We start from the raw sequence: 144,179 nt of genomic DNA, 5'->3' as shown, positions 1-144,179 counted from the left end.
CACTGATTTTGCCTCCTTAGGGAGCCTGCGTGACCAAAGATCCCAATTTTCAGTGCCCGATCTTGATGTGTGTGAAAACTTGCCAAACCAAACCCACTGCCGTGGGCTCGATCCCAACTCACAGAACCCATCGCCCAGAGTAGACCTGCCCCCTAAGGCCATCGTGTTGGCAGGAGCAGACAGCCTCGTCTTTCCCCCGTGGAGCTACCGGTGGGTTTGAACCACTGAGTTTGGGGAAGTTGGTCTCCACACCTTTCGGCTCCAAGTCTGGATGATCTGCTGACACTGTCCACCCTGGGTGGCCCTGCTGGGAAGTGACGCACCCGTGGCACAGCTTCCCTCATCGCGGCAGCACTCCGCCCCCACTGGACAGCACCCTGATGGGCAGGTGGTGGCGGGGCGTGAGACCATGCAGACCAGCCTCAAACTATTCCCAGGAGAAATTTGTCCTGGTTTTTTATATTCTCTCCTTTCTTTTCAATGGAGGTTTGACTTGGTGGTTGCTGCTAGTTTGTTGTTGTTCTTTTTTGTATGTTCTTCTGTATAGGAAACCCAGGAGAGGTGATTTGATACAGACAGTAACTGGATTAATGCTACCAGCAATTACTATGAAATGAAGGAATGCTCTGGAATCGATGATGGCGATGACTCACAACTCCTCATGACAGGCTCCAACTGCCGAATCGTGGGGCAGGTGGTGCACGTGCCAACAAAACTGCTTTAGAAAGTGTTCCTAGGAGAGTGTCCATGACATAATATTATGTCATTTTATTTCATATCAGGAAGGAAGAAAGAGCAGGCCACAGAGAGATCGAGTCACTTGTCTGAGGCTGCACAGCTACGGCTGGGGGACAGGGATTCAGAATGGCAGCGAATGCAGCCAGTCCCGGCCCCAGGCTCAGCACCGCCACCCCTGACCTCAGGAGCTGGACCCCCGGTCATGAGGTCCTGTGGTCACCTCCACACAGGGGCTCTTCCTCAGCTCCTGAGCCTGTTCTATCCATGAGACGTAATGTGGGGAGTCAGGATGCCAGGCCTTATCTTGCGTGGCTTCTTTGATTTGTAAAAATAACTTCTTTTTATTCCCTTTCCTTAGGAAAAAAGGACGCTGTTATAGAAAAATTAGATCGCAGAAATAAATGAAAACTGGCCATAACCCCGCTCCCAAGACAAGCATGCTCAGAAGACTGCAGCGGTCCAGCCTCCTGGACCAGCTCCTGGGTGAGCATGTCGGGGACAGACTGCCTTCAATCTGCTCTTTCCGCTCAGCTCCGACGCAAACACCTCTCCGTGGCAGTAAGTATTGATCTACAGGCCGACGTTATATCGGCCGAAGCGTTTTCCCCTCAGAGGGAGCTGGGTGAGGCCAATGCAAGGCAGCTGGGCGTTGGGAGGTGGGAGGTGGCTTGCGAGCTGTGCGCAGGAAGGCAGTGGGCACAGGAGCAGCAGCCTAGGAAAACGGTGGTCTTCGGCTGGGGTCTCTAGAGAAGCAGCTAGTGGAGCTTACACACGTGTGCGTAACAACCAGAAAACCACACTCACTGCCTGAGTCAATGCCAACTCACAGCGACCCTGCAGGACACGGTGGACCTGCCCTGAGAGTTTCTCAGACTGTCACTCTTTGTGGACGCACAGAGTCCCGCCTTTCTCCCTTGGAACAACTAGTGGCTTTGAACTGCTGACCTGGCGGATTGCAGCCCAACACATAACCACTACGCCACCAGGGCTCTTCATGTGCATGCACAGAGAGGTTTATCTCGTGGAAACAGCTCACGCACTTGTGGAAATGGGGAAGACGTCAGGCCGGAGGCTTCTCCTGACTCCCCTCACCCCAAGGGCTGATGAACCCAAGGTCAACAGGTCAGATGGATGAACCCAAGCCCAGCAGATAAGATGGCAGGGCGCTGCCTCCCAGGCTGCAGGGGCTAATGACTCCTGCATCACCGGGCAATATGACAGGCTACGGGCTCAAGTCCAAGAACTAGAGGACAGATGATGAGCAGCCAGACCCAGGATCCAGAGCTGACAGAAAAGCAAGAAAGCTGTTCCAGAACACGCACGCATACTGGAAGCAGGCCACGCCCCTGAAGAAACTCCCCTTTGGACAGCGTGGCTGCTCAAAGCAGGTCCCATTTGTGATGCTGATTATCAGACCTCCGTGTGGGGAATGACTGCCTCCTAACTGCTAATCCATTGAGGAGCCTGGCCCAGCCCAGCATTCACCGCTGCAGGGGCTCCCTGTGAACACCTAGGGCACACAGATGAGCAGGGGCAGGGCAACGCCTCCCCAACCCTCAGCTGACGTCAGGTGCTCGGTGCAGCTTTGTGGAGGCTGATGTGGGGACCAGGGTCCTGAGATCAGGCCTTTGGAGCGACTCCAGAGAGCATGGATGCGAGGTGCAGGAAAGCAGGACGCAGGCCCAGTTTAGGAAGTGAGGGCAGGCAGGAGAAGGAGCCCAGGAGACAAGCCCAGGAGGGTGGCCAGCCTCCCAACTGCCCGCAGGGATCAGCCGCCTAGGATGAAGTTCAATGAGACTGGTGACTGGTCAGCACTGTCACGTAATTCCTGCACAGCCCGCGTGCCTCACAGCAGGTGACTGGGCGGTGCAGACTGCTGGCTAAAAGGTCGGGGGTTCTAATCCACCCAGAGGGGCGCCCAAAGAAAGGCCTGGAGATCTACCTCCAAATTCCCAGCCGTTGAAAACCCTGTGGAACACAGCTCCTCCCTGAAACACGCGGGGTCACCATGAGCCAGGCCAACCGGAAAGCAACTGGCCTGCCTGCTGCCAACCCCCGTCCACCTCTGCCTCACCCTCTCCAGTCCCCTGCCCCAGCGAATGCCCAGGGGGAGAGAAAGACTCTCTTGAGAGGCATGGCAACGAAGGGCTGCAAAGGGCTGGGCAACCTATACAACAGGGCAGTCCAAACTTCCAAGAAAGAAGGACACCCGGCTTCCCACGGGACCGCCCAGGTCTGCAGCAGTCGGATGAACATGCCCCGAGAGGAGAGCCTGTGAAGTCTGCGGAAGAGAGAGATCTCCCGGGCTGGAGCTGCCTGCAGAATCTGTGTCTCAGAATAATCTGGGCACAGCGGGCGCCGGGAGAGGGCCCTGGCTGACAGATGGCCTTGAGCAGCTCAGAGGGGGTGGATTAGCGGGTCTGCAGTGGGGGATTAGAACCAGGACAGAGCCCAGGGAGCTGCAGACAGGAGCAAGCTGGGTCAAGCACAGAGCCAGAGGTCACCGGGCTCCTCCCTCGCAGTGGGAAAACGGAATGACAGTGGTGAACCGGAGTGTGTGCTGACGTCTCACAGGAGGGCAATCCCCAAGCATTGCCTCTGGGGTTTGCGCTCACACAGGCTCGGCTGTTCCAAACCAAATGCATTTGAACACGTCTCTGGGGCCAGGGGGGCGGGCAGCTGCAGACAAGGTCCCTCAGTGAGACACTTGGCTTCCTCTCTTGGGGGTGGGAGGGGGGGGCGAGGCATCAGAAAAAGCAGCAGTGGAGTCCAATCAAAGTGGAGCCATTTACATTCAAGACAGAGCTCAGCTCTGAAGAGCAAGGTCACAGGACACTCTCGGGAGCTGGCTAGGAAGACGTTCCCGGAACATTGAGAATGGCGCCTGCGAGGAAAAGCCCAGGGGAGGGATCATGAGGGATTTCTTTTTTCCTTGCCCGTCTTGGCAACGCGCCTACTCGTTCTCCCGGGGAGCGAGGGCTGTCCGTGGGTCCCTATGTCCCATCCAGCCCCCAGCCCTGCTCATGCCCCTTCCGGCTTCTTTGTGCCCCCAGACTTGAAGATCATGGACAAGAAGCACGAACAAAGTCCCCAGAAGATGCCCGACTGCTGTTTTGATGCGGGAAGAAGACAGGGCTTTCTAACCCCTTCAAGAGCTATGGTCTGGGAAACCCACAGGGGGTTCTACCCTGCCCTGTAGGTCGCTGTGAGTGGGCATCCACTAGATGGCAGTGAGTTTGGACCCACCACACCACACCCTGAAGGAAGCCGAAGCAAAGGAAGGAGGAAGAACGGAGCGGAGCACATCTGGGCCCACCGAGCTCAGAGGACGACAGCCTGGCTCGAAGGGCCCAATGTACAGAGAGGACCATATAGCCGGCCCCCTGCTCTGACCCATGGCCCTACACAGGACAGCACCTGAGACACAGTGGGAGATGTGCCACTGAACTGACCCCACCACACTGAGGCAAACACTGGGGGCGTGCAATGGAGCAGAGGGGGAAGCAGAGCAAGGAGGTCCCGAGGGAGTATAAAGGATGGACTTTGGGGCCAGGATGCGGCACCCCATCAGACTCATCTGATACACACTCTTAAAGGTCAACAAACAGATCTTGAACTACTAACGGGCTTTTGTTTTTCTTTTTTTTTTTCTTTTTTTCTCTTCTTTTAAATTTTGCATGTCAGTGGTTTTTTGTTTGTTAGCTTGTCAGTGTTGCTGCCGTCAATGCCATGTTCTTATTGCCACTTTGGTGCTGTCCAGGCCATCTGCATTTGTATGCACATATTACTATATCTGCAGGTCCACCGAGACAAGATAGGCTGGACAAACAATGAGAGAAGAACATAACGGGACCAACGGCCCTGGAGGGACAGGAGCGCGTGGGAGGGAGGGGAAGGGAGGAGGTGTCGCCCAACACAGGGACAAGGGAACAGCGAGTGGTTCAAAACCAGAGGAGGGAGGGGAAGGGAGGAGGTGTCGCCCAACACAGGGACAAGGGAACAGTGAGTGGTTCAAAACCAGAGGAGGGAGGGGATGGGAGGACTGGTAGGGAGTGACCCAGGGCAAGGTAACTGAGAGGAATTACTGAAACCAGAACGAAGGCTGCACATGGTAGTGGGACGGGAGGAACGCGTAAGGAAAGAGAGGAAAGGAGTAGGAGGCAAAGGGCATACAGAGAAGCCTATGTACAGACATGTACATATGTAAATATATTCATGACTATGGGGGAGATAGACCTATGTGCATATATTTATAGGTTCAGTAGCAGGGTAGCAGGTGGACATTGGGCCTCCTTGTGCACATTCTCTCAATACAAGAGCACCTCGCTCAGCTAAACGGTCATTCCATGATACCCACCTTCCTGACATGATCACTGAAGACAGACGTGTGCATAAGCAAACGTGGTGAAGAAAGCTGTTGTTGCCCGGCTACCAAAAGATAGAGCGTCTGAGGTCTTAAAGGCTTGAAGACAAACAAGTGGCCATCTGGTTCGGAAGCAACAAAGCCCACAGAGAAGCACACAAGCCTAAGTGAACAAGAAGTGTTGAAGGGATCAGTTATCAGGCAACAAAGAACAAAAAAATCATATCATTGTGAATGAGGGGGAATGTGGAGTGGAGACCCAGAGTCCATCTGTGGGCAATTGGACATCCCCTTACAGAGGGTTACAAGAAGAAACGAGCCAGTCAGGGTGCAGTACAGCACCAGTGAAACATGCAACTTTCCTCTAGTTCTTTAATGTTTCCCCCCCGCCCCCACTATGATGACCCCAATTCTACCTCACAAATCTGGCTAGAACAGAGCATGTACACAGGTACAGATAAGAGCTGGAAACCCAGGGAACTCAGGACAAATAAATCCCTCACCACCAATATTGAGAGTAGTCATACCAGGAGAGTACAGGGAAGGTGGGGGGAGATAGGGGAAACTGATCACAATGATCTACCTATAACCCATTCCCAGGGGGATGGACAACAGAAAAGTGGGTGAGGGAAGACATCAGTCAGTGTAAGACATGAAAAAATAATAATAATTTGTAAATTATCAAGGGTTTATGAGGGAAGGAGGGGGAGGAGAAATATGAGAAGGGCTAGAAAGAAAATATTGTGAAAATGATGAGGGCAACAAATGTACAAATGTGCTTGACACCATGGATGGATGTGTGGATTGTGTACAAGCCCCCAATGAAATGATTTATAAAACAAAACAACCGTGATAGGCAGATGGCACCGCCTTGCTCTCTGAAAGCAGAGCGCTGGAAGCACTCTCTGATGAAGATCAAAGGCTATAGCCTTTGGTACCGAGGACACTTCAACCTAAAGAAAGCAACCCCCCGCCCCCAGCGGTGTCAGTAAGCAACATCGTGATCGATGGAGGACAGATGGACGTGCTCAAGGATTTCATTGTACTTGAAATGAAATCAATCACAATCAGGACGCAAGGCAGCGGCAGTCAAGAAATCGAATGGCTCATGGCATTGGGCAAATCTGCTGAAAAATGTTTTTTCTTTTAAACGATGCCATCAAACTGCCAGTAAAATGAACACGTGTGTGTTGGAAGAGAGGAGCCCTAGTTGGAGTCGAGGTGATGCGTTGCGCTGCTAACCACAAGGCCGGCTGTTCGAAACCACTAGCTGTTCCACAAGGGAAAGATAAGGCTTTCTACTCCCACAAAGAGTTTCCGTCTCTGAAATCCCCTGGGGCTGTTCTACCCTGTCTTACAGGGTCTCGGTGGGTCCGAATGGACCCAGTGACAACGTTTGGTTTGGGTGGTGAGCTCCTGAGAAGCAAGGGTGGTGAGACTCTGTGTCACGTACTTTGAGCGCATGATCAGGGCAGACCAGTCTGGAGAAGGATGTCACGCTTAGTAACAGAGCTGGTCAGGACAAGAGGAAGATCCTTGAGGAAATGGGCTGACACGACAGCTTCAACCATGGACCCAAACACAGCATCAATTGTGAGGCTGTTACGGGACTAGACAGAGTTTCGTAGGGTCCCTGTGAGTTCGAACAAGTTCAAGGGCACCTAACCTGAGTGGTACAAACTATTAAGAGCTCAGCTACTAGCCCAAAGGTTGGGAATTCAAAGTCACCCGAGAAGTGCCTTGGAGTAAAGCCCTGGCGATGTTCATCTGGAAACTCATTGGACACCCAATGGGATACAGCTCTCAGGACACACATGGCGCCACCATGAGTAGGAGACAGCTCAATGACTACTCTTGCCAGTTTTAATATACTTCTGTAGAGGTTACCTGCTGCACTGTGATCCACATGGTCGGCAGTTCGAAACTACCATCAGCTCTGAGGGGAAAAGACTGGGCTTTCTACTCCCGTCATCAGTTGCCTTCTCAGGAACCCACAGGGGGATCTTTGTAAGTCAGCATTGACCCCGTGGCAGCCAGCGAGTGACTCTCAAAAGCCTGGGTCTTTTCCGTAAGCGTGAAATTACATCCTGCCTAATACAGAGCAGCTCATCAATCAGTCAATCCCAACATAGAGGGGTCTATGCTTGTGGATAAACAGGGTCTACGTCAACCTTTCTGGGCCTCGGTGTTTCTGTCAATAAACAGGGAGCTCCCGTGTTTGCCCAAAGCTCTCAGCAACCCAAGGAGGAGCTAATCCCCCTCTTGAGCGAACTCGGGCCAGGAGCAGTGTGCGGGGACCCATTGGGAGCGAGGGGTCTCTCGCTTCAAGAGCAGGGGTCACACCAGGGGCAATAATCAAGCCATCTGGCTTTCCTGGAAGCCCCCATTCGCACGTTCACTTGGTGCTGGTGGGGAGGCGCTGCTGAATCGGTTCGAGGCACAGCAACCCGTGGGTAACAAAAGTCGCCAAATCCTGCCCCACCTTCCCAGTTGTGACGTCGGAGCCCCACGCTGAAGATGCTGTGACGGCAATCCAGCTCCTGGGGGTTCTTCCTGTGCTGACGACCCTGGACTCTACCGAGCAGGATGTCCTTCTCCAGGGACTCTCCTGATACGGGGGCCACAGTATACGAGGCGGTCGCCGTCTTCCAAGACAGAGCAGGCTTGTCAGACGGTCCCCGGGGCTTTCAACGTCCCTCACCAGCGCCGTCATCCAAAGGCATCCGTCGGTCTCCCTTGTTCGTTGTACACTCCTAGGGAAGGTCCACTGGCTGATTGAAGGGAAGGGGCCCCGGTGACCTTGTGGGATAGGCTAAGCGCAAGCTCAGCCCCTCTGAGGGAGGCAGAGGTGCCCTCTCAGAAGCCTCGAGGGGCAGTTCTCCTCGGTCTGATGGAGCGGTTCTAGTCACAGTCCACGGAATGGCAGTGTGATGTGTCTGTCGGTGGCGCTGGGTCCCAGGGATAAGCCTGTGTGCACTCCTCGCCCTGCCCCCCCTCATCCCATGCCCCATCGCTGCTCTGTTGCAAGTTGAACCGAAAGAGACAGCTCTGATGTTTGGGGACTCAGAGAGCCCTACTGGGGTGCTAACCATAACGCTGGTCGTTCAAACCCAACAGCCTCCCTGAGGGAGAAAGAGGAGGCTGTCTGCTCCCATCAAGATGGACAGCCTTGGAAATCCCCCACAGGGCAGCTGTGAGGCAGGGCTGGCTCCTCCCCAGCCGGTGGGGGCTGTTTGGTTTGGTTTGGTTTGCTTTGGTTGAGCTGAAATTCAAGATTTAACCAGACCTTTTCATTCCTACTGCATCTTGCTCACAGCTTCCCTACCCTTGGGGATCAGGCTGACTCAAGGGAGCCCCTGGGCCCTAGGCCGGGCTGTTCTCTGCCACCATCTCAACCGAGACAGCCTTGATTCGGGCCTGTGCTTTCTGCAGCCGGGGCTCGTGGGTGCAATGGAAGGCAGCCCTTAACGAGAATCTCCTTCCTGATGTCTCCCTGCGGTTCTTCACGTTTCCAGCAAAGGGCTGCTCTATGCCAGACTGCAGGCCGCTCCTGTGCGGGTCTCAGGGAGCCGAGAGGATGAGGTTCAGGGGGTGGGGGAGCTGAGAGCCAGGATTTCCTTTATCCTCCGAGGTTCCAAACCTTCCATCCAAACGTGGACCCTGAAGGAGAGCGCTGGCCTCCTGCAGCCCCACCTCCCGTTCCTCCTCCTCCTCCTCTTCCACCCCAGCCCCTCCCTCCCTGCCTGGTCCAGGGGAGAAGGGGCAGGCTGGGAAAAGGACGCTGGGAGTGCCGTGGGTGCAGGAGGGGCTAAGAATCCAGGTGAGGGTGGTTGTTATTTGAGAGGCAGAGGTCTCAGAGAGAGGAAGGCAGAGGAGAGAACACTGCTTATCTCTCCCCTCCCCCTAATTCCATTCTGCCTTCAGAAAAACAGCTACTGTTCCTTTAACGTAACTCCTACCTGCCTGGTCAGGAAGCTGAAAAACACTGCACACAGCAAAGCCGCTCTGGGGAATTTGCCCTTCAGAGCTGGGAACACCAGAGAGAACTCCCCGGAGGAGACACTCTTTGGGGCATTTTTTGTAAGTCGTGGGCTGCCCACCTCAAGGTCAGCAGTTCAAACTCACCAGCCGCTCGGCGGGAGGATGATGAGGCTGTCTGTCTCATCAAGATGGACAGCCTCGGAAACCCACAAGGGCAGTTGTACTCTGTCCTTAGAGTCACTGGGAGTTGCAGTGGGCTCGGGGGGTAGGAGGTTTTGAGGGGGGTGGGGAATCCTGGAGGGGAGAACTGTGGAGATGCAAATCAGAGCCAACAGCTGAAGGCACTGTGGGTACCAGAGAAATGAACCCCACACCACCCTCACGCCCCTTCTAGTGCTGGAGCCCGTCGCTGCAGCCCCACTGCCAGTCCTTCTCCAGTGACTGGTCTCTCCTGACAGCACGCCCCAAGGACATGGCTAATCATAGACCCTGGAAAACAAAGGGGATTGTCACCAACGCCTGAGTGGTGGCAGATCAATTTGTCACTGTTGCAGCAGCAGAAGGGAAGGGGGAAAGGGAGCAGGGATAGGATCCAAACACTGCAGATCAGAAACGCTTACGGGCTGCTCCTGGGGCCTTCCCTGGGGGTCGGGGTCTGAATCATGACCAGGGGTCATGGGTCCGAGCCACAGGCCCCAGTTTTAGATGGCTCACCCAAGCAAGCTCCCTGAAGGGAAGACACCCCTCCGTGGGCTGAGGTGGAGAGTAGGTGCCATCTGCTTTCCAGCATAGTCTACCTGAGTACAAAGCTGCCACACACACACACACACACACACACACACACACGGCCATCAAGTCCACTCTGACTCATAGCAACTCAATGGAACACAACGTACAACTCTGTTGAGAAGGGGGAACGATGCGAGTATAGGCCGGCTTTGAACTGCAACATAGGAATGGTTGACTCGCCCAGACTGAATCTTAAGTGACTGGACACTGTTTACACCAACAACAGGCTTGGTGACAGGGCACATCTTCCTGTAATATTCCTTCACAACAGCGGGGCCACGCCTACAAGTTTACCACACACGTGAATGAAGCAAGGAGGGCATCACAAGACAGTAGTAAGTACACGGACGCTCCGGGGCACCATGCATTGGCACGGCCAATGGGGAGAAGCCTCTTCTCCTACGGAGCAGCAGTGGTTTAGAACTGCTCACCTTGTGGTTAGCAGCCCAGTGTGTAACCACGACTCCTGCAGGGCTCCTTCTCTAACCCATTCCTCCCATTCTCACTGCCGTCGAGTCAGTGCCGACTCACAGCCAGACTACAGGACAGCGTGGGACTGCCGCTGCAGTGGGTCTCCCAGACTGTCACTCTGATGAGAGTCGAAAGCCTCATCTTTCTCTATCAGGGCAGCTTATGGTTTTGAACAGCCGACCTTGCAGTTAGCAGTCCACTGTGCCAGCAGGGCTCCTAAAAGCTACCACCGTGCTGGTAAAAGGTCAGAATGGACTCGCACGGAAGCTGAGCTGACGTCAAGTCTCAAGATAGAGTCAGGGCTCTCGCTCATCCAGTTGGAGCTGTTTGCAGGGGACTCCTGGATGGAGAAGGCATCTGCACATCGAGAGCCGGCCGTGGCTGCGTGTGTGCAGACCCCAGCAAGGGCAGGAACAGGGGACAGCTGACCAAGAGATGGTCCTAAATCCCTGGTCAGGCAGAACCTCCTAGGGGCCCCCTCTCTGCCTCTGCCCTTGTGAGCGTGTGGTTAGCACTGGTGATTTAGCGAGGACAGCAACCACATAGACATCTGTCTTTATTGTCTCATGAGCACTCTGTGCAGGGCCTGACTGGGAAGTCGGCTGGTTAGGTAATAAAAAAGCATGCCTTCTTCACAGATGAGGAGTCAGAGCTGGAGGAGAGTTGACACGATTCTCCCCCTCCCCCAGACAGTTAGGATCCAAAGGATGCTGATTATGTAACTGCATCCTGCCTTCCTCCCTGCCAGTAAAGTAAGATCTCTCCCTGGAATCGCCCAAGGTCTGCCTAGGAAAAAAATCTCATCTCAGAAAAGAAGGCTGGCCTTTAAGAAATCTTTCATCATAATGCTGAATTGCCTGTTTGGTTTGCCAAGGGCAGGATTTTCAACGAAGGTCACGGGTCTCCTGCTTAGACTGTTGCTGCTGCTTCTTTTTAATTCGGCATGTTCAAGGTTCCGTAGGAAACAGCAGAAGAATTGGAAAGCCGATATCATATTCTCTAAAACCTCCAAATTGAACTAACTGAATGCATTATCCTCGTGGGGATGCTGACTTTAAAATTCCGTCCTTTTTATAGCTTTCAGGAAAAAATGATGGCTCCCTTCCCTTGAACCAATCAAACACACCAGGAATCCTTTTTGTCGACTAACAAGCACCTCAGCAGCCTGACCACTCCCACAGAATCTTTCCACTAATCGGTCTTCACAGAGGTACTGTGAGTGAGGCATCCTCGGGGGGGGGGGGGGGGGGGGGGGAAGTGTGAGGTAGGATCCCTCTGCTCAGGGTGCTGTGACCTGGTGGGATTGGTGGTGTGCCTCAGACCGGGTTCTCCAGAGAAACAAAACCATAGTGCAGGGGCTGGGGGACCCAGAGTCAGCATGCTGCTGCCTCCCCGACTGCAGAGGCTACCGACTCCCAGCATCAGACAGCTAATACAGTAGGCTGCTGGCTCAAGTCTAAAGAACATGGAGGCCAGATGGTGCAGGATACAGATCTAGAAAAAAGTCAGAGAGCTTTGACGGACCATCCACATATACTGGAAGCCAGTCACACACACACACACACACACACACACACACACACACCCCACCCCCAAGGAAACATGCGCTCTCCCAACTGTTTGGCGGCTCACAGCAGGTCTCATCAGGTTAGTGACTACATTATATTGCATCCCGTCATGGTCACAGTGGATGACTGACAATCCTGGCCCAGCCAGGTTGACACCAACCTTAACGATTGTACCGTGTAATCCCCAGAATCAGGCTCAGCAGAACAGTGTCCAGAATGGGACAGAATGTGGGTTGAACAGGAAGCTACTGATCAATATTTGAAGGCTGGGAGTCGGTGAACGGCCCGTGTGGGCGTATACAATGCACAGGCACACAGGCAAGGAGGAGCCAGGAGAGCTGGGGAACAAAGCCTTATGGCGACACCCAGGACTTCTGGGGAAAGTATTAGCTGTGCTTGGGAAGGTGCTGGCACCCAGCGTGGATCTTCATTCATGTCCAGTGCTGAGAGCAGTGGGACACATTGGTGCTTGAAAGGTGGGTTAACTCACGATTTACTGAATCTGGCTGCGCAGAGACCTGGTAGGAGGCTGTGGGGCCAGAAGTCGGGAAAGGAGAGCCTGGAGGGGGAACTAGCAATAGGGACATGGGGGACAGGGAACCCTAAAACTGTTTAAATCACACAGTGACTTGCTGCCGTGTTGAGAGTCTCTCTCTGCAAGGATGTAGTTTGGGACTCTTTGGGTGCTCAGGGTTGGGGTCCCCTGAGACAGGTGAGGAGATGAGAAACAAAAGAAATAGCCAGACCAGAAGGTAGCGCTTTGAGGGCTGTGGGATCCGCCATTTTAACACTCCTCATCTGTTTCCTGTGTCTCTGTATTTAGCTTCAGGATTAAAAACCATCCATCCACCCACCCACCCACCCATCCATCCAACTATAAACATACAGGTGTCCATCCCCCCATTCATCCCTCCCACCATCCATCTACATACATTCATCCATCCATCCATCCATCTCCCATCCATTCATCCAGCACACATCCTCCCTCCCTCCATCTACATGCATATGTCCATCCATCCATCCATCCATCCATCTCTTCTTCCCGCCATCCATCCATCCACTCATTCACCCTTCCCTCCATCCATCCACTCATTCACCCTTCCCTCCATCCATCCACTCATTCACCCTTCCCTCCATCCATCCGCTCATTCACCCTTCCCTCCATCCATCCACTCATTCACCCTTCCCTCCATCCATCCACTCATTCACCCTTCCCTCCATCCATCCGCTCATTCACCCTTCCCTCCATCTATCCACTCATTCACCCTTCCCTCCATCCATCCACTCATTCACCCTTCCCTCCATCCATCCACTCATTCACCCTTCCCTCCATCCATCCGCTCATTCACCCTTCCCTCCATCCATCCGCTCATTCACCCTTCCCTCCATCTATCCACTCATTTACCCTTCCCTCCATCCATCCACTCATTCACCCTTCCCTCCATCCATCCACTCATTCACCCTTCCCTCCATCCATCCGCTCATTCACCCTTCCCTCCATCCATCCGCTCATTCACCCTTCCCTCCATCCATCCACTCATTCACCCTTCCCTCCATCCATCCGCTCATTCACCCTTCCCTCCATCCATCCGCTCATTCACCCTTCCCTCCATCCATCGGCTCATTCACCCTTCCCTCCATCCATCCACTCATTCACCCTTCCCTCCATCCATCCGCTCATTCACCCTTCCCTCCATCCATCCGCTCATTCACCCTTCCCTCCATCCATCGGCTCATTCACCCTTCCCTCCATCCATCCGCTCATTCACCCTTCCCTCCATCCATCCGCTCATTCACCCTTCCCTCCATCCATCCGCTCATTCACCCTTCCCTCCATCTATCCACTCATTCACTCTTCCCTCCATCCATCCACTCATTCACCCTTCCCTTCATCCATCCACTCATTCACCCTTCCCTTCATCCATCCACTCATTCACCCTTCCCTTCATCCATCCACTCATTCACCCTTCCCTTCATCCATCCGCTCATTCACCCTTCCCTCCATCTATCCACTCATTCACTCTTCCCTCCATCCATCCACTCATTCACCCTTCCCTTCATCCATCCACTCATTCACCCTTCCCTCCATCCATCCGCTCATTCACCCTTCCCTCCATCCATCCGCTCATTCACCCTTCCCTCCATCCATCCGCTCATTCACCCTTCCCTCCATCCATCCGCTCATTCATCCTTCCCTCCATCCATCCGCTCATTCACCCTTCCCTTCATCGATCCAACCATCCCTCGAATCACCCACTCTTCCATTCCTCCATCTACCCCTTCCTCCATCCCTTGATCCACGCCCCACGAAACCACTTGCCAGGACTAGGGATCCAGAATGAGCAGGAACCATCCTGACCTGTTGCGGCCACCTCGCAGTCTTGTGCTTCCTTGGCAGCTCTCTTCCCACCAGGCACGGCTGCCCTCGGAGGAAGCTTATGCTTGGCACTTATGCTGGCCTCTTCGGTGTGCTTGTTCAGACCGTTTCCACCATTCCTGGGATTTTCGACGCTAAGTCTCAGGACCACACCATCCTAGGAGAGACTGGGGCACACTGAAGCGTGCTCCTAGCCTGGCCTCCTGTTTCCCTTCTGTCCAACCTGGCGGAGGGAATCACCCTTCTCGGGCAGCGGTCACAGGTGAGTCACCTTTGTAGATTCCCAGCTAGTTCACAATTGGCTTTCATGGTAATTTGTTGTTTGTTACTGCCGATCCTGAACTTCGATACTTCTCCCTTGGTGTTCTCTTCCTGTGTCTTTTCTGCGTTAGTGGACAGCCAGCCTCCACTTAATGACACTGGGTGGTGTTTCACTCCAGGTGGTGCTGTAATGGGTTACACGTTGTGCTTCTAACCACAAGGTCAGCGTTTCCAACCCACCAGCCACTCCATTAGATAAAGCAGAGGCTTTCTGCTTCTCACAAAGACTTGTAGCCTCAGAAACCCACAGGGACAGTTCTGCTCTGTCCTGTAGGGTCACTGTGAGCTAGAATCGACTTGATGGCTGTTAGCTTTGGTTTTCTGGATTGTTTGAGGTGTCAGTACAGCTACCGGCAGAGCGAGAATTTTAATCCAACCTTCAAAGCGTGTCCCCATCTCCGTGGCTTTGGTTTGTTTTGTTTTTCGGTTGCCGATGTCCAGCTCGAACAAGCGAATCGTCTTTCGTATAACACGGCTCACGTTTCAGTTGTTCTTCCAACCCCCTCTCGGGCGCCCAACATCAGCTGACTGGAAACCACCCAGCACCTGAGCTGCAGAGGACTGGAAGAAGCCTAAAGACCATGTCTGTGTTAAAAACTGATTGCTTCGGAGTTGACGGACGTGTGTCCGCAGAGACCGGGCTGTCCTGGGCTGGTGTTTAGAAATACAACTCCGGGCCTCTCATGGGATGCTCCTCTGGGGGATCATGAAGTTCCAACTTAGAGGTTAACAGTTGAGGGTGCCCACTGTTTTGCCCCCCGGAGATGCCCCCCCTCTTCTTGACAGAGCAGGGATCTCACTCAAGTTGGATGACAGACTGGTGTCAGAACCCCCACTTCATTGCAGGTCAATGTCCTCTGAGCACACACATGAGCACTGTCAAGTCTACATGACACCCCCCCCCCTGCAAGCCCCTTGCTATGGAATCAAATTCTACTCTTAGCGACCCTGTAGGGCAGAGCAGAACTGCCTCACAGACTCTCCCTGGCTGTCACTCTTTCCAGGAGCCAATTGCCTCATCTCTCGACCCTGGAGCAACTGGTGGGTTTGAACCCCCGACCTTCCAGTTACTCTCCAAGCACTTTACCCGCTGTGCCAACAAAGCTCCTTGGCTCTCTGACTGGCGCCACTCCTGTGTGGTCTCCACCACGTGCTGGCTGGTGAGACCACAGCAGCTAAAGATGAGCACCCACCACCACCCCATGACCAACTGGCTGACCTTTCTGCAGCCGGGCTTTGTCAGAGCCCAGGGTAATGTCTGAAGAGCAATTAGCAATGAGCTTGACGGGGTTGTTTGTAAAAGGTTAAAACCTTGATTTGCATTGCCAGATCACTACCTCTCTGTGTTTTCTTCTACACGTGCCTGGATTTCTCCTTGGCTTTGAATTAATACACCCCTCTCACACCCCCACGCAAGGGGCCAAGGAAGCAGGTGATGGGCTGAGTCTCAGAACTAGCAGAAGTAATCCCACGCGGCTACCAGCAGAGATGAGTATAGACCAGGCCCGGAACGGGGCCTGCCCCCACCCCACCCCCGCCATCCTCTCTGTAATTTCAGGTTGTAGGTTAAATAGTAAACAGCTCACAGCTGCAGAGAGGAAATGAGAGGAGACTATAATTTCACATCCAACACAACTCCAGGAAGGTCTGTCATTTGGGGTAACAGTTAGAGCCGTCCCCGGCAGCCCCGATCTCCAATGAGCGCCTCCCTTGGACACATCAGCAGGAGGAACGGCAGCAGCAGGGAGGGGCTGGACAAATGCCCACGGCACTCTGTGCTGTTGCTTCAGCCAAGTGTTGAACCCCACGGAGTCCTGGTGGCATAGCGGTCAACGGGTCAGCTGGGAACCTAAAGGTCGGTGGTTCAAACCCACGCACCGCTCTGCAGGAGAAAGATGAGGCTGCCTGCTTCCATAAAGATTGCCACCTTGGAAACCCTATGGCAGCGGTTCTCAACCTGTGGGTCACGACCCCTTTGGGATCCAACGACCCTTCACAGGGTCGTCTGATTCATAACAGTAGCAACATCACAGTGATTAAGTAGTATTTTATGGTTGGGGGGGTCACTACCACATGAGGAGCTGTATGAGGGTCATGGCATGAGGAAGGTTGAGATCCGCTGCCCTGTGGGGTCGTTCTCTGTCCTGACTCGATGGCGAGGGGTTTCTTTTGTTTAGTTTCTTGAGATATTTAAGGAGCCCAGTGGAGCAGTGGATTAAGCACTGGGCTGCTAACCAAAAGATCAGTGGTTCTAATCTACCAGCTTCCCCTTGGGAGAAAGATGAGGCTGTGTGCCTCCATAGAGATTGACAGTCTTGGCTCACTTCCTCTGCGTCTTAGAGGACTCGATGGCCATGCTCTAGTCCTGCACAGCCGTAAGTCAAGTGAAAGGGGATGTTTCTGACGGTTCTTTTGAGATCAGAAACTTCTTGCACATACTCATTCCTGTTTCATCTGAGTAAAACTCAATTGCACGTGCAGTGGGAGAGGCCTGGAATTTATCCAGGCCCAGCGAATTCAACTCTTTTTTTTAAATATCCAAATCAACAACACCATAATCAACAGAGAAAAGACGGAGGTTGCCCGGGACTTCATTTTACGGGATTCCCGATCGGCATGCAGCGCAGCAGCAGCCGGGTAACAGAACACCATGGAAAGTCACTCGGTCCATCAAACAACGGACTGCCTGGGCGAGTCCACTGCAGAAGACGTCTTTACAGTGAGGAAGAGCAAGGACGTGAACGGGCCAGTGTGGTGAGAAGCGCGGCCAGATGTCCCTGGAGCCAGGCTGGGGGAGACTGGGCTCATGGGGTTTGGGCGTGCTATGAGGGTGGGCTTTGTGCTTGGAAGTGGGCGAGAGGAAGGCCTTCAACCAGACGGCCTGATACGGCAGCTACACCCGGAGGCTGGACCAGTACAACTGTGTGGCTGGAGGCGCAGGCCCGCGTCATGTTTCATTCTGCCGGGCACAGGTTGATGCCGCGACTCAGAGCCAGCCCTCAACACCTCGCCAGCCACAGCAGCCGCAACATGGCCGGGTGCTTCTGATAGAAGAGAGCTCGCCCAACACCACTGCCCTTCACAATCTGGGGCTGTGCTCTGCTCAAGTCACTGGAGCTGACAGGAATTAGACGCATGTCCTTAGAAGCCAAGGCAATCCGAAGTTAATGAGGCGGAGCCGAGTCAGAGGAGGAGCTAATGATCCTGATGGCCCAGCAAGGTGGCCGGGGCTGTTGGTGTGGGAGTGGGCTAGAAGGCTCCGGACCAGTGCTTCTCAACCTCCCTAATGCTGGGACCCTTTCGTACAGTTCCTCATGTGGTGGTGACCCCCAACCATAACATTATTTTCGTTGCTACTTCACAACTGTCATTTTGCTACTGTTATGAATCGGGCGACCCCTGTGAAAGGGTTGTTCGACCCACAAAGGGGTCACGACCCACAGGTGGAGAACCACTGCTCCAGACCCTTCTGAGCCAAGGGTGCACCGGGGGCTTCCCACCGGTTTCTTGGTGCACTTGGCGGGGTGTTGGAGATGAACTCTCTTCCAAACGCCCTGGGGTTTCTGGTCTCTCCTGAGAAGGAGGATCCTGAAAGTCCGGAGGCATGTCCTGAGGGGGCGCAGGCAGGCCACCAACTGGTGCCAACCTTCTCCCCAGAGTCCCATGTGGGAGAGGATGCTATGGATCGGGCAGAAGCTAACCAGGTCGACCCGAGGGTCCCGGGAAGACTCCCTTAGAACCCGGTGCTGAGCTCACTGCATTTCAAAATGAGACCATGTTCCTTGAGACACTCTTGTTTAAGGAGAATTATCAAATAGCTCTGAGACAGGCCAGAGCCAATTAAGGTGTCCTCGGCCCCCTTCACAGCTCTGGAGGAGGCGGATCCCGGTGTTGGACGTGCTGTCATTTGCCTTGTTCCCTACAAGCTGGGAATCCCAGCCTCAGTCAAAATGAGACGGAATTCTGCAGACAGGGGGCTCGCTCAGGGTTTATAAGGAAGACTTCCAACAGAAGAACCAGCCAGCAACTGGGGGTTAGTCTGCTGTGTGTGTGTGTGTGTGTGTGTGTGTGTGTGTGTGTGTGTGTGTGTGTGTGTCAGAGAGACAGACTGACATCTGCTTCTGGTCAGAGCTGGAGGTATGCAGAGGGGACACCTACCTCCCTGAGCTGCTCTCAACGGGCCTGGGGCTGCCCACACCCAGTGTCTCCCACAAGGTTGGAACTTAACCTGCAAAAACACCCACCGCTGCTGAGCCTGTTCCCAGGGCATCAAGCCCACAGCCCGGGGTCGGTCTGCCACAGGGGGTTCTGAGGCTCACACGCAGGTACACTTTCTCGTTCTCTCTCTCTCTCTCTCTCTCTCTCTCTCTCTCTCTCTCTCTCTCTCTCTCTCTCGCTCTCTCTCTCGCTCTCTCTCTCGCTCTCTCTCTGTCTCACACACACACACACACACACACACACGTGCGCGCGCTCTCTCACATGAGATGGTTCCGTCAGCCCTGGGGTGGCAGCGGGGTCTCGACAAGCAGGGGCCACCCACGGCTGACACCAGCCCAGCTACCTCCCCTCGGGCTGGTGTTGCAATGGTGCCGCCTCATGTCACAGTCAACATTTCAAACCCACTGACCACCTCAAAGAGGAGGCCGTCTGTCCCCTACAGACTGACAGCCTCTGAAGCCTCGGGGTTAACACTCTTCAGAAGCGACTGCACAGAGGGGGAGGGCATTGATGGGGAAAAAGCAAACATGCCAACATCTGCCTTTCTCTTCTGGAAAAGCGATATTCCTGGTGGACGCAGGGCCGGACCTTCTGCAAGTCACATACACACACCCCTCCCCCCCCCTAGGGTTACTCCCCCCCTCTCTCTGCACACCCAGGGAATCCTGCCCGCCTGTGAGGGTGCCCACAATTGGCAGGACCGCCCAGGGAGCCTCTCCCTGCAGGCATCTTGTCTCAGCTGCCAAGCCCTGGTTCCATCGATGACTGGAATCCAATATCAGTAATGACTTCTTGGAGACAAACGGCACTGCCTAGAGAAGACAGGATCGATGGCCTGGCAACTCCGTGCTGGGGAGCACGATGCAGGCGCGCAGGGTGGCAGAGCGGGCTGCGCACAGCGGCGAACGGCGGGGTCCATGTTAGAGTCCTCCAGCCACCCTCAGGAGAACGAGGAGGCTGTCTGCTCCCGGAGGACGGACATCCCAGAAGCCCACAGGGCAGCTCTGCTCGGTCCCAGAGGGCCACACTCTGAGTCGGGGTCCACTCGAAGGCCGTGAGTTTGGGTTTAGGGGTTCTGGGTGCTCCAGCCAAAAGTCCAAGCATGTCCTCGTGGAAGGGGCAGCTGTAGGCCCCCCATCCCGCCAATTCTTCGCAGGAGGACAGAACCGGATTCACTGCCATTGAGTCAGTTCTGCCTCGTGGAGACCTGTTTGGAGAGGGTAGAACTGCCCCTGTGGGATTCTTAGGCTGCGGCTCTTTTAGGGGAGTAGAAAGCCTCATCTCTCCCCTGAGGAGCAGCTGGTGGTTTTGAACTGGTCACCTCAAAGTTAGCAGCCACCAGGGCTCCCTGCTGGGAAGGGGCAGAGCATCTCCAGGTCCATTCACATCCACTCAGGAGCTGACTGGCTCATCCTGGCTGGGTGGAGAGAGGATGAGCGTCGCTGTGTGTGAGACTTTGAAAGGATTAGCAGACTGAGCGCTGGAGCCCGTGGCCCTCCCTAGCTTTGCAGTGACAGAAATACCACAAGAGGGTGCCTTTGTCGAACAGAAACTTGTTTTCTTACAGTTCAGGAGGTGAGGAGCCCCCTAGGGGGCAGTGCTGGAACTCAGGGGTGGGGGCCCGCAGAAGCAGAGGCCTACACTGGATCCTGGGGGGTGGACTATCGTGCGATGTTGTCATTGCCTGGAGGACTTCAGGTCTTTTTTTTTTCTTGAATATGTTGGGAATCTATGGTCTAGTTCAAGGCTCGGCAATCCTGCCCCGCACAACAAGTTCAAGATCATTCGAGAGTCGCAGGTATATTTTTATAAACAAAGGAAATCACCATTTTCTGAATCAGAGTTCCATTTTCATTTTCAATTTCATATCAGAGCCACGGGTGTGTACCCAAAGAGCCACATATGGTCCAAGAGCCGCAGTTTGCTGACTGTGAGCTAGGGGAGCTTTCTCTCTCCATTTCCCCTCCTTTCTCTGCCCATCCCACCCACACCCCGACACCCCCACACGCCCTCCAGGTTCTTGTCAATCATGGGCATCTCTCCCTGTTTGTTAGCTGAACCTGCACCTCAAGCGAGATTGATGAAGACTGCATTAATACCATCTCATTAAGATGGCAAAGAAACCCACTCCCCAAATGGGTTATAACCAGATTACAACAGTGAGTGTGGAGGTAGGATGTATAGGAGCTCCTAGGTGTGCAAGGGAGCCCTACCGGCGCTGAAGGTTAAGTTCTGGTCTGCTAACGGCAAGGTCGGTGATCCAAGCCCACTGGCCTCTGGGCGGGAGAAAGAGGAGGCTGTCTGCTTCCATAAAGATGCCCGGTCTCAGACACCGTGCAGAGGAGGACTGAGTTGGCATGGGTCCCACGGCTGAGGGCTGGGTTTGACCTGGCTGGTGCAAACTGTTACCAGGCTAGCCGGCTAGCAGAAAGGTGATGGGCTCCAGGCCATACAGAGGTGCTCGGAAGAAATGCCCGGCAATCTAATTCTGAAAAGCCACCCACTGACAGCACCCAAGAGCAGGAGTCAGCCCAGCCACACAGCCAGGGTCAGTGCAGAGGCAGCGGGTAGGACCAGCCCAGGAAGGTCATCACCAGGATGGGTCTATCTAGAATCCCCGGAAGCCCTGGTGGGACGGGGGTCGAGCAGCTCACTGCCCCCCAGCAGCGCCCCACTGTCTGCAGAGCAGTGACAATCAGCGGGGGCAGTTTGACAAGCAGCACCATTGGAAGCATTTGTGATTGACGTGAGTGGGCAGGTGGGTGCGGCTGGCAACTGCAAGACGGAGCCCGGACAGCAGAGAAGGGGGGGGAAGGGAGACTCCGGATAGGGCAAGATATGACAAAATAATGATCTATAAATTACCAAGGGCACATGAGGGAGGGGGGAGAGGGGAGGGAGGGGAAAAAAAAGAGGACCTGATGCAAAGGGCTTAAGTGGAGAGCAAATGCTTTGAGAATGATTGGGGCAGGGAATGTATGGATGTGCTTTATACAATTGATGTATATATATGTATGGATTGTGATAAGAGTTGTATGAGTCCCTAATAAAAAGTAAAAAAAAGAAAAGAGGAGAAAAAAATGATTAGGGCAAAGAATGTACAGATGTACTTTATACAATTGATGTATGTATATGTATGAACTGTGATAAGAGTTGTATGAGCCCCTAATAAATTGTTTTAAAAATAATAAAATAAAATAAAGAGTTAAAACTCAAGGCTCTGAAGCAGAGTAACCTATAAGAACATTCAATCGATTACTGTAAAGCCAAAATAAATTAAGTAATTTAAAAAAAAAAAGACGGAGCCCAGGAGGCTGCCAAGCGGACGTCCCGCAATGCACAGCCCTACGCGCCTCTACTTTAGGCATGCCATCAGGAGGGCGCAGTCCGCGGAGACAGGGACGGACACCATGCCGGGTAAAACAAAGGGTCGGCGACAAAGAGGACGCCCCGCAGTGACTTGGATTGAACCCGTGGCACAGCCACGGGCGTCAACGTCACAAAGATGGTAGGGCGATGTTTCCTTCTGCGGTACGGGGGTCGCCCTGACACCCCAGCTCCTTGGTGGCTGTGCCACGAGCAGAAGCTACTTGCCCTTGAGGCCACCAAGGAGGGAGTTAGCTAGGTTCCATCTGGTGTTTCCCGTTTGAAACTTCCCAGCACATGTTCTGACCCATCTGCAGGTCTTGGGCCCCTGCCTGCTCTGCACAAATTCTTGTGGACCCCACTGGCCGCCTGCGACGGCAAGAGACCGGAGCTGCTGCCCTCTCTCCAGCCGCCGACGCGGGCAGGGGCTCCCACTGCATGCCAATGCTCGGCCATCGCCAGCGACACGCGTCCTTCCTGTGCGCCCCTCACCTGCCAGGAGAACAGATTTCGAGGGGGGGGGGACGAAGGACTGGCGTGCACCTTGCTGGGACCACAGAGGGTAGAAGGCCCGGTGGTTCCAACCCTGTGAGGCCGATGACATGACAGAACGAGATTGCACCCTCTCTTTGTAACCAACACAGAGGTTGGTTACCATGGTGACGCAGGGGCTAAAGCGCTCCCCTGCTGAGAGGTTGGCAGTTCCAAGCCACCAGCCTCTCCTCAGGGAGAGGCCCGAGGCTCTTCGTCCCTACAGGTAACTGTCTTGAGGAGCTCCCAGGGCAGTCTGCCCTTGCCTACCGGGTCCCTGTGAGTCAGAAGCCACTGGACGCTAGTGGTCAAGATCTTGGTCGCCGATGCTGTTTGTATTTAATGAGGCCTGAGCTCTGCGTCCAAAGAGTAGCCCTTGGCGCCCCCTGGATTGCAAAAGTCTGATCCTGGATTGCACGAGGCCGCGCTGAGCCAGGTCCAAGTCAACAGCAGCTAGCAATAAGTCAGGACCTTGAAATAGGTCAGAGGTTACAGTGCGGCACAGTTCATGCAGGTGCCTTGGTAGCACAGGGGTTAAAGCACTCTGCTGCTGACCTACAGGTTGGTGGTCTGGACCCACCAGTGGGTCCACAGGAAAATGGTGTGGCAGTCTGCTTCAGTAAATAGTATTCTTAGAATCCCCATGGGGCAGTTCTACTCTGCCCGGCAGTTCGCCTCCTGTTGGAATGAACTTGAGGGCACAGCAGATTGTGTGGTGCACCAAGTGTACAACAGTGCCCGTGTAAACAAGTGTCCATGTGTACAACAGTGCCCCAAGTGTACAACAGGGCCCATGTGAACAAGTGTCCCATGTGAACAAGTGTGAACAACAGTGCCCATGTGTATAACAGTGCCCATGTGAACAAGTGTCCATGTGTACAACAGTGTCCATGTGTACAACAGTGCACCAAGTGTACAACAGTGCCCGTGTGAACAAGTGTCCATGTGTACAACAGTGCCCGTGTGTACAACAGTGCACCAAGGGTACAACAGTGCCCGTGTGAACAAGTGTCCATGTGTACAACAGTGCCCGTGTGTACAACAGTGCACCAAGGGTACAACAGTGCCCGTGTGAACAAGTGTCCATGTGTACAACAGTGCCCGTGTGAACAAGTATCCATGTGTACAACAGTGCACCAAGTGTACAATGCCCATGTGACAACAGTGTCCGTGTGTACAACAGTGTCCGTGTGTACAACAGTGCCCGTGTGTACAACAGGGTCCGTGTGTACAACAGTGCCCGTGTACAATGCCCATGTGACAACAGTGTCCGTGTGTACAACAGTGTCCGTGTGTACAACAATGCCCATGTGACAACAGGGTTCATTTGTACAACAGTGCCCATGTGTACAACAGGGTCCGTGTGTACAACAGGGTCCATGAGTACAAGGGTCCATGTGAACAGTGTCCATGTGAACAGCAGTGTCCATGTGAACAGCAGTGTCCATGTGTACAACAATGTCCTTGTGTACAAGTGTCCACGTGTACAACAGTGTCCATATGAACAAGTGTTGGTGTTGGCGTGCACCAGTGTCTGTGTGAGCAGTGTCTTGTGTACTAGTGTCCGGGTGAACAGCAGTGTCCATGTGTACAACAGTGTCCATGTGTACAACAGTGTCCATGTGTACAACAGTGTCCATATGAACAACAGTGTCCATGTGTACAACAGTGTCCATGTGTACAACAGTGTCCATGTATACAACAGTGTCCTTGTGTACAAGCGTCCATGTGAACAGTGTCCGTGTGTACAACAGTGTCCTTGTGAACAGTGTCCATATGAACAAGTGTTGGTGTTGGTGTTGGTGTGCACCAGTGTCTGTGTGAGCAGTGTCTTGTGTACTAGTGTCCGTGTTTACAGGTGTCCCTGGGCACCACAGAGTCTGTGTGTACACCAGTGATTGAGCTTTCACCAACACAGCCAGCTTGTCAGAAAGACCCTTGAAGAACTGCCTGAAGATACCTGGGAGGAAAATAGCTAGGTCAGGAGCCAAGTCCCTTCCTACTAGACCTGGAGCCTAATCAAGTGTATTCAAGAGGGTTCTCTAGAGAAACAAAACCAGAATGCTAATGATTTTATAAATGTTTATACAGATAGATAACATAACAAATACAGTTAATTAAATTATAAAGCAGTACAAATGGCTTCATGCAACTCACTCCCATGACAGTTGTGAGACACTGGCAGTCCTGCAGGTCTTGAGGCCACCCCAGGTAGTCCTCTGTAGGGCAATTCAGGCTATCCAGGCACAGGCAGCAAACGACAAGGCAGGTCACCAACAGTCAGCCAGATGACAGGGTCTGACAGTCCCCAACTCAAGAGATGTAAATTCCAATAGTGTAGGGAAGCAGGTCTTGAAGGAACCTCAAATGACGGTGACACAGTCCATGGGTTAGGTGTCCCACAGGGAGTGTAGCTCACAAATTGAGGCACAGAACAAGCAAGGCAGTCGAACACTAGTCCGATGATCAAACAGCAAGAGACAAGAGGCTCACTGAGCCATTTATCTCTCTGCCCTTCAATTAATCCCACATGTGTTTATCGGCCAGGCTGACACAATAAATTAATGATCTCAATTCACCCCTTGCCAACTTGGCACCTGCACACAATTCTTTAGCCATATATAATTTCCAGACATTAATGAAATGTGGCCAGGACTCGGATTGTACATGACTGCGTTTTTCTTTTTTAAAATAGTCATTCCAAAAGCCATGCGATGCCATGTGAGGGGAGAGTCTTACTTACCCTTCTCCAAAGCCGGCCCCTTTCCACGTTTCCCAAGAAAGGGGTCCGGCCCTCGACCCCTCCCCTCCAGGCCCACATGGGGGTGCAAGGGACAAGAGCATTGCTTTGGTGTAAATTATGTAACCCAAGGTGTTCTTTTTTTAAAAAGAATTCTTTCGCCTTAATATCTTTTTTTCTTCTGTTTTTAAAGTTTCCTTTTGAATGGTCAACCATGGGTGACACCTCCTTTTTTGTCCCCCCCAAATTTAGTAGGACATGAAGGCTTGTGGGTCCCCCTGGATTGGTTAGATGTGGAGGAGCCAGGATTTTACCTCTACATTGACTTTACCAGTTCAATAAAAGTGCACACCTTAAAGGAAAAAAAACAACACTGAGTTCAATTGTATCTGATATGTCATACATGAACACAGGAAAGATATTTAATAAGCACATATAAAGAAAATAGACTGACAATTACAAACCTCACTTTTACACTTGATCACATGGTCGTAAGTGATAGGTAAAACTTCCTTCTTCTACTACCCATTCTGTAATACCTTTGCCCTCAGCAAGCACCTCAGCTGGCTGTGGTTTTTTGCCTGGTGGAATGACCCAGACCTTCACTCATGAGAGGTCTGGTCGTTATGCGTCCTTTCAGGATTGGGTTGCTGTAATTTACCATTTACTTTAATCAAGGGCAAGGTAGCACCAAGAGTCAGCCTATGGTATCTCCTGGATTCCAGGCACACTCTTCTTTACCTCCATTATGTAGTACCAGTCCAATTTCTCCTTGGTAATCAAGATCAATCATACCACTCAGTACAGCGACACCCTTCCTGACCTGTTGATCCAAAGGCATGAGAAGCTCAAAGTGGCCAGGGGGCATTCTCAGTTGCCAGTACAGTTGAATCTGTGCTGTTTCCAGGTGGGAGAGTTCTTTCCTTCGGGATCAGGACCTCCAGGCCTGAGGAACACAGGGTTTCTGGGACAGGAAGCAAAAATGCTGCAAGTGGATCACTAGGAGTACTAGTGAGTGGTGCCACTCCAGCTTCCACCCCTTGGTTCCTGCCAAAACCACTATTCGTGGACTTACAGAATGCCTCATCCACCGGCATGGCATCCCACATAGCATTGCTTCAGATCAAGGAGCTCACTACACAGCAAATGCAGTGCGGCAATGGGCCCATTCCCATGGAATCCACTGGTCGTATCATGTTCCTCATCATCCTGAAGCTGCCGGCTTGATAGAACGATGGAATGGGCTCCTAAAGACACAACTACGGTGCCAACAACTTGCGGGGCTGGGGCAATGTTCTCCAGGAAGCTGTATATGCTCTAAACCAGCGGCCAATATATAGTGCTGTGTCTCCAATAGCCAGAATTCATGGGTCCAGGAACCAAGGGGTGGAAGCTGGAGTGGCACCACTTACTATTACTCCTAGTGATCCACTTGCAGCATTGAGGGGCCAAATGCAATAACATATTCTTCACTTTAGTAGGAATATCTCGACATGCCCCACACCACTGGACCCCTAGACATTTTACTGAGGTGGAAAGTGCCTGAATCTTTGTTGGGTTAATTTCCCAACCTCTTGTACACAGTTGTTGTACCAAAGAATCTAGAGTCTTTGATACATCCTCCTTAGTGGGTCCAATCAGCATAGTGTCATCAATATAATGGACCAGTCTGACATTTTTTGGAATAGACAGGCGAGCAAGACCACTTCAAACTAAATTATGCCACAGGGCAGAAGAGTTGATGTATCCCTGGGGGAGAGTTGTGAACGTTTATTGTTTCCCCTGCCAGCTGAAGCCAAACTGCTTCTGGTGGTCCTTCGAGACTGGTATGGAGAAGAAGGCATTAGCCAGATCAATAGCTGCATACCATGTACCAGGAGAAGTATTAATTTGCTCAAGCAATGAAATCACATCTGGAATGGCAGCTGCAATTGGAGTCACCACCTGGTTAAGTTTACGATTATCCACTGTCATTCTCCAGGATCCATCTGTCTTTCTTACAGGCCAAATAGGTGAGTTAAACGGGGATGTAGTAGGAATCACCACCCCTGCATCTTTCACGTCTTTGATGGTGGCACTGATCTCTGCAATCCCTCCAGGAATGCGGTATTGCTTTTGATTTACTATTTTCCTAGGCAGTGGCAGTTCTAATGGTGTCCATTTGGCCTTTCCTACAATTATATCCCTTATTCCACATTTCAGGGATCCAATATGGGGGTTCTGCCAGTAACTAAGTATGTCTATTCCAATGATGCATCCTGGAACTGGGGAAATAACCACAGGATGGGTCCGGGGTCCACTGTACCCAAAGTGAGGCATACTTGAGCTAAAACTCCATTGATAACTTGACCTCCATAAGCCCCCACTCTGACTGGTGGGCCTTCAAATCACTTTGGGTCTCCTGGAACCAGTGTCAGTTCTGAGCCAGCATCCAGTAATCCCCGAAAAGTTTGATTATTTACTTTTCCCCAGTGAATAGTCAGTCTTGTGAAAGGCCGCAGGTCCCTTTGGGGAAGGCTAGAAGAAAGACTAACAGTATAAACCTTCAGGGATGTAGCAGGATCCTCCTTACAAGGGACCCGGCCTCCCTCTCATTCAAGGGGTTGTGGGTCTGTAAACTGGCTCAGATCTGGGAATTGATTGAGCGATCGTGACTGTCTATTCTGCTGTTCACCTGATCTACCATTCTTCTGCCTGTATAGATCGTGTAAATATTTAGTAGGCTTCCCATCTATTTCTTTCCTAGGAACACCATGGCTAAGTAGCCAATGCCATAATTCCACACGAGACAGGTTTCTTTGATTATTATTGAAAACTTGTTGTCTATTATAACCACGCCCACCCTGTCTCTGTTGATTCAGTGCTGTCACCTGCCCTCTACCATCACAGGGCCCAATCAGCCCCATTGTGGGCAAATGTCAGAGTTCGCTTTGGGCAGTGCCCACTGTTAATCCTGGTGCACATAAAATAGCAATTACAGGAGTCTTAAGAGATGCTGGGGCCCACTTCACAAACTTGTTCCTTATGGTTGTGGTAAAGGGTATGTCCTCAGGACACCCCCTTTTTGGATCTATGGGAATATCCTGATAGATTCATTCCAACATACCAGTTTCTCTAAGCTTTTGGATGCCTTCTTCTAGTGTACCAAGGTAGGTCAGGTACTTCAAGTTGGTCTAATCTAGGCCATCTGGCAGTCCATGCTTCATTGAACCAACAAAATAAAGAATTAGATCCTCTCTTAGCCTCTCTCACAGAGACACTGAAATAAGAATCTGTGCTTAGGGGTCCCATATCCAGAAACTCAGACAAGTCTAATATTACATTTCATGCACCAGTATCCCACACCCTTAGTAACCATTCCCAGGGATATTCCCCAGGCTTTTGCTTGTATTTGAAAACTCGAGCAGAAGGGGGAGGAAGAGAGAGTGGAGCACACCCTGGCCCACCAAGCCTTGAGGATAAGATTCCCACTCAGAGCAGCCAATCCATAGAGAAGACCATATGGCTGGCCCCACTATGAGACATGACATCCCCCACTAACCCATAGCCCAACAGGGGACAACACTGGAAACACAGTGTGGGAATTCCACCCGATCAGACCCCACCACACCGAGGCAAAACGCTAAGGACGTGCAACAGAACAGTAAGGGGAACAAAGCAACGAAGTCCCCAGGGAATACCAAAATTAGACTTTGGGGCTAGGGCTTGGCACCCCATCAGACTTGACCGGAAAACATTCCTAAAGGCCAACAAACAGTCCTTGGACTAACTACAAGCTTTTTTTCTTGTTGTGATTTGTTATCTTTTTTGACATTGGCTTATTGGTGTTATTGTTGTTGTTTTGTTTTATTTTGCTGGTTGGTTTTGCTCTGTCTTGTTTTTGTGCATGTTATTGTCTCCGCAGGTCTGTCTAAATAAGATAGGCTGGATGAACAATCTTGAGGAGAAAACAACGGGACAACAGTTCCTGGGGAACATAGGAGAGGGGGAGGTGGGGGGAAAGGAAGTGGTGTTAGCAAACCCAGGGACAAGGGAACGACAAGTGATCCAAATCGGTGGTAAGAAGGGTGTAGGAGGCCTGGGAGGGTGTGACAAAGGGTTATGTAACCAAGAAGAATTACTGAAAGCCAAATTAATGTTGAACATGATAGTGGGACAAGAGGAAAGGAAAAGGAAAAAGAGGAAAGAGCTAGGAGGCAAAGGGCATTTATAGAGGTCTAAATAAAGGCATGTACATATGTAAATATATTTATATATGAGGATGGGTACATAGATCTATGTGCATAAATGTATAGGTTTAGTATTAAGATAGCAGATGGACATTGGGCCACCACTCAAGTACTCCCTCGATACAAGAATATTTTGTTATATTAACCTGGCATTCCATGATGCTCACCTTCCCGATATAATCGCTGAAGACAAAGTGGGTGCATAAGCAAATATGGTGAAGAAAGCTGATGGTATCTGGCTATCAAAAGATACAGTGTCTGGGGTCTTAAAGGCTTGAAGGTAAACAAGCAGCCATCTAGCTCGGAAGTAACAAAGCCCAAGTGGAAGAAGCACACCAGCCTGTGTGACCACGAGGTGTCGAAGGGATCAGGTATCAAGCAGGCATCATCAAAACAAAAAATCATATCACTGTGAATGAGGGGGAGTGCGGAGTAGAGACCCAAAGCCCATTGGTAGGTAATTGGATATCTCCTTAAGGAAGGGAGGGTCGCAGGAAGGAGACAAGCCAGTCAGGGTGCAGTGTAGCAATGATGAAACATACAACTTTCCTCTAGTTCCTAAATGCTTCCTCCCGCCCCCCTCCCCAACTATCATGACCCCAATTCCACCTTACAAATCTGGCTACACCAGAGGATGTACACTGGTACAGAAAGGAACTGGAAACACAGGGAATCCAGGGCTGATGATCCCTTCAGGACCAGTGGTGAGAAAGGTGATACATGGAGGGTGGAAGGAGGGTGGCGGGGGTGGGGGACCGATTACAAGGATCTACATATAACCTCCTCCCTGGGGCGCGGACAACAGAAAAGTGAGTGAAGGGAGATGTCAGACAGTGTAAGATATGACAAAATAATTTGTAAATTATCAAGGGTTCATGAGGGAGTAGGGAGCAGGAAGGGATGAGGGAAATGAGGAGCTGATGCCAGGGGCTTAAGTGGAGAGCAAATGTTTTGGGAATGATGAGGGCAAAGAATGTACAAGTGTGCTTTATACAATTGATGTATGTATGGATTGTGATGAGTTGTAGGAGCCCCTAATAAAATGATTTTTAAAAAGAAAGAAAACTCAAGCAGATTATTATGAGTATAGCTCACTTCTTGGGTAATCATCTCAACCTCACCTTTAGGAGGTTTCTGAGCTTTAATTTTAGTGACAGGTCTAGCGGAAATAATGGGTGGCGAGGGTGTTTCCTGGGTGCTCTCAGCAATATCTTGTAGGGCATCTCCCTCGGGTAATACTACTGATGCAGCCCCACCTGGCATGTAAGCTTAAACAGTTTGGCTAATCCGCTCAGGTGTGGATTGTTTTGATAGTGAATTAATACCTTCAGCTGGGAGGGGTGGATCTATTGACTGGGGTGGGTCAATTGTTTCTAGGGGCTCAGTATCCTCCTCTTCTGGATCATCAGCCCATATGTTCCCGTCCCATGTTTTAGGGTCCCAACTTTTCCTGATCAATGCCCTTACTTGGTATCAGACACTGCTCTAGATCTGCAACTCAGCCACTCGCATAATGAGACTCTGGACCTGGTTCTCAGCAATGTCAGCTCTTTGACTAGAGGAGAGAAAGCTCTCCTTTGTAGCACAGACGGAAACTTTCAAATCTGTCAGTCTGCACCTGAGGTGTGTTTCTCAGGCTCTGAGGTCATCCCTCTCCTTTTTTTTTTTTTCTTTTTAAATCACACTTTCCATTGTAAGAAGGACCAGCCAACCAGCTTCCCTATACTTGTCATCCTGACAAAACTCCTGGAAAATATCAAACATACGATCACTCAGAGCCCCTCCTTTACCAGCACCTCATCTATGGGGGGTGCTACTGTAGGTGTTAGCTTTGCTATTTCACACCGTGGGTTAGGAAGAGTCGCAGACTTCTCCATACTTTGGGGCATAGAAGTAGCATTAGTGCTGTTAAGACTAATCAGGCTGGAGAGCCAGTTTAAGATGCCCATTTTTATGATTTTATTTCTCTAGAAGCACTGCTGCTACCAAATTGTGTTAGACAAGGTTCTCTAGAGAAACAAAATCAGAATGCTAATAATTATATACTTGTTTATACAGATAGATAGATATATAACATAAGAAATAGTTAATTAAATTATAAAGCAGTACAAATGGCTCAGTGCAACTCACTCCCGTGAGACACTTGTGAGACAAGTGTCTTGAGGGCCAGGCAGCAAACAGCAAGACAGGTCACCAACAGTCAGCCAGATGACAGGGTCCGGCAGTCCCCAGCTCAAGAGATATAAACTCCAATGGTGTGGCAAAGCAAGTCTTGAAGGAACCTCAAATGACGGTGACACAGTCCACGGGTTAGGTGTCCCACAGGTAGCATAGCTCGCAAATTGGGGCAAACAACAAGCAAGGCAGCCCACACTGGTCCAGTGATCAAAAAGCAAGAGACAAAAAAGGCAAGGCTCGCCGAGCCATTTATCTCTCCGCCCTTCAATTAATCCCACATGTGTTTATTGGCTAGGGTGGCACAATAAACTAACTACTCAAGTCACCCTCTTCTGCCCGCCATTGGGGCAATGAGCCAGGCCAGTGAGGAATCTGTTCTTAGTTACCTCTCTGGCCTTTCCAGTTGCACCTGGCACCCTGGTCCAGTGAGCACAAGCACCGAACACAGACTGGACCTGACACGGCCCTCACAAGCTCTCAGCTCCTTGGGGAGGAGAGGCATGGCGTGAGGCTGTATTTCCTGCAGCAACAGGTAGGTCCTCAGGAGAATAGCTGGTGTCATCGAATGTCCCTCAGGGATGGGGGACGTCCCTCAGGTGGGGTAGAACATGGGCATCCAAAACACCACCTCTCCAGATAGATGGCAGAGCCAGCGACCTCTCCACAATCACAGCAGACGGTCCCTCTGTGGCTGTGCCCCAGAGAAACAATTGGCTTGACCTGTGTTTTGAGGTCACATTGTTGCAAAAACATGCATGGGGGCTTTAAACACTAGTGGGTGAGAGACCCACACCAGAGAGGACCAGAACTGGGTTCAACTGACAGCAGACATGAGCGTTAAGTGTATGGAACTGAGCAGCAATGGTACCAAGCTGCTCAGAGCATATGGTTATGGATCAGAAAGGGGTGGAGGGCTGAGTGGTGCCATCGAGATCTGTTTATGTCATTTTTGACCCACAAATGCACCAGAGTGGGATATGAGGCTCAGGTGTGCACAGACCATGCAGATGCCTCCACGCAAGGGAGATGCTCTCTCAAGAAGAAAACCAAACTCCAGCTTCGTGGGAACACTCTCACTCCCTGCCTGCGGACCCATGTGTCAGACTGGAGCTGTGCTCCGCCGGGCTCCCTAAGGCATGTCTCTTTAAAGTACTGAAGAGCGAGGGGGTCACTTTGAAGACTAAGGTGAGCCTGACCCAAGCCAGGATATTTTCCATCACCTCACATGCATGTGAAAGTTGGCCACTGAATAAGGAAGACCAAAGAAGAATCGGCGCATTTGAACCGCGGTGCTGGAGAAGAAGATTGAAGGTCCCGTGGACTGCTAACAAGACAAACAAGTCTGTCTTGGAAGAGGACATTCAGAGTGCTCCTTAGAGGCAAGGATGGCGAGACTTCATCCTTCAGTCAAGAGAGATCATTCACTGGAGACGGATACCTTCCTGTGTGCTTACTGGCCACTCGTGTATCGTCCTTAAAGAAATAGGTACTCAAGTCCTTTCAGAACCAAACTCACTGCCACCAAGTTGGTGCTGACTCCCAGCAACCCTATAGGACAGGCTGGAACTGCCCTTGGGTGTGGGTCTAGGAGACAGCAACTCTTTACAGGATTAGAAAACCTCGTCTTTCCCCCGATGAGCTGCCGCCGCCTTGTGTTTTGCAGCCTAACTCATAACCATGACTGCAAGTCCTCCGCCTGTCCTTTCATTAGGCTGTCTGTTTTCGGCTGTTGTTGAGTTACAAGAGTTCTTCAGATGTTCTGTGTATTGATTTCTGATCAGGTAGACGATTTGAAAGTTGTTTCCTCCCAATCTATGGTTGTCCTCCCTCTTGATAGTGTCCTTTAATGTTCAAAGGTTATTACTTTTCGTAAAGCCTAGTTTATCTATTTTTCTACTATTGTGTGTGCTTTCAGCATCCTGCCTAAGAATCCATTGCCCCATCCAAGGCATGAAGCTCTTCCCTGGAATTTTCTTCTACGACTTCTTAGAGCCATGTCTTTGACCTGTTGTGAGTTGGTTCTTACATAGGATGTAAGTTTAAGGTCCAACTTCACTTTTTTTTTTTTTTTTTGCATGTGTGGTAGTTACACAATCGGGTGTCAATTTGGGACTTGAAAGGATTAAGAGTGAAGGAATGAAGTCTAGTCTGTCAATTGGGTCATAGCCAAAGAGGCCTCTGTGTGGGCATGGCCTCCTGAGGATTCTGGGAACTCCTGTATTTCCTCCTTGGAGGCGGGAGACACTCTCTCACTGCTCACTCCCTGAGAGACATTTCTGAGGAGAAGCCTCATGGACCTACTCTGAGGTAGACCTGGGAGCTGAAGGAATCACGTGGAGACCCCTGCCAATGCTGAGACATTTACAATGCCACTGGATCCACAAGACTTCCCACCCACTGACCTGTTATCATCCTGAATTTGGCATCATTGCATGTGTTACGTGAGTCTGAAGAGGACTTTATAGACTGGTATCAGACTTGTGGGCTAACATCGGATTTACGGACTTGATCTGGACTGAGCTGGAATGTTTTCTCAATATCCAACTGCTCTTGTATATAAAGCTCTTTCTTATACACATGAGTAGCAATGGAGTTGTTTCTCTGGTCTACCAGGACTCACACAATGTGGAAAACCCATTTTCCAAACACAGTTGTTGAAAAGACCACCCTTTCTCTACTGGATAATCTTGACACCCTGCTGAGAAGTGTTGTTGCTTTTTCTCCTCTCTCTCTCTCTCTCTCTCTCTCTCTCTCTCTCTCTGTTTCCCTCTCTCTCTCTGTTCCATCCATTTCAGATGAACTTGTATGCTGCTAAAGATTCAAGTCCACTTCTGTTTTACTTTTCCTCATTTAATAGCCACCCAGACCAACATTCAGATCTGCTGCCCTTGTCGTTAGATGTCCTCCAGTCGCTTCTGACCCCTGGTGACCTTGTGCAGAACAGAAGGAGCCCTCTGGTCCCTGTGCCTCAGATGCGGTCAGTTGTGAAGTAAGGAATCTAGAGCACCATCGTCCCTGTCCTGAAAGGCAGTGGTTTCTATGGCTGTGAGCCTCTCTGTCTCTCTCTCTCTTTTTAAATTTAAACTTTACTTACTTGTTTGTTTAGTTGCCCACTTATCCATTCGGGTTTTTTAAAAGAGAAAGCTATTCGGTGTAGTCCTATAGCCTATCTCATCAAATCAAATTGGTAGCAGTGTCCCGGAAAACCTTCCCATAAATGTGATTCTCTATTCCACCCTCCCACTTACCTCCCTCCTTCCAGAATGCCCAGCCCTGCCCCTCTCCCTGCCCGGCTCTAAGCCCTGACCTCTTCAGAGCCTGCATAGTCGGACCCTTTGGTGTGCACTTTTCTTTTTTTGTTTTGTTTTGTTTTCCCTTTCACTCATGGTGTCAGCCGTTCGAACCTGCCAGTCGCCCCTTGGGAGAACGATAAGGCTGCCTATTCCTTTAAAGAATGGGAAGGTTACCTGCTGAGATTTGAAAGAACAGTTCAGAAAACCCACTGCCATCGAGTCGATGCTGATCCAAAGGGACCCTATAGAGACCTGCTGAGCCTGTGCATGTTTGTGGGAGCAGACAGCCTCATCTGTCTCCCACAGAGCACTGGGTGGGTTTGAACCTCTGACTTTGCAATTAGCAGCCCAACACCTAATCCACGAAACCACAAGGGCTAATATATCAGCCAAATAAACAAAACCCCAAACTCATTACCCTTGAGTCGGTTCTGACTCACAGCTTCTTGGCTGTCAATCTTTATGGAGTCTCCTCTTTCTCCCAAAGGGAGGATAGTGAGTTTGAACCATCAACCTTGAGGCTAAGAAGTCCAAAGCTTACCAGCAGCGCCACCAGGGATACTTTGGGCTAATAAAAACAAAACAAACCCACTGCCGTTGAGCTGATGCCGACTCACAGCGACTCTATGGAGCAGGGTGGAACAGCCCCTGTAGTTTTCAGAGATGGTGGCTCTTTACGGAAGTAGAAAGCCTCATCTTTTCCCCTTGGAGTGGCTGGTGGTTTTGAACTACTGACCTTGTGGTTGGCAGCTCCACACGTAACCCACGCTTGGACTCATACACAGCCGTATCTGTTCCCAGAGCATACCTATCTCCCTGTTTACTACATGTACTATTTTAAAAGAAACCGGGTCACAAAGGGTTAAAAATCTCGCTGCAGAAAGTCCGGGTGGTGGTGGGGGTGGTGAGGTGGAGTGGGGGGAACCAGACACCCAAGGATTTTAAAATAAGCACTTAGGGAGTTTGCCCTCTGGCGGCCGAAGTGGGAGATGCCGCGACCTGAGGGGAGTGAGGCCTTCTTGGGCTTTGGGCTGCGGTTTGGACTTCTCCAGGGAACGCAGCACAGACGAGCCAAAATAAGGGGATAAAGATAGCATTCGCCCCTTCTCGTCCGCGTCCTCCCTTCCTTCCTTTGGCTACAGCGGCGCGGCTGGGTTAAATTGTAGGGTATGTGAATTATACCCTACAAATAAACCTGTATTTAAAATAACCCACGAGGCCATCCTGTACATATTTGTTATACCCTCTCCCACCCACCCCCACTGGCAAGATAGCTGAGCTTTCGCCCCATCAGACGTCGCTCTAGTCAGGAGACCTGGTGGCGCAGCAGTCAAGCGCTTGGCTGCAAGCAGAGAGGTCCACGAGGGAAAGGCTTGGTGATTAATTGGCTCCTGTGGCAAGTTCGGCCGAGAAACCATGGGGCACTTTGACGCGGCCTCGCGGGGCTGCTGTGGGGGACCTTCACTTACCCCGCAGGAGGACACACCACCAGCATCCCGGTCACCCCGCCGCGCTGTGGTCTCCCGCGGATCACCGGCTCGGCATCTGGTTTAGTCTGGAAGCTCGGCGGGCAGGCAGAGGGCGCGTCCAGGAGGTGTGCTGCCTAGGGATCCAGCGAGAATTCCACCACTAGCCCGTCAATGACTTCACATCACATAATGCGTTCCGCACACAAAGCCCCACTTCACAGGGGCCCATCCAGAGACCCCAACGCCTGAGGGCAGGGACTGGCGGGGGGACGGGGGCATGTTGTACACAGTCTGATGCCACGTCAAAGAGCCCTCGTGAGGGTCCCACACAGATCGATACAGGGTCTCTGAATCTGTAAATCATACATAAATCGGGTTTTTATTAAATACTTTTATTGGGGGCTCATACACCTCTTAGCACAATCCATACATTCATCCACTGTGTCAAGCACATTTGCACATAAAGTAGGCAGCCAGTCTTTCTCTGTGGAGCAGCTGGTAGATTTGAACTGCCGACCTTGCCGTGATTGGTTCAAGCTGTAACCCACTGCTCCTGGACGCCCTGAATCAATGTCAACTTCGACAGCTGTGAGTGTCACTGAGTCTGGGGGCAGCGCTCAGGGGCCTATTCAGATGATGGCTGCAGATCTGAGCCAATCTATTTCTTGTCAGGATGCTGAGTGACTTGGGGGGGTGAGGGGGGCTGGTCAGAAGGTATATCACTGACTCCTGCCGGACAGGTGGGGCTGGCAGAGGTGCTTTCTGGACAAATAAATAAAGCTGCCTTGTGGACTTGGTCTGCTAACTCCTGGGGGAGAAAGATGAGGCTTTCTGAGCTCTTAAAGCAGTGGTTCTCAATCTGTGGGTCGTGACCCCTTTGGGGTCAAACAACCCTTTCACAGGGGTCGGCTAAGACCATCAGAAAACACAGATTTCCGATGGTCTTAGGAACCCAGACACTGCTCCTCTATCGCTATCGGTCTCCAGGTGGGTCCACCCACATGCAGATGCGCCCACCTACGACTGTTATCCTTGCTATACCATGCTTCAAGACCAAATTTCATTAATTTGTCATTATCAATACATATTTCACAATATATAATTACATATTGTTTTTGTGATTCATCTCTATGCATTCATGATGTTCAATTTGTAACAATGAAAGTACATCCTGCATATCAGATATTTACATGACGATTCATCACAGTAGCAAAATGACAGTGATGAAGTAGCAAGGAAAATCATGTTATGGTTGGGGGGTCACCACACATGAGGAGCTGTATCAAAGGGTCACAGCATTAGGAAGGTTGAGAACCACTGTCTTGGAGAGTCAAGGTCTCAGAAACCCACAGGGGCAGTTCTACCCTGTCCTATGGGGTTGCTATGAGTCAGCATCAATCCCATGACAGTGAGTTTGGTTTGGGGGGAACCTAAAGCCTCTTTGTTCTCAAGCTCATCTCACCCCGACTCTGACAGAAAATGCCTCGGCTTTGCAGCAAACCCCAAACCCACGGCCAATGGCTCCCTTCCCACTCAGTCGTCCTGCAGGCTGGGGTCCGGCTGCACTGCAGGGTGCCTGACACCCTCAACCTCGACAGACCCGGGCAACCTCTTCCTTCTCCCCAGGAGCAAATGATGGGCTTGAACACCCAGCTTAGGACTGGCAGCCCCGTGCTGAATCCACTGCACCACCAGGGTGCCTTTGGCTCGGGTAACAAGGTCCTGGGGAAGCCCCATGAGAATGGAGTGGTGGCAAAGGGAGGGGACACCCACAGGAGTGCCCTGACCACGGGCCCTCTCGGGGGCCTAATCCATTCTGGGGTCCAAGCTTTTCTTCTGAGCTCAAGCCACAGTTCCACCCAGGCACCGTTGAAAGCAGAGGAAACTAAACCTAATATGACCCCACAGTCCGGCTGTGGCAATGCAATGCCCACGCCAGGCCTGGCCACTCCGTCCTGCTGGGAAAAATCCCCCGTGCCCCTCTTCAGCATGCGCACACTGTCTAAGAGCACCCAGAATTCCACACACCCGTCTTCCAACAATGCGCCGTCCTGCTTGTGCTCAGAAATGTGTCCCCCGGGCCAGTGTCCAGGTGTTTATGGGGCAGCAAAGCCGCTCTTCCCGGAGTCCTGCTGAGCTAGTGGGCTACGAGTCGGGCAGCTAAGCTCAGGGTCGCCACCAGCTGCTCCGAGGAGCCAGACAGGGCTTTCCGCCACCATGAAGAGTTCCCGTCTTGGAAACCCACAGGTCTTGGAAACCTGTAGCGTCTCTGAGTCAGAATCGACTCTGGCAGTGAGTGTTGTTTTTCTTTTGTTTGTTTTTTGGAATGGCACAACAAGGAGCCCTGGTGGCACAGTGGTTATGCGTTGGGCTGCTAACTGTAGGGTCAGCAATTCGAAGCCACTAGCTGCTCGGCGAGAGAACGAGGGAGCTTGCTACTTCCCTAAATTGTTACATAGTCTGGGAAACCCACGAGGGCAGTTCTACCCGTGCCAGAGGGCACAACGAAGCAGATTGACTGGATGGTAGGGGTGGGTGGGTAAGTGAGTGAGTGAGTGAGTGAGTGAGTGGGTGAGTGGGTGGGTGAGTGGGTGCGTGGGTGGGTGCGTGGGTGAGTGAGTGGGTGAGTGGGTGGGTGAGTGAGAAGTGCATTGGGGTAGTTACATAATTTCGTGTCAACTTGAAGATATAAAAGTGTAGGGGTGGAGTCTAGGTTATCAATCAGGTCACAGCCTGATGGTGCCTCCTTGAGGCCTGACTTCCTCATCAAGAGGGACCTGGGACCTCCTCCTCTCTCTCTGACTTCACTTTCCTGCCAGTGAGCCATGCTGAGACCTGTGAGACCCTGTGGTGCTTTCCCCCGCCACTGGATCCACAAGACTTCTCACCCACTGGCCTGTGATTCTCCTGCATTCTGCGTCGTTGCATGTGGCTGCGTGAGGCTGAAGAGGGACTTGTGGACTTGGGTTGGCCTGGGTAGGGATACTCTCCTGATCTGCAGTCTCTCCTTGGCATCGAGCTCTCTCTGACACACAACAGGGTGTCGTCACCAGATCTCTTTCTCGAGTCAGCCTGGCCTCACACATTCGTGATCTACCTGTGTCCACAATGGGACCACTCTCCTGTTTTCTCTATAGAAACGCAGCGTGTGCATTTTCATGCCTGCCACCCCGGGTGGTCCAAGCATGCTACACTGCTAACCGGGAGGCTGAAGGCTGGAGCCCTGGGAAGAGAGTCTGGGAAGCCCTGGAGAGCCACTTCCAAGAACAACAGCTACTGAAGACGCCGTGGGTGGGGCACAGTTGCCATCTGACACACCTGGGGGCATGAGAACCACCGCCAACCAACCAGCCTTGCCCAAGCCCCACCACCACCTCCCACCTCTCCCTGGCACCCGCCAGGGGGTCACAGCTTCTACCCTTCTCCCTGTCCAGCTGGCCCCCACCAGAAGAGAAGGGGCTGCAAAGGAGATGGTGCCCACATGGCTCCTCTGCGAAGCCTCATGCACCTTCCCCCACCCCCCTCAGAGAGGAAACCAGGTGCTCTCCACGTCCAGGCTCAGCTGACTGTGAGCACTTGAAATGGGGGCCGTCCAGACCGAAGGGCCCGACGTGTAAACCCCACCCAGGCGGTTTCCCAGACTCCGGGCGTTAAAACATTAAAAGTATGCAACACACAAATAGAGTGTGTACTTCAGCTATATGGGGCCACATAGAACCCAGCAGCATTATTCCCCTGCTCCTGCCTGCTTTTGAAGGCATAGCGACTAGACGGTGCCAGGCATCTGGCGAAAGCGTCAGTGAAAGCACTCGGCGCTCATCAGAAGGCCAGGGGTGGAGAGGCATCCGCCACTCCATGGGACAAAGCTGTGGCCGGCCGGCCGCTTCTGCCGAGATTCCCCATCCTGCAGAGACCCCCAGGCCTCTGCTCTACCCCATCAGCTCTCTGGGCGGGGCGTTGGCATTGACTCCAAAGCAATGGGTTGGCTAACAAATTTAAAATCACACCTGTATGAAAATAATCAGTTGCCATAGAAACAATGCTCGGTAAAGCAGAGGGACAGTAAAACAGGAAGGCCTTGGCCGAGATGGGTGGGCACCCGGGCTGCATAGACTGGCTCAGGCACAGGGACCATGGTGAGGATGGCACAGGAGCGGGGATGTGGTGTTCTGCTATACACAGGGTCACTGCGGGTCAGAACTGACTGGATGGCAGCCCCCAGCAACCACATGGAGCCAGTTGTGTGGTCCAGGGTAGAAATGGGCTCTGGAGGGCTTCCCGCATCCTGCCAGGCCTTTCCTCGGAATCCCTGCAGGCTGCCGTGTCCGTCCTCGGGAGATGCTGAGTCCGAACCAGCTTGATGACCATAACTTGGGTTTGGCTGGGATAACGGGTATGACTTTGCTTGCTAACGGAAAGGCTGACCATTGGGATCCACCAGACCCTCCGCTGGAGAAGAGCCAGGCCGCTGGATTCTGTGAAGATGACAGCCAAGAAAAATATGTGTGGCAACCCTCCCCGCACTTACCCCCCGCCTTCTGTAGGGTCACTCACTGTGAGTCGGATGGGCTCAAAGGAGGAGGGGTTAATGGGCCCCACAGTCCTCCTGGTCAGCACTGGTTTCGGGAATACATACAGGACTCACCCCACCTCCTTAGAGCACCCAGGCCAGAGCAGTCTCCCAGTGACTTCTCACGGGCACCACTTGGGAAGTCGGCTGGGTGGAGACCTGTGTGAGAGCTCACCACACAGACGGCTCTTGCAAATCAACAACAACAACAGAGAGACAAGAGACTAGGGGAGTAAGGAAAAGACACTTCATAGGAGAAAAAAATCCACCCTCGGCAACAACAAGACAGCCCCACTTGCAAATGGGCGGAGGGCTTGTGCAGACGCTCCATCAGCGAGGGCCAGTGAAGGGCCAGCAAACACTAGCAGAAATGCTTGTGGTCAATGGGCTTTCTTGTTCCTGGTGGCAGGCAGCTCCCGGCCGGTTCTGACTCCAAGGGACCCGTGAGCAACAGAAGGCAGCGCTGCCTGGTGCCGCTCCGCCCCCCCCATGGCGGTCCTGGCTGCGGCCGGTGTGGAGGCCACTGCGTCAGTCCATCTTGTGCAGCCCTTCCTCCTTTTTCAATGCTCCGTTTCTGCTTGCCCAAGCGTGAGGGCCTCTCTAGGGCCTTGTTCCTCCTGACATCACGCCTAAAATACAGCGTCTCCTCCTTCCCTGAATTTGAGGAGCAACCTGGCTGTCCTCCCAATGCAGACTTGTTGGTGCTTCTGGCCGCCTGTGGTGCTTGCCTTATTCGCTGCTCGCGATGTCATGGAAAGGCATCGATGCTGGTTCCGCCGTCCTCATTCATTGTCCAACTTTCACATGCTTACCGGGCGGCTGAAAAGACCATGACTTGCGTCAGGCTGTGGCAGTGTTTGAAGTGACATGCTTGCTCTTTGATAGTTGAAAGAGATCTCATGCAGCACATTTGTCCAAGGAAACTCGCCCTTGGATCTCTGGACTTCCCCGTCCGGGGGTGTTGATGGTAGATGCAAGCAAAACGAAACCTCAGCTAACTTCGGTCTTTTTCATCTATTTTTCATCGTGTCGTCTAGCAGTCCAGGGGGGAGGATTTTGGTTTCTTTATACTGAACAGAAAACTCAGTCTCCATGAGTTTGTGGGGGCCACTCTCCCTGGGGCCATTCAAGAACCCTGCTCGACGCTCTCCCCCATGAAGCGGTTGCAGAAGATGTGGGTGCTACAGCAGTGTGGTGAAGAAGCCAGGAGGTACCTGGCTCTCCGAAAGCTGGCGCCTGGGCTCTTAAAAGCTTGCCTTTAAACAAGTAACCGTCTAAATGAGGTGTCAATTAAGTCCACGTGGAAGAAGTACACGAGCCTATTGATCCGAGGATGGTAAATAATAAAATCCAGATCCGAAGGAGGGGCTGGTGTCGGGGCGTATATTGTGAGCACCTGGTTTGCAGAAGGCCGCGGACGACAGTAGAAGCCCCACATCCATGTGCAGGCCCCCTGCAAGGATTAAGCTTCCGGTGGATGCGCTCTGATCGTAGTTGAGGGATGTATGTGAGCAGCCTGGCTATCCGAGACGGTCATAAACGCCATCACGGCAGAGGCAGTGAGGTTAAAGCACGATACCTCATCATCTGCTCCCCCTTTTGACCCAGGTTAAATCCGTTCTGGTTTTGTAACACTCCCTGCTTCTTGCCCCATTGGGTTTTTTCCCCTGTGGTTTATTTTGTTATTGTTGTTGGTCTTTTGTTTGTTTTTTTCCTCTTTTCTATTTGGTAAGTTTCCAAGTATATAAAGTCTGCGATGGGTGAGGCTTTAGAGGCAATAACTGGATTAGGGGCTGATTTGGGCCGTGTGGGGTAGGGAAGTGGGGGAAATGAGGAGCTAATAAAAAATACAAGAGGGAAGAAAATGTTCTGAAACTGATTGTAGTGGGGATTGTATAACTCTTTTTCATACAACTGAACTATCAAAGTGTGGACCATATATCAATAAAAGTCTCTCTATATATATGTTTTAAGAGTCCCTGGGAGGGGGTTACTTAGAGGCGCCCTGACCTGGGCCACCCCTGCACAGTGTGGGGCAGTAGGCCACATGCTCAGCCCGTGTCCCAGACCTGGACACAGAGCCCATCTTGAGTAGTGATTAGGAAGGCGGCGTGCATGAAGAAGATGGAGGGGACAAGGAATGGGCGCTACGAGATGTCCATCAAAATCTACAGGGGCCCTAATGAGCATCTCTCAGAGTCCAGACAAGATGCCCACTGCAGCCTGGCGGCCCAGAGGAGTTTATGAGAGCCTGTAGGGCCTGGGAGAGGCCAGCATCCCCAAGGCCATTGAGCGATTCTGATACATAGTGACACTCTATAGGACTCTCAAGGCTGCCCATCTTTATAGGAACGGGTCATCTCAGCTTTCTGCCTGCTGAGGAACCGCTGGTGGGTTTGAACCATCGACCTTGGGGTTAGCATCCGGTGCTTGCCTAAAGGGGTCTTCCAAAGTGGGAGGGGGCAGAGAAGGAGTTGGAAACCAGAAACTACAGCCCAGTAACCCTCACCTTGAGCACCAACACAAACCAAACCTAGATAAGAGCCTTTTATTAAACTGTTTTCTGTGCACTGGCCCAGGGGGAGGGGTGTTGATCAGAAAGGCAGAGGTTCGAATCCACCCAGAGGCACCTCAAGAGCAAGGCCCCTGCTGAAAAGCCATCCTGCGGAGCGAGTTTACTCTGACACCCACAGAGCCACCAGGCGTCAACATGGACGGGACAGCGATTGGCTGTAGTATTAAACATTGATGTAATAGACATTAAGGGGAAGAACTAGGGGTCCCTGGGAGCTCGAGGATAGAGAATGAACCTTCCACCTCCTCCAGTTCCTTGGCACGTTGACACACAGGGGCCCGAGACTGTCCTCGGCTTGGGCAACAAGGCCCGAGAGAGTCCTTGAGAGTCACGTTGTGGAGCTGGTGACCCGCTGAATCGTCCATGGCATCAAGGCTGCACATGTCCAGAGCTGGGCATCACGCTAGATGCTGCGATGGTAAGAATGAATGAATCACGGCCCTCTGCGGGCAGAGACGCAGCCTGGCGGGGAATGAATGAGACGACGCTCTCAACAGTGCTGTGGTGGAGGCATTTGCAAAGCACCCTGTGTGAGGGGTCCAAGCAGGGGGCTTTGGAGCTGGCTGATTAGCCCACGCTGACACGGCAGAGGGATGGGGTATTTGAGTTACGGTGACGCCAATTCTATGTTGCCCGGGCTCCACAGACGCTTAGAAGAAGGTATCAGGTCACCCATGACATCAGCTGGTGTGGTCGTTACAGCATCTGCTGTCAATTTGAGAGGATTAAGAGTGAAGGGGTGGAGCTTAGCCTGTCAATCAAGTTGTAGCTTGGTGACCTCATTTGGAGGAGCTAAGGAGATAAAGAGCTTGCAGGGATGCAGGTTCACTCCCTAGGAGGCATTTATGCTGACAAGACACATGGAGCTACGCTAGTCCCCTGAGCTGGAGAAGTCATGTGGAGACCCACACCAGTGCTGAGATGCTTACAATGCCACTGGATCCACAAGACTTCCCATCCACTGGCCTGTGATCTTCTTGCATTCGGTGTCATTGCAGGTGTCTCGTGAGTCTGAAGAGGACTTTGTAGATTGGTATTGGACATATGGGCTAATATCAGACTTATGGACTTGATCTGGCCTGGGCTGTTTTCTCAATATTCAATTGCTCTTGTCTATAAAGCTCTTTCTGATGCACATGCATCTCCCTGGATTTGTCTCTCTCATCTACCCGGACTCACGCAGCTGGTGACTGGCAGAGGAGCATGTGCGGGGGGCTACGCTTTGGGCTGCAGTTTGAACTCACCAGACAATTCTGCAACAAAAAACAATGATGAAGGCTTCTGCTTTCAAGATTTCCAGTCTGGGACCCCCCACGGAACAGTCTAACCCCATGGGCTTGGTGTTTGGGGACGGTGGCTGTCAGCCCATACAATGGCCGTGCTCTAGGACTCAGAAAGTTCTCCAGAACCTGGGGAAACACACACACACACACACACACACACACACACACACCAAAGCTGAGAGATCCAACCAGCCTGACAGTGAGAAGTCCTGTGGAAAACTCTAGAGCAGTGGTTCTCAACCTGTGGGTCTCAACCCCTTTGAATGTCAAATGACCCGTTCACAGGGGTCGCCTAAGACCATCGGAAAACAGATTTCCAAAGGTCTTAGGAACCGAGACACCGCTCCTCTATCCGTCTCCAGGTGGTTCCGCCCACTTGCAGATACACCCACTATGAGTACCCGGCGTAAAGACTGTTACCCATGCTCCACCATGCTTCAAGATAAAATTTCATCATTGAATTGTCATTAGAAATCAATATTTCACAATCTATAATGACATATTGTTTTAGTGACTCATCACTATACTTTCATGATGTTCCATTTGTAACAATGAAAATACATCCTGCATATCAAATGTGTACATGATGATTCATCACAATAGCAAAATGACAGTGCTGACGTAGCAATGAAAATCATGTTATGGCTGGGGGTCACCACAGCATGAGGAGCTGTGTGAAAGGGCCGCGGCCTGAGGACGTCTGAGAACCACTGCTCTAGAGTCTCTCAATGTCTGCAAGCTCAACATTAAGCTGATCTTAAAGATTTGCTGGACGTCTAAGGCACTGCCCACCTGTCCGTGTGCCACGCCGTGCTGCCGTGTGGCTGTCAGAGACACTCGGAGGGGTGTTGGTGGAGCTTCCAGGTTAAGACAGAGCAGCAGGAAAGACCTGCCCATCTACCCTCGAGAAGCAGCCCGTGGAGAGGCCCTGGGTCACCAGGGACCCCTACAATGGAGAGTCAACGGAACCGAGTGTGCGGTGAGTCCAGGTGGTGCGTCCTTCTGCCCCGTGGTCGCTAAGCAACAGAGTCAACTCCATGGCAACCCCACATCAACAGGCAGCGAGGAGCCATCCATGGGGGACCGGATAGTGGAATGTGCGTGTGCTGTGTGGAAGAGACGGAGGTGGTGGCTCCACTCTTCCATCCGGACTGCAGGGCTTGCTGACTTGTGTGCTTCATGAGCTAAAGGCGCTCAGCCGGACCGGTGAAGAGCCGGGGGTCCTGTGACTTGAGAAGCCATTGGAGAGTGGAGGGACCGTGAACCAGAGACAACCCTAGATGCTCCAAAGGAGACCCCTCCTCTACACTTGCCCTCCTGGCAGCCCAGGCAGACCCCCACTCTCACCCCACGGGTCCAATGGACTGAGCATGCTTTCCAAGGCTCTGTGTTCAGGCTCCCGGCCCCTTCTCTCGGCTACGCTAGGCCAGCAGCTGTCTTCTCCCACAAGTGGCTGGCTGCCTTTGGTCTAAGCCGCGTGGTTGTCTCCAGACATTCCTTGACTGGTTTCCACAATGTTGGTTGGCGACTGGTGTGGGCTTCCTGGCCCTCCCTGCCCAGCCCTCTCGCCCCACTGTCTGAAGACCAGGCCCAGCTGCCCTCCACTGTCACACTGCTGATGGAGTCTCCTGGGTAGTCTGGTCTTATATTGGCACTGGTGTCTCCTTCCCAGGCCATCCAGCGTCCACGTCGTTGGTTCTTGGTGTCGAGTGTACCTTCAAGGGTCAAGTGCTCTGAATGTTGGCTTCTTCGTGCCTCATATCTCCTCAACCTGTTCTTCCAGCACATATGTGATACACACACACACACACACACACACACCTACTCACACCCTGCTAACTCCCAGCCCACCCTCCACCGGCTAGTGTGTCTCTGGAAGCCGTGCCACTGGCCTTGTGGAAACCAGCAGGGTCATCAGGATGGACAGGTTACAGTGGGGCTGCCAGACTGAGAACAGCTGAAAGAAACACCCCACTTCTGCAGGACTCACCGTGAAAACCTTACTGAGAGCAGCGGGACTGATACGGTCCCGGGAGAAATGGTAGGGGGGACGCCGGCCCAAGCAGTGCTGCCCGTGGGTTTGCAGTGAGTCTGAACCAACTCAAGGACACCTCAAACAATGACCACTGCCCCACCGTGGGCTCTTCCCAGAGGCCCCCAACACAAAGGGCTTTGTGTCTCTTTTCCGACGATGAGTAATTGTGTCTCCACAGCATGTTTCAACTCAGCGTGAGAAGCTATGTGGGAAGGCTCGCCAGCTCCAAAATGTCCTTCCCGGGATGTCCAGGTTCATGGGGAGTTCGCCCAGGTCCCCGTCCTCCCATCTGTCTGTCCCTGGGCTTTCGAAAACGCAGCTCCCAGGGCCTGCCCCAGCCCTTTGACAGTAGAGGGTGGGGGCGGCAGAAGGAGACCCTTCACAACAAGACCCCCAGATCATCTGGTCCTGAGCCCACCCTGCAGAGAAGCCCACACGCACCGGTGGCCTTAATGATAAGTCGGAGCGGACCGGGAACAGACCCCAGATGGAGGTTCCCAGGAAGAAGGGCCATCCCAGAGCCCCTGGCTCTTCAGCACAGCCGGCCGAGTCTCCATGACGCTGCCCCCACTCTCCAGGGAGCTGTGGCTGGCCAGCTGGCTCCTGTCTCACAGCAGCTGTGAGGCCGGGTGCCCAGAGACATGGCCTGTCCTTCTGGAGAAGGGACAGGCCTGGCCTGGGGAGCTTGCCCTTGGCTGAGTCTGCCTCTCTCACGGCCTGGGATGCGCTGTGGACAGCTGCCGTCCTCTGAGGTCAGGATCCCAGTTGTTGAATCCATGGTGCATGAGCCAGGAATCAGCACGTGACTAAAGGATTGTTCCGGGCCGCTGGGCAAGAAGCCAGGCCTGCTCTCTTTGGAGAGGTCTGGCCCAGCCTCCCCTGGCTCAGTCTGCCCTGCTTGCCTTCTCTCCCAGGGAAGGGGTGCTTTGAGCTCCCCCCTGGCCTTTAGAACTTGGGGTTGGCATCATCCTCTGAATTTATCTGGACCTAGACCAGGAGCTCTGGTGGCGTCGTGGTTACAAGGTTGGCTGCTAACTGCAAGGCCAGCAGTTCAAAACCACCAGCTGCTCAATGGGAGAAAGATGAGGCTTTCTACTCCCGTAGAGAGTTACAGCCCAGCCCACGGGGCACTCTACCCTGTCCTAGAGGGTCGCCATGAGTCGGCATCAACTGGATGGCCGAGGGTGAGTAGCCAGGTGAGTTCCTCTTCTCCAGGGGGATGGGTGGTGGGCTTCAAACATGTGGAGGGAAACTGAATAAAAGATCATGGGCTTTTCTTCCACAGACTTCTCGAAGCCCCTTGTGTCACGGTTGCTGCTGCCGCGAGCCGCAGCGGAGCACCAGGATCAGCGAGGTCATCACCCTTACGGGCCTTGCAGGTTTTCCCAGGCTGTTTTTCCAGAAGCAGATCACCAGGCCTCTTCTCCCAGGCTGGCTCCATGTGGGGGTGCTGCAGCCCCCTCTGTTAGGGGGATCTGTGTGACAGCGGCCGAGATCAAACCCGGGCTCCCTCATCCAAGGAGAGAATTCCACCACCGACCCATCGCCACCTCTGTCTCCATCCCTGCTACACGGCGGGCTCAGGCTCGGCTGCTAACCCCCCAGAAGCTCCACGGGGCCCGGCAGAGGCAGCCTGTAAAGAAGCCTCACCATGAGCTATCCAGTCGTCATGAATCGGCACCACAGCCAGCAGAGGGCCGACCTATAGCGGGAGTCACCGTCTCTGAAACCCACAAGGGGCACTTTGCTCTGTCCACAGGGTCGCTATGAGGCGGAATCCACTCGATGGCAGTGAGAGTGAGCCATGCCAATCTCCCTGAGCCCTGCTGAGCCCTGCTGGCGTTGGACTGCTAACCGCAAGGTCGGCGGTTCAAACCCACCAGCTGTGCTGAGGGAGAAAGAGGAGGCCGTCTGCTTTTGTAAAGATTTTCAACCTCGGAAACCCGTGGCGGGGTGAGGGGGGCGTTTTACTTGTTCCTCAGAGGGCTCTGAAGCTGAATCAGCTCAGCGGCAGTGGGCTTTTTGAGACCTGTATCTGGGAGCGTATTCACCGTCCCTGGTGTTTCTCTCTCCCCCTCCCCTACCCTTCTCTCCAGCCGCAGAAAGCCTGCTGGTTTCCACCTCTGGTCTCCACCCCATGACCTGCTCCCCACATCCAACCTGAGTTGGATCCTAACAGTCATTCCCACAGTCACGGCAGCCCATCCGGTGTCCTCTGTCACACTGGTTTCTAATGCCAAGATGAATAGAAACAGATGTGCAGATCCACCGGCCCCAGCTCGTCAGACTGACGGAGAAGAGAGCAGTCATTGTCCAGCGGGCCCGGCACAGCTATGGGGGGGCTGCCACGGCTTAGATGCTGGGACCGGAAGAGGACAGGCCGAGAGAGACTTGGAGCCGGGAGCTCAGAGGTCCCGGGCATGCATGGTGCTCAGAAGACCAAATCCTAGGACAGCTGTTCTGGGCTGTGAGGCCCCTAGGAATCCCGCCTCTGGACCTCCAGGGTCTTGTGGGGATTTGTGCAGGAATTTGGAGGCGAAACAAGGATTTTCTCATTTCAAAGCCATCTGCTTCTCTGGTGTGTTCAATTTTTTTTTCATTTTTTTCCAACTTTGCGTTAGGAACCAGGTGATGTCGGTTGTCCATCCGACAGCCGGGGCACACCTTGTTTTGAGTCATTGAGTGCAGACCCCACCAGGGAACGTGCCCTGTCCCACTTCCTCCCTGGGGCTCCTGGGGCTCCTGTTTCCGCCACACACACCCCTCCTGACCCTGCTGGACCCTGGTCTTGGACAGATGTGTCCCTGTGGAGCTCGAATGCCTGACCTGACGAGCCTCAGGTGTGAGCAGTTCCCTCATGTGACTGGCCCCCCTGTGGACCTGTCTGAAACCTGAGCCCTGGAGGTGAGTTCGGAATTTTTCCTGAGGGTGAAGTGTGGTCTCAGAGCCTCCACCAGTCTCCATCCAATCAATAAAATGAAACCGAGCTCACTCCCATGAAGCTGATGCTGACTCACAGCTGCCCTGTAGGACAGGGAGGACCTGGCCCTGTGGGGTTCCCAGACCGGGACTCTTCCCGGGGGCTGACAGCTGTCTTTCTCCTAAGGAGTGGCTGGTTTTTCATACTTTGGGGTTTGCAGGTCGAACCCCCCCCCCACATAACCAGGGTGCCACCAGGGGCCCCCTAAGCCTGGGTGTCTTTGGCCCACACTCTTCTCCCACTCTGTGCAGATCCTTCTGGAGTGAGCCGTCCACCTCCCTGGCGATGTTCTGCTCTAGAGTGCTTTGGCCTGTTGGGACATAACAGGCACAGGGAAATGTACGTCAATGCAGTTCATTCTCAGAAAGTAAGTACCCAGGTCACCACCACCCGGTTCAAGAAACAGAAACCCATAAAGCACCCCTCCACCCAGCCCCTGTGGATGAGACCCCACCTCTTTATTTTCTTCTATTCCCTCCCCTCCCCGCCCAGGCTCCGTAACCTTCAAACTCTGCTTCCTGGGATGAGTCAACCAGGGCGTGGCTGGTATCACATCATGAAACAATACTCCTCTGGTTCCTTGAGGCTTCCTCACCCCCCACTATCATGACCCCAGTCCTGCCTTCCACTGCGGGATAGACCAGAGCAGGTACACTGGTACAGATAAGACCTCACGGCACACGGAATCCAGAAAGAGGAATGGGAGTAGCCATACCAGGAGGGTAGGGGAAGGTGGGGAGAGGTGGGGAGGAAATGGGAACTGATTGCAATAATCAATACATAAGTACACACACACACACACACACACACACACACACCTGCCAGGTGACGAGCACCAGAAACCGCGAGTGAAGGGAGACAGCGGTCGGTGTAAGACATGAAAGTAATGATTTATAATTTATCCGGGGGACACAGGGTAGGGTGGAATAAAGAGGAGCTGATACCAAGGGCTCAATAGAAAGTAAATGTTTAGAAAATAATGACGGCAACATATGTACAAATATGCTTGATACAATTGATGTATGGATTGTTCTAAAGCTGTAGGAGCCCCCAATGAAATGATGATCTTTGAATTAAAAAAAGAAAGTCTACTTCCTTCGGTGTGGGAACGCTTTCATTGGCTTTTCCTTTTAAAATAGCGGTCGCAGGCAGCACCTGTCTTTAAGAGACTGACCATCTTTGTTGAGCGTGGCGTCTTCCGTTTAAACCCCTCGTGCCCAGAGCTGTTCACTGCACCAGCCCCGTGTCGCGGGATGCAGATGCCCCGCTGCGTGCGTGGGCCAGAGCCGGCCCGCCTGTGCCTTGGTGGGCGCCATCTGACCGCTCCGGTGCCCTGCGCTCGGAACCATGAAGATGCGCACAGCTGTCTCGCTGTAGGTGATGGAAGCATGCCCCCCCATCCCACCGGGCCCTGCAGGTCTCCACGGGCATGGGGGCACAGGGGATGTGCCAGGACAGTGTGTTCCGTGAACTTCCTCTCTTCCCCTTTCCTCTGATGTGGCAGTTGGAGGCACGGGTGTTGTTCAGCGTCTCGTTGGAAGTCTTTGGGGCTCTCTGGAAGACCTGTCAGCCTCTTCAGGCCGGGGGTGGGGGTGGGGTCTGCAACCCTTACTCCAGTGGGCACCAGGGAGCGACGGCAGGACCAACTGGCCCGGGGGAGCTCGGGCTCTGAGGACAGCCTGACGGGACCCAATGGCAATGGGGATCCGTGACGAGCCCCTGAGCAGGGGAGGGCTTCGATGGTGACAATCGGTTGGAAAGGTCACTGCCCAGGATGGCTGATGGCACTGGAGTAGGGGAACCCCCGGGGGTGGCTTGTGACCCACACAGTCGAGACCCACACATGGGAGGGGAGGTCACTGGAGAGTGTCTGAGGGACAATTCAGAGTGTCAGAAGGCAAGGGATGTCCAAAGCACTGGGCAGAAAAGCTGATGGGGTCTCCTGGAAGGGGTGGCGAGCAATGAGACTCCGACTCCAGGCGAGGCCAGCCTTTCCTTCCACACTCTGCTTCCAGGTGACCTGACTCGGGGGGCACGTTAACCTCAGTACCCAGTGCTTACCGCCGGATGGAGTCACTCGCCCTGGGGCAGATGACACGCAGTGAGTAATCCTAGTAGAACCAGTATGCACGTCACAGGCCAGGGATTTGAGAGCCTCTTTTGGCTGCGTCCATCCTTTCCTCCCTGGATTCCAAATGATTGAGAGCTGGTCACAGATGGGGGAGCGGGATCCTCCACTAGAGATCTCCATGGCACCCACCGGTTTTCGGTCTGGTTAAGACTGGTGAGAGAGGACCAGTACTCTAGAGGTCCAGTAGGGCAGCTAAGAACAAGGAGCCACCCCCTTCCCCCCTGCTGTGCCCAGGAGAGCTGGCAGGAGCTTGCCGGAGCAGTACAGCTTGGCTTGGTTCTGAGGTGTGAGCACGCGTGGGAGGCATCCAGGCAGTCGTGGGGAGAGTCCTTCCAAGAAGAGAGACCATCTGTGCATGAAGACGCCCAGCCAGGCTGGGAGCACTCGTGGTGGGAGACTGCTGGGTGCACTCGCGGTGGGAGACTGCTGGGGGCACTCACGGTGGGAGACTGCTGGGGGCACTCGCGGTGGGAGACTGCTGGCGTGGTTCTGGACAGTGGTGTGAGAAGGGGGGCAGGATGCAGGGCCTGAGCACAGACAGCCCTGCAGTTCCCGCTGGGAGGGACCTTACACCGCAGGTCCATCCTTCCAGCTCAGGACATAATGGATGAGCTCAGCACTTTATTTCAATTCAAGTAAATTGATAGCAATGGATGGACCTTTGGGAGTAATCTCTGCCCTTGAGAAAGTCTTCAGGTCAAATCTGTCCCCTCCAAATAATGACTGATAGATAGATGGATAGATGGTGGAAGGATGGAAGGAAGGAACGACAGGTAGGTAGGTAGGTAGGTAGATTAATGGGTGGATAATAGACGAAGGATAGATAGATGGTGGCTGAATGAAAGAAAGATGGAAAGATGAGTGAGTGTGTAAGAGAGAGAGAGAGAGGCTTACTCACTGTCCTTGAGTCAATTCTGACTCCGAGCAACCCCATAGGACAGCATAGAACTGGCCTGGGCAGGTTCCAAGACCCTAGCTCCTTAGGGCAGGAGAAAGCATCGTCCTGCTCCCACGGAGCGACTGGGAGGCAAATTGCAGCCGTCAGCTGCGACTCCTGCAAGTGTACGTACCACAGAGCCAAACCTCCAATGCCCTGTCATCTCATTAATTCTGGGAATTTCCTGACGTATCGTTATGGCTTTGGGGGCCAATTCATCTCCACCAGCCTCTCCCTCCCTCTTGACGGTCCTCCACTTCATCAAGCGGGGTGTTGGGGTGTCCTCCTGCACCGTGTTCTGCTGTGATCCCGAAGGCTGCCCTACCGGTATCGACGGGCCAAGCAGCAGCTCACTCTTGGAAGCTCCACAGAAGCTCGTCCACCAGGTGACCCTGCTGGGGTTTAAAATAGGTGCTCCCGGCATCGCAGGGACAGGTGGCCCACCGTGTCAGACGGGTGGTGGAAGCCAGCCCGAGCCACTGCGAATTCCAGCAAGCGCTAAATGTCCCGGGAATTTGCTCTCCAGCTTCCTCGCAGATGTGCTTCCAGGCATGCCCTCTGCTGAGTCTCGAGTTCCTCCTGTGGGGCCTTATCGTGCTCCCCGCATCTGAGACCTCTGAGACCTCCACGTCTAGTTCTCTGGGATCTTCAGACCATCCATCCTTGCCTGTGCCTCTCGCCCCTGCCCTCCTGTCACCGGCCGAGATGTGGGCTTCCAGGGGCCTCCCTGTCTTCAGCCCATTCTGTGCTTCCTTCTTGCTGATTTCCTGGCAGCGTCTCCTCTGACCCCCATCGTCCCTATCATCATCCAGAATAGCCGGGGCGCCCTCCCCACCCTCTTCCAGCTCCGCGCCCAGGGACGGGGAATGTCCGGCCCACGGGCCGTGTAAGTCCTGAGAAATGATCAATCCTGTTAACATCACACACTTCACCGAAGAGCTGCAGTTCCAACCATCACACTAGGGACGAGTTCATGGAATGTTTGACCAGTAGGGCCCTCGAATGATGTGATCAATCTCCAAACGGCCCTGGGCACAAAGAAGGTTCCTCAGTCCTGCTAGCCTGACGAGACCTAGGGACACGGCGCCTGCAATGCATTATTCTTATTCCTTTTGTTGTAGCGAATAGATGCATAAGAGGACATGTGCCGCCCTTACGTTGGTCACCGGGGCAATTCAGTGTCAATCATGTCAATCAATGGTCACCATCGTGCCTTCCCACTTCTCCCCACTGTCCTGAAAGCAATCCTTTCCCTCCCCATCTTGCCTCCAGCCCTGATGATCACTTATAACCTTTGGTCTCTGTCCATTTGCCTAGATCAGACATTTCATAAGTGGAGTCATACAATGCATACTGGGGAGTCTGTCTTATTTCACTCGGCATAATGTTTTCCAGGTCCATCTACCCGATAGCATGTATTAGAATTTTATTTCTTTTTATGACTGAACAGTACTCCACCGTATGTATGTACCACAGTTTGCTTGTCCACTCATCTGTTGGTGGGCAGTTAGATTATTTTCACCTCTGGCTATTGAGAATAGTGTACAATGAAAATAGGTGTGCTGGGTGCGGTATAAAGGGGCTCTGGTGGAGCAGTTGGTTAAGCGTTGAACTGCTAACTACAAGGGCAGCAGTTCAAAGCCACCGGCCGCTCCATAGGAGAAAGATGAGGCTGGATGCTTCCATAAAGATTTACAGCCTCTGAAGCCCTGCTCTGTCCTACAGGGTCACTCTAAGTCAGAAACGACAGGTAGACGTCTGCCAAATTTCTTGGCACAGGTGAGTGAGCGCTTCCAGTGCTTCATCGGCTTGTTGAAACGTTTCCATTGTCATTCTGTCAGTTCCCGGGCGAATGCCTTTACGCAGCTTGGACTTCTCCCTTCGGTAGCATTGGTTCTTGATCATACGCTAGCATATCAAATGATAGCATGTCAGCTAACTCATTTGGGCACAGTGACTGTGTGCTCCTTCCATCCTCTTTTGATCCATCATCATTCGTAGATCTATGCCAAGAAATTTGGAACACAGCTACCTGGGACCAACTGAAAAAGAGGACCAGTTGTGCCCATTCCAAAGAAAGTGACCCAACCGAATGCAGGTATTATGGAATAATGTCACAGAGAAGTAGCATTATGCTTAAAACAATGTTTAAGTAGTTGCAGCAGTACGTGAGCGGGAGCTGCCAGAAGGTGGAATCAAATCCAGAAGAGGACGTGGCATGAGGGCTCTCATCCAGGCAGATGGGTCTTCACTGAAGACAGAGAAGGCCAGAAAGAGGTTTGCTTCTGTTTGATTGACGGGGTCGAGGCGTCCAACTCTCTGAGTCACCACAGACTCTGGATCGCCCCGAGAAGGATGGGAATTCCCAACACTTCAGTGTGCTCAAGTGGAAGCTCTACCAGATCAAGAGGCAGTTGTGCGAACAGAACAAGGGAACGCAGCAGGTTGAAAATCAGGAGAGGCGTGTCCTTATTGCCATCTCGATCCAATCTGGGTACTGAGCAAACGATCCGAGCAGCGGGACTAGATGAAGGCGAACGGGACACAAGAATAGGAGGGAAGGTCATTAACAGCCTGTGAAACGTAGATGTCGCAACGTTGCTTGCAGCCAGCCAAGAGCTCTTGAGGCACTTACTCGTGCAGATCAAAGCCGACGGACCTCATTGTTAATCACCACTCAGTGTCAAGAAAGCAGACCTCCCCATAACCAGCCGCAGAGACATTTGATAAATGGAGAGAAGACGGCTGCTCTCCCAGGTTTCGTTTTCTCAGCGGCCCAGTCAAGGCTCACGGAAGTAGCAGTCAAGGCCCCAAATATGCCATCGCATCGGGGACACCTGTTGCAAGGGTCAAGCAGCGACGATGTCACTTCGAGGACTCAGGTGAGCCCGAGCCCAGCCAGGGTATTTCCCATGGCCTTGCAGGCATTTGGAAGCTGTCAACTGGATGAGGAAGACAGAGAAGAATCCACACACGAGGATTATGTACGGTGTTGGGGGAAGAACATCACGCAGAACGTGGACTGCCAGCAGAAGGCACACATCTGTCTTGGAGGCGGTCCAGCCAGAGGCCCACTTAGATACGAGGATGCAGACTTACCAGGAACGACCAGTCCCTGGAGCAGGATCACAGGTGGCTTGTCCTATTGGCAAATACCTGTTGTTTCCATCCCGGTTCGTTTGCAGGGACCCTGACTCTACCACAGACCCCAAGGCCAGCCTAGGCAAGCTCAGCTGGGGGTCTCAGAGATGGTCTCACACCCTGGGCCATTCACATTCCGGCTGCTGCTGCTGCTGCTGCTGCTGCTGCTAGGGGCCTTGGAGTCTGTCCGGCCGCACATACACAGAACGAAGCTATGTCATCTTGCTGGGATCTACAGGCAATGCTGGTGGAAACAGCGGTCCCGAGAGCAGACGGTGCACTGCAGGGGGTGGCTCTGCTGCACATGGACCTCTTTAAATGTTGAGGGGCATGGAGGTGCTTTGAGGACTGCAGTGCATGCGCCTGACTCAAGCCACAGCACCTCCTGTGCCTGAGACAGTTGGACGCTGCGCACGGAAGACTGAAGGACGTGTGCATTTGAATAATGGCGGCGGCGAAGGGCATTGAAAGTGCCACGGACTGCCGGGAGAACGCCCTCTCCAAGGTGGCAGCACCCAGTGTGGCCTGGACGGACTTACACCAACACCCAGTCTCCAGGGAGTCTCAGTAACTCTGTATTGCTCAGAGATCCAACGTTGCTCCTGTCTGCAGAAACAGCTTTTGGTTTGTTCCTGGGCCTGGGTGGAGACCAGACACCTCGCCCTGGGCCACCAAATCATCATGTGGCCCTAGCTATCCATCCTGAACTTGGTGTGGTCTGACCCACAGTCACACACATGCAGTGGGACCCAGCATAGAGTGGAAGGGACAGACACAGATGGCCTGAGGAGCTTTATTTAAAGTGCCACCATGCCCTGGGGAACATAAGAAGGGGAGGTGGAGGTGGGGGAGGCAGGCACTGATGTTTATTTATTGGGAATGCCAATGCCTGTCTTGTATGTTGTGAGACCGGTGATAGTAAGATACTAGAGAGATGTGGTGCGTGCTGGTCAGGTGCTATCAGTTTGACGCAGGCTCTCAGTGACCGCATGACGGCATAGGATGGTCTTCTTGCTCATAGTCTGTGTGTGACTAGTATTTCTCAAATGTGTTCTAGGTGGTCAGAATGTGCAACTGGGACAGAAGCACGGCATGGCCCTACAATTTGAGGAAATTGGTGGATTTGGGGGGTAATGGCCTGCTCACTGTCTTGTCCAGAGCACATGAAGCTGTGCCTGCAGTCAGCATGCTTCCACCTTCACACACATGCTCACACACACACACGCGCACACACACGTGCATTAACAGAGACACATGTACACATACATATATGTACATGCACACAAAAAACAGGTACATGCACACAGGTAAACACACATATAGAGAGATATAACATCTATACCTGCACACATGCACACACATGAACACAAACAACACAACACAAGCACACATACCTGTACACACTTGCACATGCACACACCTACATATTTGCACATTTATGCATGCACCTGTACACACACATGAACACACACAGATACATGACATGCAGACAGACATGAAAAACCATTGTGAGACACCTGTCATACACATGCACATATGCACACATGGATGTACACATACACCCATACAGAGCATATTATACAAGCATGGATGCACGCACATGTAAACATATACACATGATCATGGGTGCACACATGCATTCATGGGTACACATGTATACACAAGTGCATGCATACACACATGCAAACCCCATGTACACACATGTGCATACATACACAGTCCATGCCAGTGTACACATGTACACACATGCACATGTGCGCCAACACACATACAGGTACATGGTCACATACGCATGAGCACATACATGCATGCACACATATGCACAGACACACAGATATGCACATACTAATGCACATACCAATACATTCTGTTGCACATGCGCACGATTTGAGGACCACAGGTACCCAGCAAAGGTTCTGAGGACAACATCGCAGCTTCACCCCTGAACTGCCTTCCTTCTTACAATGGTCAACGCTCCCCCCCTGTAACAGGGGACCCTCATGGCCCATGGCCCTCTTCAGCTCCCTCTCCCCTCCTTCCTCTCTCCCACCCTTGTGGGGTCAGAGAAACCCATTGCCTCTGCCCGTGACCGGTTCTGACTGGGGAGGGAGCAGAGTCAGGGACCACTGAGAATCTGTGCTGAAAGGACACGTGGATGATTTGGTTGTCAACTGAGAAAGGGGAGAGGAGAGAGGAGGAAGGGGAAGAGGGGAGAACAGACTGGGGACCCAGAGAGGGAGGTAGGAGGGGGTTAAGACCCAGGGTCTGTTCTTCAGTATGCTGTGCAGGTTCTGAAGCTCAGCTGGGTCTTTCCCAGAAACAAGCACATTCCAATGGACAGGTCAAGGCTCACCCAGCTGGAGAGGGTGCAGGGTAAGACGGAAGGTCAGTGGGTAGGCGAGTAGCAGCCTAATGCTCCCCGGGGCCAGGGACACTCAGGGCTGCTGTGGAGGAGCTGGGAGAAGCAGACTTCAACCCCAGGGGTTGCTTGGTGATCCCGGCCTGGGAGTGGTGGGAGTGGAGAGGGAGCTGTGCTGAATGGCGGCAGAGGAATGACCTGCCCCACTGTTCTTGGGGGGGACAGGGCACATGAATGTCTCTGAGACATTCCTGCCCACCGGATAGATCGCTTCCCTTCTGCCCTGATGGCCTGCACTCTGTTTTGAAATCTGGGCCCCCACTAGCAATACCGCTACAGACAGTGGCCCTGTGGTGCTGTGGATTAAGTGTTTGACTGCTAACAGAGAGGTTGATGGCTCACACCTACCACCTGCTCCATGGGAGAAAGATGAAGCCATCTGCCTCCATAAAGACTTACCGCCTCGGAAACCCCACGGAGCAGCTCAACTCTTCCCGGCAGGGTTGCTCAGAGTCAGGATCAACTTGACGGCTGTTTGGTTTCTGGTCTTAAGACAACCACTTGTTCCACCGGATAAAACCATGTGGTGGTTGAGGGGGTGTGTGTGGCCCCATCGGACCGAGTACAACTGTCCCTGTGGGTGGCTTTCTGAGGCTGTTTACCTCTCTGGGCGCACACGGCCTCCTCTTGCTCCCACGGATCAGCTGGTGAGCTCAAACCCACCAACTTGTGGTGAGTGTCCTGGCACCTAACCCACAGTGCCACCAGGGCACTCTGGAAACAAAAACAAGAAGCTGAGGAGTCATCTCTAAAACCTGTCTTTTGCAAAAGGAGCCTGGTGACACGGTGGGTTAAGCATCAGGCCGCTGGCTTCAGGCCACCAGTCCCTCTGCAGAATAAACGCATGGCAACCTGCTCCTCCCCAAGGCTCTGCGGCCCTGGGCACCCCAGGGAGCCGGCTATGCTACACAGGCTGGTGCAGAGCCCTGGGGAAGCATGATCCTTCCCAAGCCTGCACATCCTGGAGGAAAGACATGTTTAAGAAGAAATCCAGGCCTGAAGTACTGTCCTCCTCCTCTTCCCCCTTCTCTACATCCAGTTCGCCCTCCTGCCCCTCCTCCCCACCCCGCACCCACCCCTTGGATGAGGAGGGAAAGACCATTTTTCCATAGTTGTTTCCAGTCGACTGCCTCTCTCTCACACAGCACGTTAGGGATCTAGCTTAGGGACAGTGGGTTGTCCCTCCCAGGCCTGCAAAGGCCCCATAGAGGAGGTTGGGAAGACATCAGGAACCATCAGGCACCTATGAAGACCCCAAACTGAGCATGCTCATACTCAAGCCTAGAGCCAGGTGGAAGTACACCTGGGCACCCAAACTAGGCCCAGGCTCATGACATCACCCAGGTGGGCCTAACTCAGCCAGTGGGGTCAACCAATCCCGGCAACCACGCCTCCCCAGCCAGAGGCTTGGAAGATCCTGGCTGTGGGAAGGCTACTCTCTTACCCCGCTCCTGGTCAGTGGCAGGGCGGAGGGTTGGGGTGCACACACGCCATCTGGATGTGCCCCCCTCAGGGCCCACTCCGGGCATGCTTGGGGCCCACAGCCCCTCTTGCCCCCTCGCCCACTCAGTCCCTGGGAATTCCCCCCAGTTCCACACACGGGTGCTCTTTTCCACGTGGTTGCTCAGGCCCAGTTGTGAGACTGTCCCTATGAGACTGTCGCACCTGAAACGTGTCCTGTCCTTCATCAAAGCCCACCTGGATTACAAGACGGGCTTCGGTGTGAATTCTTTCATCGTGCAAAGCCAAGAACCGAGGTCTCTCTCACCCACTCCAGACACCTAAGAAACCCACGTCCTCTCCTGTCAACGTGGGAAATAGAGCCATCGCCAAAGCCTGGGGTGTGCGGCTGGTGTCGCTCCCTCGTTCAGAGGCTGGAAGAGAAGGGACTATTTCGGTGCTCAGAGCAGGGGTGCCCTTCCCTTCAGGGAGAGGAGCTTCCTGCCCAGCAGGGGGTGATGGGCTGCGGGGACCCAGAGGTCAGCCTCAGAGGGCAGCACCCACTGCCACCGGGGTTGTCTGCCTTCGTCAAGCACAGTAAACACCCCCACCAAGGACATCGAGGAAGGGCCTGTGTGTCCTGCTGTGGAGTGGACATTTCAACACATCTGGGCCAGAGCCCTAACTTACCAGCTGCTTCGTCTGAAAGGCTGGCCGCTTCCCGGGGTGTTTTATTGAGTTATTTCCAAGTTTCATCACTTTGTTTGCAATTGAATGTCCCCTGGGACAAAGCAAAGATGCTTTTGCAAATCACAGGAAATGATTCAAGCTGGGGACAATTTCATACGAATGGAGGGTGCTTGAGCACTCCAGAGGAAACGGGGAGGGGGGATCGCTTTTTTCATTGATTCTAAGATGAGTTTCCAGGGGGCACGCAGCCTGCCTTTCCTCCCCTGAATTTAATAAATGACAGAGTGTGTGAAGCTCATCAGGGCCTGGCAGCCCACCAGGATTGGCAGTCTGGAAGAGGTGGGGTAGGGATGTGGGGGGGGGGGGCGGTTTAAATACAATGACAGCCTTTCCCAATGAGGCAGGAGGGTGTGATGACATCATCAATGTTTCTAAGCCAAAGAATAAAAGAAGAAGACAGGCTTAGTTTTAGGAAGCCACCGGGTCTTTGCTTTTTTTGTCTTGTGAAAGCCAGCCTTCTAGGAGAACAAGGAGATGGAAAAGCAGCTCCTTCTTGGCAGAGCCCAGGCATGGATTCAAACTCCGGGAGATGCTCTCTGACTGCCGGCCAGGACATGGGTCGCCTGGCACACAGAGGACTCATGCCCAGGTGCTTGCCCAAACTGGACGCCTTACCATTTGTTTTCCCACCTGATCCGTTTCAAATTTGTCCAAGTTTTTCAGCTTTCGTTGGATTGAGGGTTTTCCGTGTTGTTGTTGTTTGGGGGTGTGCACAGGTGTGTGCGTGGAGGCAGTAACTAGATTAACAGTTTCTTCGGGGTGTGGCAGGGGAGATTGGGGGAAATGGAGAGCTAATAATGGGTACAAGGAAGAAGAAAATGTTTGAAGATTGATTATGGTGATGACTGCACAATTGTTTTCAGTATATTTAAACCACTGAGTTATGTGGTTTGTGAATTGTATGACAATACAACGATTAAAGCTTGAAAACAAACACCTGCCATCGAGTCAATTATGACGCACAGGAGCCTACGGGACAGGCGGGGCGGCCCCCGTAGGTCACTCTTTAAGGGATCAGACAGCCTGGTCTTTCGCCTGAGAGGTTGATGAGTTTGAACTTCTGACCTGGCAGGGAACAGTCCAGCGCACAGTTCACCAAGCCACCAGGACTCTTATTTCTTTTTTTGTTTGTTTTTAAATCATTTTATTAGGGGCTCATACAATTCTTATCACCATCCATACATACGTCAATTGTGTAAAGCACATCTGTACATTCATTGCCCTCATCATTCTCAAAACATTTGCTCTCCACCTAAGCCCCTGGCATCAGCTCATTTTTCCCCTCCCTCCCTGCTCCCCTCTCCCTCATGAACCACTGATAATTTATAAATTATTGTTTTGCCATATCTTGCCCTGTCCAACGTCTCCCTTCACCCACTTTTCTGTTGTCCATCCCCCAGGGAGGAGGTCACATGCAGATCCTAGTAATCGGTTCTCCCTTTCCAACCCACTCTCCCTCTACCCTCCCAGTATCGCCACTCACACCACTGGTCCTGAAGGGATCACCCGCCCTGGATTCCCTGTGTTTCCAGTTCCTATCTGTACCAGTGTACATCCTCTGGTCTAGCCAGACTTGCAAGGTAGAATTTGGATCATGATAGGGGGGGTAGGGGTGGAAGCATCCAGGAAATAGAGGAAAGTTGTATGCTTCATTGTTGCTACATCACACCCTGACTGGCTCGTCTCCTCCCCATGACCCTTCTGTAAGGGGTTGTCCAGTGGCCTACAAATGAGCTTTGGGTCTCCACTCCTCACTCCCCTGCTCATTCACTATGGTAAGAATTTTTGTTCTGATGATGCCTGACACCTGATCCCATCGATACCTTGTGATCGCACAGGCTGGTGTGCTTCTTCCATGTGGGCTTTGTTGCTTCTTAGCTAGATGGCCGCTTGTTTACCTTCAAGCCTTTAAGACTCCAGACTTTATATCTTTTGATAGCCGGGGACCATCAGCTTTCTTCGCCACATTTGCTTACGCACCCGTCTTCAGCGGTCATATCAGGGAGGTGAGCACACAATTATATGGTTTTTTGTTCTTTGATGCCAGATAACTGATCCCTTAGGCATCTTGTGATCACACAGGCTGCTGTGCTTCTTCCATGTGGGCTTTGTTGCTTCTGAGCCAGATGGCCGCTTGTTTGCCTTCAAGCCTTTAAGACCCCAGACTTTTTTATCTTTTGATAGCCAGGCACCATCAGCTTTCTTCACCACATTTGTTTGTTCACCCGCTTTGTCTTCAGCAGTTGTATCAGGAAGGTGAGCATCATAGAATGCCAATTTAATAGAAGAAAGTATCTTGCATTGAGGGAGTACTTGAGTGGAGGCCCAATGTCCTTCTGCTACCTTAATACTAAACCTATAAATATATGCACATAGATCTATTTCCCCATCCTTGTATATAAATATATTTGCATATGTACATGTCTTTATCTAGACCTCTATAAATACCCTTTGCCTCCCAGTGGTTTCCTCTATTTCCCTTGACTTTCCTCCTGTCCCATTATCATGCTCAGTCTCCACCAGGGTTTCAGCAATTCCTCTTGATTACATTACCCTTGATGATGCCCAACCAGGCCTCCCACACCCTCCTCACCACCGATTTGGATCACTTGTTGTTCCCTTGTCCCTGGGTTTGTTAACACCACCACCTTTCTCCCTACCGCGCCCCCTCTCCCATGTCCCAGCAGCACTGTCGGTTCCCTTGTTTTCTCCTCCCATAGTTCATCCAGCAGTGGCTGACTCACAGAGACACTGTGGGGCCCCTGTGGGTTTCCAAGATGGTCACTTTGTGGGACTAAATAGCCCGTCCTTTTCTTACGAGCAACTGGTGGTTCCCACCCGCTGTCCTTGCAGTGAGCAGCCCCACGGGCAACCACTTCCCACAGGACTCCTCTAACACTGGGCGTAGTGTGTTCATTTTCAAATGAATAAAATGTAATCCTGTCAAATGATTCCGTGTCATCTTAATCGTTGTGGCACTCTGACAGCAGAGTCCAGGATCCCTGGTGGCACAGTGGGTTACACCCTGGCTGTCCAGTCCATCCCAGCTCGTGGTGACCCTGCAGGACAGGGCCGAGCTGCCCAGCAATGCATGAGAGGCTTCCATCCTTGGGAAGGCTGACAGTGGCACTGGTGGGTTCCAGCCGCCGACTATGTAGTCAGCAGACACGTTGGAATCGACTCAGTGGCCATGTGTTTTGACGTTGGTTCCTTTATGAAGCAGACCAGCACTGCCTCCTGGGGGGACGCAGACTGGGTTGAACCACCAATCTCTGGTCCGAGTCCGAGCACTAACTCATAGCACCACCAGGATTTCCTTATGTGCCTGTGCTGGGGTGTCAGAGAAGGCCCAGAGCAGAGCCCAGAGGGAGGCATGGCATGGCTGTAGGGTTGACCTTGCTGAGAGCTGGCTGGTGCCTGTTATGGGACCGGTCCCTGGGTGGCTGGTGGCACGGAAGGAGAGGAGATGCCTGGTGCAGTCCACACCTTGCACCATTCATCCATGTCCTCCTGGAGCCCGTCACCAAGACCCATAAGGGGGTGCTATCCACAAGGCCTTCAGAGGCTGAATGCAGACAGATTCACTGCACAAACCACAGCCCCGAGGCTACCGTCCTGAGATGACCGCTCATCCAACTCCTCCGTCCTGTCTAGTGTTGGGTGAACCTGTGCCACACCCACCTAGGATCCTTAGTGCGTGCAGTGCCCACCCTAACGTAGGGGCCCTCTCCAGCACAGACTTTACGCACCAAACACTCATGATCGGTAGGCCGGGTGAGCTGTGGGGTGGCATGAGGGACACCATGCAAGAAGAATGCAAAAGGCATTAGAAAGACAGGAAAGACAGACAAGACCCAAAGGGAGACCAGAAAGACTCGGAAACTTGCCCTTGAACGTAGCCTGGCCGAATGAAGACATGAGAGAGCTGAGCAGGTGTCGGCAGGTGCACTGAAAGACAAAGATCAGTGTTGGATTGAGTGGGGCCACCATCTAACGGGGTGACCTTACGCAGACATTTGTGGTTAGCCTGTAGGTTCACCTTCGATTCCCAACCTCATTGGAGGGGTCGCTATGATGCTGACCAAGTTCCAACAGCTCGCGGGCTAAGCTGAACTAGGAGCAGAAGACTAGGGAGCTCCTTCCAGAAATCAGCCAGTGAAAACCCTGCATCGTTGGTGATGGTCTGACCTGCAACCGATCGCGGGGGATAATTCAGGGCAGGTGCGTTAGGCAGGATTCTCTAGAGCAGCAGTTCTCAACCTGTGGGTCACGACCCCTTGGGAGGATTGTCGAACGACATTTTCACAGGGATCACCCAATTCATCACAGTAGCAAAATGACAGTGATGCAGTAGCAACGAAAATAATTTTATGGTTGGGGGAGGGGTCACCACAACATGAGGAACTGTGAAAGGGTCGTGGCATGAGGAAGGTTGAGAACCGCTGCCCTAGAGAAACGAAACCAAGACACTTACGGTAAAACTATTGCTAGAAAATCAGACCCCCTTTACCAAACTCAGAAATACGATGTGAAGGCACTGCTTCATGACATACCCGCCCCCTGGGTCTACAAGCTTCTGAACATGGCTTTCCATCCCTCTAACCTCCCCCCAACAAACTCTGAGCTCTTTGATGTTGGCACCGCCCAGGGACTAACACTGCGCTTCTCTGAGCGGTCGGATCTTCAGGTGTGGGGAGGAAATGGTTAAACACGCGTGGGTGCCCTTGGTGATCTCGGGGCTGCTTCGCTCGCTGCTGGCTGACAGGCAGTCGCTTGAAGCGTGGGAGGAAGCCGAGGTGGTCTGCCCCCGTGATCTCTGCCTGAGAAACCCACGGCTCTGAGCTGGACTCGGGATACTGAGTCGGGTGTCTTGGGGGGGTCTGTAGCACTAGGTGTGAGGCCAAGGCCCCACCTTCCGCCTCGCTGAGAACAAAAGGACGGTGTCCTTGACGGGTTCAGATCTTGCCTTGTGCTGTCGTGGGAGGGGTGGGTGGTGGGAGAATGGAGGGCGGGGGGGGGGGTGGGGCGCCCGTCTGAGCTCTGCCTCCCAGGACTCTTCCTTGGACGGCATGGAGTTGGCCTTGTTCTCCTTCCCCTCGTAGTCAGGGCAGGGCAGATGTGCCCCCCACCCCCCAAACACACACCCCGGCCATTTGCACAGCGGCCGACACTACCCCGATGCCCCCTCCCCTCCAGGGTGAGCCCTGGGGAAACACAGAACACCCCCTGCGAGGCCAGCAAGGCAGGGGGCGGGGGGGGGGGCGGCACAGCTGGAGCGCAGGGTGGCAGGGCAGCCCCTGCAGGTTCCTGCGGGCGAGCCACATGCCTCATCACTGTGCCGCATGTCCATGAAATGAAGGTCCCGTCCCTGGACTTCCCGGGGATGGGCAGCGTCTTTGCTCCAGCATTACCGTACAGTTCAATAGGCCTTTAAACAATTCGGAGGCGGGGTGGTTCCGTGCTCTCTTTGTGCCATCTTCCGAAGCCCCCAGCGCTCCGTCCGGAGTCTCCACCTGGCTGCCGGCGATGCCATGCGCCAGATAGGAGAGCGCCCACACGGGGGGGGGGGGGGAGGGGGGCTTTAGCCAGCGGCAACTTGTGATGGCACGTTTTGAATATTTAAAGGAAGAAGCGTCTACATAAAAACACACGTGCTGACTCCATAGTTTGATTTATGAAAAATAAATTTATTACATAACACCTTGTTTTTAACAATGTTCAATTTTTTTAAATTCAGAATACTTGTGTCATTCATGTAAAATAGTCTGATACAGTACATTGTATGTTATAGGTTCTTTTCCCCCCTCAAAAACGCTAAGGCTCGCCCACTCCTTTCCCCTTGCGACAGTCAGGGTGCCCTAAGTGACGTGAGCAAGGCTGAGAAAGGAAGGGACCGACAGAGACTGGAGCACGGCGCCAGCCCGCTCCAACGTCAGGACCAAGGGCCTCGCGTGCCGCTGTGCCCTCTCAAAGAAGTGAACGCTCATGCTTTTTTTTTCTTCATTATTTTTTTCCGCTTTTTTGTTTGTTTGTCTTAAAGCATGCTCACAAATCAGCAACACCAACAGGAAAAAACAAACAAACAAAACACTGTCTGGGACAATCTTCTGCTGAACCAAACGGCTTACCTCAGTGACCACCTACTTATTACTATCAAATAGCAGCTTTAATTCCAGTCAAGTCAAAGACGGGAAACCAACCCACGACAACAAACCAAACAACAAGAACAAAAGGAAACACAACCAGTGAGGGGCACTAATCTTTGGGAGTTCGAAACCTTCCTGGCAAAACTATGTGGAGTTTGGACGTTGGGGAAGGGAAAAACAAGAATCCAAGCATTTTTTTCCTTGGTTCAAAATAAAAGAAATCCACAAGCCAACAGTGACCGATGTCGGAAGCGCTCGCCAGGCCACGGTGAGGCACACTACAAAGGAAGGGTGGACCAAAGGAGCTCAGCTCACGCCTCGGACTGTGGGGGTTACACCGGACCGTGTTTCAAGTACCAGCGAGCAGTTTTCCGCTCACTACTGTTCAGAGAATGTCCTCACACTGACGGGATTCACCACACACGACAACAAATGCTGGCCCCTAGCACATTCCACAGCTTCGACTGCTACAGGCCGTCACTGGGAGGGAGAGAAAGAAGAGCGTTGGTCAGTCTGAACCTTGTCAAGTAAACTCTGCGGGCAGCGCGTCCACACACACCCTGTGCCAGCACTTGCTCAAGTCTAACGCCAAACTGGTACAACGTGGAAGCCACTCCCCGGAGCTGTGAAAAGCGGTGGGCTGGCGGCAGGACATTCTGAAGACACGGTGGCCGCGCAGGACATTCTCGTGGTGGCCCGGGCCAGGCTCTGCAGGGGGTGGGGTGGGTGTCCGCCCGTCCGCCCCACTGCGAGCCAGCGACAGTGCAGTGGCGTGGTTCCAGCACAGCTCAGTACCGGTGAGTCTGATGCGAGTACTGTGGAGGCTGCTGGGAGGTAGTTGAATATCCCATGCTGCTCTGGGGTTGTGATGTGCTTGGTCCAGGGTTGGGGTAGGCAGCATGTGGGTTGGAACGCTGGGGAGAAGAACGGGAAAGAGGTGACCCCGCCAGGCCCAAGCGCCCCTGCATCTCCAGGAAGCACGGATGTAAGTGTTCTCTACAATTAAAAGGACCCAACAGCTATCGTTTACACCAGCGTTTACTTATCAGGGTCAAAGCTACACGACGGCACCGCGTCGATGTGTGCCCCAGTGAGCCCGGGAGGCAGGCACGGCTGTCTACGCGCGTCGAGAGTCGGCGTCCCGGGAACCGGCAGAGGCAGTTCTGTTGGGAGCCGATAGCCATTAAGACCCTGGCCTCAGACACGTAGCAGAAACTTGGCCGCTTTCTAACAGCAAGGCTTTGTTTCCTGCCCAACTTCGCCCCCACATTCCAAGCTACTGTAGCATGGGCAGTTCCGATAACTGACCTTGTTGCCATTAGTCAAAGTACTCAGCACCCATTGAACTGCAGATACACCATGTTAGGAACATAGTGATAAGTTCACCCGTACGTCACCACGATGTCTTTGAGTACTGTTGCGCACCCTTTGTACCTTATTGGGAACATGTGGCTGATTGGTTGTTGTACAGTGTGCGGTTGTTACACAGTGTGCTTCATTGGAATATGTGCCCCCCACTTCCTTCTCTGTTGTGAATATATACCCAGAGTTTTGGCATGATAAACGGGCTTGATCAGCACTTATCTTGCCCCATGTCTCTGTGTCTTTCTTCCATCCAGGTTCGTTGCCCCTCCGGGTCACCGTGTGAGGGTCTCGCTGGACGAGACCCTAACACAGTTCCACACTGCTGTCTTGGTTCACACGGACTCAACTGTCATGCGAAGTGAGGGGCACTGGATGGTCAGCTTTCTCTGTGCTCGCTGGGGGGGGGGGGGGGTCCACCGCAGCCCAGCGCTCACTGATGCACCACCAGGGCTCCCTCACGCCAGAAAGTCTGTGAGGAGTCTCTCACTCTTTCTCTAAAATCTTTTTTTCCACACTTGTTATTCTGTTTTCATTCTCATTGCCAAACCAGAGGAGCAAGGCCAGTGGGTCAAGCCCACCAGCAGCTCCCACGGAGAGAGACGAGACTGTCTGCTCTCTGGAAGGGAAGCCTGTAAAGGGGCGCTGTGCGGTGCAGGCAGTGGGGTTGGAAGTTTTGAAAACGGTGAACTTTTCTGAGCGCCTTCAACATGAGATCCATCCTGTTTGCACAAGAAACGCTCATACACATGTGCACTCCTCATGCCCCAGTGACTGGGAGTTCCAGGGGGGGTGGAAAGGCAGCGCCCGCCGACAGCACTCTCTTGAACAAGTCTCACGGGGGGAAATACAACCACTGAAATGTCACCAGAGCAGGGCTCTCAGTTCAACAAGTGGCACAAAAGGCCAGGTGGCAGTAGTCAGCAGTGAAACCACCCGCCCACCACGTCCTGGTGGTCACTGCCAAGTCTGAGTGAGGCTGCGGCCGCGGGCACCGAGTACCTGGGGCAAAACTGCCAACCGAAAGGCTCTTCCCGCTCTGCCCCAGACCGTGTGCGGCAGAGGCAGCGGCCCCCGGGGGTCTCCTTCCACTGATTCCCTCCTGGAAGCGCGGGGCCAGGCTTTTCCTCCCAGGCAGTCTTGGCCTGTCTGCCGCCGGGGACCTCATCAGGATCTGAGATACTGGTGGCACAGGTCCCCGCATGGCAGCAACAGGCAGGGCACCCTGGAGCACCTGGACAGGACCCAGTAGCCCCTAGTCCTTCTGTGCTACTAAAGCTCGTCCTGTTCCTCCAGGCAGACACTCAGACTCACAGCCCTGCAGCTCGCGACAGCTGCAGAAAGCCAGTCGTTCCAAGGGGGGAAACAGAGGCAGCCTGCCCTTAAAGATCCAGTCTGGGAAGCCCTACAAAGTCCTGTGAGTTGAAATGGACTCAGTGGCAGTGGGCTTGGTTGTGGTTGTGTGGGGTGGGGTGGGGTGTGTGTGGGTGTGTGTGGGGGTGTGTGTGTGGGGGGGTGTGTGTGGGGGGTGTGTGTGTGTGGGGGGGGGTTACTTTCCAGAAGTACATTTTCCAGAGGGTCCCCATCCCCGCGCCCCTCCTCAGAGATGGGGCGTGGCGTACCTGATAGTCTGAGGTCATGATCAGGCCACCGGAGGTAGTGGTCGGAGGGACAACTCTCACTTTCTTCAGCGGGGGTCCCTGGGCGTGGCTGCTGTCCTGGTTCCCTGGGTGGCCCGTCCCGTTCGTGTGGTTATTGCCGGGCTGCTGCTGCTGGTTCTTCTCAATTGGTTCAACAGAACACAAAGCTCAGCTCAGACGGAGCCCCGGACATGTCCACCCAGGGAGGCCCGGGTAAGACGGGGCAGGCTCAGGGCTGGCACCGAGCTCCCGGGAGGGGGGCACGTGCGGAGGGGCTTTGATACTTACTTTGTCGCCTTTGTCATCTGGCTCTTCTTCTGTTAAAAACTCTCGTTTGGGGTAAGGAATCTGGCAGCCGGCAAAGACACTGCTCAGGAGAGAGGGGAAACGATGTCCGGTGGACTAGGCCCCGCTTGCTCGCAGACTGATGGAGCCGTTTTCATGGCACCTAAGCCCCCTTGCATTGCTCTGGACCCCTGACCCTGACCCTTCTCCTCTGTGGGCCCCGCCCTGCAGGGCTCTCGCTGCTTGGACAACCTGACCACCGTGGGCACCGCCCGTGGACATCTCCCAGAAGCACAGGCAGGTCCCCGACCCTACGGCCACCCAGGTGATAATTAGGATAGGACAGGCCTGTCTTGAAGGGCTGTGGGGCAGTAAGCTGTTCCTGCCACTTACTCTAATGTCGGAAGTGGGTCTTCTAAGAAGTAGGGGTCCTGCATCGCCTGCTCTGAGGTAATCCGCTTGACTGGGTCCATGGTAAGCAACTTCTGAAGCTGAAACCACAAACCACACAACAGCTCAACGTGACTTCCCGTAGCCGCTCGCCCTGCGTGCACAGGGGGCGTGGGGGTGGGTTGAGGAACAGCAGTCTCTTTTCCCCAAACAAGGACCCAGGTCCATGGCCGTCTCACTGGGAATCAGTGCTCCTTCCTGAGGCCCGTCCACAGCGCCTCACCGAGCCGGGACGCGGGAAGCCTCGCGTGTGTCCCCTGTGCACACCCGACCGCGGCCTGGTGACAGCCTGGGCTGGCTCCCGAGTGCTGGGGCTGTTCTGGCTAAACCTCGTGGCCACGTGGCTGTATTGTGGGGTCACAACACGTGTGTGGGAAGGAAGCAAGCCCATGAGAACACGCAGTGGCTTTTGATTAAGACAGGGTTCACCGGAGCACTTTCTTCTAATGTGTGCTCTGTGCCCGGGTTAGGAAGAGAAGCCGCTCCTGCATCTCTCAGCACTGGGCGACAGTAGGGACAGGGGTGGAGGCAGGCGAAGGGACGGTTACGTGTGCTGGGTAGTTTCACTGAGGGCAGGTCCACAGAGGCAGACCGCGGGTTCTGAGTGGAGACAGCACGGGCCACCTCTGAGGGTGCGTGGCCCTCCTTGGTGCCGGCAACAATCCAGACCCACCTCCCTGGCCAAGGCCCCCCTCCTTTAACTTTCCCTGCTCCAAGGACCAAGACCGATGACCCAAAGGGTTAACAATTGGGGCAGCTCTTTTTCCTTCATTGGCCATGGATCAGACCCAGTTCAAATCAGTCCCGGCCCCTGCTGGAAGGGCGAAAGATGGGCCTTCTACTGGCATGAAAGTTAGTGTGGGAACCACAGGGCGGGCAGTTGTTGCCGGTCCTGCAGGGTCGCCGTGAGTGTCAGCACTGACTGACGGCAGTGCGTCCGAGTGTGCGACGGGAACCGGGTCATTTACGAAATGCTCTCCACACGTGGAGGAGGACAGCAGCTGGAGCTGCTGCTGTCCCGGGTAAGTAGCCCCACCCGGGTCGCCCTGCTGCGCAGGACGTGGCTCTCAGGGTGCAGAACAGCTGCTAAGCTGGCCCCCAGAGTCCCGGTGGCTGGTGAACTGGGTGCAGGTACTTCGCAGGAGTGTGGTGGTCGAATGCTCACCAAGTGGAATGCTTTGCTGTCTGGCTTCACTTTGTGTTTCTCCATGTACTTGATAAGGCTGCAGTTGGTGTACCTGAAAGAGAAACCCCACGAGACGTCGCCACTAGGTTCAGGTTAACGTCACACTGGCTGAAGCCCTTCCAAGCAGAATTGTTTTGGTCATAATTGATATAAAATATGCATTGAGAATGGTCAGTAAGCCCTCATCTTGAAGGCGGTAACTGATTCGACATGGGAGACTCTCAGGAAAAGCATGTTCTGCACAGTAAGGCTGTTTTTCCACAGGAAATCAATCAGCTTGGAGTCAGTTTACAGTAACGGCCTTGCCTCATAGAGAAGGGCCAGCAGTCCTAGGGGTCTAGGGCCATGTGCCCCTCTGCCCGTCCCAGTGCCCGTGTGCCCTTCGTCAGGAAGCTTGACCTCTGTTCTGCACAGCTAACTTGCTAACGATTACTGCACCACGGAGGTGACCACAGTGAGCACCTCTGCCTCGCTCTCACTGCTTACAGGGCCTTCAAGGAGGCGGTGCGAGGGCTTGGAGCCGGCCACGGGGTGGCTGCTGGAGCAGGCAGGCCAGCTGACTGACTGGAGAAGGCTGGTCTGCAGCATTCTGCTGGGACCTCAGAAAAGCAAAATGGAAATGATAATGATCTCTACTTTCTCCCAAACTTACGTATTTCTTCTGAAATCTTTCATTAATGTTGAATGTTCGGGCATCTTTTTTATATCTTCCCAATCTTTATCTGTGAAATACAGCGATAAGTTTGATGTTGTCTGGGTTCCTGTTCTCAGACTGCTCACCGCGGTCACCTCCCTTTCCAGCGCATATTCTAGTCTTAAAAAGCCCCGAGGGCCCCAGCCCCTAGTAAGTGCTCAGCTACCCTACACCGCCGACCCTGCACCCCACACCCACCCGAGACCCTGGCTGGCGTTGCAGCGCTGCTCTTGGTCTCTCCACAGTCAGCGGTCTCCTGCGGACCCCTTCTCTCCAAGATGCCTCGCTTTCTGCAGCTCGAGGGAAAGGTTCCAAACAAACATTCGGCGTATTCCCCAAGCCAGCCTTTCCCATAGAATGTCCCGGGTGCTCAGCAAGCCATCTGCTCTCCCTTTCTGCCCCCGTCCCTTCTTCGTACAGCTGGTAACAGGTCTGAAGCAGAGCAGTGGGGCCATGCCCAGGACAGTCCCATGTCAGGGGCCGCCTTGGTTTCGTTTAAGAACACGGTCAAGACCGCCTTCGCTCGCATGGAGGGGAGTTCGGAGGCTGCAAGGAAGCTGAGTGGTCTGAGGGCCACTATCAGCAAGGCCTCTTCTCTGTCCTGGTTGGCGCTGCCCTGAGGGGAGTTTAACTGGCCTGAGGACGGCTCATCAGCACCCCCTAGAGCAGTGGTGCCCAACCTGGGGGTCGCCACCCCTTTGGGGGTCGGTCAACCCTTTCACAGGGGTCCCTGATTCATAACAATAGCAAAATGACAGTTGTGAAGTAGCAACGAAAGTAATGTGACGGTTGGGGGGTCACCACCACAGGGGGAGCTGTCTGAAAGGGCCGCGGCATGAGGAAGGTGGAGAACCGCTGTCCTAGAGGTTGGGCTTTCTCACGGGAGCCACACAGCCTGTGGTGATCTGGGAGGTAGCCCCTCGGAGCTGGTAAGCAGCTGCAGAGGTATGCTTTCCAGGGAACCCCCTGGTCAACACACTCACCACCTACTGCCCAGAGGGCGCAGTGCTGCCAGGGTGCTCGCACCCAAGCCTCCCCCAGGCTTTCCAGGCTCCCTCTCCAGCTCCATGGCGTGAGCTGATCCTGTCCTCATCCAGGACAGGCTTCCTCAGGAAACGCTGACCTCTGCCATGGCAACCACTGCATGCCTGGTGACTGCTGGACCCGCAGGTGCTTTCCCTGCCTGCAGTCCCTGGCCCAGGCATTCGCATCAGCTCTGAAGCCTGTGCTTGGTGGTCAAAATTCCTCACACACAGGGCCGCCAAACCACTGACCACCCAACCCGCTCTTGATTTCAGGCATGAGAGGCACAGGCGCACTCAGCAGGGGCACAGACTCCCGACAGGGCAGGGTCAACTCGGTCGGTCCTATCCATCTAGCCTGGGGCTTGAAGCATCTTCAGGGGCTGTGTGACTGATCCCCATCCCGAGAGAGCACAAGCCTGTGTTGGCCCACCCTCATCACCTGACAGGGGTGTGGAATGAGACTGTGGGGATTTCTCCTGAAAGAAACCACCCTGCTGAGGCTATTCCCAGCAGCAGGCACCTGATTGGCCAGCACGGCTGGGATGGGCGAGGCCCTCGTAATACTGGCCCCTGGCATCCGTTAGACTGTGTGAGGGTGGCTAGGTCTGGGATATCGGGCAGAGCCCTGATGGTGGGGCAGCCACTGCAGCTCCATTGGCCTGCTGGACTGAACAGCTACTGTCCTCAGGGACAGGGCTGGTCAGGATGTGATGCCCTCTGGCCCTGAGCAGAAAGCTGGTGCTGCGGCCCGCAGAGGCGCCTGCTGCCAACAGCCCCGCCACGGCTCCGCTCCTGAGCCTGAGCTACAGAGTCTTTCTGCAGGCAGAGCCCCACAAATCATATTTAAGGAGAAAAATAGAGAAACAAGAAGAGGAAAAGCAACTTCTAAACATATACACGGCAAATATTTTATCATTTCAGACTGTAAGCAACCAAAGGAAAAAAGAAAATAACACAAAATAAAGCAAAAAAGTCGGGAACCCACGGTGTCTTGCTAACACATGAACCCCACAGATTGGGAGCTTTTCGTGACCCTCTACCCAGCCGTCAATAGGAAGAGCTGGCTGCCAAATTCCAACCTCAGAGACTTAAAGAAACAAAAGAGAAACCGAGCAAAGGGAGCAAGTACCTGCAGGGAATCCCATTACATTGAATATCCTGTCCAGCTGGTCATGGTGATAGGGGTTACTAGTTTTGATGTCCTCTTGTCGACAGTGAAAGATTGGCTCTGACGTTAGCAGTTCTGCAAATATACACCCTATAGCCCAGATATCTTCAAAATAAAGAAAGAAAAAAGAAAAAAAAAAGAAATAAAAAAGAAAAAAAGGGGGGAGGGAAAAAGAAAAAAGAAAGGAGGAAAATAAAGTGGTTCTTTCCAAAAGAAAGTGCATTTTTCAAATAATTTTGGCGGGGAGTGTTTTTCCCTTACTTTCTTCCTCTTTCGTTTTCCTAACAGGGCACACCATCGCCATACAGTCATCATCCCCAGTTATCAGGGACGCTGTCACTCGGAAATACATGCCACCTCCCACCCCCAGGGCCCTCCCTTCATTCCTTCTTCTGCCCCAATGCCCCGCCCACCCCCCAGGGGCTTGCTCACTTCTTCGTCCACATCAGATGAGCTGGGGTCTCCACACGGCTCTGAGCCCTGGGACCCCGAACAGGAACAGGAGCAAATAAACAAGTACAAATTCAAGCCACCTTGGCCACGCGCCCTGCCTGCCATAACCAATCAGTGCACACGTGGGGGTGCTGTGCTGAATCGAGGTCCACCCATGTTGGCACTGCTTAGGACGGGGCCGGCCTGAGCACTCGTGTCCCGGGAGCGACACTGGCCCTCCCTATCAGGTGTGCGTGAGTCAGTGTACGTGAGGACTGCCTTTCCACGGGTGCAGCTGGCTACCAATTGACAGGGACTCTTTACGGTCCATTCACTGGGGAGACAGGCGTCCTCTCAGCCCTGTGAAAAGTTCTGCCCCATCAGCACTGTTAGCAGAGGAAAGACCTGCCACGTCTGCCCCTGACTTGACAAAGGGCAGGAGGGTGGGCTTAATTAATAGGGGCTCCTGGCAGATTTAACCAAGACTCATGGAAAGGAGGCGTGGCTAAAGGAGGACACATCACAAAGACAGTGGGGGAAGACTGAATCACTGAATCGCTGAGAATCCCTAAACTCCAAGAGCAGAGCGCGTGGGTCTCATACGAGGGCGGTGCTACAGTCGCGCTTTAAGGCAACGTGGCGTCGTCAGTGTGGTTACACTAGCCCTCCGATCATGGCGTCAGGCTTGTTCTTAAGCACAATGTACGTCTCCACTGGCCCAAGCTTCACCAGCACCCAGACGGAAGAGTCTGCTCAAAAAGCAAGCGTGTCTTCACCATGCTTTCCGTGCAGCTACCGGAGGGGAAAACCGAACCTCTGATCATCACAACTAAAATAAGCTGACAGGCCGTTGGGCAGGCTGAAAACTCTGTCAGAACTGGCTCTGGCTAACTCTGTAAGCTCCTTGTACCCCCCCCCCCCTCCACAGCAAGAAAAGAAAACGTAACACCTGGGGAAAGGGATGGAAAGATCATGAAAGTGGCCCACAACCTTTTTTACCCTCGTACATAAAGGATTTAAAGAGACCCTTGAGTAATTCTTAAAGGTGTATTGCTTTCCAAATTAAATTTTAGTCAAGAAAGTGGGGAAAGAATGGTGTGAGACTGAGGTTGCTTGTGCCAGCACAGCACCTGTAAGATGTGGCGGAGTTTAGCCTGTCAATCAGGTCACAGCTTGATGCCCTCATTTAGACAAATGGCTCCCAGGAGGTGGGTCTGTCTGTCTGTCTGTCTCTCTGCCTTCACCTGCCTGCTGGTGAGCCTCACTGAGACCCACAAGAGCCCTGTGATGCTTCCACCACCACTGGATCCACAAGACTTTGCACCCACCAGCCTGTGATCTTCCTGCATCAGTGCACGTGGCTGCATGATTTTGAAGAGGGACTTGTGGACTACAATCGGATGTATAGAGTTGATCTGGACTGGTCTGGGGTGTTTTTCTGATATAGAATTACTCCCTGATACAAAGCTCTCTCTTATACATGAGTGTCTCTGGATGTGTTTCTCTAGTTAATCCAGCTGAACACAAATGGGTTCATATTATCAAGCCTTGCCACCTCTCACCCCAGTACCCTCTTTATTTCTCCTCCTGAGACTCACTTCCATCCGTCCTTCCTTTATTCACAATCTTGATCCCCGCATTTCTCGTGAACATTGAGTTGAACAGGCAAAAGTTCCCATTCTGTTTAAGTCTCTCCGTCACTCTCTTCTCACCAGAATCAATGTTTTCTGGAAGTGGCTCTCTCCCTCCCTGCTCACCTACTTGCCTAACTTGTGCTGGACAGACTGATTCTATAACTACTGCAGAAATCTCATCCACCGTCCACGTCTGCATGCCACGCAACACTCAGCCACTGGAGAAGGAGAGGACAATCTAGGGTAGCAGTGGGTCGAGCACTGAGCTACTAGCCGTGGCCCAGTGGTGCAGAAGCCTTGGGCTGTTCTGCTCGGTCAGAACGACCCGGCTGGCAGTGGGCTTGGTCCTGGGGGTGGGAGGGGAGGGAGATGTGTGAACAGAGAGGGCCCCAGTGGTGACTTCCTAGATTGGGTACCAGCTGTTAAGCATGTGGGGCACACACCCTCAGTGGGCACTCAGATCCTGGAGGGCAACACCTGGCCAGACAGGCCACCAGCCCCACTAAAGGCAAGCCAGACAACAAATCTGTGGCCCCTGAGCCCATGGGGGCAATGGGCCAAGCGGCAGGCTAGAACCTGCCCCACGGGTTTTCGGTGGCTGACTTTCTCTCCTGCCCTGTGGGCCGCTCTGAGTTGGGAGGAGTTGATTGGTGGCAGTGGGCTGGAAAAAATCCTGGTGAACAACAGGTCCTACACATCACAGTGGTCACTGTGAAACACAGGCGCCCTGGGAAAAGAGGAGCTGGGAAAGTCGGTGCGCATGCCCCTGCGTCACAGGCTGCTGGGATCCCTCTCAGTCACCTTTCAGGCTTAGGTGCCCAGGCAGCAGCACCTAGAGGAGGTGCTCACTCACCTGGGGAGCCTGGGCTGTCTCACGGCAGAAAATGCCGCTTCCAGATACCCACTTCCCTGTCATCCAGTTGACGCCGACTCAGGGTAGAACTGCCCCTGTGGGGTCTGAGGCTGTAACTCGTTACAGGAACAGACAGCCTCACCTTTCTCCCTTGGAACAGCTGGGGGTTTCAAACTGCTGGCCTTGTGGTTATCAGCTGCCAAGGTGCAGCTTTAGGCTGAGTTCTGGGAGAGGAGGTATTTAGACTCGGGCTGTGGGTGGAGGGCAGAGTGTAGGTGCCCTAGATTTCCTGAAGACAGAATTCAGGCCAAGGTGCCTGACAGGGCCCGGCCCACAGCGGGAGGCAGATGTGTCTTGTAGCACGCTGGGATGAAACATCTGCCGCTCCTCCCCACCATCCCTTTCCCAGCACGGCCAGGTGTATCCAAGGGCAATCCGGGGAGGGCCCTTCTTCAGAGACTTCCTCCCCTGAGAACTGCACAGTTGCACCCAGCTGGGTATTCTGGCACTTAGGGTCCAGGCGTGGTCTGTGTGCACCGAGCCCTAAGTAGGCTGCCCTGGTAATCTCCCTCCCAAACGTCAAGAGCCAACCAAGAGCCCAACAGTTCCCGTACCCTCAGCCCAGGGAAAAGTGAGAGTCGGTGGGCAAACAAGAAGGCCGACTATAAGGAAGACCAGCTAACTAGTTAGGTGGCACTGCCAGCAGGCCAGCCCCAACTCCTGGAGAGCCTGAGGGACACAGCCAAGCTGCCCATGGTTGTCGTGGGAGCACTGTGTTCTTGAGACTAAACCAGACCACAACAGAAAGAGTGGTCCAGAAGGATCTGTCCCGGGAGGCCAGCACCGGGTATTTCCACAGATGCAATGTCAGCCTCACACCAAATATGCCATGCGCAGAGAGAATGGCGTGGCCAGCCTGACAGCCTGACTCCAAGCAATGAAACATCTTGTTGGTCTCAAGAGAGAGACCAACAGCAGTGAGTGAGCCTCCCAGGAAACGAGAGTAAGAATGGTGAGAAAGGAAGAAAATGGGCCCACGGGTCAGAGAGACCAGGCGAAGCCCTTGGTCACCTTCAGGCCTGGAACTGAACTCACCCATGGGTCCAACCCAGACAGTTCTGAGGAGAACAACAGACTAGGGAGTCTGCACGCCTTGGAACTGTCGACCGTGGAGACCACGCAGGCACACCTGCCCAAGGGCCAGGTTGAGAGAGAACAGGACGAGGAGGTGGGGTGCGGGTCACTACATCAAGGGGACTGCAGGGAGGGCGATGAGACAGATTCGTGACTAGAGAACTGGCCCGCTCTGTAAATCTTCCCCCAATATTCTCTCCTCGCTCTCTCTCTCTCTCTCTCTCTCTCTCTCTCTCTCTCTCTCTCTCTCTCCGTCTGTCTCTTCAGCCACGCCAATGCTGGAAGACAATGGAATATCACGGAACTGCTGACGGAAAACCGTTTTGTTCCTAGAAGTTCCAAACCAGGCAACTGAATTTCAGTTCAAACAAATTTCAGAAACGTGGAGACGGGAAAGTGGGCCTCAAAAGTAGCTTTCCTTTCCTTATGTGCCAGTATGTTCTGGCAAAGTAAGCGATGGGCTCACGAGGCCCGACAGCAGCGGATGCGACACAGAGGAATGGAGGAAGGAGTGGAGAGGAGAGAGGCGAGGGCGGCTTAAGGCCTGGCCAAGCAGAGAGAGACTGGAAGTCTCCATGTGGAGTGGGTGACCCAGGAGACACGAGAACTCCGCACACACCAGACAGAGTGAAAGGAAGGAGATGGAAGGGTGGCAAGAGCCCTTCCCAAAAGACGATGCACAGCATGACAATGTCAGCCTGCAGAAGCCGTGCCCTGGATGCTGTCCAGCACATGCGTGGTGCCAGTGCACCACATGTGCCTGCAGACGGAAATCCAGGCCGGGAGGCCCAGCTAACGACAACGCTGACCTAGTGCCCGAGAGGCTGTGCGCAGGGGCTTCACACAGCTCGAGGAAAAAGGAGCCGAAAGATCCTGGAAGCTTCCCACGGTCGTTTTAAAGACCCTCTAATGACAGCCCACTTTCTTAATTCTTCACAATAAGGAGACATCAAAATTTTCAAAGTCAATGAAAAGTTCCTAAACTCATGGTTTTTGGTGTTTTTCCTTATCTTTAGGAGTAGAAACATATTGTTGGAAGTTGAATAATTTCAAATGTAACCAATTTTATTTCTTTTTGCTGAAAAGTTAAATTTAAAACTTCATTTTAAGAGAAAAATACTCATGAAAAATGGTTTTGTTTAAGTCGTCTATTTTTCTCTGCAGAAAGAGGGCAATGGGAAGGCACTCCCATCCAGCAGCCACCGGCAACAGTTCTAGCCCAGTCCCTCCTCTGGACGGAGATGAGGGTCAGCAGTCAGCTCCTGGAAAGAACCAGAAGTCTTGGAGACCCCCAAGGGCCACTCCACTCTCTTCCACAGGGTCACTGTGGGTCAGCACTCACTAATTACAAGGTGCCTTGGTGGCACCGTGGAGGAAGTGTTGGGTGGGTGTGAACATACCAGCTCATCTGTGGGAAAAGACGAGGCAGTCTGCTTCCATAATGATTTAGAGTCTCAGAAACCCAATGGGGCCTGTCCTGTCACTAGGCGTCAGAATCGACACAACAGTAGTTTAGTTTGTTGTGTGTTTGAGCTATCAGAATGGTAGTATTCTCGAGCTGTGACATGGGATTAGTTTTTTTCACGAACTTTCTAATTTCCTGTACGACTCCATCTGAAGACCTGTCAACACACACAGCATTGCGGCACATCCTTCCAGCAACCACTGGGGGCGCTGTAGCTGTACTCACCAATAGCTTTGGTGTAATGTCTTGCTCCCAGCAGGAGCTCGGGAGCTCTGTACCAGAACGTGACGACCACGGGGTCCAGATCTGCTAAAGGCTTCAGAGGTGAATTAAATAGGCGGGCAAAGCCCATATCCGCTGCAAAATAAAAGGAGGCACATTAAGTAACTGGGTTTTCACAAGTGTCACCAAGACGTCTTCGCTCCCTCTGTGCCTCGTAGGATGGCGCTGACCTCTAAGTCGTCCAGGGGCCTCACTCACCAAAGGCCCCGCTGGACAACCAGCCCGCATGCTGCTCTTCCTACCAGGTGGTCCCTAAACAGCTCTGCTCCCTGAGGCCTCAGGGCACCCTCCCTGCTTCCCTCCCCAGGCCCAGCACCTTCAGGTGAACAGGGTGGGTAAGCCACATGCCTGGTCTTTGGACTGGCCACTGCCCTGAGACCTGGGGCAGTTTATCTGTGACTTTCATTTGTCTGTTTGCAACCTGAAGCCTAAAGAGCCGGACCACTACTTCGCCACTGAGCTGAGGGAATTTCACAAATCTGATTTTGGAGATTTCGTCTTCTGAACCAGAAGACGTTGGAGGTCATCTACTCTGTGTTTGGATGGGCAGACAGGGTCACAAGTAGCTGCGTGATTGGAGCAAGGGCACAAACTCCCGAGGGGGGCTGGAGCTGGAGCCGGGTGGATGCCAGGGTCCCACTAAGCAGGCGTCTGACAGGAAGACTGTGTCTCTCACTCCCCGTCCCAAGAGCACCAGCCCGGGGCTAGGGCATTTACTCAGCCTTTGCCAATGCACGCTGACTAAGGAGCCCCTACTACTGACCAAACGTGTCCAGACTCACGGGTCTCTGGGTCCATTCACACTGGTCTGAAACAAAACAGAGAGCCACCACAAAACCACAGGATTGGATGAAGAATTAAAACGGTGAGTGAGAGTCCAGAACTCTGGTTTGGAGAAGAATTCGGGCTAGTGTCTCCTCAGCCTGCCACCATCGCTGCCTTGCACCGAAGCTGCTAGATGAGATGGCTTTCTTGCAGAAAACGCCCCAGTCTGTTCACTGCTGCATGACGTGTCATCTTCTACTTTGCCTACTCTGAACGTCTACTTGAACTTGGTGGCACCACAGGGACCACTGCAGAGACCTTGGAGGTGTCTCAAAGGCTCCCACGGCTCAAAACTGAGTAGAGTTTATTTGATAAGATAAAAACTAGCATCTAATTAGAAGTGGGATTTGGGGGGCTTAATAAGGGATGCTCAGGGAGGGGTGGTACACTGTGCATGCACCGCAGCAGGCACCTCACGCTCAAATTCAATCTGGCCCCCAGAAACCACAACTCTGTCACCACCCCCAACTCTGCTGTCTCTTCACGTCTATTTGACATTTTAGTGTGTGTGCTAAAACCACCCAAATGCAGGCAAGGGACACGACAGGGGAATGACGGGGGGGGGGGCAGGTTGGCGAGGCCCCGGACTCTGAGACCAGGGAAAGGAGAGCTCTGCACACGAGGCCTGAGCCGGGCATGAGATCTGGACAAGGCCAGTGCAGGTCCAAGGTGGGTGGCATGCAAACTGGGACACTGTGCACCCTAGAGACTGATGAGCGGGGCGCTGGCTCTCCAGAGGCAGAGGTTCCTGAGAAACTTGTGGTGTTTGTCAGGCCGCTCCCGTCTCTGAAGACAGTCTGGCAGGACCGATCTATTTTCCGCTTTATGCACACCCTTAAAAATGGCTTCCCTCCAGGACACCGTATGCATGTGTGAAGCAATGACTGCAGTAGACGGAAGGGAGACAGCTGCCTGCAGATGTCTTACACCAGGGCTATGCCATTACTTATCAAAGATATAACATACCAATTTTTACTCTTCCTCGCTCGGGACCTTCGCCCATAACTAAAATATTAGCAGGTTTCTGTGGAAACAAAATAATGTGTTTTTTTCAGTACACAGCAGTCGTTTCTCTTAAATAGACAACATGCCCATACAGCATAAACCTACGTTACAAAACGGGGGGGGGGGGGAACGCGCGTGCACGCGCGCACGCACACACACACACACACACACACAGACTTTATGTATCCAAAATAAAACAGAGACTGGGACATCACCAAAGCACTCCACTCATGAATATGCAACGCAGCAGGCCCAACCCTCTGTGGGCCTGAGCCTGGCTGCCCCCACGCTGGGAGGAGCAGCGGACAGAGCTGCACAGCGAGTCCAGGTAACGCTTCCAACTGTGACTTCAAGGAAACAAGGCTCTTCAGAGATGATGTCACAGGAAGCCGCCACCATATGTCGTTTTTGGAAGGAAAACCAAAAGAAACCACAGAACGACTTGTGAATGCTTTGGCAAACAATCCGGCAAACCAAGCAATGAACTCCCCTCTCCAAGCCCCCACGACGCCAACACCTCTGAAATTTGTCTTCATCGTCGGCGTCCAAACATAAAAAGGGAGTTAAAATGTACAGTGAGATTTTACTAAGTTGGTATTTCAAACAACTTTAAAACTGTCCAAAAGTATGCCGGCTGACTAACGTGTGAAGCTGTGCTGGGGTCTACTAGGAGCCGTGTGGCGCGGTGGGGTGGGCGAAGCACGGGGCTGCTAGTCACCGGTGGTGGTTCCCCTCGGGGGACAGAAGGCTGCTGCCGTCTGCTCCGAGAGTGGTAGCTGCTGGCCTGACGGATGAAGGGAATTTAAATTTACTTTGGACAAACTCACGATCCATAAGCAGGGTCTCCTGGTGGTGCAGGCACCAACAGTTGGGGTGCACCAGCAAGAGGAAGGTATGACCAGTTTGCTTCCCTCGGAGCCTTGGAAGCCCCGTGGGGAGGCTTGGTTCCACCCTCTAGGGTCCCCACAGGTGGGACTCCTTCGGAAGGCAGATGGTGCAGTCAACGAGAGAGGGTGGTTTTAAAGTGTTGCTTTACAAATGTGGAGAAAGCTGTCGGTGCCCGGCTATCAAGAGATAGCATCTGGGGTCCTATAGGCTTGAAGATAAACAAGCAGCCATCTAACCGAGAAACAACAAAGCCCACATGGAAGCACACCAGCCTGTGAGATCACAAGGCATCGAAGGAATCAGGTATTAGGCATCAAAGACCAAAAAATTCTATCATTGTGAATGAAGGGGGGTGCGGAGTGAGGACCCAGGGCTCATCTGTGGGCAATTGGACATCACCTTGCAGAAGGGCTGCAGGGAGATGAGCCAGTCAGGGTGCAGTATAGCAATGATGAAACATACAATTTCCCTCTAGTTCTTGAATGCTTCCTCTCCCCAACTATCATGATCCCAATTCTACCTTATAAATCTGGCTGGACCGGAGGATGTACACTGGTACAGGTGGGAAGTGGAAACACAGGGAATCCAGGACAGAAGAACCCCTCAGGACCAGTGGTGATACTGGGAGGGTGGAGGGAAGGTGATGGAGAAAGGGGAAACATTACAAGGATCTACATATAACCTCCCTGGGGGACGGACAGTAGAGCAGTGGGTGAAGGTAGATGTTGCATGGTGTAAGATAAGACAAAACAATAATTTACAAATTATCAAGGGTTCATGGGGGAGGGGGTAGTGGGGAGGGAGGAGGGGAAATGAGGAGCTGATACTAAGGGCTCAAGTAGAAAGCAAATGTTTTGAGAATGATGATGGCAACACATGTACAAAGTGCTGGACACAATGGTTGTATGTGTGGACTGTGATAAGAGTTGTACAAGCCCCAACAAAATAATTTATTAAAAAAATAATTTAAAAAGGGAAAAAAATAAAGTGCTGCTTTCATGACACTAGTGGATGACGCAGGGCAGTGCTCTGGTCCAGTGGTGCTAAGGGTCACTATGGGTCAGAACTGCCTGGAAGGCAGCTAGCAACAGTAACAAAGGGTCTTTCCATTGGCCCCAGCGCATCCACCCCCCTTCCCAGGCCTCTTCTCTGAGAGATGGGGCATGCACAGGTAGAGAAGCGGGGGAGAGGTTGGTCAGAAACAAGGAGAGGTCCTGTTTGAGCATTCAGCACCAAGTGGAGGTAACCTATGACAAACGGTCTCCACTACATGAATTTAGGTTTTCTATGAGAATGCTCCGAAAATAGAATCCCATTTTGCTGTTGAGAGTACATGCGGCAGACACACGCCAGACTCAGCCGTCTCAATACGGAGCATGCAGTAAAGACAACCATCGAATCACACGGTGCCTTGCCTCCTTTTCTGAGCTGGCCCTCCACTAACAAAAGCCCACTGCCTCTCAGTCCTCTCGCGGCCTGTGGCGCACGTCACTTGGACCCCGCACACTACCGCTGAGTGGAGGCCGACTCGTGGTGACCCTACAGCGCAGGTGTCACACCGCTGGCCCACGGCAAGCAGTCGCACAGGCACCCGCGACACTAGGCCCCTTTGAGCCCAACGGTCCTTTCCTAACACAGCACCAGGCTCCTGGCAGTCCCGCCAAACTACTGCTCCACGTAAGACTGCAAGGGATGCTTTTGGCTTAAGGTGTCAAGACCATCCCAGGGCAGCACTTTGTGTAGTTTGTCCAATCTTTACCGCTCCAGTTATTCTGGAGCCGACGGCAACGTCCAACACTGTCCCGCATCCCCTCCACTACCTTTTGATCAAGATTTTAGAATGGAAATGTTCAGTACTGGCCGCTGGGCACAGTTCCTCTTGTTCTCACGGCTTTCAAAACCCTGAATGACTCTCCGTAGCTGAAGCCACTGGCGATGCCTTGCATGGCTGCGGACACACTGTTAAGACACCGATCCTGGAGCGGGAGCAGGAAACTTGTATTAGGCTAATTAACGGGGGTCTTCCATGAAACCATGACCCTGTCCTACAAGGTCACTATGGGTTGGAATTATCTCGACAGCAATGAGTTTGCATTTAACCACAAGGATGGTGAACAGTCTGAGAATCTGTACATGCTGTCAGCCAGAAGCACCTCAAAAGAACATCAAGAACTTTGCTGGGAACTCTAAGTGCTACTGATGCATTTCCTGCTCCGCTCTGTATCTGTTGCCATGGTGATGTGAAGTCCAAAATGACTGCAAAGCACGATGGAGGCACGTACAGGCACCTCCAAGTGCACTGCAACTCACGGGAGCTGCAAGAGGCTTGGTTCGCATGTGTCCCAGGTGTTCCACTTTGATGGGGAGCCCCAGTCTTAGAGCGAGAGCAAAGATCTAAGCGTCCAAGGGCTCTCTGCCTGGCCCTGCTCTCACAGGCTCCGCCGGGGTTTGCACGTTTTACTGCACACCACGCACAGAGGTACCCTCTGGTCTGCTGCCACGAATGTTGAAACCCACTAGCCCCGGGCCAGTGTGGAGCTGTGGTGTCCTCCTCGCCATGTCTCCCAAGGAAGAGTCAGCGTTTGTGAAGACTGTGCCACGGGCTCCCCTTTCTTGTCGGCTACTGGCCCCCGGGACACAGATTTGGTGAACAGCAGGGATGGCGCGTGGGTTTCACTTTAGGGCTGCGCACAGGCTAGGGAGGCAGAGGGAGGCGGGCCATCACAGCCCACAGCTCTGGGACATGAATGGGGGCCGATCTGTCCAGGTAACTGCAGGAACTTCACTTGGGGGTGAGACGGGGTGTCCGTATGCTCACCACTGTACTGAGTCCATAGGAAGAGTGCATCATGAGGGATCTCACTACGGAAACAAACAGCAAGGGCGCAAGCAGAAAGAAAATATTTTCAAAATGATGATAGCAACCTATGTACAAATGTGTTTGATACAACTGCTGTATGAATTGTTGTAAGAGCCCCCAGTGAAATGTCACTGCCCCAAGGTCTGCCCAGACACTGCCTGCAGAGAGCCTGATGGTAGGCCTTCTGGACACACAACGGGGGCTCTGAATCAGCTTGGTCATTTGTCATTGTAGTACTCACTCCAAGTGCCCTTTCTGATTAAAATGGGGCTTCAAAACACTCATAGAAAAACACCATTCTCTTTCATTCCACTTTCCCACCACCTTTCTCCTCATACTTGGATGTGGTATTTCCTAATAGCATCTGCGATTTCACATTTGAGCTGATAATAGCATCTTCTCTATCAGACACTACTAGTAGACATTGTAACAATAGCTAACTTTCTTCTGATTTTAAATATCCTAGGTACTGCTCAGACAAGCGAAGCACACACTCACTGCTGGGAAGTCATTTCTTACAGCAAGCCCATTGTTGAGCAGTGAGCCCTCGTGTCATTGCAGCGAGAAGACGTTTGGAGTGGACGTCCAGCTGTCGCTGGCACACGAGCTTCCGTGGGGCAGGCCCTGGTGGGGAGGAGCTTCCGTGGGGCAGGCCCTGGTGGCTGACTTTTGGGAGAGATCATTAGGCTGCCCTGTCACTATGAAACCACACAGACACAAGGGACAAGTGGGGAAGATGAAGCTGGGAGTCTTCCCAGGAATGCAAGTAGCCTGGATTGTAAAAACAAGGAAAAGCCACACCAGGAGACAGTGAGACCACATACTGGCATCCAGAATGCACCCCCAGATGGAGCACAGCCTGAATCCTGGATGCAACTGACTCCCTAGTCCTTGGAGATCAGGCCAAGAGAACCCTAAAATCCATTCTGGCCTCCCCATCCCTTCCATGGGTGGATTCTTCTCCCATCAGCCTCTTCTCCCTAACCTACAGCTCCCTCTTGTTCAGGAAAGGGTGCCGGGCCAGAGGCTGGGCCCAGGCACCCTCTGTGCTGGAGTCTGGCACAGCGCCCTCAGAGGGAAACATGCAGAGCACATCCAGCATCAGCTGTTCTGGGTAGCAAAGGAAAGCGGTGAGCAGGATGGGAAGGGGTCCTGCCCCTAGGGGACTAGATGACGACCGGCACTCGCTTGTCCCTGTCAGGGGTGGGTTGTGCGTCTCATGGCGACCCCACTACCTGGTTCTGTCACATCCTCACAATCACTGCTCTGTTGGAGACCACTGTCGCAGCCACTCACTCACGACTCCACACTGAACCCCAGGTGCCAATGCAAGTGGAATCTCGACCAACCTGCATATCACACACGCCTGGTGGAGCCCAGATCCACGCAAACCTCAGGCCCAGTCCAGCAAGGACTTAGCGTTTCCCTCCTTCCGCCCGAGGGGAGAAAATGGAAACCTAAGGCCCTCCATTGCTCCTCCTTGCTCTTAGTCCACTGTCTTCTAATTCCTTTGTCCAGGAAAAGCCCCGTCGTGAACATGCCCCTTGGGGCTTCTCCTACCTTCTCTGGTTAGTCTTCAACGCTCCCTGCCACCTGTCTGCTGCTCGCTTTCATGCTGAGCTTTCGTCCACCTGATCTTCACCACGAAGGTCCCTCAAGGTGGCCCTGGGCTGTGCCAGCTGGTGTCACCCAAGGGGAAACCAGAGAAGATCAGCCAGCGGCAGGTAAGAACCAGAGGATGTGCAAAGATGACGGCTGTGTGACAATAAGACGCCCGACCCTGAAACCCCACAGGGAACACTCCTTCTTGCCCAGGGTGGCCCAGCACTACCCACCCAAGACGCGGGCACAGTAAGTACTGTAGAGCAGGTTCCCACCACGGTAACTCAACGTGCACAACAGAACGACGCACTGCTGGGGCCTGCCAAGAGAACTCACCTTCACACACACCGTCCCAGTCGACGGTCACCGAGGGGCACTGCACAGCTGAAGGGGAGCGCTGGCAAGGGCTGGGGATTTAGGCCTGTCCCACCCGATCCTCCAAGCTAGGGAAGGGCTGGTGACCCTGAAAGCCGCTAGGTCAGTGAGAATGCACCAGTTGTGGAGACATGGCTGGAGGGGAGGGCCGGGGACCAAACACAAGCTCTAGTCCCTCTCAGCACACAAACGCTCACTGCGAAGGCACCAGGCTTGTCTGTGAGGCTGAACCACAGGCCAGAGCCCACACCACGAGCTAATGTCGCCATGGCCTGCAGCCGCAGCACGGGCTGCTGGGTGACTGAGAATGCGGCGCTGGGAAGGGGAGGAACCTCTTGTCCTGGGGGAGAAGGCCACGATGGACTGACTCGATGGACTGACTCGTTTCTTTTTTAATCATTAAGGATTCAATAACAGTCACTGGTTTAAGACCTGGAACTATTTACAGGCTCTTCCTTTTTTTGTCATTGGCTTTCTTTTTGTTGTGGTTATTTTGTTTGTTGTTGTTTTGTTGATTTTGTCTTCCTTTGTTTGGCTTTGCCTGTTTTTTGTGCTTATTAATGTCTCTGCATGTCTCTCTAGATAAATAATTCAGAGACAAAAAACAATGGGACTGACGGTTGGGGGATGAGGGGGGGCATGGGCGAAAGGAAGGAGGGGGGTTGTCAACCAAACCAGGGAGGGACAAGGGAGCAACAAGTGAACTAAAATCAATTGAGAGAAGAGCATAGGGTACCTAGTGGGGCTTAATAGAGGAAGGCAATGTTACAGCGAGTAATTACTAAACCTGAACGAAGGCTGAGCATGATGGTGGGACAAGAGGAAAGTAAAATGAAATAGAGGAAAGAACCAGGAGGCAAAGGACATTTATAGAGGTTTAAATACAGGCACGCACACATGTAAATATATTTATATCTAATGATAGGGAAATAGATTTATGTACTTGTGTCTAAATGTTAAGAATTAGGTAGCAGATAGACATTGGGCCTTGCCTCAAGTACTCCCTCAACACAAGAACACTTTGTTCTAATAACCTGGCATTCTATGCTTCCCAACACTATTGCTTAAGACAAAACAGGTGCATAAGCAAATGTAGTGAAGAAAGCTGAGGGTGCCCAGCTATCAAAAGATAAGTGTCTGGGGTCTTAAAGGCTTGAAGATGAACAAGTGGCCATCTAGCTTAGAAGAAGCAACAAAGCCCACATGGAAGAAGCACACCAGCCTGTGTGATCCTGAAGTGTTGATGGGATCATCGGATCAGGTATCAGGCATCTTAGACCCAGAAAAAAAATCATACCAATATGAATTGGGGGAGGGGGGAGCGAGCAGATTGGAGACCCAAAGCCCATCTGCAGACAATCGGACATCCCCTTACAGAAAGAGATGAGCCAGTCAAGGTGCAGTAGGTGTAGCAGTGGTGAAACCTATAACTTTCCTCTAGTTCTTTAATGCCCCCACCCACTGTCATGACCTCAATTCTACTTATAAATCGGAATGGACCAGAGCATGCACACTGCTACAGACAAGAGCCCACAACACAGGGAATCCAGGATAGATACACCCCTCAGGACCAACAATGAGAATAGAGATAGATACCAGGAGGATAAGGGGAAGGTGGGGGAGAAAAAGGAAATTGATCATAAGGATCAACATATAGCCCCTCCCAGTAGGACGAACAACCGAAAAGTGGGTGAAGGGTGACAGAGGACGATGTAAGATATGAAAATAATAATCTATAACTTGTCAAGGGTTCATGAGGAAGGGTGGGAGAGGGCGGGGGGAGGAATGAGCTGAGATCAAGGGCTCAAGCAGAAAGAAAATAGTTTGACAATGATGGTGGCAATATAGGTACAAATGTTCCTGACACGATGGATGAATGTATGGATTGTGATGAGATGTAAGAGCCCCCAATAAAAGTATTCTTAAGTTGCTGGTTTAATAAGTAATTGTATTTTCAAAATAAAAAACAGCCCTTAGAATGCTTACAAAGATTTACACAAAATCTTGACCTTTTGTGTTGGCCTGAATTTGAAAATGGCGATGTGCTGTGCTTATTCTATGGACACACATTTGATTTCCTGATGGCTTCTTATACCCAACAGAGATAAGATCACCAAATTGAAAAGACTTTAATCAAAGATTTATGTGGCTGTGGATACCAATAACTTAGTCTAAGTAATTTCAGTTGAGATCAGAACAAATGTTAATATATTCTATCCTTAACGATTACATTACTTTGGCAAATCTTCAGATATCTGGAAAATAATCTAACACTCTAATGTCTGACTCTATTATTAGAAAGTTACACAGGAATAAAAACCCTTTAGTGCCTTACCATAATATAGACAACATTAAAATCCTCGTTTGAAAAACCAATTCCTGGTGTTCTGACTAGACGATGCGGAGATGCGCGTTCACCAGTCCCTGGCGAAGAGCACCACGCAGGAAAACGAGGAGGAGCGCGAGGCAGGTCCTTGACAAGACGGACTGACGCAGTGGTTGCAACAACGGGCTCACACTGCACTGAGAAGGCCCGGGACCGCGTGCTGCTCCGTTCTGCTGCACACGGGTCCGTACGAACCGGAGCAGACTCACGCAGCAGTGCACACCACCACACATCAGACAAGCCAGTCTTCTCCTCAACAGCCGATGAGGCATCGCTTTAGGGGTTTTGGAAACACGCGGCTTGTGTGAGATAAAGGAGAGCCAAGCTCAAACAACACTCACTGCCAGTGCTTCAACATCAACCCATTCCAACCCACAGCGGCCCTCCAGGACAGGGCTCACCTGCCCCTTTGGGTTTCTGAGCCCTGAGACCTTGGATTCGCTGCCTAATGCCTAATGCGGTATACCAACAGGGCTCCTCATAAAAGAACAGTATGTCAAAAATGGAGACAGGATGAATCTGACTCAAAACGCACACACAATGTTCAACCTCTAATCAAAGAAACGGTTTTTCTTTTTTTAAAAAAACAAAGGACTCGAAAATGAAATAGCCATGAAACAAATGTAATTCATGTTTGCAGGTGATAAGAGGTAGCTATGTAAATAAATGAGAGCATGCCAAGACAAACAGCACATGGTCAAAGCGAAGAAAATGAAAATCATGCTCTGGTAAGTCAGCAAAAGAGCATTCGTACCCCCACCAGGGATGTCAGGCTTCGAGAATTACTTTGCAGAACACATTTCATGTCATTAAAAAATTTCAATAAACTACAAATGATACAAAAACAAAACAAAACCATACGACTCTTTTTTTCCCGTTTCTTTTCTTTTTTTAAATTAGGGATTCATACAACTCTTATCACAATCCATACATATACATACATCAATTGTATAAAGTACATCTGTACATTCTTTGCCCTAATCATTTTCGAAGCATTTGCTCTCCACTTACGCTCTTTGTATCAGGTCCTCTTTTTTCCCCCTCCCTACCCGCTCCCCCCTCCCTCATGAGCCCTTGATAATTTATAAATTATTATTTTGTCATATCTTGCCCTATCTGGAGTCTCCCTTCACCCTTCTCCGCTGTCCGTCCCCCAGGGAGGAAGTCACATGTGGATCCTTGTGATCATATAACTCTTACTATAATCCACACATATATCAATTGCATAAGGCATATTTGTACATTCATTGCCCTCATCATTCTCAAAACACTTGCTCTCCACCTAAGCCCCTGCATCAGCTCATTTTTCCCCTCCTCCCCGTGAACCCTTGACAATTTATAAATTATTATTTTGCCACATCTTACCCTATCCAACGTCTCCCTTCACCCACTTTTCTGTTGTCCATCCTCCCCACACCCCCAGAGAGGAGGTTATACGTACAACCTTGTAATTGCTTCCCCTTCTCCACCCTCCCAGTATTGCCACTCTCACCACTGGTCCTGAAGGGATCATCTGTCCTGGATTCCATGTTTCCAGTTCCTATCTGTGCCAGTGTACAACCTCTGGTCTAACCAGATTTGTAATGGTAGAACTGGGATCATGATAGTGGGTGGGGATGAAGCATTTAGGAACTAGAGGAAAGTTGTATGTTTCATTGTTGCTACACTGCACCTGACTGGCTCGTCTCCTCCCTGCAACCCTTCTGTACGAGGATGTCCAGTTGCCTACAGATGGGCTTTGGGTCTCCACTCCACCTCATTCACAATGATATGAATTTTGGTTCTTTGATGCCTGATACCTCATCCCTTCGACACCTTGTGATCACACAGGTTGGTGTGCTTCTTCCATGTGGGCATTGTTGCTTCCCTGCTAGATGGCCGCTTGCTTACCTTCAAGCCTTTAAGACCCCAGATGCTATATCTTTTGATAGCCGGGCACAATCAGCTTTCTTCACCACATTTGCTTATGCACCCATTTGACTTTAGCAATTGTATGGGGAGGTGAGCACACAACGATATGATTTTTTGTTCTTTGATGCCTGATAACTGATCCCTTCAGCACCTCGAAATCACACAGACTGGTGTACTTCTTCCATGTGGGCTTTGTTGCTTCTAAGCTAGATGGCCACTTGTTTACCTTCAAGTCTTTAAGACCCCAGATGCTATATGCTTTATCTTTTGATAGCCAGGCACCCTGAGCTTTCTTCACCACATTTGCTTATGTACCCATTTGTCTTCAGCGAAGAATCCATTTTTCAAAGCCCCCGAGGGAATTATTCTGAAGCACCGTTTTTGGCTGGTGAGAAGTCTGAGTGAAAAGTCGAGCTCTAAGCTGGCACGGTGGCTGAGGAGAGTCATTTGGTAACCCGGGGGTTTGAGAGAGGCAAGGCAATCAATCATACGCAAAGGAGATGTCCACTATGCCCATCCAAGCACATCAGGCCCTCAGGTAAAGGGGAGGCATCGGCCGTTTAGGTGAACACACTGCAGAAGCAGCATCCTGTTCATAGTTAACTGAAATGCCTGCAAACCCGGGGAGGTCGGCCCACGCAGCAGCCTGGGACCACCGTCTACTCTCACGTCCCGGTGTTATGAATGGGGTCTTATGTTCTCACTAGCTACCCATTTTAAGAAATGAAGACTCCCAAGGTAAACCCCCAAGAGAAAACACATCTCTCCTAAGAATTATTCAGGTAATCATGATTAAGACATTTTCCCTCCTGTAAGTCTGTTTTTAAAAACATGCTTAGTAAGTTCCCTGCACTCCTTTCACGGATTAAGCACTGGACTACCAATGGGAAGGTGCCGGTTCAAACCCAACAGCTCTGGGTGGGTGAAAAAGGAAGCTGTGCGCTTCTCCAGTTACAGTCTCAGGAACTGAACGAGGCAGCTCGACTGGTCCTCTCTAGGGGCAAGAGACAACAGGTTATGCATGCCCCGAGCATTCGTAGAAGAGGCCACATAAGTCTGGACTGTGTGTATGGGGTTTAGGGTGGGCCTCAGCAGTGTGAGCAGGACGTTGGCCTGTCCTGGACCTGCTTCCACAACAAATGAGAGCCTTGGAAATCCTATGGGGGAGTTTTACCCTCTCCTATAGGGTCAAAGGTGTCAGAATCGGCTTGGTGGCAGAGGGAGTCAGCGTGGGTGAGTGGGATAGGTGAGTGGGTGGGTGAATGAGGGGGTTAAGTGAACAGGTGGATGGTGAGTAGTGAATAGGTTAAGGAGTGAACAAGTGGTGGTAAGGGAGTGGAGGGAGGTGAGTGGACGAGTTGACTGGGTGTTTGATGAGTGACTGAGGGAGCGAGTGTGTGGGTGACTGAAGGGCTGAGTGGGTGAGCGAGTGAGTGAGTGAGAGGAGGGTAAGCAAAGGCACCGATGCTAGAGGCAGACTCCGTGACCTTGCGGCTCTCTCAGGACAGGAGCTAGCACGGTCTCCTTCCGGAAAGAGCTCACTGGTGCCTCTTTTCAGGCAGAAAAAAGCACAGCTTCCTTTTTGCATTTAATAACATCCATTCTTTGCAGACATAAAATAAAAATACCCCAAGTCACACTGAATATTATGATTTCACTTTCCCAAAAGATTATACAATTTTTCTTAGCCAACTGAGAAAGGCTCTACACAAGTAGAAAGTGCCCGCCATCCCACCGCCCATCCATACGCCCTCCTTAGAAGCGTGCATTCCGCCAAGAGCTGCTGCCGTGCCAAGAGGCTTCAGTGTCCCTTCCAGGACATTTACGAAGACAGGCAGGTCACAGCTTAGAATTTGGAGTGAAGTATTCTGAAAACTTGACCATCTCTTCTCTCCCCTTGATGCTCTCTTTTCCAATCAGAGCAAGTAACGGCCTGGTGCAGCGCCTTTCTTGCCGTTTGGCCACACCCACAGGGAGAAAGCCATGGCGGGAGGGGGGGGAGAGGAGGGCAAGCAGGTAGACGGTGGGTTGCCATCAAGGCCATCCTGTAGGGCAGCTCGGAGCTGCAGGAGGCTGTCACAGCCGCAGTCTTTACAGGAGCACCCAGCCATGCCTGGTCTCCTGCGGAGGGAGTGAGCAGCCCAGTGCATGAACCGCTGTGCTGGCAGGATCCCTTCCTTTACGACAAAATGACGGTGCTCACAAGGAAACACACAGAGCTGACACGAGCCAGGCAGGGCACAGCCCCTGCTGTCAACCCACGGATGCCTTCAGCCACCTCCATTCTTCCATGAAAATAGTAGACACTCAAGTATTTATTTGAATACAGACTTGGTCAAACCCGACAGAAACAGTTCAAAGAATCTCATTATTAATGACAGTTGTCCGTGTGGGGTCTACAGTTCACCTGCCAATATGACCAACACCTTTGAGCGTGAACGTCACGTCGCACCGCAGGGCCCGTGCTACAGCCAACCTGCTGGGGGGAGGTGGGCACTTTGTTCTTACTTTGGCCTGGAAGTCCCCCAGTGGGGAGTGACGAGCTGTGGATGGGAAGCCCCACGCTGGGGCAGAGGGCATCGCTCTGAGGAAACAATGGCCGAGTAAGTCCTTGTGCCTGCAACAGAGGGGAGGGCTCACTGCTCGGGGGAGCTCTAAGCAGTCCTGCGCAGGGCATTTGGGCAACTGCTGCAGGAACCAGCAGAGGCTGGAGTGGCCACACCACAAGGGGCCTCCCTCCACACAGAAGTGGCCTATCAAGCATCCAGACTCATCTTTCTCACGGGGAGCAGCTGGTAGGCATGAACTGCTGACCAAAAGTACTTTCAACCAATGGACCACCGGGGCTCCTCACGTGTAACTACCAGTTTGTTTTTTAAATCAATTAATAAATATCTAGCAAATGAATAAAAACTAATTCACCACGAGAGAGTCCAGCTTTATCTTGGCACAGGGGGAGTCCCCGGGGAGGACCTCTCTCATTCCCCCCCACCCTGGCGATCCCCAGTCACGGCATTATGTTCTTCTGGTGATCAGAGACTGCCTGCAACAAAGCACGAACCCACTCTACTGCCCCCCTCGAAGCTCACATTCCTGCTTCAGAAAACCACACTTGCCAAGAAAAACACCATCGTTCCCTTAGAGCAGTCGGCGAGAAGCAAGCATGGTGCGCTCCCATTCCTGCTGTGAATGCAGTCTCAGGGCGAGTACGGGGCATGAAGGAAAGGTCCTGTGTGCACCTCAGAGATTCCTTATGGAAAGGAGGCGCAGGAGCAGGTGGCCGGACTTGCAGCCTGGAACGCCCTCTGCAGGCCCGCACAGGCTCTCGCTCGGGCAGAGAGCGCTTGCAGGGGCCCAGGCCAGCTTGCTCCCACCCCTCGTCTAGTTCCCTTTGCACCACTAACTACAGTCTGAGAGCAAGTTGCACACTAAGCAGTGTCGAGGCTTCCAGCTCTGCCTGCAAACGAGACATGTTCAAACGTGTCTGTGCTCAGTGGACAGCTACAGACACCATCTCCCGGGAACACACTCCGCTAGGCTCGTTAGGGAGCCTTCAAAGGAAAGGTAATGATAGAAAAGCCAACGAGCCCTGGTGTCGTGGTTACGTGTTGGGCTTCGATCTGCACAGCTGGCAGTGCAAACCCAGCACCACCAGCCGCTACTCGGGAAAGAGACTGGGCTTCCTACTCCTGTCAACAGTTACAGCCGCGGACACCCAGGGGCCGCCGTGCATCAGCAAGCTGGTTTCGGTTCCATGGAAGAGTGAGCTCAGAAGGTGACGGCCACTGTTGTGGGGCTCTGAGAGGATGACCCCAAAAGATGAGGAGATCGAGGGCAAAGAGTGATCACAGAGGTGAATTATGAGACATTTTAAGAAACCCTGAAAACTGCCTTGGGGACCAAATAGGCAAGCAAAGCTGCTCCAGGGGTCCCTAGCTCCTGCAAGAGCTCTCCCTCCACCCCCACCAGCCCCTGCCCTGCTCCCATCCGCTTCGTTTTGCTCCCCAGGCCCAGAGAACTCTGAAGAGGAGCATGGCTTCAGTCCCCTGGGGACACAGACTGCTTCAGCAAAGGCCTGGAGGCAGACGTGTAAGGACCTGAGCAGAGGCTGAGTGCTGAAACAATTCCTCCCTTCCCATTCTGATTTTGTGTTTCTATGATTGTATAGCAATACTGCTTGAGGTGGCCTTGAATAAAATTACCTATTAAGCTTTGTTCTATTAATTGATTGAAATTAATGTACTGTTGGAAACCTCACAATTACCTCAAAAATAAAAGAATAAAAGCAACATGTCATTATGCAATTAAGAAAGGGCAATTTGAGGCTCAAATAATTTAAAGCTTTGACGTTTCACCAATAATAATATCCTATATGAGGATGGGGGAGCAAAAACTATTCGACTAGAAGGCAATCTTTGACATTTTAAATTCTTAAAAGGGGAATACACCTGATCGTAGCGAAGTTTCTCGATAATAAACTTCATTTAAGATTAACATAGGTCTGTCAGGGGTAAAAAAGCAAGCAAATGTGAAAAAGGTAACCCAAACCAAGCCTGCCGCCTGTGAGTCAATTCCAACTCATTACGACCCACCGAGCAAGCACGCAGAGCTGCCCCGTCTCCCCAGGCTGCAGTCTTCACAAGGCAGACATGCCTATATCACTCTCACAAGGAGGGCTGGGGGCTCCAGCTGCCCACCCCTAAAGTCCAGGCATTCAACCAATAAGTGGGGTCAGCAAACACCAACAAAAGCCCCGTCGGGCATTCCCCTTCTGGCTCTCAGTACACCTAACTCAGTCTGCAGTAGGGTCCAGAAGGCTCAGCTTCAACCTTGCAACCTGCCACCGGTGAGCCACATAAAATGGACCACTGCTTTCCTCGGGGATGTAGAGAGCAACAAGAGTTGAGGTCAGCAGGTGGGCTCCCTGCGCTGCACCAGGGTCCCGCCCCCACCTCCAGTCCCTAGCACCTGAGGTCAGTCCTGTGTAGTGCCCAGCCAGGGGCCCACTCACCAAGTCACGGTGCAGCACCCAGTTGGCGTGCAGATAATGGATCCCGTCCAGGATCTGGTAGAGCAGAGACTTCACCATGCCCCGAGGCAACTGCACGGGCTTCTTGTTGGCCTTCGAGGCTCGGTGAAACTTGATTATGTGCTGAAACAAAGAAAAACACCAGCAGCCACTTCAGAAAAGATTGGGAAAGGTGTCATGTTTTCCCACCTGAAGAAGAAACATCCCAGGGCTCCCAACGATACTGAAAACATAGGCCTACACACTGCCGAGTAACAGAGAGAGATCGCTTTCCCATTCCCCAACCCCTGGCCTACACATTTCATTGTCTAAGCCTTTATCCAATACTAAGCCAAACTGCCACCAAAAGCGATTCCGACTCTCAGTGACCCTACAGGACAGGGTAAAACTTCCCCTGTGGGTTTCCCAGAGTTCAACTCTTTCCAGGAGTAGAAAGCACATCCTTCTCCCAGGGAGCAGCTGGTGGTTTCAAACTGCGGACCTTGTGGTTAGCAACTCAATGCAAAACCACTACGACACCTGCACGAAATACGTCTACCTAATTGACAAAAAGTTAGGCACGCTCCAACCGAATTCTTCACCCCACCACCAGAGCTCCTGCAGACTGGGAAAAGGCCTACCACGGAGAGTTCGGAAATACTGGGATTTTATTTTTAAAGTGGAAATAGAAATGTCCTGTATTTCCAGGCACACTTTTACCCTTGGTAGAAAATCTCAAGAACAGAATATTTTTTGTTGTTTTTTAGAAAGCAAATTTTAAAAAGAAAAAAGAAGTGTGTGTGAGGGGGGCAGATGCTGCTGGCTGGCTGGGATTCGCTTTCTACAGAACTCTACAGCCTAACAGGCCAAACAACACAGCAAAAAAAAAAGGCCAAGGGTTCACACAGACTACTGCACAGTAAATAACCAGAAAGATGCTAAACAACCTTGGTGGCTTGGAAATGCCAGTCACCACCACCATGGACTACCACCTCTGCCAAAAGGTCAGGACGGCTTTGATCTCAACAGGCAAAAACACACGTGAAAGCAAAGCAAGCCGCCCCGCCTCTCCCACTTGTCCACTGCGGGTGGGACAGGCAGTGATGCAGCGAGTGTGTTCAAAACATGAAACACAGGAGCCTTATTTGATAAGTTAAAGGATTTCCTGGGGGAGAATGAAACAATATGCAGGAAAAGTTAAATGACCAATCGATTCCATATTAGATTTCTTCCATGAACATTTTCACAGAGTACTCCAAGTTCCTTTTCAACCACTCTTTGACATCACACAAAGCCAGGGCCAGGTAGCCTCCACCTTCCCTCGCTTTACAGCCGGACTATGGAAGAAAGATGAGGAGGTATGCCAAGCGCCCAAGGGATTTGTTTTTAAGATGGTTCTTTTTACTTAACTGTTTGGTTACCTACTGCTACAGCATTCCTGCCAATTCTACTTCAATAAGAAAGTAAAATGGATAAGAATTGTTTTAATAAACAGAATTATCTTTTAGTTTTTATGAACGTGAACATATTAATATGATACAACAGCTAGTGATAAAACTAGCTGGTAATACACGTGTTGCCCACCAGCTACTTGCTGCAATGTAATCAATGTATGTGCCTGGGTGTGGAACTGAATACTACGGCACCAGCCTGCAACATATCACACTGTACTGTGTTGGATTACGATTCTGCTGGTTAACTGGTCTGGAAATCTGGACTACGAAATTTGATTTCATTTTAGAGTACGTCAGTTTCCACTGGCTAGAAACCCGTTTGTTCTGATTAGATTTCTTACACAACCACACGTTAAAAAATAAACAAAAAGAAAACACTATTTACAATCAGCATGAGCTGTGGACCACCACTTCATAAATTAGAAAGTCTTGTGCACTTAGACTTTGGGTTCTTAGTACTAAGAAAACCTTGGAATCAGATGACACTTACTCACGCAGAACACGTACCTACAAACAGAGTGGAAAGACCCCTTGTGAATCAGAAAGCAGAGCAAACCCAGGTGAGTTTCAATCTCCAAAACCAGCTACAGTTAATATTATGTAAATGAGCTCTAATTCTAGAAATGAGCACAGCGTTTTAAACCATTATATCATTCTCAGAAGGCAACTGAACCTTTCAACCTTTTTAATTGAAATTTGTTCTGGTTTTATATCAAAATTCTGTAGACAGATTCACAAACTCAGCTGAAAGAGAAATGTGAACGGCTTCCAGAAAATGAGCCAGGATATCATGGTCACTGAGAGAACGACGCTAGTAATACACCGGGGGCTTCACAAAGTTCATGGGGAAATGAAACTTTAAAAAGAATGGAGCATTGTGAAGCACCCACCCCCATAAGTTTTCTATTTATCAATAAAAGCACTGCCATCCTAATTTAGTACATACAGAGCCCGTATGTAAACTGTAGTACATATTTAAAACTTCATTAACTATCATAAAAACATGTGGATCACAGTAGAGACAAAATGGTTCATGGTATTCGGGCATTTGGACATTCTGGTTTCTTTTAGTAACTGTGTACAGGCTGCAAACCTTGAGACCAGCAATTCAAAGCCACCAGCTCCTCAAAGGCTGAACAATGAGGTCGCCTGGCCTGTAAAACTCACGGCCTCTGAAACCTCACCTAGGACCGCCGCGCAGGGGAATGAACTCGACAGCCAGGTTTGGCTTTTTGGGTTTGTCCTGACAGATGTTCTCCCATAAGAAAGTTTAGGACGTAAGTTTTGTGAATTTGCTTCAACACTCTTTTAGCCACCCTGGGATAGATGGTCACTGCATAGACAGCAGGAAGTCTATGCAAGATGGCATTCATACATATGTACATACATACACACACGCACATATGCTGTATCTATTAAAAATTAATTTTACAGTTACTCCAGCCTTTTTATCAATACTTATTTAAAAATCATAAATGGCAAAGATAAAGACCAATTTTTGTGTTTCGGCTATTTGAAGAAGATAAATTTAAACTTTTAGTTTCTATTACTTCTATCACTGCAGTGTCATGATGAAGGGGCTTCAAAAACCTCATGGGGAAAAGGAGAATGCAAGATAATGGAATAATGGGTAAAAATAAGGACGATCGTGAAAACCAAGAAGTGAGGGGAAGCAACGTCGAGTTGCCGCGACTCAGTGACTCGACTTAACAGGGCAGACCTGCTCCCTATGGTTTCCAGACTCTGGATCTTGGTGGGAAGGAAGCCTGCTCTTCTCAGGGAAGCAGCTGTGGAGTTTGACCCAAGGCCCTTGGGGTTGGCAGCTTAGCACCTAGCCCACTGTGTCTCCAGGGGCTCCGTGCTATACAGAAAATTCACTGATCTTCACTCACCTAGCAAATGCACCACCACTCCTGCTTCAGACATGTGCAAATATTCAGTTGCTTCTGGGGATCTACAAACAATGTCACCAGACCAGCCAGGCACATGGCCATGGAGAGTTACAACAGACCGAGAGTCTGCTTCCACACTGGTCTCGGGCTGGGGGACCCCTCCACCACAAACACTTCCCCCATGCCCGAGTAGGCCAGTGCCACTTCAGTATACTGCTGCACTGTTGCGGACGGAAATAAAAATACACCACACGAGTGAATACCAGTTTTAAAGACAGCCAGCAAATCACTAAGAAGAATTTCCTGCGTTTGATGTTGCATGGCCTTTAGAAGGCTTTTCAAATACAGAATTGCAGTTCAGAACCACCTAGTGAAGTATGTCATTCTGCAGACGGGGGGAAAACTGCCACTGCAGCGCCAGTCAGGGGCATGCCTCTCGCCATACTCAGCTCTCAATCTAGTATCCAAGTTTAACACATTCTTCTTGCTAACGTCAGGGGTTTACACCAGGGGCTTTCGCCAATTCCACAGGGAAATGGGATTAAAAGAGAATGGAATCTTTCCGTGAACTTTTGGAAGCCCCCTCAGTCTTTCGCTCCATAAACATCAAACTCAATCCCTAAATTGACACCGACTCACAGGAGAGCCCATCGAGTCCCAAGGTGGGAATCTGCACGGGTCAGGCAGCCTTGCCTTTCCCAGCGCACCAGCACTCTGCAGAAGTGCTTCTGGGCAGTTGGGGGCGGGCCGGGGGGGCAGGGCCGGGGGACTCAGCCTGTGCCGAGGGACGAGGGTCCTCGCTGCTTACCCAGAGGTCGTGCTCCGCATAGTCAAACAGCAGCCACACTTTCCGGTCGGCGTGGGACAGAAACACCTTCTGCAGAGAGATGACGTTCGGGTGCTTCAGCTCTCGGAGCAGCTGCAAGGCAGAACGGAGAGTGAGCTCTGGACCGCCGTCCCCCGCCGCTGTGCACCCTTCCCAGCACACAGCACCCTGCCCAGGGTGGCAGCCCAACCAGACGTAGCACTCAGGGGGTGGGGGGACGGAGAGCAGGGCAGGGGGCACCTGAGAGAACACAGTGGGGGGAAGCCCCGTGTGAAACTGAGTGAAGATGTTTATGTCTTGACAACCAAGGCAAGTGAACTTAAATTCTGAAAAATACAGCTAATTCCTGTCCAAGAAAACACCATACTCATCAACACCGAATTAGCAAATTAGAACTAAGACCTCAAACTCAGTGAGGTGCCATATCTTAATTTCGCAGGCATTTTAATCAGACAGTAGGGCTGATGAGAATGTCAGAGCTCTTTTCATGAAACAGGTTACTAATAGCTTCCACGGCAGAAGCATCCGAGTCGTGCACATGCTCAGGGCTCTCACCTGTCACCTCCTGAGAGGATGTTCTTTAATGACATCCTATCACTACCCACCCACCCACAGGGGTCAGGTCAAGTCTGACTCCCAACGGCACCAAGGAGGGCTTCCAAGCCGAAACTCCTGACAGGAGCAGACAGCTGTCTTTTCTCCCTTGGGCGACAGGTGGGTTGGAACCACCAGCCCTGTGGATAGCAGCCCAACTCTAGCCCACAGGGTGCCTGCTTTCTAATAACCAAGTGGCACCCAGTCAGGAAGGCCCTCTACCCCAAACCCAGATGACGACCAGACGTTTCACATGTAGCTGGCCCCCGCCTCTGTCCAGCAGCCAGGGAGACGCCAGGGCTCGGGAAGTCAATGACATCAGCACAGCCACCAAAGCAAGAACTGTAACCAGGCCACACGCACTGCCTTCGAGCCCGTCCCAGCTCACAGCAGCCCCCAAGGGCAGACTGGATAGAAACACTGTCCTCTCTCAGTCGGCCTCATCATTCTCCCCAGGAGCAGGGGTTGAGCAGCCTCACACCCACCGCACCTCCAGGGGTCCTTAAAGAGAGCGCGATGCCACAATTACGTGAGGGGTCTGAACTATACAGGCCTCGCTGCACAGCTGTGGCAAAGGCCAGGCTCTGGAAGGACCATGGGTGAAAGCCACTCACAGGGAAGACCGTTCTCTGGGGAGAGGAAATGACTGTTGGGTTTTTAACAAGATTCAATTCCTATCAGGCCATACAGCTCAGCTCTCAGAACACAACTTAAACTTCTTAGACCTGAGTACCTATCCAGAGAGACCTCCAGGCCAACGTGGACACCTGAATCACACAGACAGACAAGACAGAGCATCGGGGCGGGAAGGCCTGAGCCAGTCATCTTGGCTCAATCGAGTTCGGTGTTTTTCCCATTATCTCACACCTGGAACACCCTTGTCAGCGAGACATGCATCTCAAACCCTTTCCGAAAACAGGCAGGGGACAAAGGACAACAAGAACAGTAACGAGCGCTGAGGCCTTGGCAAAAGGTTTCCCACAGCAGCTAGCGCTACTCTTAGATTCTCCCCAAATTCACTCCCAGGTGAGGCCTCGCTTCCTCCATTACTTCACTGGGCATTCCAAAGCCCCACGTGTTCACAGAGCCACCCTCTGCACCCGGCGTCCATGCCCGTCACCAGCTTCTTCCCGGGAACGCCGTGGGGCGGTTCTCAGTAGGGGGAATGTATCTGTGGGGTTGGTTCTCTCGGTTTAATCCTGAGTACTGGCTTTGTATCTGACATGTGAACTATGTTTAAGAGTTTAAATCTTGCTTCTCCCACTTCCTGGAATTGGAACCGATGATTCAACCATGTCCTCAACATGCAGTCTGCTTTTCAAATCACCCCAAAGCAAACCCACTGCTAGTGAGTTGACTCTGACACATAGTGACCCTGTAGTACAGAGAACTGCCCCCTGTGGGTTTCTAAGACTATACATTTTTAAAACATTTTATTAGGGCTTCATACAACTCATATCACAATCCAAACATATACATACATCAGTTGTATAAAGCACATCCATACAGTCTTTGTCCTAATCATTTTCAAAGCATTTGCTCTCCACTTAAGCCCTTTGCATCAGGTCCTCATTTTTCCCCCTCCCTCCCTGCTCTCTCCTCCCTCATAATCCCTTGATAATTTATAGATTGTTATTTTGCCCTATCCGGAGTCTCTCTTCCCCGTCTTCTCTGCTGTCCGTCTCCCAGGAGGAGGTCACATGTGGATTCTTGCAATAGGTCCCCCCTTTCCAACCCACTCACCCTCTACTCTCCCAGTATCGCCCCTCACAGCCCTGGTCCTGAAAGTATCATCCACCCTGGATTCCCTGTGCCTCCAGCTCCCATATGCAGTGTACAACCTCTGCCCTATCCAGTCCTGCAAAGTAGAATTCGGATCATGGTAGTTGGGGGAAGGAAGCATCCAGGATCTGGGGGAAAGCTGTGTTCTTCATCGGTACTACATCGCACCTTGACTGACCCATCTCCTCTCCTAAACCCCTCTGTGAGGGGATCTCCAGTGGCCGACAAATGGGCCTTGGGTCTCCACTCTGCACTTCCCCCTTCATTCACTATGGTATATATATATATATTTTTTCATGATGCCTTATACCTGGACCCTTTGGCACCTCGTGATCACACAGGCTGGTGTGCTTCTTCCATGTGGGCTTTGTTGCTTCTGAGCTAGATGGCCGCTTGTTCACCTTCAAGCCTTTAAGACCCCAGACACTATCTCTTTTGATAGCCGGGCACCATCAGCTTTCTTCGCCACATTTGCTTATGCACCCGTTTGTCTTCGGTGATCATATCATGGAGGTGTGCAGTCAATGATGTGATTTTTTGTTCTTTGATGCCTGATAATTGGTCCCTTATAACCGGGCACCATCAGTTTTCTTCACTACATTTACTTGTTCACCAGCTTTGGCTTCAGCAGTTGTATCGGGAAGGTAAGCATCGTAGAGTGACAATTTAATGAAAGAAAGTATTCATGAATTGAGGGAGTACTTGAGTAGAGGCCCAAGGTCCTTCCGCCACCTTAATACTAAACCTATAAATAGAGACACTTAGATCTATTTCCCCATCCTCCTATATATATTTGCATGTACATGTCTTTGTCTAGACCTCTATAAATACCCTTTGACTCCTAGCTCTTTCCTCCATCTCCCTTGACTTTCCTCCTGCCCCACTATCATGCTCCGTCCCCACCTGGGTTACAGCTATACCTCTTCTCTACGCAACCTTACCCTTGATCATTCCCCACCAGGCCTGCCACTCCCCCCTCACTACCATTTTGGGTCCCATGTTGTTCCCTTGTCCCTGTGTTTGTTAACACCACTTCCTTACCCCACCTCACCCTATCCCAAGTCCCCCTGGAACTGTCGGTCCCGTTGTTTTTCCTCCAGATAGTTCATCCAGCCTGTCCTATTCAGACAGACCTGTAGAGACAATAACATGCACGAAAACAAGACAGAGGAAAACAAAGCAACAATATATAACCAGACAACAAAACAACAACAAACCACTGACAAAGAACAAAACACTTCACAAAAGAAAAGCTTGTAGTTCTTTCAGGTATCGTTTGCTGGCCCTTAGGAGCGTTTTCCAGTCCAGTCTGTTGGGCACCACACCCTGGCCCCAAAGTCCACTTTCAGCATTCCCTGGGGACCTTGCCACTCCCTTCCCTTGCTGTTCCGCTGCACTCCCCCAGTGCTTTGCCTCGGTGTGGTGGGATCAGGTCAGGTGCAATTCGCACACCGTGTCTCCGGTGCTGTCCCCTGTATCGCCCTTGGTCACTGAGGGGCATCATGTCTCATAGTGGGGCCAGCCATGTTGTTCTTTCTGTGGACTGGCTGCTCTAATCAGGAACTATACATTTTTATGGAGACACACAGCCTCATTTTTCTCCCTTGATATGGCTGGTGGGTTTGAACCACCAAACTTGCAATTAGCAGCCTAATGCCAGAGTTCTTTTTCATACTGACCACAGCCTTAGAAGCCCAATGGGGCAATTCTATTCTGTCTTGTGGAGTCGAGATGAGTCAGAATCCACTCAATGGCAACAGATTTGGGTATTTTTGCTTGTTTGGGTTTTAAATCTTGACAAAAGCAAAAACAAAAGGGTCCAAAGTGCTTCACTAATGAGTCACCAGGGCTCCTCACTCAGCCTCTTTGGTCCTAATACAGCTGAGAACTACCTTCCTGGAGGAAGAGTTCTCTGCACAGAAACAGGATGCCTTCAATATGGACAAGGTCGCCACGGCACGGCAGCAGGCCAGGATGGCACAGTCCTCACCTCCCCACTGCAGCAGTGGGCTCGGGACTCCACCGGGCACCTGGTAAAGTGAATGTCCAAATCAGCAAATACGCACAGTGGGCGCCATGCAAGAGACCTGACTGTGGTCTTCTAATTTATGCATTGCACATCACCGCTGCCACCATACAGCCAGTCCGCATTTAAAATGGAATTACTTCAGTAAAAATTCCATCTATCCAGTCAGACCACCAGGAGCCCTGGTGGTGTAATGGGTTACTTACTGGGCTGCGAACTGCCAGGTCAGCAGTTTGAACCCGCCCAGCTGCTGTACAGGAGAAAGATGGTACGCTGTGTGTTCCCATGAAGATTTACAACCCCAAGAACCCAAAGGGACAGTACCACTCTGCCCTCTAAGGGCAGTGAGTGTGCACGGAGTCAGGCAAGTCTTCCAGGATCACAATCTTACTGGCTGGAAGAGTTTAATGCAAGGGTCCCTGGTGAACCAAAAGGCCACCAGCTGCTCTTTGGGAGTGGCCAGCCCCCGTAGAGACCAGGAGTCTTGGCAGCCTTAGGAAGCAGTTCTATTCTGCCCAGCCAGGCCACTCGGCGTTGGCAGTGATTCCACAGTGGTGGGTATTTTGACTTGGATTCTTACCTACAACAACCAAAAGCAAGAGCAACAAAAGAAAAAGTAAGATGAAACTGGACTGGATTAGATTGAACACTTTTGTGCATCAAGGTTCAACTTTATCAAGGGTGTCACGAGTGTAAAAAGATACTTGGCAAAATGGGGGAAATTTTGGTAGCCCCGTATCTGTAAAAGGGTAAATATGCAAAGCATATAAAGAACTACTACTATTACCCAATATCAGAAGACAAACCACCCAATTTAAAAATGAGCAAAGGACTTGAATAGATAGTTCTCCAAAAAATGGCCCCAAAGCACCTAAAAAGATGCTCAGTGCAATCAATTATTACTCGGGCAAAACCACACTCACAGCCATGAGTCAATTCTCACTCATCGTGACCCCTGAGGACAGGGCAGAATCCCGTACAGAAGCAGAACGTCTCCTCTTTCCCCCGAGGAGCAGTGGTTTCAAACTGCTGACCGGGTGGTTAGCAGCTCAACTCTTAGCCCACAGTGCCACCAGGGTCCCTTAAAGCACAGTCAGGCCCGTCTCTGTCATCTCCGCGTCCTGTAGAGCTAGTCTCAGGGACCTCTGCCCTGTCGGGTCGCTCTGAGCTGGAATCGACTCCAGGGTCGTGTGCTTGAGGTTTGGAGTTTAGTGTCACTGGACCCGCCTGCTTCATCACTCAGACGTTCCAGAGGTCGTGGAGTCAGCCCTAAATCATGGTGACCCCAGTCCTACCAGGTCACAAGGAGTTGGAAACGACTCGATGGCAGTGAAGTGTTTCGTTATTGTTGTTTTTTCGCATTTCTGTGCTGAATGGAATCTTGTTTTTAGACTTATTAGTGGAATTTTTGTTTCAAAGACTTACTATGGAAATACTGCACACAGAGGGCAAAGCAGCGGAGCCTGGGATGTACACCTTGGTGATTTTCATCCCCAGACCCTGAGCAAAATCAGAAAACAGAACCTGCTGGCACCGAGAGCTCCTCCTGCTCCCTTCTCCATCACCATCTCCCCACCCGCTCCCCAGAACCACTCTCCTGTCTGTGGCATCGAGGCCACAGTCCACTGTAATAAAGAGTCTTAGTGCTGAAGGGAGAGGGAAACACGCAATGACGTGAGATTGACACAGAAGCTGCAGCAACGGGCTCAAAATCATGGCTCGGGGCTCTATCACATGCCTGTCTCCACGGCTCAGGGCCAACGCCACAGCACCTACCAGCCAAAGCTCACTGTCCAAGACCCGCCAGCTCACACGTAGAGATGCTGCTATTTCAGAGCCCAGGGCATGGAAAGCCCATCACAGTTTAATGAAAAGCATCCCTCCATCTCACTGCTTTCTTCCCTGGTGAAGGCGACGATGTTTGCACGTCTTGTGAAACCTGGAGCCACCCGGTTCTCTAGCTTCAATACACACTGCACTCCTGCACTCCGAGTGCACGCCCAGGGCGGTTCTCTCCTCAGCAGATCACAAGTGCTTGAAGCCAGGGTATGCCTGGTCCTAATGGTTTAATTTTGCCCATGCAGTGTCTATTAACAGGGCAAACCACAGATGACTGCTGACCAGAAACCCACTGGTAGTGCTGACATTCATGTTTCCACATGGCCACAGCCTCCATCTGAGGGTAGCAATACAGACTATACCATGATCCTGCTGGAAGAATGGACAAGTCCTGCCTTTGTGGTAGAGCAGAGTGCTCCTGAGAAGGATGATGGTGAGACTGTCTCTAGAACTTTGGGCACATTGTCAGGAGAGACCAGTCCCTGGAAAAGGACCTCAAGCTTGGTAAGAGAGAGGGGCTGGGAAAAGGAGGGAGGTCCTCAAGGAGATGGACTGACCCAGGGCTACGACACTGGGCTTCAAACACGGCAAGGACGGCGAGACCGCGGCAGTGCTTCCTTGTGCTCTGCACAGGGTCACTGGGATCCTATCTGGCATCTAACAATGACAAAGGTGGACTGGGAGTTGGGACCCATGGTGGCTCGCTGGTGGAATGCTTGCCTTCCAGTCAGGAGACCTGGGTTTGATTCTCGATCAGTGCAGCTCATGCACTGCCACCACCCACCTGTGAGTGGCAGCTGACAGACCAAGAACACAGACCAGGCAATCCACTTCCCAAACCCAGCTAAGGACAACCGTGTGAGCACAGTGGGGACGGCACGGGCCTGGGCAGCATGCCACGCTCTTGTACGAGGAAGTGACTCCGCAGCAGTGAAACCCACCTCAGCTAGCAGAAGCACAGACGGCCACATCGACCCTCGGCTTCTGTTGGCGCCCCACGAGACGGCCTGGACCCTGACCTGGACAACAGCTACGGAGCGCACACAGACGGGGAACGTGACGTGACGTGTTGGCAGGAGGAGCAGCTCACTGCCATCGTCACGTAGAGCGCTGCTGTCCAGAGGAAGTGGCACGCACACTGAGGGACATGCCTGTCTCACTGAAAGCCACACCAACAACAGCACTGTCGCCTCTGATGGCGCCACATACTGACAAGCCACCTCCTCACAGCAATGACAGACTAGTATTTATTTACATAAACAACTGGCAAACTTTACTGCTCCGATGAATGAATTTACGGGTATTTTTGCTAAAACTACATGCTGCCTTTACTTTTGTCTATTGCTAGCTGATAGTAAACACTGTTCATCCACATTCAATTCATGTCACAAACACAATGTACACCACAAACCAAACCCATGGACGGTCGTCCAGCCACGGCCCTCCCCAGGAGTCCCCGGCTGTTCCTTCTACGGAAGCAGACTGCACATCTTTCTCCGGCCGCTGAGGCCCACTGCCAGCCTGTGGGCTCGTGGCTGGGCCTCACGCACCGCACCACCAGCTGCAAGTGCTGACCACCCCGGAGGCTGCAAGGTGACAATATGGATAAAAAGAGCTTCACTTACTGCTATTTCTCTACATGCCGACATAGAGATCCCGGTGCCTTCTATCTGTTTTAAAGCATAGTCCTTATCATCTTTCCTGCAAAAACAAAGTTGTTTTAATACAGAGACAAAGTGCATTCTCAGTAAAGCAAATCATCAATCACAGTTAATGTACAGGTGGACACCTTTCCGATGGGGGTTGCATTTTGTCCTCTAGTCAGCGCCAAGGACCCCTGGTGTTGGAGGAGCTGGGAGTTGGGCTGCTAACGAAGATCAGCAGGTGGAAATGAGCAGCCACTCTGAGGGAGGAAGACGAGGCTTTCCACTGGCAGAAAGAGTGCGTCTGATTGGATAACTCCTCACAGAGGGGCCACCAGGAAGGACAAGTCAGCCAGGGTGCAGTACAGCAGCGACGAAACATACAACATTCCTCTAGTGCTTTAACACTGCCTCGACACCCCCAATATCATGACCCCAGTTCTACCTGACAAATCCGGCTAGACTGGAGGATGCACCTTGGTACAGATAAGAGCTCTCAACACACAGAATCCAGGACAGATAAACTTGGAGGTAGCAACATCATGAGGGTAGGGGGAAGGTGGGGAGAGAAAGGGGGAACTGAATGCAGTGATCTACATATAAACACCCCCTGCCCCCAGGGAGCCCAATAAGAGAAACGTGGGTGAAGGGAGACAGTGGCGGTGTAAGATAAGAAAATCGTAATAATTTATAATCTGTCAAGGGTTCACAAGGGAGGGAGGGTAGGGAGGAAGGGAGGGAAAGGGAACTTATAGCAAGGGCTTAAGTAGAAAGAACATGTTCTGAAAATGATGATGGCAACCTATGTACAAATGTACTACATACAATGGATATATGGGTTGTTATAAGAGCTGTAAGAGCCCCCAATAAAATTATTTATAAAAAAATTTAAAAAGAGTTTATAGGGTGGGAAACGCAGAGGCAGTTCCGCCCTGTCCTATAGGGTCACTGTGAGACAGCAGCGACTTGATGGCAGGCGAGTCCGACTTTATCATTCGATCCATGTGAGAAATTGGGTTCAAAGGTATAAGAAAAGCTGCCCAAGGCCCCACGGTTCTGTGTAGAAGACGGAGCTCCTGGCTCCGTGTGCAAGTCTTGTGTGTGTATGTGCACATGTATTAACAACACACAAGGTACAACATAAACCCTGTTTTCGAAAACCCAATCACACATTACTCACGTCATCAAGCCAATTCCCACTCCTAGTGACTCAAGGACAGAGTAGAACCGCCCTGGCCCCTCTGGGTTTCTGGGACCACACATCGTTATGGGAGCAACATCCTCATCATTCTCCCAGAAAGAGACTGGTGGGTTTGAACTGCTGACCCTGCAGGTAGCAGTCCAACATGGTACTCACACAGAGTATGTTAACAAGTTGAGAGGCCAGTGCCTCACTAGAACACAAGCCGGTTGTGATTTCTTAGCGACCATGTCTATCAGAAAGCAAACCTGTTGTGGTAGAGTGAGCACCAACCCCTGCACCTCCACAGGACGTGTCCAAAGCTGCCCCACGGTGTTTCCACGGCTCTCGTCTTTATGGAAGCAGGCTACCACCTCTTCATTTCGCCCACACAGTGGCTGATGGGAGTCAACTGCCATCCTAGAGGCCACACCGGTAACGACTGTGCCACCAGGGCTCAGACTAAGTCACCACGTATGTTTAATGAACATGTGCTGTCTCTCGAGCGATGCTAAGAATTGGGATAAATAAGGAGACTCCTCTTCTGGAGTCTCTTCAGGGTACAGTCTGTTCTCTAGCAGGACAGGTCTGAGCCACTGAGCACGATGGACAGGCCCCAAGCCAATTTCCTCAGGAGGCCCCTGTCTCCTGGAGGCCAAATGGCCACCCTATCACCTGTGGTTCTCAGGATATTCGCTGGAGGGCTGGCAAAACACTTTGTGGATATGAGTTACCGATCTCATCACCACCCTGCAGGGAATTTAAAACAGGAACCATTTAAGCATAAGCAAACACAAGTGCATATATCCATTAGTCTTCAGGGCAACGGAGACATCACATGCACATTCGCGGTAACCCCTGGCACACCTCAGTCACCAGCCATCTGAGATCAAAAGGGCAGTTTACTCAAGGCTAAGGTTCAGGAGAGTTAGGAAAGAAGTAGTGGTAACAGGAGATACAGGGAGGCAGTGGGATAAGTGATGAGGACTGCAATCAATGACATGAAACAAAGCCTGTGTGATTCCTGGATAGAAAACTGATCTGTATGGATACTGGGCCTCCACTCAGGTCCCCCCTCAAGGCAAGAACACTTTGTTCTACTAACCTGGCATTCCGTGATGCTCACCTTCCCTACACGATTGCTAAAGACAGAGTGGGTACATAAGCAAATATGGTGAAGAAAGCTGATGGTGCCCAGTTATCAAAAGATAGAGCGTCTGGGGTCTTAAAGGCTTGAAGATAAAAAAATGGCCATCTAGCTCAGAGGCAACAAAGCCCATATAGAAGAAACACATCAGCCTGTGTGATCATGAGGTGTCGACGGGATCAGGTATCAAGCATCAAAGACCCAAAACAAGAAAATCTTATCAATGTGAATGAGTGGAGACTCAAAGTTCCTCTGTAGACAATTGGACATCCATCACAGAAGGGTCCCAGGAAGAGAGGAGCCAGTCAGGGTGCAGTACAGCACCAATGAAACATGCAACTTTCCTCTAGTTCTTTGGTGCTTCCCCCCCCCCCACTATCATGACCTCAATTCTACCTTACAAATCGGATTAGACCAAAACATGCACACTACTACAGATAAGAGCTCGCTACGCAAAGAATCCGGGACAGATAAATCCCTCGGGACCAATAAGCAGAATAGAGATCCCAGGAGGGGAAGGGGAAGGTGGGGGCAGAAAGGGAGAACAGATCACAGTGATACATAGAACCCCTTCCCAGGGGGATGAACAACAGAAAAGTAGGTGAAGGGAGACAGCAGTCAGTGTAAGACATTCATGAGTGAGGGAGGTGAGGGGAAGGAGGAAATGAGCGGATTACCAAGGGCTCAAACAGAAAATGATGAGGACAACACATGTACAAATGTGCTCGACACAGTGGATGTATGGATTGCAATATGAGCTGTGAGAGCCCCCAATAAAATGATTTATAAAAAAATTAAGAAAACTGATCTCTAAAACTTCACTCAGTTCATAAAAGTTTTTTTTAAAAGCATTGTCTTCTCCTGGGGCCAATAGGGACACCAAACAGCTTTGAGAACTGTGAGTGTCGGCGTGCTGTGTGTGCTCTCGCGAGGGAGCGCCCAGAGGCAGCCCAGTGTGAAGGTACCTGATGTGCGAGGCAGCCCAGCAATTCGAGGAATGCAGATACACAGCTAAAGAGGAGCCTGGAGACAGAACCAGGAACGAGGATATGCTGACCTGTCCATTCCAATAACAGCAAGGAAGGTTCCGGATGCAAGACCAGCACGGACCTCTACCTGGGAGGACTATCTATGGCTGCCCTGTGAGGGTGTGAGTGGACAGGAGGAATAAATACAGAGGCAGAGAGCTTAGGGGACAGTATGTAGTATGACTGTGCTCCCACAGCAGCAGGTGGTCCTGGCGGTGGTAACAGGCCGAGGAGGTGGACAGTGATCTCTGGGTGTGAAATGAGCACAGCAGGAGGGGAGCTGGGAGCAATACTGGTTCCAGTTCTGTTTTTTGCTGCTGAGGCGGAGGGTGAGAAGAGGAAATGGATCAGAAGCTCGGGAGAGACAGAGGCAGACTTACGCCCAGCCCTTGTGCTTGCGCACAGTCCCTGAAGCCTGCGAGAGGAGGTGGCCTGACACACGTGTGAGAAGCACTGAAGCCTGAGGGCTACACAGGCAAGGACCATGCAGGGCCCTCTGGATTAGCAGAGGCCAGGGTCCCAGGCACACATGGTGCAGCAGGAGGTCCAGGAAGGAATGAGATGTAGCTACATGGGAGCAGCCAGGAATATGGTGGTGCAGTGATCAAGCACACAACTGCTAGCTGGAAGTGTGGCAGTTTGGACCCAGCTGAAACCACGAGGCCGCACTGAGAACCTGCATTCAAACCAGGAGTAGCACTTCATGAAAACACAGGGAGAGCAGGAAGGATGAAAGGCAGGATGGGTGCTGCTGGAAGGCCGGCTGATTGAGAGACGAGCAGCTGCCGGGAGGCGTTCCTGTTTTGTGGGCTTTCTTTTGTTTGTACAGGAGGTAGGCGCGGTGGTATAGATGGCGGCATGAGGGGTTACAGGCTGACGTGGAGAACTGCTGCTGTGGGGCGCCCCTCTGTACCACAGAACGCAGCAGGCCTGCTCCCACGCCTCCTCACAACAGTCGTCTTGTTGGGGCCACTGTCTCACTGAGGGGCTCCCCCTTCACTTTACCAGGCAGGAAGTCCTTCTCCAGGGACTGTTCGCGCCCGAGAACGTGCTCCATGCATATGACACACAGGTTTGTCATGCGCGACTCTGAAGAGCATTCTGGCTGTGCTTTCAAGGCAGGTTTGCCCATTCCTCTACACCTCCGTGGTGTGTTCCAGCACTGTGATCCAACGGGATACATTCTTAGGTCTTCCACATCGGTGCCCTGCTTTCTCAAGTACACGAGGTGGCTAAAAACTGCCAGGGCTTGGCTCAGGCCCACCTTAGTTGTCAAAGGGACATCACTACGTTTTAACATTTTAAGATTTTTTTGCGACAGATTTGCACACAGTGCCAAGTCTCTGGAATTCTTGACTGATGCTTCCATTAAGTACCAGTGTGGATCTCAGCAACATGGAATCATTGACAAACAACTTGGTCTCAGTTGACTATTGTTGTTAGTTTGGATAGATTAGTGAAACAAATTCATAGACACTCGCATGTGTATAAAAAAGAGCTTTCTATACAAGAGCAATTGAATATTGAGAAAATAATCCCAGCCCAGTCCAGACCAAGTCCATATCTGATATTAGCCCGTAGGTCCGATACCAATCTTTAAATTCTTCTTCAGACTTATAAAACACAGGCGATGATGCTGAATGCAGGAAGATCACAGGCCAGTGGGCAGGAAGTCTTGTGGATCCAATGGCCTTGTAAGCATCTCAGTGGAGGCAGGGTCTCCACGTGACTCCTCCAGCTCAGGGCACTAGCATAGTTCCGTGTGTCTTATCAGCTGCAATGCCTCCCAGGGAGTGAGTCCAGAGAGTCTCCTGCCTCCAAGAAGGAAGATAGGAGTTCCAGAATCCTCAGGAGAAGGCCATGCCCACACAGAGGGCTCATTGGCTATGGCCTGAATGACAGACTAGACTCCACCCCCTCACTCTGAATCCTCTCAAATTGACTAACGATTATATAACTACCACAACCATGTTTACGAGTCCAGTTGGAAGGCTTCAGCCTTTCCTCAAGTCCTCTCTGCTTTCAGCAAGCACAGCTGGGCCGCCTGAGGCCTTCCTCAAATCCTGTCGCTATGTTCTTCTGCAATGCACTCAGTTATTTATAATGCATCTCCTAGCCACTCCCACAAACGACATTTCCTCATGGCCCTAGGTAAGAGAAGGTGGGGGACACTGAAGGTAAGGGGTTGCTCACCAGGTTAAGGTTGACTGCCACCTGCTGGGTATGCCATGAGCCATCCCAGACGCAGGAAGTGGGGGGTCTAACCACCAACCAAAGAGAAGAGTCAGCAGTGGCGCTCATCCTGTAGGCTTGGGAGATCCCTGTGCAGCGAACCTCCTTGATCCAAGAGAGCTGTGACACTGAGGAGCGGCAGCAGCAGAGTCAGGAGCGAGGGCACCAGCCAGAGCAGTGGACAGGCTGGCCCACCCACAAACCAAGTACAGCCAAGTGCCTCCAGGCTGAGACTTATGGTGGGGTGACATGGCTCGTGGGCATCACTGGTAGTCCTGAAAGAATGCTGTTACATTGCACAAGCAGGGCAGAAGCCAAAGACCACAGCTGCCTGCAGGCACAGCTGAGGAGAAGCTGTCTTGTCTGAGTAACTGTAGCATTTGTAGCCTGTTAGCTTCCTGCACAAACCCATGAGTTGTGAGCATGATCTGAGGCGTGCGTGGCGTGCGTGGCCACATGATCTGAGTCGTGCGTGGCCAATGCAATGAACGACCAGTTGTCTGGAAAGCAGCGTGCTGTGGGAGCCCTTGGACGTCAGACCTGGTAAGGGAGCTGGAGGGTGCAGGCATGTCTGAAACCGACCTCAGCGGCGCAGGCATCGGGCCTGGGCAGCTGATGCCGATAATGGCGGTTTTCCCTCCTCCCTCAGCTAGCTGGAGGAAGTCAGCCGCCATGCCCAAACCATTCTCAGACCTCTGCACTTAGCGTAGCTTCTCCAGTGGTCTGTTCGGCACACAGACTGAGCACGGTGAAAGAACGGAGCTGCTGGAGAGGAGGCAGGCATGCTCGTATGCAGAAACTGGCACAATAATGGTCTCAAATGGGCTTTTATGTCCAGCTTTCAAAACCCTTGTCAACCATAGGACACCTTCTGGAACAAACCCAAGTACCAGGCAGGCTTGTCAAACACCTCACTGTTCATTATGCGTTCTCTCCTCCGGAGGTACTGCAGGCTAAGTGTGTTTACTGTGAATCACAGTCCAGGAGCTGACCCATCCTAGTGAAGGGAGGGCATTTTCCAGGCTCACACAATCTCATCACTGACGAAGCCAGCAATGCGCTCAGCTCAGGCCCGTGGCTACTGATGAAGCCCACACTGGAACACCCACAGCAACGACCTTGCCAGAGGCGGCTGACAACCCACTCTGTCCTGAAGGACTTAGAGTTGGCTCCCACTGTGTGTAACCATCCAAACACTGTCTGGGCCTGGATCCCTATCACAATATTAGGTATGGTTACGCCCACTGGTGTGCTGTGGGCCCTTCTAAGGCCGTGGTTCTCAACCTTCCTAATGCCTTAATCCTTTCCTTGCTACTTCATAACTGTAATCTTGTTACTGGTATGAATCAGGCAACTCCTGTGAAAGGGTCATCAGACCCCCAAAAGGGTTGCAACCCACAGGTTGAGAATCTCTGCTCTAAGGTAAGACACTGTTACAGAAGGGGCCAGGCACTTTCTACCCAAGACCACTGGCTCATGCAGCATAAAAGATAACAGTTTCCACTCAGGGCCCCTGGGACAAGATAGGAGACCCCCAAATCATCATGCTCTGGTTATTCTTGTTATGCACCGCCCCACCCGCCACCGCCACCCCAGGTTATCTTCTCTCCCCCATGTTAACTTGTTACTTTTTATTTTTTTTTAACAATTTATTGGGACTCATACAATTCTTATCACAGTTCATACATATACATACATCAATTGTATAAAGCACATCTGTACAGTCTTTGCCCTAATCATTTTTTTCTCCTCTTTTCTTTTTTTACATTTTATTAGGGACTCATACAACTCTTATCACCATCCATACATATACATACATCAATTGTATAAAGCACATCCACACATTCCCTGCCCCAATCATTCTCAAAGCATTTGCTCTCCACTTAAGCCCTTTGCATCAGGTCCTCTTTTTTTTTCCCCTCCCTCCCCGCTCCCCCCTCCTTCATGTGCCCTTGGTAATTTATACATCGTTATTTTGTCATATCTTGCTCTATCCGGAGTCTCCCTTCCCCCCTTCTCTGCTGTCCCTCTCCCAGGGAAGAGGTCACATGTGGATCCTTGTAATCAGTTCCCCCTTTCCAACCCACTCACCCTCCACTCTCCCAGCATCGTCCCTCACACCCTTGGTCCTGAAGGTATCATCCACCCTGGATTCCCTGTACCTCCAGCCCTCATATGTACCAGTGTACAGCCTCTGTCCTATCCAGCCCTGCAAGGTAGAATTCGGATCATGGTAGTTGGGGGGAGGAAGCATCCTGGATCTGGGGGAAAGCTGTGTTCTTCATCGATACTACCTCACACCCTAATTAACCCATCTCCTCTCCTAAACCCCTCTAAGAGGGGATCTCCATTGGCTGACACTTGGGCCTTGGGTCTCCACTCTGCACTTATATCTTTTTTTTTTTTTGCATGATGCCTTATACCTGGTCCCTTGGCACCTCATGATCGCACTGGCCGGTGTGCTTCTTCCATGTGGGCTTATTTGCTTCTGAGCTAGATGGCCGCTTGTTCACCTTCAAGCCTTTAAGACCCCAGACACTATCTCTTTTGATAGCCGGGCACCATCAGCTTTCTTCACATTTGCTTATGCACCCATTTGTCTTCAGCGATCCTATCATGGAGGTGTGCAGTCAATGATATGATTTTTTGTTCTTTGATGCCTGGTAACTGATCCCTTTGGGACCACTCGATCACACAGGCTGATGTGTTCTTCCATGTGGGCTTTGTTGCTTCTGAGCTAGATGGCCGCTTGTTTATCTTCAAGCCTTTAAGACCCCAGTCACTATCTCTTTTGATAGCCGGGCACCATCAGCTTTCTTCACCACATTTACTTGTTCACCCACTTTGGCTCCAGCCGTTGTGTCGGGAGAGTGAGCATCATAGAGTTCCAATTTAATAAAAGAAGGTATTCATGCATTGAGGGAGTGTTTGAGTAGAGGCCCAAGGTCCTTCTGCCACCTTAATACTTGACCTATAAATAGAGACACATAGATCTATTTCCCCATCCTCCTATATATATTTGCATGTACATGTCTTTGTCTAGACCTCCATGAATGCCCTTTGACTCCTAGCTCTTTCCTCCATATCCCTTGACTTTCCTCCTGCACTACTACCATGCTTCGTCGCCACCTGGGCTAGAGTATACCTCTTCTCTAAGTAACCTTACCCTTGATCATTTCCCACCAGGCCTGCCACTCCCCCTTCTCTACCATTTGGGGTCCCATGTTTTTCCCTTGTCCCTGGGTTTGTTAACACCACTTCCTTACCCCCCCTACCCCCCACCCCAAGTCCCCCCGGAACTGTCGGTCCCGTTGTTTTTCCTCCAGATAGTTCATCCAGCCTGTCCTATTCAGACAGACCTGTGGAGACACTAACATGCATGCAAACAAGACAGAGGAAAACAAAGCAACAGTATACAACCTGACAACAAAACAACAAAAACAAACCACTGACAAAGAACAGAACAAAACAGTTCACAAGAGAAAAGCTTGTAGTTAGTTCAGGGATCATTTGCTGGCCCTTAGGAGCGTTTTCCAGTCCAGTCTGTTGGGGCACCATGCCCTGGCCCCAAAGTCCACTTTCAGCATTCCCTGGGGACCTTGCCACTCCATTCCCTTGCTGTTCCACTGCACTCCCCCAGTGATTTGCCTCGGTGTGGTGGGATCAGGTCAGGTGCAATTCGCACACCGTGTCTCCGGTGCTGTCCCCTGTATCGCCCTTAGTCACTGATTGGCATCATTTCTCATAGTGGGGCCAGCCATGTTGTTCTCTCTGTGGACTGGCTGCTCTACTCAGGAACATCATCATCACGGCCTGGTGGGCCAGGCTGTGCTCCACTCTCTCCTCCTGCCCCTTCATCTTCTCCCGTGTGCTCTGATCAGATAACTTGTTACTTTTTAATACCACCACCAGAGACTCATGGACATCACACTGCTCTTCCTTGTAGGAGTCTAATAACAAAAACCCCAAACCTCCTACTGACAAGTCAGTTCGGACTCAGCAACCTTATAGGCCGGGGCAGAAGTGCCCCATGGGGTTCTAGAGCTGTAAATCTGTACAGAAGCCGAGGGCCATAGGTTTCTCCCAGAGAGGATGGAGATGCCAACCTCTGTTAGCAGCCCGCTGCCTTAACCCATTGTGGCACCAGGGTACGGTCTGATTGTGACTTCACTCAAACAGGTAGTCCAGCCAGTCAACTGCCAAGTTGGTCAGCCTGCTCCAAGTTCCTGGACATTTACACTCAGTGACTAAGCAACCCTGGAAATAGTAAACTAAGAATAGTCACCCAGACACCCGGCTCCTGTGATGTCACCCCAGGAAGGTCTCTGTCCACACCCAAACCACCTGGGGCATCGCTGGTCTCGGCTCTGGCCATCAGCTCTCAGCAAGCCTCGGGCTGCAGTGCTCCAACTGTACTCTCCAGCTGGGCCGGCCAAAGCTACCCCAACAGCAACAAGGAGGGCCTGCAAGACCTGGTGTCAGCTCCTCTGAGGACGGGACTCTGAGCCACCTCCCGTCTGTGGAATTCTGCCCATGGTGATAATCTGGATTTCACAGATCATCATCTGCGGTGGCTGAGCCTGGTGGAAGACGAAATACGCCCTGCTGATGATGGGACTGTGATGTGCCTTGCGGATCCTGAGGAGAGTCGAGTGGGCCCCAGCCGCCACTGCAAAGTCACAGCAGCCACCTGCTCGCATTCTCACCTTCCAATCCCGAACAAGAAGAAGGTGGACAACCACTCCGCCCACCCCAGGTGGTGATAGCACGCAATCTGGAAGCGGCCCTACTTTCCACCGCCAGTCAGAAGCCCCTCCCACTTGCTGTTGGTGGGGTGCTCTGTCCCTCTGGTGCCCATTCTCCTTTGGCACCACATCCAACCCCATTTCCACTGGGCCCCCTCAGCCTCGAGACTCCACACACCAGGGTTCCGAAGCTGTAGACCACAGTACAGAAGCAGGAGGCCTCACTGTTCTCCCGCCGGCAGGTTCAAACCACTGACCTTCTGGTTAGCAGTTAAGCGCTTAAAACCACTGTGCCACCAGAACAAGTTAATCAACATCTTCATTTCCTAGTGGCCTTTCCTGTTTCTCCTGCCAAATTATTTTACACTACGTTACAATGCATTCAAGCAACCCAAACCACACTTCCTCTCATTTAAATGGGTGAAACTCAGAAACAGCACTTGTTCGCACATGTGCCTCTGCCATCTTAACCCGCCCTGTTCTTTTGGTCACTCTGACAAATGAAATGCCCAAATTAACTTTGGGCTCAGTGGCATATGTTTGTTCAAAAAATGCAAACGATGAGCTAATTCTAGGCTTGAGAGAGTCTCCTGGTAATGTGGATTGTGAATCCCAGTGCTTGGGGCTGGTAAGGTACATGAACTGGCCAGAACCGGAGAGCCACCAGGAGTTCCAGTTCAGGTTTCGTAAAATGCATGGCACCGAGCCCCAGGAGGTGCAGTGCTGCTTGAAACCCCAGTGGGGCATCCTTTGCCTGCTTGGGCTCCTGAGACTCAGACTCAGTCTGCACGCTCGTCGTTACCTTGTTTGGAGAAACAGCTTGGAAAACATTCATCTTGGAAGTTCAAAAGAAGCCTCTGGTCCTCCCTGCTCTGCTCAGCTACGCAACTCCCGGCAGCCCCAGAATCTGGGGGTTTCCATCAGAGTAAACGACTCACCCGACTCACACATCAATTCTTCTTAAAGCGTCTTCCCTCGGTGCCTTCTTACGGGTCCGTTCACAAAAGGATGCATGTTAATCCACAGCATCTGGAGCTTAGAAACCAGACTGCAATCCTGGTCATTCATCATCACCGATTTTTTTCTCCTTAACAGGGGAAGGGGCTTTGTAAAGTTCATGGGGAAAAAAACTTGCATCGTCTTTTGATTTGGATTTTCCATAAACTTCTGGAGCCTCCAGCCCACATGCTGAATGAAGAGGACATGCATGATATTCAGTAGCACTCTCTGCCCTGACTGTTGGTCTTCCTGATTTATTGCTACCAGGCCCATACGGTTTTCTTTGCAAGTATTATTACATTTAGAATGCAGCCAAGTACAGCGTAACTTTCTCACACTGCAGCCGTGGGAGGTACCTGTCCAGTCAACACTCAGTCCCTGGCTGAGTTGCTGTGAGCGCTCAATACTGAAGAACCCCAGAGATCAGGACATCACCCATGTGCCTCCCCGACTGTGCTTGTGCCATCAGTACCACACCGTGATGTGAATTTACCGACAAAAACTGGTCACCAGAGTCGCCCCATCTAGAGAAGGGAGGGCATACCTACCCTCTCACTCATTCCATCTTCTGTAGTTCCAGAATCTGGGTTCCCTTTCTTCTTATTACGAACCAGGCGAAGGTTCACAGAGCAGAGCATCAGTTTCCACAGTTCATGCATTGCCACTCCCTCGATGCACCCCTGCTTATCCTAATTCCTCCCTCTGCTTCCTGCTTTCATTCCTCCTCCCCTCTGAGCCCTATCCCAGGGTAAATGCTATTTCCAGTACCTTAGCTCACTTCAGGGTGCTGATTAAAGGAGTGAGGACCCGGAGAAATGCTGCCCTCATGCAGGGCTATGAAGAGTATAAACTAATGGTAACATATGGACAAATAAGCTCAATACACTTGTAAGAGTCCCCAATAAAATGATCTTTTTTAAAAAAGCATATAAACTGCAAGCAAACTAACCCAACCAAATCCCACTGCCCAGAGCTGACTCCAACCCAGTGACCGACCATCTAGGGCTAGGGCTAGCGGAACTGCCCCAGGCGTTTCTGAGGCTGCCTGTCTTTTCAGGGACAGCCAGCCTCCTTGCTCCCACAGAGTGCCTGACTTTTCCAGGAGGAACCTACCATTTAACCCACACAGCCACCAGGACTCTGAGAACCATCTAAAATAGTGCATTTCCTACACCCAGCAAGAGTCCTCTCTATGTGGAGAAAGCAGAAGTGCACTGTGAGTGAGTCGCTGGAATATGGGTGGCGCACACGAGGTCAACACAAGGGGCACAGAACGTCTGTGGGGGAAATTCCATTACTTTCAACACTTCTTGAAGCCCCTCCTCCAAAAAATACGACCACACAGTCCAAAGGCCTGCACAGTCTATCGACTCAAAACCCAAGCCCTACCTCGGGTGAGTCCATCTTAGTTACCCTTCGCAGGCTTGCCAGGCTGCCAGTTTGTCATAGGGGCAGGCGGCCTCCTCTTTCTTACAATGGCTGATAGGTTTGACCCACCAACCTCGAAGCACCCACAGCAGTATTTTTATGAGACAAATGTGTCCCACAAAAGATCGCTGCCGCTGAAGAAAGGAGGGTGTATGGAAAGACCACTATGTGGGAATGGGACCCCACAATGGTATGATGGTCTCAGTGGTGGGCAGACACGCCTGGGGCCGATGCAGATGGACACAGCTAGTGTGCTGGGAAGTGGGCAGTTTCCACCCCAACACTCTGTGCTTTGTGTCTAGGAAACACCCAAGTACAATAGGATCTCCTGGAATTCCAGGGGTGGAAGACAGCAGAATATGAAGGGAAATTTCCGCTATCTTTTCACTCCATTTTCCATAAAGTCCTTGATATAAGAGGAGAGCTGAACTTGGCAAATGCCAGACATACAAGATTTACAAAATTTTATGTAATTACTCAAAACAACCAAACCAATCAGACTAAGCGGATCAGAGAACAAGGGTAGCCGTTGGAAGGAATCAACAAGACAGATATTAGGAAGCTGCTCCCAAAAAGCGGAAGTGAAATATCAAGCACCATAACCCAACCAGTGGCTCTCCTGACCCATAGCAACCATAACTACTGGGAAACGGAATGGGGTGGGGGTAAAGCAGAGGATACACAGAACTCACAGACAAAACACATGACTAGAGGGTTGACATTAAGGAAGTTAACAGTTTGTCGTGCAAGTGGCAAATGTTCATCAGGGTTCCCAAAGGGCACACCTCTCCATTGGAAACCTCAACCCATGACTCAAGCTCCCTGGGTCAGTGACACCAGCTCCCAGAGGCACCTCACGGCAGTAAGCCTCAGCCTGAAGCTGAATCCATTCAGCTCTATCTCTGGGAATCAGCAAGCCCAGCCCTGCCAGCTAAATGCCCAGAGGCACCCCACTCCACAAGCCAGCCTCCTGCACCAAAGCACTGAGCCTGACTTGCTCTGTGGGCTGGGAAGTCCACCGCACTGTCCCACACTCTGGCCTCTGGTTCTGCAGCTGCTCCCCTGATGTCAAAGCTGTCTCCTGGATCCAGAAGGTGTGATGGGATTCCTCCTCCCACTTCTCAGAGGGCTTATTGCATGCACAGCAGGACGGCATTCCAGTGAATTCTGTTCACCATTACCCACAGGTGACTCTTATCACTATCTTCCCCACCTCACCCTGCAGGGAACGGTCACTTGGTGGGAGTTAGAGAATGACGAGAGGAGCCACAGTAACTCACTCGCTGCCCCTGTAACTGACTCCGAGGAAGAGGAAGCAGCGGTCAGACACACCTCCTCTACCTTTCCTGCCTGGGACAGCAGTCATGCCTCCCGCGGCACTCCACTGGGTTCCAGAACTCACTGCAGTGGAACTCACAGATAATATGGTTATGGGGCTTATGAGGAAGGAGCCACTTACAGTTCAGGATCAGGAATGACTCAGGATAAATTTCCCAGCAGCACTCACAAACAGGCCCCCTGGCCCTTTCTTAGGGAAGGTCAGCCTGGCTTCTGACCTCCTCAGGCAAATGTCACAGAGCTCTTCTGCTCTGCTGCTCAGTGCCCAGAGGCGCCTCACCCCCACCTCTCACTCCTGGGCTGGGAAGCCCCTCTCCTCCCCCCTCCCCCCCATGACTCCATCACCTGCTGCTCTTCTTGTGCTACAGCCACTCCTCTCTCTGGCCTCAAGAGCTGCTTCCCACCACCCTGCACTCTCCTGGCCTAGGAGCTTCCCAGCGCAGGGACCCTGGTCCAGCTCCTTTCTGTCTCTGGGATGGCTCTTGTTAAACCTGACGAAACGGACCAATCCCTTTCTCAGGTTTCCCTACACATTCTGCATGATGACATCATTAGCCAGCTGTCCAATCCCATTGGTGGGCCACATGCACCATATTTGCAGTCTCACCCACACATTTGGTGGGCATTACAAGACCATGGCATGAGAAGCCGTATCAAAGAACCCACCACCACCACTAACACTATTTGTAGAGCGTCCACCAGCAGGAGCGAGATCAGGAGGAGCTCACCAAGTCCCAGTGGCCACCGTGGGGACCTCCAGACCCAGAGGCCAGCCGCCAGCCTCCTCCACATGAGTCAAACTAGAAAGACAAAACCTGCCCCTCTCTCAGTCTCCTCCACCCACTGCCCCACCCCAGTGGCACAGGTGGGGAAGCAGGATGAAGGGCCCCTTTTCATGAGGTCAATGTATAAAGCTTACTGGAAGGGAGGTGGCCACAAGCAGGAGAAGTTCAGTTGCCAGCAATCCTCCTGCACAAAGAAGAGGCAGGGCAGTCGGGCCATCGGCCTCACTCAGTTGAGGCCTTCTGGCACTTGGAAGTAAGCCCTGTGCCTGCGACAGGCTCTGCAATCAACTCTGGGCACCCAGGGGAGGGCAGGGTCTCTGCCCAGGATTCTGAGCTATGGCTTAGCCTCCCCCTGTCCAGACTGTGGAATATTCCCCGAACAGTTACAGTCCAGCCACACCTGCTCTGAAATAGCTCACATAAAATCAGTGCAGCCTAGGGAGCCACCCACATGAAGGTTTTCTCCAAGGGTTATGCACAGGCATACAAATATATTAACATACACACGCAGACATACACACACATGAAACGTTTTTTGTTTGTTTTAAGTAGGACACTCATGAGGGGGCTGCAACAATAGGTGCAAGCATGACCATGGTGAGGATGACCCAGCACTGTTGGCTCCAAGGATCACTGTTTCATTCTCCTGTGCACAGGGCCACTGCACGGGAACAGACCGACGACACCACCACCACCATTCAGGCAGCCGTGGGCAGTCTGATCACAGCCACAGTCTGTATGAACACTTCCCTAATAACAAGAGGAAAAAGCAATTTGCTTATCGATAAGGACCAATCAAAAGAACCAAACCAACCCCAAACCCATGACGCAAAAGCCCCTACTTCGCTAAAGCTCACGGGAACACACAAACGTTGTGAAGTGTTTCGGTGCGAGTAAGCATCGCACACTGAGCAAGAGGACTGTGGCACCACCCACCGTCTCCGGCCTCGTCCGTGCGCACCCGCTGGGAGTATGAACCTTGGGAGAGGCGCCGGTGGCACAGTGGCCAAAGCCCTCAGCTGCCAACCAAAGGGTTGGGGGTCTGAACCCATCAACTACTCTAAGGGAGCCTGAGGCCAGCGGTGCCCCATAGCAGATGGCCTTGGAAACCCACGGGGCAGTGCTACTCTGCCCAACAGGGTCGCCATGAGTCAGAGTGCATTCAATGGCAGCCAGTTGGAGTTGGCGGTTTTTGGTTTTGTTGTTTTCATCTCTGCTGTGCCACATCTTTCTCCCAAGGGATGAGTGGCAAGTTTGAACCGCTGACCTTGTTTAGCAGCCAAAGAGTTAAATTCTTTGTCACCAGGGCTCCAAAAAGCACAGTAAATCCCCAAATCCCCAACCCCACTGCTTGCCATTGAGTTGGTTCTAACGCATAGCAACCCTATATCTATTTTCCAAGGTTGTCAATCTTGATGGGAGCAGACAGCCTCCTCTTTTCCCAGGGAGCGACTAATGGGTTTGAACTGTTGACTTGTGGTTAGCAGCCAATGCTCACCTGATAGCAGAGTAGACTATAGAAAAGGGGGAAATAACCAAAGATTATCAACATCTGACTAACCCCCAAATGTAAATGCAGATGGTGAGAAAAATGATTTCTAATTAGCTCATAAAAAAGAAGACACAAGCAAATTCAGATATGAACAAAAGCAAACCATTAGCATCTCCTACATGTTTGAACGTCAGAGATACTGTTCAACTGGTGTTCATAAATGGCAATGATCCAATCGTGTAAAAGAGCAGGCCGGTTCTTCTGTGAAACCATCTGCTTTGTATCATGTAACAGTTAGCTGCTACAACTTCTGTAGTCAAACATCTGCAAAGCTGTTTTTGACTCAACATCTGGAGAAAAGGTCAACCGCAAAATGACAGCCGTCTAACCACAATGAAAGGAAACCAAACCAAAGCCACTGTCGTGGACTGGAGTTGATCCGGACTCCAAGGGCCCCTCTGTCGACTAGAGAACTATCCCCCTGCCCCCCAGAGGGGCTCTAGGCTGTGACGTTTTCTGGGAGCAGAGGGCCCCTCTGTCTCCTTCAGAGCAGCTGGTAGTTTCAAACTGGGGACCGTAGATCAGCAGCCCAATGTTGAACCCACCCCACCGCCAGGCCTCCTCCTCCTGCAACGAAGAGAGAGCATGCGTACGTCCATGGCGCAGGGATTCCATATCAACCAGTTTCTCACCTCAGCTTTTCACACATGGCTTTGTGAGTCTATAGAGAACGGCTGTCTTCAAGGTTTATAAGTCGTTTTTAAATTTCGGCAACATCTAGATTTGAAACTCACCTTTGATGACCATGGAAGTGATATCATGCTACTCACATCACTTTCAACATGTGCTGGGCCTCAGCTACCGACGGCAGTGTGTGCTTGATCTCTTACTTCAAACTGAACTAAAGCCAAGGAACTACAACGAATGGTGTTTATAGACATTCGCAAGTGGTCTTTGGCATGTCTTTCCAATTTAAAGTTCTCAGAGTCGAGTACCCAGAAAAGCCTGTGTAGGCAGATTTGAGTAAAACGGTTTCATCAGAATAACTGGAGGCCCTGGTGGCACAGTGAGTTAAGCTTTGGGCTGCACAGACGCTCCATCAACAAACAGCCCCAGTTCTTCCCTTGCCGCCACCTCGTCACCACTCACAGGTTTCCATGTGGTCAGAGGCCGTTTTCTTTCTTGTTGATGGAGCATCTATCGTGTGTGGGCACATGGTGCTTTAGTAGGAGAAATCTTGCCTTTCATGCATGAGAACCAAACCAAGCCCACTGCGAAAACAACTCACATGGACCCTATCAGCGTTTCCAAGGTTGCTAATCTTTCCAGGTGGAGACAGGCTCATCTTTTTTCCCAAGGAGTGACTGGTTTGAACCTGAAACTTGTCAGTGGTCCAGTGCTTACCCAGCAGTGGCACCAGGTCTCCCTAATTGCATGCAGGAGACCAGATTCCATTCTCAGCCAGTACACTTCACTTCCTGAGCGGCCACCACCCATCTGCCAGTGCAGGTTCCAGCAGAGCTTCCATCTAAAACTAGGAAGAAAGGCCCCAAACTAGGCAGTGGGTACCATCTGGATCACAGCAGTGAGATCCACAATCACAGGGCTGCTGTCCGGCACTGAGCGTGGGGAGCTGCCCCAAGCGAGGGCTCTCTGCGTGGCAGCAGCTAACAACCACGCTATGAAGTGCTAGCATGGCTGGTGACCAGCACACAAAGATACTGACCCCACAGAGCTTGACAAGGTTGGAACAGGAAACAGGTACAATGTCAAGTCCCTTGAGAAACAATGATCTGGGAAATAACTGGATCGGTGAGTCAGTGATGAGGCAAAAACAGCCAAGTGATTGGTTTTAGGTGAATTAAGCTTGAAACAACAGCAGAACGCTCCAGTCGAGGTGGCCCAGCGGGAGAGGAAGCTATTAAAACCAGAGAAAATTTGAAGGAACTCACCAAATAAACAAAAAGGAGCCTATTGGCATAGTGGGTTGTGAGTTGGGTTGCTGTCTGCAAGGTCAGCTGTTCAAACCCACCATCTGCATCTCGGGAGAAAGATGGGACCGTCTGCTCCCACAGCCTGGACTCGATGGCAGTGGGTTACATAGCAAGACAGGGACCCTGTGGAGCAGCTCTGCTCTGGCCTGTTGGCTCCATAGGAGTGGTTCATGTTCCAGCACAGCCCTGCGCCTGAATGCAGGGAGCACGGACTAAAAAGGAAGACAGCTACAGCCCAGCAGGAACAGCACCTCGGGGGTCAGCTGACAACATGGGCGGGCAAAGAACCTGGCAAATTGCGCAGCTGACACTGTGGGGTTACCCACCCACCCAGCATTCAGCCCTCCTGACCCTTTGTGACTGGAGGCCGGTTTGAGTTAACAGATCCACCAAAAGGCCCCAGCAGCCTTGGTTGGTCAAGCCAAAGGTTTACAGAACCTGCTGGGGACACTTGCTTGAACACACAAAGAGCCACTGGAAGAGTCTTTCTCAGGAAGCACGGTTCCCCGAGGAAGGGCCCTGCTTCGGGACCCCTGAAAGGCAGGCTTTCAGCCCCTCCAGCAGGAGCTGGGACCTGGAGACACAGTGCCACCCATGAAGCCCTGGAAATTCCTTTCCTCACAATATACACTGAGATCAGATTGCTTCCCTATTACTTGCAGCCATACGTAACCTAACTAAAAATTAAAAACAATTAAGAACTTAAAATATAAATTAAAAATTTATATTGTGTTGGAAGGAAGGCAGGATGAGACCTAGGTAGAGAGGAAGGAGAAGTGAGGTAATATTAAAGGGGAAAAAAAGATGTAAGTCTTCAACAAAGGAGCCCGGGTGGTATTGTGGGGTAAGTGTTGAGCTGCCAAGCTTACGGTCAGCGGTTCAAAACTTTCTGGCCACTCCTAGGGGAAGTGTCTGCTCCCATAAACAGACAGACGTGAAAGATCTCTATTGGGTTGCAATCGACTCGAGGGCAGTGGTTGGTTTTAAAGTCTATAACAACATACGGCTTCAAAGAGTAAGAGTGAAAAGCAGGTAGAAAGAAAATCTCTAAGTTGACACCTCCACCCCGATAAATATACACGGGTTTTCATTAGTCTTGTTCCAGGTGTTAAAGCCAACAGCAGTCTGTAAGACCCCAATCCCAGAACTGTCCCGGGTCAAGGGTGAGCCAGACGAGCAGCAGGGGAAGTGGCCAGGGTGGGTTGGACGAGCAGGTAGAGCAAACTCCCGCTGGAGCCAGTGGGGTTGGAGATTGTGAGCCATCAAGGGGGCCAATCTCGGGGACACTAACAGACCTCAAAGCCCACGCAGGCTGCCCTGTGGAGGAAGAAGTGACAGGGAGAGGAGCACAATGCAGGGGACAAGTCAATGGCTGCGGCACAGATGCCAACAAGACCATGTGGATGACACTTTTCAAGTTACGGGCATACGCTGCGGGGATGCAGATGGAGGGAGCAGCGGGCGGGAAGCAACTCTAGTGGGCACATGTTCAGCTTGGGAAGCTTGAGACATCAAGATGAAAGAGAGCCAACAAGTCTACCAATGGGTTAGACGCTCAGAAGGGGCATCGGGCTGGCAATGTGGAAACCTGGCCGCCCTCAATTGGGAAAGACAGTGTGGGCTTGGGCTTATGATCCAGGCTCTGAGGATCATGGGAAGCTGCACTGGGGAACCCCCAAGACAGAATGAGAAGGCAAAGCCAGGCATATTTGATAAAAATCAACTATTTGAAAAAGAAACAAAAAATAGACCTCATCAGTGGCCTGCAGCGATAACCAAAGTGATGGCAATATGAAAGTGATTTACATGCTGCAGGAAGTACAAATTAGCAAAGCTAAATTAGGATTTCATGAAAGCCAGAGATGGTTAGTCCTGCCAAAGAAGCGGAAGAGGTCCCACTGGAGTCTGGGGACCACTCAAGGCAGGGAGAACGGAGGGAGGGCTCTAGGAAGAGCCTAAGTAAGCACTTTGGGTTTAAGCTCTGGGGAGCAGTACCCTCCAAGTCACCCTACAGGGGGATATGCTGACTCTCCCGTGACAGGCAGCCCAGCATCCCTGACCAAGCCTGAAAACAGGGGCGCACAGACAGGCTGAGCAGAAGCACGAGCACTCGCTGTAGCGGGTCAGTGCTGGCTGCCAAGTTCATCCTACAAAACTATTCCAAAGTCAGTCTCAAAACACAAAGCAAACCTGTAGGACAAGGCATAACTACCCCCTGGGGGATTTGGAGGCTGCAACTCTTTGCAGGGACAGAAAGTACAGTCTTTCTCCCACAATGTCTAGAACATATCTAAAGCTAACCAGACAGAAGGAGACCAGGTAGCTGGAAGAAGCCAGAAAGAACAGACAGGCCCACAAAAGCACAGCAGGCAGTCCATGCAGCCTGTGAGGGCAACCCAACAGTGAAGGTGATGGGAGAGGAAGAATTTTGATTGAGACTTAAGAGCTCAGGAATAGGACATAGACTTTTTTAGGAGGGAAAAAAAATAAAAAGTACCATAACTGTGCTTATCACAACACAATACGTGGAGTTAAAAACAGATGACTCATGGCAAGAGAGAGGGTGGATGACTGGGAAGAAATACTGGGATCGAGGGGGATTGCCTCCTAAACGAGGAACATGAGAAGGAGTGGATAGGAGGCACTGACAGTGTAGACGAGAAGGGTCAACACGGCGCAGGTGACTAATGTTAAGGGAGGAGGGAAAGGGCAGAAACATTTAAAGACTCATAGCTGAGGACTGTCTGAAATGATGACATCAAATTAAACAAAAGTCAAGAAGCATAATGACTGTCACCCAAGCCACTCACCTGGGGGTCAAACGACCCTTTCACAGGGGTCACCTAAGACCATTGGAAAACAGCTATTTCACAATACAAAATTACATATTGCTTTGTGATTAATCACTATGCTTTAATTATATTTAATTATGTTCAATTTATAACAATGAAAATATATCCTATCAGATGTTTACATGACGATTCATAACAGCAGCAAAATTACAGTGATGAAGTAGCAACAAAACTAATTTTATGGTGGGGGTCACCACAACATGAGGAACTATATATTAAAGGTTCGCGGAATTAAGAAGGTTAAGAACCACTGGTCTAGAGAATAAAGGCGAAATAGATTTTAGGGCCTAAATACACCTAAGCCATCAGTCCCACACGCAAGAAGTCACTGGAGGATGTTCCTGAGGCAGGAAGAAAATGACCCTGCACGAGGAAAGTATGAGAATGGTGATGGTGGAGGTCCTCTGCATGCACACTGACTACCCACAGCCACAGTGACACCTTGTGAGGTGCAAGCACACAGGATCCGCCGACAGCAGCTCTGCCTGCCACCACGGCTGGGAGAGCCCAAGTACTGTAACCACCTTGCCTATCAGGGGAGAGGGAATACACACTCACTGAGATCAGGCATAGAACAGCCATTAATGAAATAGCAAGCAGAATGTAGAACTGCCAAGTTAATAAAGGGAAGAAAACGGAATACAAAAACAGGGAGAAAACATAAGCTGGAGGGATAGATACAAAGCGGAAGATTTAAGGGAAATATGCATTAATACATACAATCGACATAAATAAACTAAGTACTCATTAGACTGGACTTTTTAAAAAATTCAGTCTACAAAAGAATTCAACTCTTGTTTGTAAGATACACAACTGGAAAGAGCTAGAAGAAAAAAGACATTTACAGAGGTATAAATATAGGCATGTGCATATGTAAATATATTTATGTTTATTAAGGAAGCAGATGGAAAAGGGGCCTCTTCTCAAGCACTCCCTCAATGCAAGAACACTTGTTTTAAAAACCTGGCATTTTATGATGCTCACCTTCCTGACACAAAAGCAAATGTGGTGAAGAAAGTTGATGGTGCCTGGCTACTAAAAGATAGTGTCTGAGGTCTTAAAGGCTTGAATAAGCGGCCATCTAGGTCAGAAGCAACAACGCCCACATGAAAGAAGCACACCAGTCTGTGTGAGCAGGTGTCAACAGAATCAGGTATCAGGCTCAGAAGACCCAAAACAATCATACCAATGAGAACTAGTGGGGTTGGAGTGGAGGCCCAAAACCCATCTGTAGACAATTGGACATCCCCTCACAGAAGGTCACATTGAAGGGACAAGTCAGCCACAGGGCAGTAAAGCACCTACAAAACACATTCCTCTGGTTCTTTAATGCTCTCTCCCCCCACTATCATGACCCCAGTTCTACCTTACAAACCCAGCTAGACCGGAACATGTACACTGGTACAGATAAGAGCTCTCAACATACGGATTCCAGGGAAGCTACCCACTCCCCCCAGGAGCAGTAATGGGAGCAGCAATACCATGAGGGTAGGGGGAGGTCAGGGAATCAATTACAAGGATGGCTGTATAACACCACACCACCACACCCGGGGGGGGGGGGGGACAACAGAAATGTGGTGAAAGACAGTGGATGGTGGAAGATATGAAAACAATAATAATGTATAATTAGTTTCATGAGGGTGGGTGGGGGAGGGGGAAAAGGAGCTGATACCAAGGTCTCAAGCAGAAAGAAAATGTTTTGAAAATGATGATGGCAACAAATGTACAAATGTGCTAGATACAATGGATGTATGGATTGTTACAAGAGCTGTAAGCGCCCCCAATAAAATGATTTTTATAAAGCAACAAAAGAAACACAACTAAAAATACAACAAGAAACCACTGGATCCTCAGCTTCCCCAAGCCTGAAATCAGGATAACTGGATGGTACCCGCTGCCGGCACCCACTGCTCCGGGGTCTCTGCTGGGAGCTAATGCTTACAGCCTTTCTCGGAAGCAGGCCTTGACAGTGCACCCCTGGAGGCTGCCTAGCAGCCATCTTAAACGCAACCCCACACCCCAGGCTTCACAACTACCTCATGATCCGGTTCCTACCACTTCCACTGCCTGCCCTGACCAGCTCTTCAACCCAGTAGATCTGGTCACGCAGCAAGGGCACCTTCCCCACCACACGTCACGGGCAGCTCCTCTGATGGACACTGCACTGGCTCCACAGAGCGGGTGAGTGCCTTCGACACAGCTGCGGCCCAGCGGGCTTCCTTGCTGACGTTACACAGTTCGTAATAGTTTTGACTTTGCTCAAACTTCTGATCCAAGATCACAGATTTCATTCATCTCTGTCCACCTTTAGGGACTAATCAGGGAACATAGTCATGAAAATAGTTGTCTTCTGGTCAGGCCATTTCACTTCTGCGTGCATTTGTGAACTATCTCTTTAATCGGCAAGAAAACAATGAAGCGCTTTTCTCTTAAAGCAAATAAGAACTGCGTGGCTAGTAAGGAGCCCAGGTGGTGTCAGGTAAGCACGGGGCTGCTAACTGCCAGGTCAGCTGTTCAAACCCACCGCAGCGGTAGGGCCGCAGGCTGAGGCTGTCTGGTGCTGGCAGGAAGGAGCCCACAGAGCGTAGATGGTGCAGGGGAAGCTCTGCTGCCCCACACTCTCCAGCAGGACTTTCCTCGGGTTGAAATCACTGTCGCAGCCCAGACCCGACTCGGCCTCCCTGGGCTTCTGTGTGGCACGTGGCACTGCCACCCACTCCTCTGCAACACATTGCCTGCCTGGCCACTCCTGCTGTCCTCCTCCTTCCCAGACGTGGTCTCCGTTTGACATCCTCAGCCCTCCTCCTCGGACTCTCCCTGGGGAACAGCATCTTCTCGGCAGAGGGTAGCTGGGGTTCCAGCCCGTCAGCCTGCTGCTTAGCAGTGGAGCGCTTGCTGAACCACTAGGCCACCAGCGTCCTCTAACCCAGTCTTCTGGGGCCTCCGTTGGTGATGGTGCTTTTCCACGGAGGCTGCAAAGGCCAGCTGGCTGGAGAGTCTTGAAGTCCTCTCCCCTCAAGGTCCCAGCGTGACTTGAAATAACCAGCTCTCGGTCTGTTCTGCTTGCTGTGACCCAGCTGACCCTGCCGATTCCTCTCCTGGCCAGACGGCAATCGCCTGTACAGAGGATTCTCAGATCCCAGATCCTGCAAGATGGAGACCAAGACAAGCATGCACGCCCCCCAGTCACTTAGCTTCCAACTGGCATTCAAGTCTCCAAGCGGGCAATGTCCTTGTGGCCCAGGAACGGTTTAGGAGGCCGAGTGGCAGCCCTGACCTCGCTCTAGAAGCTTCTTGGCTGCCCAGTGCCTGATGCTGCAGTAAGGAGGCCCTCAGGGAGCAGGGCCAGACCAGTCACAAGCCAGCACTCGGCAGCGGGAAGACGCCAGAGCCAGCCGACTCTGGCCAGCATGTGGAAGAACCAGCCACGTTAGGTTGCCCAAGCAAGAGGCCCAGCTGCTTCGCTCCGGGTGAGCAGGGAGCCAGGCAGTGGGGAGGGGGAGGCCTCACTTTACTTAAGAACATTCCTTCACACAGGGGGGAGGGAGTAAGTGCTAAACAAATATGTGTATTCTGTATGAGCTACAATGTTCAAGTTACTTCTTTAAAATAGAAGATTTATTAGTAATGCGTTGTGAGTCGGGCTGGTAACTTCATGGTTGGTGGTTTGAACCCAAGAGCCATTCCACGAGAGAAAGATGAGGCTTTTTACTCCCACAGAGATCGACCCCCTCAGAAACCCCCAGGGGCAGTTCCACTGTCCTTGCTCTGAGTCAGCGGCCTTGACGGCCGAGCTTTTGAGATCTCTTTTCCCTAATGTGACTGATTCCATATAAGCCACAGGGATGCTGACTGACAATTTATCATTACTTCAATTCATAATACGTACTGTGAGTTCTCTGGACAAGCTATAAATTGAAACCCACAGCTCAGCCCCATCAGGATGCGAACACTTACTCTCTGGAGGCCGGATCCTTGCTGGGACTCACAGACCCTAATGAAGGCCCAGGTTTTAACGAGCTTGTTTGTACGATGAAGGAGTGGCTGCGTCACCTGCAGGGGGAGTTAACCTACATCAAGTTGTTCCTCCCATGACACAAGTAAGCTGCAAACACAAAACAGGCATTCTCTGTATAAACCAAGCACTTAGATAAAATTAAACGCCAGCTCTTGGCTGGAGACAATTGTCCGGCCGTTTTAGAAAGCCTGGTTTGATCCCGTTGAAGAGGTACTCAGCAGTAGACACTGTGTGGGTTCAAGCGCTGGGCTCCACCTTTCCTACTCTGCCTCTGGCTGGTGTTTCGGGGAGCCAGTCCGTGTGGACCTTGGCTCCTTGGGGTCTCTTCACCAGTTAAGCCTGCCCTACACTCCCAGAGTAGCCTCACGTCACTCACAAGAGCAAGTTCAGAGAGAGGAATTTCAAGTAGGAATTTCAGGTGCGCCCCAAAAGCAAACAAGTTTTGAAGTAGCTGTCCCTTTTGGCGGGGTGCCAGGTGCCAAGGGGCCCCCAGGGAGCTCCAGTGTCTGCGCAGGGAACATTCCCCACAAACACAAACACGAAGGGGACGTATCACCCTGAGCCACGCGGCCTCAGACAGGGCTGCAGAACAAGCCCACGGAGGAGTGGTGATGTTGTGAGGAGAGCCTGGGGAAGAAAGGCCCAATACAGGTGAATGTGAAGCTACAGTGTGCTGCCCTGCTGGCACTGAGGGTTAGGCATTGGACCACTAACTACAAGGTCAGAAGTTCAAACCCACCAGCTGCTCTGTGCGGGACCGATGAAGTGGTCTGCTGCTCCGGTAAAGATTTACAATCTCAAAAACCCTAAGGAGTTCTACGCTGTCCCACGAGGGGGATGGATACGCGTCAGTGTTGACGCCATGGCAGTGCGTATGATCTCGGTTTCTGTGGTGAGAGACTGCTCAGTGACTCTGAGGTTAAATGTTAGAACTGGTTTCAGCTAAGGGAAGGAGAATAAAGTGTAGTTGCGAGTGGTCTGATCCAACGGAGAGTGGAGGATAACGTTTTGTGTAACCATGTTTCAGAGTCACTGTGGTAAAAAGCTATGTCTAAGGAGTGGTGCTGTGTGTTAAGCACTCTGCCAGCAGTTCAAACCCGCCAGTCAGTCCACTGAAGAAAAAGGAGACAGGCAGCTGCTTCCTTAAAGACTTACAGTCTCTAAAACCTTATGGAGCCACTGGTGCTCCTCGGTCCCATGAGCTGGACTCTGAGAGTGAGGTAGGCTAGTCAAGTCTCGTAGGCAAAGGTTCAGACCCACAGTCCATGAAACCAAAACCTCCAAACGCACTGCCATCGAGTCAGTGCTGACTCATAGGGACCCCCCTGTGGGTTTCCAAGACTGTAACTGCTTATGGGAGGAGAAAGCCCAGTCTTTCTCCCTAGAAGCTACTAGTGGTTTCAACCTGCTGACCTTGCGATCTCGGCCCAACACATAACCACTGCACCACCAGGGCTCCTCAATGAAAAGTCACTCAAAAGTGTGTCTCACATGGGAGAGGGGAAGGTGGGGAAAGGAAGGTGGGTGTCAACCAACCCAGAGACAGAGGAACAAGTGACCTAAAATCGACGGAGAGAAAGGTATAGGATGCCTGGCAGGGCTTGATCACGGACAATGTAGCCAAGAGGAATTACTGGAGTCTGAATGAAGGCCGAACTTGATAGTGGGACAAGAAGAAAGTAAAAGGAAATAGAGGAAAGAACTAGGAGGCAAAGGACATTTATAGAGGCCTAAATACAGGCATGTACATATATGTGTTTATATGTAACAATAGGGAAATAGATCTATGTGCATATATTATGTTAAGTATAAGGAAACAGAAGGACATTGGGGTCTCTACTCAAGTACTCCCTCAATGCAAGAACACTTTGTTCTAATAACCTGGCATGATGCTCACCTTCCCCCACACGATCACTAAAGACAAAATGAGTGCATAAGCAAATGTGAAAAAAGCTGATGATGCCTGGCTGTCAAAGATATAGCGTCTGGGGTCTTAAAGGCTTGAAGATAAACAAGTGGCCATCCAGCTCAGAAGCAACAAAGCCCACATGGAAGAAGCACACCAGCCTGTGTGATCATGAGGTGTCAATGGGATCAAGTATCAGGCATCAAAGACCCAGGGGAATAAAATCACATCAATATGAATGAGGGGTGAGTGCAGAATGGAGACCCAAGGCCCATCTGTAGACAAATGGACATCCCTTTACAGAAGGGTCACAAGGAAGAGACAAGCCAGGCAGTGTGGAGTATAGCAGAGCCAGTCAGGGGGCAATATAGTACTGATGAAACATACAACTTTCCTCTACTTCTTTAATGCTCCCCACCCCTCCCCATTATCACAACCCAATTCTACCTTAACAAATCCAGCTAGACCAGAGCTTGTACATTGGTACAGATAAGAGCTGGAAACACAGGGAATCCATGACAAATAAACCCCTCAGGACCAATAATGAGAGTAGCCATACCAGGAGGGTAAGGGCAAGGTGGGGGAGAAAAGGGAAACCGATCACAATGATCTACATATAACTCCCAGGGGGACAGACAACAGAAAAGTGGGTGAAGGGAGACATCGGTCAGTGTAAGACATGAAAAAATAATGCTAGTTTATCAAGGGTTCCTTGGAGAGTGGAGGAGGAAGGGGGAAAATGAGGAGCTGATACCAAGGGCTCAAACAGAAAGAAAATGCTTTGAAAATGATGACAGTAACATATGTACAAATGTGTCTGACACAGTGGATGCATGTACAGATTGTGATAGACCTGTAAGAGCCCCCAGCTGCTTTGGAAAAGTTCAACCCACTGCCCTCGAGTTGATGCTGCCTCACAGTGACACGCAGACATGCCTGTGGTTTTCTGAGACCGTAACTCTACAGGAGCAGAAAGCCTTGGTTCGCTGCTGCAGGGCGGCTGGCCTTGCAGTCAGTCAGCAGGCCGACTTAAATTCTAAGCACCCAGTGCCCACATCTGAACCACACCCACCCCGATGATTCCAGCTCACAGGTACCCTGCTTCTTAGGGCTTCTGAGCCAGCTCTACAGGAGAAGACACCCTCGTATTTCCTAACCGGCACAGCACCTGCTGAATGGCTACAGCCTGTCTGCATGCCCGCCTCCCTCAGTAGCTGCCGCCTCAAACCAAGGGATGACTTACTCATCTCTGCATCTGCAAGGAACCTGGGTGGCATATTGGTTTGCACTGAGCTGCTACCCAGCAGTTGCTCCTTGGCAGACAGATGAGACTGTCTGCTCCCGTAAACGGTGACAGGCTCGGAAGCACTCTACAGAGTTGTTAGGAGGCAGCACCAGCTCCAGAGCAGTGGGCCTGGTCTGTGGTAGCAATACCCTGGACAGTGCTGACACCAAAAAACATGTAAGGATCTGGGAAGGGATAAATATTATTGGATGAAAAAAAAGCTACAAAAGCTGGGCAGCACAGTAATGACTCACAGGAGCACGTCCCGGGGAAATTCACTTCGTATGCCAGTGTGACTGAGTGGACGGCTGACACCTCAGCGTAGCCTGAGCGCACACAAGGGCTCAACGACAGGAACCTAACTCCCTGAGGCCACAGCAATCCGGACTCACAGCGACCCTGGACAGGGCAGAACTGCCTGTCACTGTGGGTTTCTGATCCTGTTAGCTCGTTTCGGGAGCAGAGAGCTTCAACTTTCTCCACATAGTGGCTGGTGGGTCTGAACTGCTGGCCCGGTGGTTGGCAGCCCAACATGGTACCACACCACCAGGAACTACTAGTGCCCAATTCCCAACCACTGGGGACAGGGAGGTGGCAGCACAACAAATGCCAGGCTGCTGCAAGTTCCCTGGCTTTGTTTTGAGGTCGACATGGACCCCACATGAAAGCAAGACACCGACTGAGACACAGAAAAATGCACCAGGGTCTCCAGGGACATTTTCTGTTCTGCGGTTGTTTGCCAAACTTTGCAAGTCTTGTATTTCCCACTCAGAGCCGCTACTTCCCAAATTATAATCGCAGAAGATAGAGAGAACACCCTACAGATAACCTGCTCAACCTTGCACACAGGAAACCAAGGTCCATAGGGCAATGACTTGCTCCTGGTGTGAATCAGATGCAGAAAAACTCGGGTCTCTAGTCTCCACAATGCAGAGATCTTTCCGAGACATGAAGAACGTTCACAGTCTGCCAGGCCCTTCATTAGCGTTTGGTCCCACACACAAGCAGACAGACACACCGAGTTAGGTGGGTTCAGACAAACGACCAGCTGCCAACCAGTGGGCACCAAGGCAGTTACCCGGTGTACCCAAGGGGCTGACTTTCTGGAAGGAGACTGCCAGGCCTGCCTTCCAGGGTTCCACAGGCACATTCTCCAGTAGACGCACACACTCTCAGATATGCACCTGAAATGCATCCACAGCTCAGGGCAGCCCTGCTTCTCGAGGGAACCACTAGAAATCCAGTCTCAGTAGTATTTCAACAGTCATGTCATGCGGCCCACAGGCCTGCATCCAATCCTCCAATCCGAGCTCTAGCCTCTTATTACGCAGGTAACCAAGGGCTCGACCTCTTCCTCATCTGAAACGGAACTTGAGGGGCAATGGCTTCTCGCTCGGGGATCTGGGAGGGAGTGGGACAGGGGCGCTCAGAGAGGGCAATAGCCAGGCCCTGGCTGGGAGGAGGCAAAACCATACTCGCATGGCCCCATTGCTGAGCTCTGCACAAGTGCCCACAAAAACTTCCTGCCTGTGCGCGTGAGACCTGAACCAGGTAATACATCCACGGGGCTTCACAGAGGTGGGGGGACAAGGAACGAAAAGATACTGGAATTTTCCCACGAACTTTCTGAAAGCCCTCGTGTTCCTTGGAACACAGTTTGGCAATCGGGAACCCAAGAGGAACAAGGTCCGTTTGCTTGGCTTCTCTGGGGATGAAACGTCTCAGATCAATTTCTGAATCCTACAAATGCTCAGCACCTGGACCACAAGCTGTGAAATGATACCCACAATGGTACTATCTAGCCACACCTGTACACTCTTCAGCAAGAGATGCCAGGAGGCAATGGTCACTTCCTGGCACCCCCCTCCACTCGTTTGGGGCTCAGACACAAAGGGCACTCCTCCCCACCTTGTTTTGTGCAGTGACAGTGAGAGCCAACCATCTGCAGGATGGAGCAGAATCAGACATGAACACGGCTATAAAAGGCTCCACTTGTCCCTGTGTGTGCAATCGCACCTCGAATCAACAATTTCTCGCTTATGCAAAAAGAACCCAAATCCACTGCCAAGAAGGAGGCTCCTATCCAGAGCTATCCTCTTCGCCAGACAGGACTACCCCCACCACCACCTCCACCCAGGGTTTCCAAGGTTGTCATTGTCATGGAAACATGCAGCCTCAACTTCTGACCCGAGAGCAGCTGTTGGGTTCAAACCACCAACCTTCTGCCTAGGGGACCTGATGCTTAACTCGGTCCATCACCAGAACTCCTTTCCTACATTCCTCAAATTGCTGCGTTCCTCCGCATTCCTGGCTACTCACAGGGCAGTGGACTAACTTGTAAAATCAAAGAAATGTTCTCTTGCACTATTGTTTCCTAAAATATAACCATGCACTTTGAAACTAACTCCCCGGGTCCAATCCCCCTGCCAGTTATTCGTGTTCTTTCTACCTACTGCGTTCACTGGCGGATCCACTATTCTCAAGCCTGGCTTTTACATCACCAGCTGTGCCCCGCCAAGCTCCAGTTCCACCATTTCATCTCACTGGAATTTGAAGGTCGGCATTCCTAGAGTACTCTGATATTTCAGTTGCAGACTGTATCATTTAATTTGAGAGCAAATCAATACTAACAACAGTTCATTGGGTTATCATTGCTTTATAAAAGACTAAGCAGCAACATATTGTATTTCACCGAACAAAAATACATGAAATCATGCAAAACAAAGCTCACTGCCATGGAGCCCCAACTGGAAGTGGCCCTGTGGGACAGAGAAGAACTGCTCCAGGGGGTTTCCAAAGATGCCATCTTTAGGAAGGTGGAAGCCACATCTTTCTCCCTCAGAACCACTGACCCGGCTAGCATCCAGGGGCTCAACCACCATGTCCCCAGGGCTATTGATAAGATCCAAGGAATCTCCTAAAGACAAAGCTGTGCTTTACCAAAGTGAGAGTACTAAAAAACAAACAAACAAAAATCCCTCTGGAAAACAAAAGTTGTTTGAAGTAATTTTTAAACTCCCTTGACATTTGATCCATTAAAAAAAGTTCATCACACAAACAAAAATCATTAAAGTTGCTGAGAAGGGTAAACTTAAAATCTTGTTTCCAAAACAATGTGACCTTCTGGCTATTGCAAATGACTAAAAAATGTTTATATACCAGACTTTATCTACAAGATATTCAGCTAAATTTAAACTATGTAATTCTTCTCAAATCATTACCCTGACCAGGAACTCAAAGCCAAGCTCACTGCTATAGGGCACACTCTAACTCGTGGTGGCCCTTGGGGTGAGGCAGGGCAGGGCAGGGCCACGATGTGGGCTTCCTACGCTGTCCATCATCTCATCTCTCTCCCAAGGAGCTGGTTTTGAACCACTGACCTGGTTGGTAAGCAGCCAAACCTGTAACTCTCTATACCACCGGGGCTCCAAAAACCAGACCAAGATGGTAAAATGTGCTTAACAGCGCCTCTTGCCAATGTATAGTATTGCAGAGGGTTGTTGGGTTTTTTTTTAACATTAAAACATAAAATCTAAGTTAATTGTCAATTTATGAAAACAGCATTGGCTTCTCTCAGAGCAATGGAAAACAATGTGACGTTATCAGAATGTGTTATCAAAAACAAGGGACGGCAGTCAAATGTTCTACTATGCCACTTATGGGATCGGGTATTTCATGAATATGCTTAAAATTACTTAACATTGGGGGTGGTGGTTTAGGCTTCTTGAAAAATAGGGTCTGGGCAGTTCACCAAGCGTGAGGTTTAAAAAAATCTATCCCCTTACGGCGCAGTCCTGTAATATGAAATCCAATCAGAGAACCACAGAGTCAGCAGTATCTCCAGCCGCCCAACTCTCAAATGGCACTAGAAGGTCCGTTCAGCTGAAAAATCCTTTTCAATCCCCGCAACGTCTGAGCGCCACCTCCCAGGCAGCCCAGTGTCCTTCCCTGCCGCCCAAAATGCAATGATGTGCACCCTCCATACCCACCCGGCTGCCTTCTTCTCAGCGTCCCATCTAAATGATTTCGGAATGGTAGCAGGTAACTCTTAAACAAAACTGAAAGAAAAAAAAAAACCCAACACATTTCCTTTCCAATAGTCAGAATACTAAAGTAGGCAATTCCCCATCCCAGGTAATTTATTTCAGCTTTAAGATGTGTGTGTGTGTGTGTGGGTGTTTTAAGTGCTAAATAATTCAGAACATACCCATTTAATTTAAAATATCCCCTCCACCCCGCCCAAATGGCAAATTAGCAGCTAAGCAAACTAACAGTGAAGCGACTCTGTGCCTAATAAAACCCAGAGATCATACAGTCCCCTAGGCATTATCTCCCGGTCATTTTCTGTAAATGGCAAAGGCGCCAGGGACCAGATGCATTTGAGGGGAAAGAAAGCAAGGAGCTCAGCAAGCATGATTTTCCAACCCAAGAATCGCCTTCTCTTTTGTCAATTACCAGACATCCTTCTGACAATGGGAAGAAAGGGAACGCCGGCCTTTGCTCGGTTCAAAACCAAATCGCGACCAGCATGGAAACAGGAACGCGTTTTTCAAGGAAAGACCGTCGAATGTGAAGCGACTCTGACTGCCGCGTGCTAGACTGGGGTGCTGGTGGAGGGCGGCAGGCGCCCTCCGTGCCCCTGGCCTTCCCCCGCCACCCACCCCGCACCAAACCCCCATTGTTCTGCGGACGAGTCCAAACTCCCAGTTGCGGATGTCCAGAGACACCCCTACCATCCCGGAGCCCACTGAGGCCACCCCACGGCCTCGATGCCTTTTGGTGCGCCCCGCCGCCCCTGGGAACCCCGACCGCGAGCCGATCGACTGGAAACGGGTAGGGAGACAAGGACCCCCGCTTTCCTGCCAGGAGGATGAATGGCATCACTGGCGGAGGCAGGTGAGTGCGACCGGAAAATAGAGAGCCGTCTACGCTGACGTTGGCTGGGGGAGCTGCGGGCGACAGTGCTGCGCGCGGCGGGCCAGGCCGGGCGGACGTTCCAGGCCGGCGGCGCGCGCACCGGGTCCCGGGTCCCGGGTCGGGGCGGGCGCGCACGGACTCCGGGGCCGGCGAGCCGGGGGCCGCGGGGGCGCGCGCAGCGCTGCCGAGCCCGAGCCCGCGGGGTCGCGCCCAGCCGCACTCTCCCCGGCGGGGGGGGGGGGGGGTGTACGCGCGTGCGCGCCCGCACTCACCCATCCTTCCTCTTGGCTTTGTAGACGTGACCGTAAGTGCCGCGGCCAACTTTGCAGCCCTCGTATTCAAACAGGTCCTCGACCCGCTCCCGCTCGCTGCTCAGCTTCACTTTAAAGTCATAGTCCATTGTCACAGCCTCAGGGGCCGGGGAGCGGGGCCGGGGGCCGCGGGGCGACGGGGGCGGGGGGTGGGGGACGACGGGCAGCCGCAGCCCCCGGGAAGCCGCCCGCTCTACGCCCGGCGGCGGCGGCACCGGCCCGACGGGCGCGGCGGGAGCAGGAGGAGGCCCCGCGGCAGCCCCCGGGACATTCGGGGGCCGGCGGGCACGGGGAGGCCTCCCCGCGGAGGGGCGACGGGCGGGGGGAGGGGTGCGGCGCGGTGTCGCTGCCCTTGTCCCCGCGGCTCCCCGGGCGCCGGTGTCCCTCCTCTCGGCGCGGAGGGGGCGCGGGGCGGCCGCGGCGGGCGCTCCTCTGCTCCGCGCGCACACGCACTCCTCCCTGACACACGCACACACGCACGCTCACACTCGCTCGCTCACTCGCGCCCCATGCACTCGCGGAAAGGCAGCGGCCGTACCGCAGCCGGTACCTCCTCAGAGGGGGTTGGGGGGGAGGGCGCGCGCGGAACACGGCCCGCCTGTCGTAAAAACGTCGCGAAGCTGCGGCTGCCTCGGACCCTCCCACCACCCGCTGCCGGCTCCCGACGCCGGGGACCGTGGGCTGGGAGCTGCAGCCAAGTACACCACGTGGGCCGTACGGGGCGCCGGCCTGACCTCCGGACTACAAACCCCACAATGCACGGGGGCTACTGGCACCGCCCCTTCAGGGTCCGACCCCTCGCAGGGATCACGTGAGGGATGTGGTGCATGATGGGTTCAGTAGTCCACGATGAGGCTAGTGTCAAACACTTCTTGGGCGCTGTCCAGCCCATGCCATTCCAGGGTAGAACTGCTTCACAGGGTTTCCCAGAGGCTAATCTTTTTCACTTTTTATTGT

The 144,179-nt window shown here is 51.9% G+C and overlaps 1 protein-coding gene across 5 annotated transcripts; it reads right to left on the bottom strand.

Moving 5' to 3' along the window:
• Positions 1-66,569: 66,569 nt before the first annotated feature.
• CDK8 (cyclin dependent kinase 8) lies at positions 66,570-143,801 on the bottom strand. Of its 5 annotated transcripts, none has more exons than XM_075562785.1 (13): positions 143,184-143,801; positions 109,548-109,623; positions 101,664-101,774; positions 97,513-97,653; positions 82,441-82,498; positions 80,593-80,724; positions 74,811-74,924; positions 72,615-72,684; positions 71,942-72,014; positions 70,720-70,817; positions 70,330-70,408; positions 70,024-70,182; positions 66,570-67,953 (listed from the first exon to the last, which is right to left on the bottom strand). In XM_075562785.1, the coding sequence occupies exons 1-13, from the start codon at positions 143,309-143,311 to the stop codon at positions 67,828-67,830; spliced, it is 1,365 nt and encodes a 454-aa protein (XP_075418900.1). In that variant the 5' UTR covers positions 143,312-143,801; the 3' UTR covers positions 66,570-67,827. The 5 variants fall into 5 exon arrangements, with proteins under 5 accessions (XP_075418900.1, XP_075418899.1, XP_075418898.1 ...); XM_075562784.1 differs by having other exon boundaries at positions 70,024-70,179; positions 74,811-74,954; positions 143,184-143,800; XM_075562783.1 differs by having other exon boundaries at positions 74,811-74,954; positions 143,184-143,799.
• Between the last annotated feature and the right edge of the window lie 378 nt (positions 143,802-144,179).

Source organism: Tenrec ecaudatus, chromosome 11 (genome assembly GCF_050624435.1).
Source record: "Tenrec ecaudatus isolate mTenEca1 chromosome 11, mTenEca1.hap1, whole genome shotgun sequence".
Taxonomy (NCBI): Eukaryota; Metazoa; Chordata; class Mammalia; order Afrosoricida; family Tenrecidae; genus Tenrec; species Tenrec ecaudatus.
Note: the sequence above shows the minus strand (reverse complement) of the source record. Positions and strands in the feature narration are given on the sequence as shown.

Bases quoted from the DNA above. Each gene is read 5' to 3' on its own strand.
- CDK8 (XM_075562783.1), bottom strand. From the start codon at position 143,311: ATGGACTATGACTTTAAAGTGAAGCTGAGCAGCGAGCGGGAGCGGGTC. The intron at 80,725-82,440 runs GTATGTTATATC...TTTATTTTGCAG, and splicing joins GCGAGGAAGAGTAAAAATTG to CGGATATGGGCTTTGCCCGC. The intron at 72,685-74,810 runs GTACTTGCTCCC...TGTATTTCACAG, and splicing joins TGTAATGGGATTCCCTGCAG to ATAAAGATTGGGAAGATATA.